This window comes from Sus scrofa, chromosome 2 (genome assembly GCF_000003025.6).
Source record: "Sus scrofa isolate TJ Tabasco breed Duroc chromosome 2, Sscrofa11.1, whole genome shotgun sequence".
Taxonomy (NCBI): Eukaryota; Metazoa; Chordata; class Mammalia; order Artiodactyla; family Suidae; genus Sus; species Sus scrofa.
The window spans coordinates 128046302-128190480 of NC_010444.4; the positions used below are offsets into that span (position 1 = coordinate 128046302).

General features: G+C 43.2%; 1 protein-coding gene across 1 annotated transcript; it reads right to left on the reverse strand.

The window, feature by feature from the left end:
* Window positions 1946–110468, reverse strand: ZNF608 (zinc finger protein 608). The gene is given in 13 exon segments (XM_005661601.3): window positions 1946–2031; window positions 4197–4344; window positions 5853–6025; window positions 6892–7309; window positions 9398–9888; window positions 9891–10510; window positions 10512–10887; window positions 10890–11075; window positions 11078–11847; window positions 12624–12711; window positions 62930–63185; window positions 107683–108790; window positions 109839–110468. Coding segments are annotated over 12 exon segments (4524 nt in total). The 5' UTR covers window positions 108595–108790; window positions 109839–110468.

Here is a 144179-nt window from a genome sequence, read left to right on the forward strand (position 1 = left end):
GTTTGGTTGGAAAACCTGGGTATCATGTAAGAAAAGTTATATCTGTGTACTGTATCTTGCGCCGTGGACATCCATAATATTTGAGAACTTTTCTTTGAAAATTAGTATTGCTATCAACCAGCTAGAAATAAGAGACAGACAAGAAGCCATGATTAAAAAAAAAAAAACTTTTTAATTCTGATTGCCAAATTATTTAAGGCAGGTATAAAAAAGGAAAGCATTCAATATACATTTTACATAAAATAAACTAGATTACAGCATAAAACAAGTAACCAGGCAATGGCGTTAAAGTCTCGCTCTTCTAAAACTGGATAATTGTAAACATTAAAAAAAAAAAGAAGAAAGAAAAAAAAAAGAAAGGACTGCAGGACTATTCAAGTAATAGAACAATCACAGATGTCTCTGGTATGCAGGCTATTGGGTTATTTGCCATTCCAGATTATCAAAAATGACACCTCATTATTCACAGATGCTCATTATTTCCCCATTTTCATCTTTACATTATATACAACACAGTTTTTGTGGTACCGGCAACCCCATGCCCTCCAAAAGTATTTTTTTCCACAATACACAAGTACAAACAGTGACTACAGGAACATTTTACACTTGATGCGTCTTAACAGGAGCCACCAAATAGACATCTAAATTGTACCAAAGTGTCATCATCACAGTTAGCCTTTCTGAGGGGCTTGCGGGAAGTATATGAAGGATATGCAAGGTTCAGGCACACGGATACATAACATTATTTATTTACAATTGAAAAGGAAAAGGAAAAGAAAGTAAGCAGCCGTTGTGGCCAACACTCTTCAACTTGACAAATACATGTGTGATTTCCTTTGCTGAGTGGTTTGCGACTTGGCAGCAGACCCTGTGTGTGCGAGCCTGGTTACTAATACAAAAAGTAAAGAATATCTATATATATATGTATATATACATATATGTATACGTATATATATATAAAACAGAAGTTTAATTACAGCAACATTTGTTACTCTGTGATAAAATCTGTAATTTACAAAAATGAAATGACTGGTTTTTGCCTGCCATTAAGGCATTTCAAATTAACACCATGGAACTGATGTCTGTATAAAGCGCTTCCCCATGTGATCCAGTCACATGACAACGTACACATCCAATCCCGTTATTCTCTGCAAAAGAAAAGAAAACCTTAGCATCAGGGTTCGGTCCACAGTTGACCCCAAAGAGAAGAAAACCAGTTAAGACGGATAGGCTTATCTGAATTCTACTCAATTCATGGAATTCAATGCCATAGAAAGTGAGTGAACCCAAAGGTAGTGATACACATCGTGAAAAATAAATTATTTTCCTTTCTAAGACAACCTGAGAGGTAATTTGAAATATCGCAGAACAGGAGTTCCCATCGTGGCTCAGCGGTGAATAAACCTGACTGGTATCCATGAGGACAAGGGTTCAATCCCTGGCTTTGCTCAGTGGGTTAAGGATCTGGCATTGCTGTGGCTGTGGTGTAGGCGGGCAGCTGTAGCCCCAATTCGACCCCTAGCCTGGGAACCTCCCTATGCCACGGGTGTGGCCCTAAAAAGACCAAAAAAAAAAAAAAATCAGAGAACAAACATGACCGTTGGCATTATGAAAATAAATTCCTCCATTTGCAACTTTATTTTTAAGCATCGAAACCCAAGAGAGTCGTGGTGAATCATTATAACAAAAGCTCTGAAGACAGGCTAAGAAATTTTCAACTGTTTAAAAAACAGACGGCTTAATTTCTAATCTGCATTACAGCTACAAAAATGAGGATCCGGAAGAGAAGCTACAGGTGAAGAAGCACAGAGGCCTAATAAAGACATTCACGACAAGAATGTCAAACCATCAGAAGCTAAGGTTTTGGTCTAAACATCCTACACTTGCTTCTTCCCCCTGACAAAGATATCTCTATCGAGAAACCTGATCAAAATGTAGAGGGCATTTACCTTCTTTGTGCAGGAAACATTCCTGATGCAGATGCCTGTGCAGCCACCTGCTGAGAGGCAACGAGGGCAGCAGAGGTCAAGCCTGATGGGGAAAAAATTCAGGGTTTCTGTGACATTCATAAAGGAAAGAGGAGACACAGGCCTAAGAGTGAAAGGCTGCAGACCCACGAGCAGCGATCTGTCCTTTCTAAACCCACACGTGCAATGTTCCATGCAGTAAGGACAGACTACAAACTGCTTGGGCTAACCAGTACCTATGCCTTCATTGAATACGCTGCCGCTTCCTTTATAGCTATTCAGAGAAAATACCGCATTCGGCCTCACTGGCTCCGCATGGTGCTAAGCGGTTTGCATGCACTCCTGAATAGGAAGCTCAGGAGAAATCACAGGTACCAGGTAACAACAAGAATCCAAAGTCACAGCAAATTAGAGAAGCGACACGCTATTTGCTTAGAATACAATACTTTCATAATAACGTCTATCACTTTCACATTTTCCCCGGTGATGGAACACGACGCATGGCCGTCACATATAGAAATCACTGAATTGAACTTAGAAATCTGAGTCTCAACTTTTACTCTGCAAGAGAAAGGTAGTGGGAGGAGAATGTAATGGTTCCAAATGGCATGAAGCTGCCTGATAGAAAATTCTTTTCAATCCTATTAAAAAAAAATCCTGGGGAAAAGAAAAAACCAAAGGACACAAATGCAAACATCGGGAAGATGACTGAATCCTGTATGTCCTCTACGGTCTGTACCACTATTAGATACCAAGCACACGGGCTAAACAAATTCTCATGAGCCTTTCACATGTGAACAGCACTTCCTACTTTTGGAAGTGCCTTCGCACAAACTGTCGTGTATTCAGACAGCAGAGGCCACTTGGCAAGCACCACCCAACTGTACCCTTCCAAGGTTCCAGCAGGGAAGCCTCAACCCCCCATGTGACTGCATTTAGAGACAGGACCTATAAGGAAGTAATTAAGGTTATATGAGGTCCTAAAGGTAGGCCTTTGATCCAGAAGGAGTCATGTCCTTATTAGAAGAGACATGAGAGTGCCTCTCTCTTTCTACCTCTCCTCCTTCCCCTGCAGGTACAAAGAGGTCACAGGAGCACACGGCAGGACGGCGGCCACCTACAAGCCAAGAGGAGAGGTCCCACCAGAAACCAGCTCTGCTGGCACCCTGATCTATCAGCCTCCAGAACTATGAGGAGACTTCTGGGGTTTAAAGCCATAAAGATGGCGGTATTTTGTCACAGCAGCCAAAGCTAAGACAGCAAGATCCTAGCAGGTGGTCTGCTCATAAAGATGGTGCCACTCCCTCGTCCCTGCCTCGAGGTGACAGAGTGAAGACAAATGCTCAACTAGGAACACCATGAGTTGAAGGTTCATTGTATCCGTGCTATGGCTTTTTAAAAAGGTTTCTCCTCTGGGAGTTCCTATCACGACTCAGTGGAAATGAATCTGACAAGTATCCATGAGGAAGAGGGTTCGATCCCTGGCCTCGTTCCGTGGGTCCGGGATCTGGCGTTGCTGTGAGCTGTGGTGTGGGTCACAGACGCGGCTCGGATCCCACATTGCTATGGCTGTGGCACAGCCTAGCAGCTCTAGTTCTGATTTGACCTCTAGCCTGGGAACTTCCATATGCTGCTGCGGGTGCAGCCGTAAAAAACGAAAAAATAAAAAATAAAGATAAAAATATAAAAAATAAAAAGGTTTCTCCCCTTTATTGAACATGCCCTGGTAGTGAAGGGTTGGAAAGGGCCGTGAATTAGTTATAATGGGTTGAGCCCTATCACGTGACTCCCGTTACTTCCACGGGGAAAAAAAAGAGCAACTTGAAGGCCTGCAGAGATCAGGACAAGTCATTTCAGCAAAGCTTCCCACCATCCCTCCAGTTTTCTGCAATCTCCCAGAAGCGGCTATCTGATCTTCTAGTGTTACATTCTGTGCCCCAGACACAGGGCAGCCAAGTCTGTGAGATAACAGTAAGCCTCGGATAATATCAACAAGTAAGGATTACGAAGTGGTAGTAGCCATTTCCCATCTCAACAGGACACAAAGATGTGGTGGGAACAGCCTCAGCTGTATCCCAAGGAAATTCCAGGAAAGACGGCTTAAACCCTTCCCCAGAGCTTATGCTAACACAAAGCTCAACCCTTTCATGTCAAGACACAAAAGGCAGTTTTGGCAACTGTTTTCTGAAGCAGGATGAACAAAGGCACAAGGAGGATGGAGCTGCTGACCTTGGAAAGGGTCATATTGCCCAGGGATGAGTGGGTAACCCATGCCGACGTGGGTGTGGTGGTGGGTGTGCAGGTGCCGCTGGCCGAAGGGGGAGTGGCGGTCCCTTTCCGCTTCCCGCTCCCGCTCAGCTGTAGCCTTTTCCACAGGCTGCAACAGAAGAGAGAGAGATCGCCCCCTTAATCCCATGAATAACAATTTGTAGGAGGGGAGTCAACCACCTCCGTCCCTCAGCAATAGGTGCTGATGATTAAAAAGTAAATACATAGGAGTTCCCATGTGGCTCCACAGGGTAAGGATCCGCTGTTGTCACTGTTGGGGCGTGGGTTCAATTCCTGGCCTGGGAACTTCTGCACAGCATAGGTGCGGCCAAAAAAAAAAAAAATATATAGATACTTAAAATTCTCTTTTAATGGAAGAGCATTTCAAAAGACATGCATTAGTTTCAGTTGGAATTAAGCCAACACTAAAGAATCGCTCCTCGCCATGGTAACGCCAATGTTTTCCTCAAACCAGTGAAATAAGAGGATCTCTTATAGTCCCTCATAATTGCAGGTTTAAAACCGACCCAATTTCTTCCCAGAAACAACCTCCAAAGACAAGTCGTTGTTGTAGAGATTTCCTTAAAGTCAAGTCTTCTGATTACTCTTCCACTTTATTTGCATTTTGTGAGGAGAACAAGTCTTCTGATTACTCTTCCACTTTATTTGCATTTTGTGAGGAGAACGTATTTCATTATTGTAAACCTACCTTTATTTTGTTCCATTAAAACATATACTCTAATATTATATGCCAACTGCAAGCACAGGAAACCAGTGCCCAACACCCCTGGAAGTAGTCCAGAATCTCTCAATCTCTGGACACGCAGGGAAGCTCCAATTCTCCCAAATCATACTTTGGTTAAGGATTGTGTGTTTCCAAGACATTTTTCCCCACTAAAACTTAACCACTCTTTCACTAAAGTTCTTTTTCTTCCTCAGGGGGGAGAAAAAAATCTTTGCTCTAGAAGGAGCACCCTGAGGAAAAGATTTATAAACCATCTTGTCCAATTTCTCGACAGTCTCAGGTAAGACACATCCAGACACACATCACAAAGCCTGGATTTTAATTTATTCCAAACTTCTCTTTTCCAGGCAAGAACAACCACCTCCTTTGTGTTTTCTTCTAGAAACGAGCAGGTGCCCTTTATGGGATGGGGGTCGGGGGGCGGGGGGAGAGCCACCTTTCACAGACAGGTCTGAATCACTTCAGCAGAGTTACAGGAATGTATTCATGAGTCAAGGCCAAAGCAGAGCAGACGCAGCCACCACTCAGCCAAGTGACTCACTCTGGTACACAAACACATCAAAAATAGTTCTCACCAAAGGCTGGGTCCTATGAATTTAAATGTCCAGCCAACACACATCTGCCTGGGTAAGCAAGGGACAGACTTTCCAACAGAAAAGACTGCTTCTCCCCATAGAGGCTTCACTAACATTTTTCCCTTGTGTGTGAAAGCATCTTATTTTTGAACGCATTCTTTTTATATTAGAATAAAACAGCACTCTGAAACCACAGCTGGGTTCCAAAAGCATCTGTATTTCAAGACTGTTCTCTAGCTTGTCCCCTCTTCTCCCCTAAAACAGAGTACTTTTAAATAACAACAAAAGGAGGCTTACAGCAGGAGACTTGCTTCGGTATTGGTTGGCGTGCTGCTGGAGCAAATCCAGTGCTTTCGATTCAGAGGTTGTTTTCGTGTTGATGCTGGGGCTGGTATTGACTTTCTCTGCCTCTTCCCTCCCTGACATCTTCCCATAAACAGGATAATGAAATCCTGGAGAGAGATAGGCCCCTGCAGGTACACAACAAATGCCACATCAAGTTACAGGCAACATCTTTACAAGAAAAAGAAAAAGGAAAAGGAAAAAACCACATAGATTACGTAAATTTGGATAAGAGTCAGAGATCTTCGAATAGGGAATTACATTAAGAATGGGTTACCTCATGGTTAAACTGTATCTAGGTTCTCGGATTTTCTGCTCCTAGTTAATTCGTCCTGATGCGCGGCGGTTATAAACAGAATTGAGCTTCTAGCCATTTCATACGTTTATGTGTCCGCTTAAGTGAAAGCAAGACTAACAGTAATGATTATGACAGTTAAGTGCTCGGAATATTTTCATAGGCAATAAAGTATTGTCCGTCTAAATGCTACAGCACACCAGCAGAGCCTATGGAAACTATAGCTAAGCGCTCTTGACATTTCATCTAAAAAACAAAAAAAGCTCTTATGAAATCCATTTAATCTTTGGAACTTTTTTTTTTCTTTTTTTGTCTTTTTAGGGCCACCCCTGCAGCATATGGAGGTTCCCAGGCTAGGGGTTGAATTGGAGCTGTAGCTGCCAGCCTAGGCCACAGCCACAGCGACTGGGGATCCGAGCCACGTCTGCAACCTACACCACAGCTCGCAGCATAGCTGGATCCTCCTTAACTCACTGAGCGAGGCCAGGGATTGAATCTGCATCCTCATGGATGCTCGTCAGATTTGTTTTCACTGAGCCACGACAGGAACACCTCTTTGGGACCTTTCTAAAGTAGCATGAAAAAAGCTAAGTACAGGTCACTCCTGAAGCATCTAATTAATTTATTCTGAGTTTTAAAATAGGTGGTATTTGAACACAGCCTCATCCATCCAATACAGTGAGTACCTATGCCACATACCAGGGTAGCTGTGCATCAGGACAGGCGAAACGGCCCGGTACGCAGGGTGGCTGGGGTCATACATCTGTGGGTAAGGATATGCGTGCAAGTACTGGATGTATGACTGATGCTGGCTCATGGGCGAAGACACAGCCACTCTCGTTCCCCGAGAGTCCTTCCAGTTCACGGGGGTCTTTCGGTCATCGTTTTTCAGCTTGCTCTCATCCAAGGACTGAGAGTCAGGACGCTTGGCCTCTTTGGGCTCCTCTTTGATGCTCGTTAAGGATACAGGCAGGCTGGGCACACCACTCTCTTTGGTGGGGGTTTTCCTGGGACTGTCCTCTTTTACTTTCTTTTCTCTCTCCAGCTCTTCGGACTTTTGCTGATCCAGGTATTTGGGCTGGTATACATAATGATGCCATGTCCTTGAATCTGGATCCTGAGGGTTTTTGTTTAAAAAAAAAAAAAAAAAAAAAAAATTTTTGTTTTAAAATTTCAATTTTTAAGAAAAACCCGCACATCACAGCACAGCCCCATTCCTATTACTTCTAATACTAACTTAACATTTTTTTTTTATCTGCTCCACACTGTGCCACAAGCTTTAACCCCCTCCTTGCACGAAGTAATACTGTCTGAGGTGAGCATCGTCAATTAATCCCTTTTACGGAAGACAAAACCAAAGCTTTTAAAGTTCCAGTAGAGCTGTCAACGCTGCTGCCCTAGTTTGTGAAACTGGGCTTCAAAACTCAGCTCTGCCAGCATCCAGAGCTGGGCTGTTAATGTCAATTCCTAACATGAAATAACATCCTCAGACGTATTTAATCTAACCTTCATTTTCCTTTCAGTATCTCATGCGGGGAGAAAAAAAAAAAAAAGAATTTTAAAAACTCCGATTCAAGTCAATAACAGTAAACTGAGTAAGTGTTGTATCAATTAACATCATTTAGAGGGGAAAACTCTTGGTTTCCTAATATATTTTCTTCTTCTACTGCAGCTGAGGCTCGATATTACTGGATCACGTCTCCTCATGCACTAACATCTTCATCAGAACAAAATGAAAAATTAACAGCACGCATCATGGCTTTGCTACCAGGAAACAGTGACATCCAAACCCCCACCCTCACCCCCAAATTGTATGGTTCTAATGCAGCCCTGGGAAGCCACAGCCTGATTCAGGCATTCCGAGGATCCTTAAATGGCCCCTGTGACTCTCCCATCCCATTGATGATATAAACCCATAGGGGATTCAGGCCTCAGGCCCAACCTCGGGGCAGAAACGAGCATGAAGATAGGACTCAGTTGCTCTGATATGGCAGGGCCACCTAAGCATGGGAGCGGAGTTGGGGCTGGGCTTGCTGGGAAATACCAGAATGAATGCTCGAGGGACTGCAGGGAGCCAGGATGTCTGAATCGTGACAGAAAGTGCTAGCACACGTGTGGTTTCATGGTGACTGACTTCCAGGTGTGCGCACATTTATCCCCTGGTTGACCACAGGGCTGCAGGACAGCTGCTCGAGGCCCATCCCCGAGACCCCTCGCTCAACTCGCGAGTGAGAAGTGCTGAGCCCTGCTTTGGGGCCCTTACCACAGAGCGTAAAACAGAAGTCTAGGCACTCAAGAAACCCCCAAGTTTCACTAAAGAGATGAGTGGGAGATGTGAATTGAAGGCCTCCGTCTCAACAGTCCTGGAAGACGCCAAAATAAATTTGGAAATGCAAAAGAGCACATTATTTGAGTGATCAGACTCAGAATCTCAGAGTGAGGGAGTTCCGTCATGGCTCAGCAGAAACGAATCTGACTAGCATCCGTGAGGATACAGGTTTGATCCCTGGCCTCACTCAGTGGGTTAAGGATCTGGTGTTGCCGCGAGCTGAGGTGTAGGTCGCAGACGCTGCTAGGATCTGGCATGGCTGTGGCTGTGGCGTAGGCTGTCAGCTACACCTCCAATTTGATCCCTAGTCTGGGAACCTCCATATGCTGTGGTGCGCCCTAAAAAGACACAACACACACACACACACACACACAAAATCAGAAGGGAACTCAGCCACGTAGAATTCCTTCACTCTGGAGTTCCCTGGTGGCCTAGTGGTTAAGGATCTGACATTGTCACTGCAGCAACTCAGGTTCAATCCCTGGCCTGGGAACTTCCACATGCCAAGCGTGTGGCCAAAATAAATTGATTAATTTTTTCTTTTTTTTTTTTTAAAGGGAATTCCCTCACTCTGGACTCAGTAAGAAATTAAGGGACCTTGTCAGACTCAGTTAGTTAATGGCACACACACAAGTCTAAAAAGCTCACGGCCAAGGTTTTTTTACCACACAACATGACAAGGGAATAGTTGAGAGACGTACATTTCAGAGGTACACAATAACTCTTTTTTTTTTTTTTTTTTTTTCCAAGAGAAGAGGAATCAAGCCAAGGAACCCTTGGTTAATTTCCCATGAGGAAATCTAACCAGATCCAGCCCAGCCCTGAACCAGTCTCACACTGCTCTCTCCCTGCGGGGGCCACGCTCCACAATCTTACTTGTTTAAATCTCGAGGTTGGGTCTACACCTGTCTGCTTCATAGAGTCCATGACAGATTTCATTTCTACAGCCTCCTTAATAAGCTGGTGGTTTTCCATCTGCTTAGCTTTGAAGCTGTCGGCCTGAAGCTGCTGCTGGTGATTGGAGAGAAGCTGTGATTTACCTGTCTCCTCAGTTTTATTAGGCACTGACGGCCCTAGTTTAGAATGGTTTTTGTTAGGCTCCGGAGTAGAGGGAGCTTTTGAGATAGTGGCCGATGGCATGTTTTTCTGTTTACTGTCCTCCTTGCCCAGCTCTTTCAAGGGGAGCTCATTTTTCCTTTCGCAGTCTCCTCTCCCAGTTTGGGCCATTTTCTGCTCTGCCAGCCTCTGGTCCTCATAGTACTTCTCGTACTGCTGTCTATAGGCAGGGCTGGTGGCCATCAGGGACTTCTGGTCCATATAGAGCCCATAGGCGTACTGGCCATAGTACAGTGACTGCGCCAGGGCCGGTGTCTCTGTGTGATCACAGACTGATGCTGAGGCTGTAAGGATGCAGAATTATGGTCCACTTTCTTGGCGTCAAGCTGCTCCGCCTTGTCTTTCTTTTCGGCATCTTCCTCAGACTCCTTCTTGATCTTCATTCCCTGTGTGCCCCCGCCGTTCCCAGCCACAGGAGCGCCAACCTGCCCAGGGTGCATGTAACTTGGAGAATAATAAGGATCGTAGCCATGGTAATAGGGAGAATGGGACTCTTTCATTTGAGATGATTGTGCTGTCGTTGAAGAATGCCCTTTTACACCACCGTCCTTACTAGAAAGGATATCTGATGGGGAACTGGCCTTTGACCTCATGCCCTCGGACCTGCTGTCAGAACCACCGTCGTCGGCGGCATCTGATATGTCCGAGTAGGCGGGGCTGCTGGTCTTGGCAGCGGAGCTCTCGGCCCCGTTCTGGGTGAGCACGTGCAGCGGGGCCATGGGCGCCTGCCCGTTCACCAAAGTGCTACACTCCATCCTCGAGGCACTCCCAATGGAAGGGCTGGGAGCATTGTCGGTGAACGTGTAAACCTTATCCGCCTCGGCTTTGATGCTCGCCATCCGACTCTCTTGAGATTCGAGAGTCCGTTCGCCAGCCCTCATTCTTGCTGAGATGGTCCTTTAAAAAATGCCCGGATAAATCTTTCCCAGCCCCCTTGGCGTCCTCTAGTTTGCCCAGCTTAGCATCCATTTTCGGGCTGCCCGTCTCTTTCCCTTCTTTGTCCTTCAGCTTTCGCTTCTCCTTTTTCTTTTTGTCTTTGAGCGACACGAGAGCTGGGTTCACGGTGACGGGCTCCCCCATAATCGTGGGCTTTGGTTGAATGGGTTTTAACGGAGGACTCTTTGGTGTGGCCTGAACAACCGTGGTCGTGAGGGAGGGCAGTCCGGGTATGGTCCCCGTGGTGGTACTCGGAAAGGCTGCCGTGGGTATGGCGATTAGCTGTGGCGGGGTGGGGGCCGGGGCGGGGGCGATGGGCGGGCGGTTTTAAGTTTCGAGAGGTTTTTGTCCATTTTGCAATTGCTGGCTTTCTTGCCCTTTTCTTTCTCTCCCAGGTTTTTCTTGTCAATTAACCCTTCCGCTTCCAGCTTGGGCATTTCGGCAGCCAAACTGCCATCGGCTGCTGAGCAGCTGTCCAAGGTGGCCGTCATGTTGGAGATGACGGAAGGTTGCTCAGGTCATTGTTAAGGCCCTTCTTTTTGCCAGAATTCTTCCCGGCCTTCGATCCGATAACGGAACCCGGGCCGTTGCTCAGCAGCTCTCTCTTTCCCTTGGGGGTCCCGGGGGGGTTCCCCGAGCCAGGCGATGCTGGCGTCTTCACCTGCTCATAGGTCGTTAGGCTTGTGCTTGGCTCGCTGCATTCCAGCGCCACGTGGCTCAAGGCCTCCTCGCAGTCTGAGATCTTGTCCTCGCTGTCCGGTTCGAACTCCAGCTTGTTCTCCGGGTCTAAGTGAGCGTGAGCCTGGTGGTACCGCAGGCCATTGATGTGCTTGTACTTTTTGTTACAGTTTGGGTGGGGACAGTCAATTAACACTGGAGAAGAGCAGCCCTGGTCCAAAAAAGTAGTCTCTGGTTTCCCTTGAGGGGTGGTGGGAGTGCTTCGTGAGTTTGTACGGACCCGCTTCCCAGGCTTATTGTCCTCGGAGCTGGAGTTCAAGTCCAGCTCCAACGGAGGCTTGTTTTTCCTTTTGTTGGTGGAGGAGGGGCTGGCTTTGATGTCCTCGGCAGCACAATTCGGGGGTGTCCTTCGCCCGCTGGCGTTGAGGCTGCCCCGCCTCCCTTTCCCGTTGGCCCCGCCTCTGTTCTTGTTCTGGAGGCCTCTGGACTCTGTGAAGCTGGCCTCCGAGCCTGGGGCGACTGCGGCAGACCTTGCTCTCTTCCCTCGCCCCCGGCCCCCTCTCATTTCCAGGTCGCTGGTCGGTGACTCACAGAACCTAGGGAAGAAAGAAACAGATGTCAAAACGAGCTTCCCTGGAATTCCATTGGGGCTCGGTGGTAACAAATCCAACTAGGATCCATGAGGATGCAGGTTCGATCCCTGGTCTCGATCATTTGGTTAAGGATCTGGCATTGTCATGAGCTGTGGTGTTGGGTGCAGACATGGCTTGGATCCACTGTTGCCGTGGCTGGCAGCTGCAGCTCTGATTTGACCCCCTCGCCTGGGAACTTCCATATGCCACATGTTCAGCCCTAAAAAGCAAAAAATAAAAAAATAAAAAGCATCCCCAAAGGAGTCTGGTGAAATCACAAGGCACACAACACAGTGAAGAGCAGTTGACACCCAGGCAGCTTGAGCACTGGGCCCCGGTAAGGAAAACACACCCTATTCATCCAATGACAGTTTCAACACCTGCAAAAGCACAGACTACCAATGTCTTATGTTCTTCCTCAGAAAACCAAAGAAAACCAGTTTGAGTAGCTAAGCTTCAAATCCAGATCAAATTCTCATGTTGAGAAAAAGAACACAAAAAAGGAGAAAGAGCAGGGGCTGGAAGTAGAGATCCCCCTACAGAAAAGAAACCCAGCACCTGCATTTTACTGTGTTCAATCCTGAACTGTTCATTGCTTTTTTGCCTGCTTTCAATTACAGACAGACTTTTATGTATTATTAATCTCTCTCGATCATTTCCTTGCAAAGAGAGGATGGGGGAGGGAGAGGGAAGAAGAAGAAAGGGAACAGGGGAGGGGAATCAAAGGCCCCCGTGCCTACCTGGGAGGGGCCCAGTCGTGCTTGGTGCAGTCCAATAAGGTCCCTACGTAAGTTTTGTTCCTCCACGTGACATTGACCACTAGGACACCTGCAGGAGCGGAGAATGAAGAAGGACCAAGGTTAGCACCAATCGCCCTATTTCCAGTTCATTTATTATTACTATCCTTCTTACCAGCAAAGCTCTGTTCTCATTTGCTTTCAAAAGCTGTGGTTTGCATTCTTCCTCTTTCTGGTTTCAGTGACCTCAAGCAAAAACCCACAGGAAATCGTGCGCGCGCGCACGTTCACGAGCATACGCGTGTGGTACAAAAGGGTAAGGATGTGTGTGAGAGTGTAATCAAGATACTGCTGACAGAAGGAAATGGTTTTTGCCATGTCCTGCTGTAAAACAGCAACACTCACCTCTTAATTTTTCTATTATTACACATAATTGCTTTCGTTTGGCAAGCAGCCAACAAAAACTAAGCGCCAGTTACCAGTGCTTAAACCAGAAGGTGACGGAAAGGAATCGGTTTTGTTTCCAACTCAACAATATAAAATAATGGTGATTTTTATTTAGAAAAAAAATGATGTGTATGCACAAAAATAGGTCTAGAGGGAGGAAAGCTGGAGGTTGGAGTTCAGCTAGCAGACAATCAGCTGTGTTTCTTGTTTCTAATCCTCCCCTCTCTGGCTTTGTGAGACAAGAATCAGCCTTGGTATGGTATCTGTTTCACTGTTTGGTCTTGTTTCATATTAAGGACTCCTAAAATAGCCCTCTTAAGAAAATAAATGTGCACAATAGGTTTACTCTTGGGGTTATCTTTAGAATCAACTCTAGTAAGCATTTGCCACAGAGGATTAGAAAAAAAAAAATCTCAAAACCAACACACTTGTTTCCTGCAAGCCATTCTGCTTTTCCCAACTGCTTTGCAGACAGACAATTTAATTTAGCACTGCATCTGTGAATTACCAAACTTAAGTGCACTTAGTATACCAAATGTCACAGGGAAACAAAATATAACTCCTCTTTATTTCTCTAGAGGACAAGTGCCACATTTTTTTTTAAACTCACTCTTTTAAAGCATACATTAAAACACCTAGATTTTGAGACATACATAACATATTTAGGGTAATGAAATAAAGCATTTAAGTCTCCCTTTGTTTCTCTAACACGCCCCTCCCCCGCTTCTTTCTTGGAAACACCAGGGACAATACTCAAAGTCTATTCCTAGCTGATTTACCCACTAGCTCACTGCCATTTTGAATTCTGCAGAAAACCTGTACTTGAACTCCTTTATGTTAAAGGATACTCACAAGTAAGATTCATTTCCTTGGAACGTTTTTTAACGGCAGGTAAAAGCAGTTGAATAGTTGGGAAGTAGTGGAAAAGAAAACATTTCTTTCAAAAGTCCCCAAAAAGAGACTTGAAAATTGTTTCCCATATGGTCTGCGTTACTATGACTTAGGTGACAGCCGAATCTACTCACTGTATCAATGGGGGAGGGGAGGGGCGGGGCGGAGCGGGGTGGGGGGCAGTTAGCAGGAAGCAAAGTAAGCATTTCCTCAAATCACAGTTGATTCCATTCTAATTCTTTCAGGGGAAAAAAATTCAAGCCATGGAGTATAAAAATTCATATTGAGATGAGAATCAATTGTAATTAGGCATTTGGTCAAAATGTGCACAAGACAGAACAATTGGAGGAAAGGATTCTTTATGAGCACATCCCTTCAGGAAAAGGGAGGGGGTAGGAGACAAGGTGAAGGGGAAGATGGAGCTGGTTTTCTCATCATCTGCTCTCTGGGGCACTGTGTGTGGTGTCAAAGACCTTTGCAGCTGCTTAAAATTCTTTAGCATGTCAGCTATATTTACAGTGCTGGAATATATCTGTATTGCCAGAAGGTTACTGCATTTTAGTTTTAGATGCAATAGGCTGAATCACAGCATTCCAGAGTCCCTGATGTAGCACAAATGTATAATTAAAACTGCTTGAAAGGAAACATGAAAGAAACAACAAACCCTCCATTCTTACAGTAATAAAATTAAAAACAGGAAAAGTCTGCACAGACACTTAACATTTGTCTGCAGTGAAAGGCTTTTGTTATTGCTTTTCCCCTAAGGGTTTCGCGTTTCCAGCAAACGCTGCCCTCCGATTGGCCGGCGCCTTCTGGGAACGCCGGCGTCTGATTGGCTGGGCTGAGGGCGGCCACCCGGAGCAGCAGGCAGCCGCGGGGGATAAAGGAGCATCGCTAGGGGAAGAGGCGGCGGCTGCAGTGGCCGGCCGGCCGGCAGAGAGGCGGGGGCGCGCTTCCCAAGCAGGGGTTCTCTTGGGGACAGAGGGCTGCCCGGCTCGGTAAATCAACGTCGGCTGGTCTTTGTGATGAAAGGCTACTGTCCGTGTGACTGTGCTGGGTTTCCCACCATGAGCCACGCTGCGCAGTTCCACGTTGCACACCAGCCCGCCCACAAACCCTCAGCATCGAATTCCAGGTCTTGGAATAGGACAAAGGGAAACGTGGGGGCTGGCGAGAAGGGCAGGACCCCAACACGCATTTAATCATTCGTTATGTGGGGTTTACCACGTGAAACTGTCAGGTCGCATAGGCAAAACAAGTTGTAACTTCCACGCTGCAGAGCTATTCACCATCGCAGGATAGGATTTCTAGAAGCCACAAGAGCATACCTCTAATCTAAGTACAAGTGATATTATTATAATCACCATCATTGTTAGCACTTGGTGGGAATAAAATCCTTAAAAAAAAAAAAGCCATTTTCAACTTCTCATTTTCCTAGTATCCCTTCATATTAACAAAAACAAACAAAAAAAACCAACTCCACTCCCAGGAAGATTTTGAATAGTTTCTCTGATTAAATACGTGTGCTTGGTCTATTTTTCTGTATATGCATAATCCATATCACAATGTCACCGAATGTTATCTGCCTAGAAGTCACATGAATATACGCATGCGCATGTTTACATGGCCAGGCCAAATCTGCTGTGTTGGAATGACGGTTTAAGGAATGCTTCTCATATAAACTACAAAGTGTATTGTTTCTCCATTAGGAAGTCTATGTTGAGACAACATCCTATTGTGTGGGCCAAGTACAAAGTAAGCAGTTAGCTCTATAAGATATAATCGGCTGATTTTGCAGCAGCCTCAACATCATGAACACTTTCTGATGCATGGCGATATAAAGCACACCATACTTTTTTAAAGGCATTAATGCCCAACACTAAAGTTAGTCCTTTAAAAGTCTAAATTTGAAGTTCGTAAGTCTAGGCATAGTTATTTTTCTTGCTTATCACATATAAACTAAAAATAAATTACGTTTATTCCAAAAAGATTTACCTATTTCGGAGTTCCCGTAGTGGCTCAGTGGTTAACGAAACCGACTAGGAACCATGAGGTTGTGGGTTCGATCCCTGGCCTTGCTCAGTGGGTTAGGGATCCAGCGTTGCCGTGAGCTGTGGTGTAGGTTGCAGATGTGGCTCAGATCCTGCGTTGCTGTGGCTCTAGTGTAGGCCAGCGGCTACAGCTCCGATTCAACCCCTAGTCTGGGAACCTCCATATGCCATGGGAGCGGCCCAAGAAATGGCAAAAAAAAAAAAAAGATTTACCTATTTTTTTACTTTTATTTACTTTTTCTTCACATTAATTCTTTCAAACATCTGGCCAATGAGCAAAGTACTGGGGACATTCTATAACAAGTTCTTTTCGTCTTTATCTTCTCAAGTGTCCTATCAGATTTATTATCTTCCCTTTCCACCTACAGACTGGGCATAGTCTTTCTCAAAATGCTAATCATGCCTGCCCTGTAACATTCCATACTTGAAAAATATCTGAAGATTAATACCAATAAGTAAGAATACATCCGAAGAGAGCAGTGAATGATTTGTGTGCTCACTATACAGTTTTCTTCTTTGTATTAAAGCTATGTCTTAGAAACTGATACATAATCTAAGTTGCCACCCCACAAAGCATAATACCTTCAGGACACTTAATCCACTTCAGAGCTTGCTAACTCTTATTTCCTCTTGTCCATACTTAGCAGTTAGGTGTTCCCAAAGAGGTGGTCAGGCCTGTTAAGCATTTACTATGCATCTACAGGGTATACAACTCGAGGAACCTATTTGGGGCTACAGAATCCACGTTTTGCCTGTAACTCCACCCAAACTCTATACTTTTTAAGAGTTTGCAAACTTGTAATAGAAGACAGGCATACCCTGTATTCCAGAAGTGGAAGTACAGTTTGCCCATATTACCCATACCAGGCGTAGGTCCTTTCATTCATCTCATGAAACTAGACCCAGAGGCTTTCACAGTACCTTCCCTGCCCATCACCCCTGCTCAGAGAGGCTTAGGCGACTAGGCTCCTACACCAGTAAACCTAATTCTGGTCCCATCTGACTCTTCCAATGAGGGGCAACTGAAGCAGAGGTAACTAAACATAGACTTGCTTTAGGAATCTGAGCTAGTTAAGAGAGAAAGGAAAGTTAATAATAAGAGTAGAAACCCGTAGGTCACAAGGGACTAAAGGCTGAGAGGACTACCATGGGTACAAAGATCTAAGAGCTATTAAACAGAGACAAGGCATTGCTGCAAGGTCCACACACCCTTCTGCTTCCTCCGATGGGGCTATGGGGGGCTCTCACCAGTACCCAGGACTGCCCTTGTTATTTCCCAGTCATCTGCTTAAAAGGTTGTTCCAGGTTCTGAACGAAAATCTGGCTGAATACCTAGGTCCTGGCTGTGCCTTCTGATACCCTGCAGATAGTTCGTGTAACAGCCTTTCACCCAACCAAGGACAACAACCATGTCACCTCCAGGTGCCCTCCTTTGTACCCTCCAGCATAAACAAGTTTCTACCAGCACTCTTTTTATTTTTTTTCTTTGCTTGAAGTACAGTTTATTTACAATGTTGTGTTAATTTCGGCCATACAGCAAAGTGATTCTTGAGATCACACTTTTAATTCTCCTGGAAAATAAACAAACCAAAAAACCCTTCAAGACAGCCTCATCCAACTCCCCAAGGCAAGTTAAAGACCCCTCATGAATGGGGATCAAACAAAGCTCAAGTCTCACGTTACGTCGTCCATGACTCCTTTCCAGATACACGCAGCATGCACACCACCAAAAAATGGCCACTCCCTCCCGGGTCCCCCCTGTTCTCCACACATCTTCTCCCCAAGGGCTGTGCCCCAGAGTTCTTGGTCTCCCTCTGAGTCCACAGCTAGACGTTTTCTCCGCTTCCCTCCCTGTCACACATGGCCGTGTCCCTCGGTTCTGGGAAAGGCCAGTGAACCGACAGGTGCATATTCTTCTAATCTCTTCCTCTTTCTGGCTGGTTGGGATGGAGACGTCTGTGACCTAAAGCCCACAAGAAGATGGCAGAGTCGCCTTCACCTGGGACCCCATAACGAGGAGAACCCCATCTACCAGAAGACCGAATTCAGTCTATTAGGGGAGCAGCAAATACTTACTGTTTGGCCACTGCTGAGACTGTCTTAAAAGCACATGGTCCCTTTAACACCTTACTCCACTCACACACACACAAGAGGCTGGTCTCTTCCATCGAGACGACACTGCTTGAAAACAGGAGCAGCGTCTGCACCCACAGCACCTGTGAGCACAGTGCCCAGCACCCATGGGAGTTCACTCAACACCCTGGAGCTACTAGATGGTGCCAGAAGAGAATCAAAACTTGCATCCTCCTCAGTGCCTTCTATTCACTATTACCCTACTTTTTCAGTAAGCATCATCTCCCACTAGCTTACAGACGATAGAAATTCTCCACGGAGAGATTTCGCTCCAAAGATGTTATAAATATGGTTTATGAATTACTGTTTCTGGTATTTGTGAAGATGTTTCCTCAAGAACTGGGCACATGCCTGATTTCCCAGTGGATCAGCATAACTCTGTTTATACTACGGTTTAAAGACTTCTTTCAGAGTCTTTAAAGTGCCTCATCCCTGGGACAGAAGTCTTTGCCAAGCATTGCAAATGCCGAGTTTGGAATCAGACAGAGGGTTTTTTTCTCTTTTGCACTTTTATTCAGACTGCCACATCTGGACGGACTTGGTGAGCGCTCATGCGGAAAACAGAAACCTCCCTCTAATAACACCGAGATGGAACCCATTTATGCCACGATGCCTTTTGTCGTTTTCTTTTTTTCTTAAGTTTACACGTTTCTTGCCTTTGATATATTTTTTTCTCACAGAAATATTAGGGACAATAAAAATGCCACCATATGCCGTTTCATGAGTACAGGATGAAGTTCATATATTTAGGAGATCGTATTACTCTGTATTTTTTATACAACATGACTATTGTACCAGGTATGATTTATCACCATTCCTCTGTTCTGAACTCCCTCCTATATTCTCTTGCTGTGGTTTGGTTGTTTCCAGTGCTGGTACTTTTAAAAAAGCAGAGTCGTGTATAAGAACACTTGTTCATTTTTCTGACTTCTAACCTTGAGACAGGTCTTTGTTCAAAGGACAAAACCGAGTTTGCTATTAGTCCTGGGGGGGGAGGGGGATTTTAAATTCACACCTGGGTTGCCAATGAAGTTCCTGACAGCCAAAAAGCAGAAGGACTTTCTTATTACCTCTGCTGAGGCTACCCGGAGCACCAAGACCAGAAAAGTAAGTGTTGTCACATGACCAGAAAATGCAGTGGGTTTTTTGTTTCTTTTTGCTTTCTTTCTTTCTTTTTCTTTTTCTTTTTTTTTAAAGGCGCTCTACTGCTGGGCTGGATGTTTGAAGAGTCACTTTAACCACATCCTGTAATCAAACCATCTGGAACACAGGGCTGCGATTAGTCACCCTGAACACTGGGCTTTATCTGAACAAATAGTGTAGGCAGTGGAGTTGGGAGATAGGGCGGCACTAACAAGGGGAGTGTAATGAAACACTCTCGGCCCTAGTGTGCCGCCACCCCAGTCATAAACCCCAGAGACACACCGCACTGGTGTTAATGCACTGCTTTAGGGAAGCACAGGGAGCTTACAGATTAAAGGACTGAAGGGCTAAAAATTGCTGGTTTGGATAGATGTTCTCTGTCGGCGGCTGGAAACTGTTGGCACCACTCTATCTACGTTAATTATAATCTCTCTGATGACAGTTCAGCATTCCTGGTAGGATCTGGTGTTCTTTTCAGGACTTTTAGGAACAGGGTTCGTTTATGGGAGGATAGTTTGCTGGGGGATAATCTGGACACTGAGACATGACTCTCCGGTTCATCTCAAGCCTGTCCATAGATGACAAAAAAAAGGTCTTAACCCAAATAAATAAATATGCTAAACCAATACGCAAAAGCAATGGGAGAATGCTGTTCTAATCTACAGGGCAAAAGACGGTACTCTTTCTTACTTGACTGTGCTTATCTCTTTCAAAAGAACATCTCCAAAATACAATCTATGGAAATCTTTTTTTTTTAAAAAAGGCCTGAAAGGATTTTCCCTCCTAAATATACTGAATAAGCCCCAAAAGGAGGCGGGGGGGAGTGGTTAAAAACCTGGCTAAAGAAAGCTTGTTTCCCCATGGGCCTTATGGTTTAATACACAAAAGAACACAGAGCTACTTCCATCACTGTCACCTCCCCCTCAGCCTTTGTTCTGAGGCCTGATGAGCTGTATTGATTTGGGAAAATCATTGAGCTTCTTGGAAAACTAGACTCTCGCTTATTCACTGCCATCTATTTCTTTCCCGTGAAGACAGGTGGTCGATATCCAGTTGACTGGGCAGCGCAAAGAAGCTCTCGCTGCTTTTCTTTTCTCGCTTCCCTAGTAACATTATCCTGCCCCGCTTCTAGAAAATACAATGGCCTGTGAAGACGTCTTGTGGGGAAAAAGAGGGAACAGGAATAAGGCTTGTATAAGGCACCTCCAGGAACACAGACATGCTGTCCCACACACGGGCAGGGGAGCCTGCACCACACACGTGGATGGGGACAGTACTGTCACTGACCAAGGATCTGACACAAGGCTCAGCATCCATGAAGTGTGACAGCCCAAGATACAACTTAAAAAATAAAAATAAAAAAAGGTCATTAGAACTCAAATAACACTAACGAAAAAGGGGCTTTACTTCTTTTAAATAATCAGTACTGATATTTTAGCAAGGTTCATAGTTCACGGGTATCATTATAGACATTTTGGGGTACCAATAGTATAATGGAAAAAAAATCACATGGAGATGTTTAGGAAGTAATTTTAAACATGATCATAAAACAAATTGCTTTTAAGTTAGGCTAGGTTTTTTTTGGGGGGTTGGGGGGAATATATATATTTATATAAATATATTTCAATAAAATACAGCAGCCCATTCACACCACAGCATGTAGCCATATTGCTTAGGCAGTGTCTCCACTCATTTCTGTGCAGAGTCCCCATCTGGGGACAGACAGCAGGACAAGTTTAAAGTGATACTGTTACTGGGGGGATGGAGAGAGAGAACGAGTCTCCTGAACCTGCCTCAACAAGGGCACGGACACTTAGCCAGGTTGCGTCAAAAGCCACCTCTGTGCACCCAAGAGGATGCTTTTCAGATTGTGATCCATTAAGACTCGGCCCAAACCTAACAGGTAAAAGTTAATGGATGAAGGAGGGGAGGAGGCAGAAAGGGAGGAAGACAGAAGAGACGCAACAGAAAACACAGCCTCAGAAACAGACATTTGGAGCAATTTAAATGCATTAACTGAACAGGAACATGTGCAGAGTACATGTTCGTGGGTACACATTTGTACAAAGAGGTTTCATTTCTTGTCTTTGATGGAATGTTTCAGGAAGGTGTGCCTTGAGGCTTGATAACACGGAGATAGGCAATGGCACCATTCTGGTTTCTGGGGCAAAGTTCTAAATTCGTATTTTCTCCTGCTCCTTCACAGGCACGCATTAGTGTACATGAAATCAGATGCACTTAGATGAATGGTTTCCAGGGCCAGCAGGTTCCTCAGGCCCTCTCTCTCTTTTTTTTTTTTTTTTTGTGGCACCATTTCCTCACTAGAGTAGCAGAATGATTTCTCATCCCCTGGGCCCCCTTTTCTTTTCTCCCTGGGAAGACAAGGGTTCAATGCCAACAGTAACAGAATGGACTCGCCTCCCCCAGTCCAGTCTGACAAGCTTTAATTATTAGCTCGTTAGGAGATCATTTTTTCCCCTCCCTTTAAATATAAGCATTCAAAAGTTTGAGAAAGGTATTTGATAAGCATTTACTGAAGTTAGCCTGTCAAACGCCATGATAATGACACGGTTATTGCTTTCTTACCTGCTGATACAACGTTCCTTTAAGAGTGTTATTCTAGGAGACAGCTCTGTACCAGGGGCCCCTGGCAGCCAAGAGACAGCCAAGATCCCCCAGAAGGAGAGGAAAACCGCCTCTACACGCTCCCACTTTTAGCCTCGCATGCCACTGAAGATAAGCAACTGAAAGAATGCAGGCCTTTCAAATCATCAGGTCCAGTCGTTTCCTGCACTTAATATTAACTACAGGATCTTTTCAGCTAACCACGTCTACAGCCAGGATACCTCCACAATGCTGTTTCTTCAACTTGAAAACCAGAGAATAGTAAAACCAGACCAAAAATATCCTGAAGGCACAAAGTCCCCCCTATACCACTGCCCCTAAAAGCAAGTACCCTGGGGGGCAAAGGGGGAAAAAGGCACAGGAAGCCATGAATGTGTCAAGTCATTTAGCAGATACCCGTCTCCCACCCCGACCCCCCTCCCACGCCCTACCCATTCCAAGTGAGGCAGAAGTCTGTTTCTTGCCCATTGCTCCCCCTCTGGTGGAAGCAACAGAGGCAAAGTAACTATAAGATGAATGAAACTGAGAGATACAAAGGAAATAAAATCTAAGACTGAAAACCCTCACAGACTTGGGGGAGGGGGTAGACTTGCGAAAGAGAAGACGAAGGTATCAGTTCACTCAACACCTCTCCTCATCTGTCTTCCTCACGAACCTCTTGGAGCGCCATCCAGGTGGGAGATGAGCCGTTTAGATTGAGATGCTAGTGCACAGCTTGTCAGAATCTGCGTAACACAACTCTAGATTTCAGGACTGCGTTTTTAAAGTCATTTCCTACCATCCCCAGTCCTTGAGCTACAAGGAGACAGTGGGAAGCAATTGACAATTATACTCACATCAAAAAGCTGCTACTGATGCATGTATCTCCCTGGGACTGAAGAGCCAGGCTTCATATAAATTATGATGCTTTATTTAAAGCCAGAGCGCTTATTTGCTTTTGTGCCAGCTCTGGGCCCCTTTCATCTGCAGCTCTACCGGGCCCAGGAGAGCACACATTCCTACAGCTCTGCTGGCCACCAGCTGTGTCCCTGTAAATCATAAAACCTCTGAACAAGCCATTCTTTACAAAGGCCAACAGCATTTACTGGAAATGATCACTCTGCTATTATTCCACTTGCTGAAATTTAAAATAGCAATTTACAACAGCAGCTGAAAAAGAGGAACTGCCTCTCAACCGTGTGCGTGCATGTGTTTGTGTGTGTCAATGGAAGGCTCTGCATGTGTAGGGCATGAATTTTGTGGGGTTTTTTTTCTTTTCCTGGCCGCACCCGTGACATGTGGAAATTCCCGGACCAGGGATGGAACCTGTGCCACCACTGCGACCTGTGTCCTAGCTGCAGCAATTTGGGATGTTTAACCTGCTGCACCACAAGGGAATGTCCCAAAGGGGTGTAATTTTATGTGTCACCTAAAATTCACCATCTTTGCATATCTAGAAAGGAAACAAGGAATGCAGATCTCAGAAAAAACGAGAAATCTGCACCCTCACAATGAAAGGCAATGAGATGGATGAGATTTCTGCCCTTGGGGGGACCCTCCCTCTCACCTGGGGGTGGCCATGCCCAGCAAGCAGCGTGGGAGGTAGTTGGCATCCTCTGCTTAGTGAAGCCACAGAGTTATGGCTCAGGCTCGGAACTTAATTTAAACAACAACAACAACAAAAAAAAAACCTGAAGGAATTAAGTTTAATCAAGCTCAGTCTGCAGTGGATTTTCTTCAAGGACCAGACAAGGGAAAAAGAATAAGAGTGCCTGGGGATTGAAGAGAACAGCCTAAGCCCCTGAAGAGATGGCTCCGGAGACAGACCCACAGGGCTCAAAGCCTGCTTCTTAGCTGTTTCACCTTGAACTGCACTTTTCTGAGCTTCAGTTTCCCTATCTATTAAGTAGGAAAAATATGACTATCAAAGAAGGTGTCATTTATGGAAGCAGTTAACCTGGGTAGTATCACAAAATAGTCACTCAGCAAATGGACTTTGTCTTCCTCACCTCTTTGCCTCTCTTATGACCTGGGTCCACCAGCCGAAGGAGGCAGGGAGATGCCCAAATACTAAGAATTCCCCGTGCCACAATACAGCCAGCAGCAGGCAAGCCTTCCTTCATGACTTCTAGTAAAGCATCCTCAGATACGGGCATCTACACTCATCATTCTATATTCTTGGTGACCGGGCTTATTGTAATGATTCTCTTAGAATCTCAGGAGCTACAAATTCCAACATTAAGGACCATTATTACTTCTATACCCACCACCAACAATTTCTTCTTCTTCTTTTTTTTTTTTTTTTTCTCTTTTACTTTTTAGGGCCGCACCCACGGCCTATGGAGGTTCCCAGGCTAGGGGACGAATCAGAGCTGTAGCCACTTGCCTATACCACAGCAACACAAGATCCGAGCTCCATCTGTGGCCTACACCACAGCTCACGGCAATGGCAACACCGGATCCCTAACCCACTGATCGAGGCCAGGGATTGAACCTGCATCCTCATGGGTACTAGTTGGATGGGTTCCTTAGCTGCTGAGCCAAGACAGGAACTCCGCCCACCACCAGTTTCAACCAATGAAAAGGCACCATCCAAGAGAAAAGCCACTGAGGAATGCAGTTCTCAATCTCTGAGCCCTCCTCTCTGGATGTTGGGGGGTAAGGAACCCTCACGTTTCAGGAACAGCAAAATGCACAGCTGACATTGGTCTCAATGACCAAAAAGCAAAATCCAAGGTCCCCAATACCTGGACAAGAGCAATTAGAAGGCTCTTCTCTTGGGGGGCAGGCAGGGGGTTACTGGCAAACTCGTCAGCTGCCCAGACCGGTTTCCCCGACAAGGATCCGAGGCCGCCTTCCCATCCTCCCCCACCCCACATTCCAAAGTTCTTACCTTTCAGGGAAGAAAACAGCCCCACAGAGTTACAAGTATTTCAATAACGTGCTTGGAGACCAGCTCTTTTCTGTAAACAAGCCTAATGAAGCGTGACTAATAGTGCTCTCGGAGCGCGGAGCGCAGGGAAAAGGGCCTTTGTTAGCACTTACTGGAGCAAGCCATCGTTTTGCTGGAGCAGAACAAAACTTAGCTGGTTATTGATTGACCAGCCTCGGTCAGTGTGGCAGCTTGGCTGTCTATTTCTATCTACCGTGTGTATACACACATGTGTCTATGTGGACGCAGAGATGCTGTCTACACACACTCCCGCATACACAGCCCCCTCAGCGAACTCGGGGTGACATGTCCTGGCAAACCGGCTGAAGGTCTCCAGGGCTCCAACTGAAACCTAACTCCTCTCTGATAATGTGCCTCTCTTCCCATCCTTGATGGGACCTCACATTACTCTCCCTGTTCTCAGTACCACCCGCCCCAATTCCAGAGCCTGTAAACCGACACCGGTGGTGCACGCTTCATTAGTTTCCAAAGTCACTAGGTTACATCCTAGAGGTGATTTACTTTGGGGTTTAAGACCTTCCAAACAGCTGCTGGTTCCTTGCCCCATTCACCTATTGATTCCGGAATTCCTGCAATCTAAGCTGCGGGGGATACATGCTAAATAAAAATCCCATGTTGACTGCAATTCTCCAAGTCTGCCTCAAGTGCTACTAACACACACAACAATGATGGTAGCAGGAAGCTCTGACGTGGACCCAGACGTCTCTTTTGGACCCACAAGACTTCAAGTCAAAACTTGCCTTCCTTGTGACTCTGAGCACAAATTTCCGTATAAATTATTGACTGCACTTTGGCCTCATCTGAAACATTACCCCGCAGGCTGATAAGTTCTGACCCCAGGTGGCACATCAAGCCTCTCAGAAGAGGCTGCAGCGTCAGTGCTTTGCGCTGGGGACTAAGGCGTGAGAGCCAATCCATCAGGCGCTCTGACAGCTTTTACGGCCTCCGAGCCTTAGGCCCAAGTCAACCTCCAAGACTCTCATTGTTCTCATTATTCTCTTCTTCTCTGGTCTGATGAAGTTAGGGTTAAGTCCAAGGCTTCAGGGAGAGAGAAAGGCTATTGTTAGTAACTCAGTCTTTATTGACTCTGACCTGCAGGGCAGCCAGCTTGAAGTCTTTTCCAGAAAGTAATGCACTGTTAATTGCTGCTCATCATCGGGGGTGTGTTTTATACACCTCTTTTCAACAGAGAGAAGACCTGACTCAACATTTAACATCTTTTCAGGTTGCCTTGTAATCCTCCAAACAGTGGAAACATACATCTGTGCGCGCGCACACACACGTTACACACCCACACCCACACGCAGGACCCAAATCTGATTTGTATCCACCACAGACCCTGAATCGCGAGTTCTAATACCAACACGGGCTGTTTGGCAGAACCACGCTAACACCTAGGAGGTGGCATATGGAACATCAAATAAATATTTTTTTTCACGGCAAATATCTGTACGGATTAGTACACGGGAAGAATGGATGGAGAAATGAGGTCAAAACATATTTCCTTCTGGTGTCCTTTGCTTAAAATAGCTACAGATCTGTTTCAGCTGAAACTGGTAGATTTGTGAGCAGCTAGCAGCAGACCGGATGGCCTCAGGGTGAAGGTACGAAATTCCACTCCAGCTTCCTTTGAGGAATGCAGCCCTCTGAAAAGGCTGCAGAATTACTGGTCCAAAAGAAAAAATGAGGCAAACCATGCCTTTCTTGCTCAAACAGGCCTCCTGGGGACAGAGGAGAGGAAGGCGGTGGCCAGGTCGGTCCCTCAAGTGCACTGGGTCCCTCAGGCACTCAGACCAAGCCAGCCGCACAGTTAGGTCCCACCCAAACCTGCTCAAATTGTTACCCAACAGCCTAGAGTCTGAATGCTGTCACACTGTTGACAGGGTGGAAATCAAATTTCTACCATACAGAAAAAAAAAGCACAAAAACACTATGGCTTGGTGTTTTACTTAGCTTTTGATTTAGAGATTCTGGGTCACAAAATTCTACCACCTTTAGCCACGGGATAGATTATGCTGCTTTATGTAGCATATCACTATATATGAATTAGTACCTAGAAATGCGTGCATGTTTTTTCAAGTGAGTCAAGGGAAAGCTCTTTTTTCAGTTCAGTTCTGCTCCATTTGTGTGTTTGATGGTATACCGACCTCAAGATACGTGGATGTAATAACGAGATTTGATGAGCTTTCCCAAAAGGTGAGAGTTAAAGAGATCGAAGTCTCTTGGTGCCTCAGACTACATATTCTGGTGCCATTCTCGTTCAACTCAACTTTAAAATTAAATCAGACTTTTCTAATTCAACCAAGAATGCCTGGTCAAAGCACATTAAACTCACAAATATCACTGGCTACCGTGGCCCACAACAGTACTTTTGGGAAAGTACGCAAAACAAAACTGCGTGGGTAGCCCGTTCTTATATAAGAGCTCTTCCCTGAGTGGTCCTTTGTCTCACGGCCCAGAAATAAGTGACGAAAAGATTCAGAGAAAAACCAACTAAAATATTCAAGTAGCTGCTGGATCTAAGGACAGACTACAAATTCTAAGTCTCGAGTTACGATAAAGATGAAAGCTTGTGCAAGGGACCAAATTAGTCACTAACACGTTGAAGGCTCTGGACACACTGAGCTGAGATTTGCTCCCGGAATCTTGATATAGTTGAATTTGAGGTCTCCTCTGAAGCTGCAAAGACGGCAATCCGAAACTAATAAGCACTAATTTTACACAACAGGCAGTTATTAACATGTGTGTTACTGTCCCCCCGCTGGGGGGGGGCGGTAAAGACAGAAAATAAATGTAAGAACGTTGACTAAGTGCTTTACTTAGGTGTAGGTCAGCAGGAAAAGTGTTTGTACACAGATTATCTCATTTATTTCTCAACGCCTACATGCCAGCTTTTTTATATTATTATTATTTTACCGACGAGCACTATTAACAGTATGAAAGTTTAACGGACTGACTCGCCCTGGTTAAAAAGTCAGATGTGACCCCAGGCAGGCTGACTTTTGACAGCACACTCCTCAAGGCACAGCAGAAGTTTACACGAACATGAGCTCACTGACAACCCAATGTCATGACGGAACTCCACATGCATGGATGGGGAAGATCAGAGTGACTCAAGAGAGGATCAGTGGTGTGCTGGGAGTCCTGAGACCCCAGGATGGCCTGCCTCTCTTCCCAGCTTCACGTCAGGCAGCACATTGGAAAAGCTTGAAATTGAGAACATGGTGAGAACATAGATACTTGATAAACCAGCTAACCCTACACTCCTTCCGCCCCAGCAACTCCCACCCCCAGAGCCGGTGGTTAACTATCCGCTAGCACATCAAGCCTGATGATTCTTGATGTGCTGACCTGTCCTTCCCTCCCACCATGTGCCTGGTCTGAGAAAACAGTCTGGGAGAAGCGTGGAATCTGGAAACCCTTCTATATGCCAGTTACGTTTACACGGTATAAAACTAATAAAGGATGGGAGGGAGGGAGATGGATGGGGAGTTTGGGGGTAACAAGTGCAAATGCTTACATTTAAAATGGATAAACAGTAAGTTCCTACAGCACAGGGAACTATATCCAATCTCTTGTGATAGACCATAATGGAAAATATATATGTGTGTGTGTGTGTGTGTGTGTGTGTGTATGACTGAGTCACTTTGCTGTACAGCAGAAACTGGCACAACATTGTATATCAACTATACCTTCCTTAAAAAAAAAAAAAATGCCCTTGAAGAAATCAAAAGCAAAACAACTAAGGGATGATTCTAGAACTCACTGTAGACTATAGTTCTAACTTCTTAGAACTTTAGCTCTTGTTTCAAAGGAGTCTAAATCCACACCCCCAGACTTCTGTTTCAGCATTCCCATCTAATCAGGTCATCAAGTCATGCCTATTTTGACAACTAATTCCTGACTCCATCCCCCCCCCCGCCTCTTCGTCCATACCGCTGTCCAGTCAGGCCTTGGTGACCTTTCTACTCTCCCCTTACCTCTCCTCTGTCTCTCACCTCAACGTGTCTTTAAATGTCCCTGGCCCCCAACAGGTCACTTCATGCTTTGTGCCTACCTTTTTTTGCCTGGAGAACCCGAACCTGCCTTAATTTTTGGAGCCCAAGTTCAGGTGCCTGAACGCTAGGACACCCTGAGGCTGCTTGACTGTGGCTGTAGGTATTTCTATCAAAGAACTGACCACGACATTCAGGATGCCTGGTTTGCACCTGTTTCCCTCTCAGACAGATTAAATACAGTCTCTTTCAAAGTGCCTGGCAAAAAATAGGTACTCGATAAGAGGGTTTTTGTTTTAGGCCAAATGAAATATTGAAATGAATAAAAGCATAAAAGAAGCCCTGTATTATAATTACACACACAAATTAAAACATAAAAGTGCAAAGTGTGAGGCTGAGCACGATTTGTCACCTGATTCTATTTCCTAAGTGAAGAAGTCCATATTGGTTAATTCTTTCCATTTTTAAAATAGCTCGATGATAATACATATGTAAACAACTTGGCTTTACGTGTGTTCCATTTTTCATTAGAAATTTTTGTGAACTGGAGTTCTAGTTGTGGCACAACAGAAACAAATCCAACTAGTAACCATGAGGTCGCAGGTTCCATCCCTGGCCTCCCTCAGTAGGTTAAAGATCCGGCATTGCCGTAAGCTGTTGTTTAGGTCACAGACTCGGCTTGGATCCTGTGTTGCTGTGGCTTTGGCGTAAGCCAGCAGCTATAGCTCCGATTCAACCCCTAGCCTGGAAACCTCCATATGCCAAGGGTGTGACCCTAAAAAGCAAAAACAGAGAAATTTTTGTGAATTAAGTACTCTTATGAGAAACCAAGTACTAAGTACTGTTAGGAGAAACGAAGAACTGAGTACTCTTAAAGAAATCAGGAAACTTCCCCTTTGGGATATTAAAAGCCATCCACTTTTACTGAACTATTGCAAAAGCCACTGATGAAGTACATTTGTTGTTTACCTGACACATATGCTCTCAACACAGACCAGAGCCCACCCAGCCCTGGCAGATGCACTGAGTGAACCGTCAGGCACAGCCGATCTCCCTGTAGCTGGCCACTGCTTCTTCTCCCAGACTCTGGGTCCCAAAGAGAGATGTGTCATTGCTTAAATTAATCTTGAGATGTAAGAGATAAAGGTAATAAAGAAAACAGAGCTTTTATAAAAGAGACTCAACAGAGCAGAGAGCTCACTCTCCATAATGGGACGTATGCTGGTGCGTCCTCAGTGGCTGCGTGTATCAAAGGGAAATAGACAATGAAGCTTAGGAAGCATGAAATGACAGCCTTCTTTGCCTTTCAGGGAACGTAAATTTTATTTGCGGAATGTAAATCTTCGAGCCATGGTTTTCAATCTGCATGTGTGATCACCAGAAATTGATTTCAAGGAGATAGGCAATTACTTAACTTACTGCTCAGCAATGCAAATCCCAGCTTACACATTCATGATTATTACCAGTGGAAGATGCAGGTGATGTTTTGAGTGATGCTTTCCAGGTGCTGGAACGGGCACCGGTGGGTGGGTGGGTGGCATGCTAACTGGAAGTGGTACATGCATCACTCGTCTCCCACAAGTGGCCCGTGACTTCTAATAGGGACTTTCTTGGTGCCAACTGAAACGCGAGTTGATGATTTTCTTTTCCAGTGTGCTTTTGGAGACCTCATACACTCCCAATATAAATGTCACATCTTTAGGCCACTAGGAGTCTGTTCCTGGCTCCTCATCAAGGAAGGAGATGGAGAGGACACCAACCACTTCCACATTCTTGCCCTGACAATATAGTAAAGGCACTTTCCCCCCGACCCCCAGAAGATTGGTAACTCATTTTGACTAGTCACTTCATAACTCAAATGATCAAAATCCAGATTGGGTTTGCTGGGTGTGTTGTGATCTGCTCATCAAATGGTGGCATTTAATGTTTAATTCTAGCTAATGAAAGTAGCCTAATTTTATGTGAAGGCGTATTTTTAAATAGAAATCTGGTACATATATGTAAATCGCAGTGCGCAGGCCAAACATTCTGCAAAGTAGAAGAACAAAAACTAAAATGAAACGTATTAAAATTGCTATTCTAAAATAAAACGGCCCTAACAGCAACACTATAAATGGCAGTAATTGACACAAGAGTAAATATGGTCAAGCTAAGAGCCCAGGGTGTTCTGGGGAGAGGGGATGACAGACATGTCAACTTGCATTCACTTAATGTAAATTAGCAATTCAACGGAGAGTAAAAAGTGAAACGCCTGATCCCTGAGTGCATGAGGTATTTAGGATGAATCCTTCAAGATAATTTCCTCTTAGGGTGCATTCACAATCCCAGAGAAAAGAAACATAAAAAAAGAAATTTACTGACACGGGTTTGGAGGGATGGGAAGGGGACAATAAATATTTGCATGCGAAGCACCACCATTCCCAGGGACATTTCTTCCACATCTTGTCCTGTCCTGTCCCTTCCCCATGACCCAGAAGAAAGCTGTGTCTGAAAAGCAGTCAAACTGGCCTCCCGGGAACAGGCATTTGTCACCACAGGTCCCAAGATTCATTCCCTGAACACAATCACCTTCCACTGGCACTCAGTGGTCACTTGGGTTGGAAGGCCTTGTGGTCAAGACACCTGCCAGCCTCACAGGGCTGTCGGAAGGGACACATAACGTTCTCCATAATTCTAAGAGCACCTACGGGGTGAGCGTTTTCCTGTCTTCTGCGTGGAACCCCTCATTTTAAGACCACGCAGGCCGGCGAAACAAGGGTGCACCTGTCTTTGCCTAGAATAAATATTCCAACACTGGGAATTGCACTTTTGTGTGTCTGTTAATTTAATACGTGCATTTTGTGATGAATGTTTCAGGCCCTGTTCGAAATGTCTTACAAGTATTCACTCATTTAATCCTTCTAACAACCCAATGTGTGGAGGGGAGAGAGCCAGATTCTATTTACTTCCATTGTACGAAGACAGACTGGGGAATAAAGCAGGCAGTAAATTCCAGCCCAAGGTCATGTAGGCAGGAAGCTCTGGAGCTGGGAACTGGAGCCCAGAAGGTCTGGCTCCAGTTGGTGACAATGACCCAGCAGCTCCATGGACACTGGACAAAGAGGATGAATGTACACACTTGGCCCTTGATTCAGTGGGTTTGTCTCTTGCCCTCATTTGTTTCACTCAATAAGCCTCATCATACCCTGCCCTGAATTCCCATAAAATAAACGAATCCAAAAAATCCTGTCATTTCAAGCCCCAAAGAATAGTGAAGATCCCTTATTCCAAGCTTGCTCTCTCTCTGGAGAAGGAAGCTGAGACCTAGCGGGGGTGTTAAACAGCTGGTCTCAGGGCGAAGGAGAACAGCGGCCAAATCGTCCTTCTCTCTCAGTCATCCCCTGCATCCACATGGAAGAGCCCGAGGCGAGTGGCCACCAGGACACACGGGGACAGGTTCTCCACGCACTGCTGCTCCGGTGAGCGGTGAGCGAGGGGTCCCTTTGGAGCCCATCACACACCCAAGAGAGTCATCATCTTGTTATAACTCTTACTGAAGTATAATTCGTAAAAATAATGAATCGCTGTGCTGTCCACCTGAAACTAATATAATACTATACACCAACTATACCCTCAGGTTTTTTTTTTTTTTTTAAATAAATAAATAATCAAGGTTCCAATTTTGGAGGAAATTAAGGGCAGGTTTCTGAGCCTGGGTTCCTGGTTAGACTACAGAGAAATCTCTCTCACTCTCTCGCACTCACACACACACACACACACATACCCTAGAAGATGGTATATATGGGGTTTCAAACACAGGCTTATCACACTCTAATGTTTTCCCAAAACCTGCAGGATGATACAAATCCCCTCGAGTGCTTATTAAAAATACCGATCCTTAGCTCCACTCCAAGCATGTGAGGTGATTCTTATCAGAGAAACTAGGCCAACAGACTTTAAAGAAAAATGTACATCATACCAAGTAAGATATACATAAACCATGTTGAGTTTTACCAGGAAAGAAATGGGGAAAAAGGATTCTGATTAATTACTTTCTGACATTCTGGGGTAAGGAGGTATTACGCTATTCCTTTGGGAAAAAGTCACCAAGGAGCCTGGAATGAGGCTGAGAACTTTTTATCTGCCTGAGCCCTTTGACAGGAGTATTAATACAACAGCTTAACTCGGTTTAAAGCAAGAATTATTTCACCGTCCACACTAATCTCTTCTGGCAAGAGGCAGAATTCTGCTCTGGCTACTCACAAAAGATGATGGAGCCCAGCAATCCTTTCTTCATCGAGGGGAATTTGAGGCTTTTCAAAATATTAATATAATCTCACTTATTAAGATAAAACGATGTGCGAAAGCACTGGAAATTCTCACAGTGGATCAGCTATCTATTTTCCTTTGCTTTTTTTTTTTTTTTAATGGAAAGGATCTATAATTAGGAGTGTCCGTTTTCACATCCTAGCCTAAAATGTTAACATCTTGATATGCTATATAATCATGTGCTCTTTTACCAGAGGTCAAATAAGCAGACAGGTCACTGTGCAGATAAAATAAATTGGAGCTTAGAGGCAACACTGATAGCATTGTGAGAGGCAGGATTCTTCTGCCAGGGAACTATGTCTGAGGGTAGGTGTGCCTGAGGGCAGCTTCTGACTCCACCTACTCAGCCTACCTTAAAATTACAGGTAACCAATACCCTCTTCATTAAGTTGATCAAAGCCCCCCCCCCTTTTTTCTTTTTTAGGGCCGCACCTGTGGCATATGGAAGTTCTCAGGCTAGGGGTCAAATTGGAGCTGCAGCTGCCAGTCACAGCCACAGCAAAGAGGGATCCAAGCCTCGTCTGCGACCTACACCACAGCTCACAGCAACTCAGGATCCTTAACCCACCGAGTGAGATCAGGGATTGAACCCACATCCGTGTGGATGCTAGTTGGGTTCATAATCTGCTAAGCCACAACGGGAACTCCAAGCCCTTTCCTTTTAAAAGGATGAGAGAGAGAGGGACAGAGAAAGAAACAGAGAGAGGGGGAGGGAGGCAGGGAGGGAGGGGAAGAGAAAGTAAGAAAAAAGCAAACAAGCTTGCTTTTTCCATACTGCACTACCACAAAAACCTCTTGTGAGGTCTTCAAAAATAACAATTCAGCAAAAAGTAACAGCAGAGCAACCACTGAGTCAGCCCTTATAAGTCCTTTTCAAAAGCTGCTTTCAGTGAATCAGTTTTCAATGTTGTTTCAGTTCTTCTTCGACAGAAAACTTTCTACCCCCGCCCCTTCTCCTTTGGAAATTTGGTAACCATAGTTTCTGTATCCTGCTGAGACTTGATATGTAGAGCTGTATTCTACCTGCTATTAAGCTGCTGATAGCAGTGTTTCTGTTGCAATTTATGAGCAATGTCAGCTGAAGGCAGAGAGTATTGTACACACTGTATTTTCCCAGCTGGAGATCTCCGTGAATGGAAAGCACAAACATGAATACACATGCACTGTGGGCTGGAGGGAATAAAAAGGCAGGGAAAAAAGTCAGCAGGCTAAAATCAGGTGGGTGGTCCTGATTACAAACCAAGTAGATAATAAAATATTCAAAGGAAGCTCCAACTAAATGGTCAGGAAATAGAGATACACAATAGAAAGCGAAGCTCAGAGAAGTCTTTTTTCGGCCTGTGTATCTCTTGCTCCATTCTTAGACTGGTGATGGGCCAAGGCTCACCTCGCCACCTGGGGTTTTCAATAACTTGCCGTAATTGAAAAGGTCGTTTGAAACCACAGAAACAAAACCCATTCCACATTAAGTTTCTAATGATGACACCAGCCCACAGTGACTCCAATGGACCCAACTTCCAACCCTGGTTTCAAAATGCCTCCGCTCACACAGTACCTCAAGAGTCAAATTTATCTCTTTGCCCTTAATCAAAAAAATATTTTAGAGGAAAACAGAAATTGGGTTTTATTCTTGTGACTTCGCAACAAACACATGGTATCATCCTTCAGCGCCTTTATAGTGGAGCGCGCGGAAAAGACAGCACAACTCATAAAGGGCAAATCCTAGAGAGAAAGAACGCATCAACCAGTGAGTCCAGAAATTACGCAGCAAAACTATTAAAATAAAAAAAAAAAAGACTCTTTCCCTAAATACTCTGAGAAATACAACATAACCTCTTAATAATTAACACCTTGTTAAATAAACTTGATTTAATTCGTCCTCGCCTAAATAATATATGGAATGGGTTGTATCCATGGTTCCCACTAGGTTTATGGGGGGAATGTTTTTATAATAACCATACCATGCTCAGACCCCTAAATATTGTAATTCAGTTGATCTGGGTTTCAGAATTAGCACTTTAAAAAAAAACAAAACAAACAAAAAAACACATGATTCTAATATCCTTCCTTCCATGAAAATAATGAATCTCAGAAGAACGTGAGAAGAATCTCAGACAAACTATGCCCTCAATAGTTCCAAGAGGCTAAACTGCCTGGGAAAACTGTCTCCAGGAGTAAAGGAAACATGCACACAAAAATATGTAACTACAAAAAGCAAAAAGGCTCATTCACTTATTTTCACTGGAATAAAGTGTAAGATTTTTCCCAAGGTAACACTGGAAGCGCTCCTCAACCTAGGTGTGCAACTGTCTTCCTAATCAGAATTCAAAGTTTTCGATTCAGACACTCATCTCCTGGTACCAACAATATAAAATAAAAATACCAAGCCTGTTGAATCTATCAAGCCCAGAGCTAAATAAAGCAGGAGAAAAGTAATTACCATTTAAATAGCAACATGAAGTTCTTTGAAAGAACAGGCTTTTGATGTTAGCATCTCAAATGCTAAAAGGCAAAAATCTCAGATCATAACATTGTTCAGAGGAAACCCAGAGAAAACAAATATGTCTCCTAAAAAGTTCTTTCATCAAAAGGAAGTGTGAACCCAACTTGTTTATCATAGGCTTATAGTCAGGACATGGCAACAACAACAAAGTTCTACTAAATTAAGGTGACTCTCTAAGACAAGGAAGGGGAGGTACAATGGACTGGCTTCTAAACTGGCAGAAAAAAATATATATATATAACATGCAGTTAATAAATTTCTGGCGTCCCCAATATCCAATGACAGGGCTGTAACTGTAGTGTCTACTGGTCCCCATACACCCAACGCCACTGTCTGGCAAGCAGAGTTTGCGCATCTTTCAAATGGATTCTGCACAAAGCTGGGAATGCTCATCATTATTATACTCAGTCTCTTAACCACATGGGGCGGGATATTTTTCTCCTCCAAATCCCTTACAAATATTAGAAACACCAGACGGTGTGATGTATTATATATATCTCCAGCTCTTAATTATGGGGCAACTGACTAACTAACCCGTCAGTAGATTAAACAGGCTGCACATCATTCAGACACTGGAAAACATTCATATTTATCCTCCAACCACAAGAGGTGGTCTTCAGTGTCTCATTTCTAGAGGCTCACACAATGCTTGGCACATTATCAACTGGGAGCAATTTTCCTGAAGGTTCCTGGCTTTTCACCTTTGCTTGTTTGTTTGTTTTTAATATAAAAGTGTATTTGATGACCCCACAAGACCAAATTATGTAAATGAAACAGAATGAAACACAAACCAGACAAGAGTCTCACGTTTTAAAAAAGACTGCAGGGTTGGGGGCTTAGAGTATCCATAAGATGTTTTCATTGATTGTGGTCTTCATTTATCCATCATATCTGTACTCATTAAAATCAACATCTGACAATCTGCCATAGTCCTGTGATCAAATGTTCATCAATGAAAAGGCTTTTTATCTCACAGACTTAGGCAGTGTGTAGTTGGATTATTTAACTACGGACAGAACGCGACTGTTCAATGAAATTACAAAACTAACACATTTGGTTGCTTATGTATGTTTTCCTAAATCTGAAAGACTTGTATTTTCATCACTCAAATATACAACAGTGAGTACCTACAAAGCAGGTTTCTCTGCTCAGAGGAAAACGGAGTCAATTATAAGAAAATCCACCAACAACTCTAATGTTGGGCTGGGGCTTCCCCTCCATTCCAGGGGCAATTCTGGGCGGAGGGGCTCTTCGTTTTAGCACACATTTCACGTAAATCGTACCTTCAGGCAAAGTTGCACAGACCTCTCCTTGTCTCCTGCTGCATTCAAGGAACCACATTTGAGCGCACAAGTTCCTCAACTGCTGGGTATTAGCATCACCTGAGGGGTGATTTGTCTTGTTTTGTCTTGTTCTTTGCTTTTTAGGGCAGCATGCATGGCATATGGAGGTTCCCAGGCTAGGGGTCCAACTGGAGCTACAACTGTTAGCCTACACCACAGTCACAGCAATATAGGATCCGAGCCACATCTGCAGCCTAAACCACAGCTCTCACAGCAATGCCGGATCCTTCACCCACTGAGCAAGGCCAGGGATCGAACCCGCAACCTCTTGGTTCCTAGTCGGATTTGATTCCACTGTGCCAAAACGGGAACTCCAAGCAGTGATTTTTAAAATCCCAAGGTCCCACCCAATTTAAATGAGAACCTCTGAGAGTGGACCCCAAGTTACGAGCAAGTCCTAATTTCCCTGAGGTGACGCCAATGGACACACGTTTGTGAATTAATCTCATTTACTGGTTCTCAACCCTGAGCCCTGATCAGTAGGACCTGTAGCAGGTTACAAAGAAACTAAGAAACAAAAAACCAAAGCCTAGACTCCACCTTGAACTAAATGAATCAGAGTATTTGGACCTGAGACCTGAGCCATGGCGTTTTCCCAAAGTTCCTAAGATGATTTTAGTGCACAGTCTGGGTTGAGAAAAATGGATCTGGTAGATTCTGAAGTTAATGAAAAGTATTTAAACAACAATTCAATAAGCTTTTATCCAAATACCCTTTCTCTGCCAAGTACATGACTATTGGTCCAACGGAATAACAAATTCCAAACAAAACAGTGTCTCCTTCCTGATGGTGCAACAAAGCTGCTCAGATAAATAATACACTAAACAAAAGAACAAGATAATATTACAAAGTATCAGTATGGGTAAAAATTATAGAGCTCTGAATCCCTAACTGTGAGAGGAAAATAAAAATGTTCTTTATAAGTGTCCCGTTCTCTTCACTTAGGTGCACATACCATTTAAAAGCATGCACTCTTGATGAAAACTACTAAAGCTGGCTTGCAGTTTTGAGATAAACAAAGTTGTCTGAAGCCTTCCAACTTGACTGGTCCTTTTATCTTTAAAGACTGATCTCCTATAGGAAAACTCTAAAACTTTCTCAATCCAAGTGCCCTTCAACAACCTTAAAATGGCTAGTACGCCCCTGGCAGTTTATATAACGTCAACAACATATACAACAATGACGCATCTCTTCCACTTAAAAAAAAAAATGCAATTTTACTAACGTTTTTATGCTTACTACATCCACAACCCATTTCACAGATGAGGGGGGAAAAAGGGCCTAAGGAATGACTTGCTTAAACATCTCTTATCTCGAGGTCCTGTTGTGGCGCAGCGGAAACAAATCCGACTAGGAACCATGAGGTTGCGGGTTTGATCCCTGGCCTTGCTCAATGGGTTAAGGATCTGGCGTAGCCATGAGCTGTGGTATAGGTCGAAGATGTGGCTCGGATCTGGCGTTGCTGTGGCCCTGGTGAAGGCCGGCAGCAACAGCTTTGATTCGACCCCTGGCCTGGGAACCTCCATATGCCATGGGTGGGGCCTTCCCAAAAAAAAAAAAAACCAAAAAAAACAAACCTCATCTCTTCTAGGATACACTCCATGAGACTACAGCCATCCTTTACTCAGAAATAGTCTTCATCTACCTATTAAGCAAGGAAAATTCATTTCCTCAATCCATTTTTATGCCCCCTTCCGTGTGCTAGGCACACCTGGGTCCCTGGAATACAGCAGTGAGCAAGACAAACTTCAGGCCCACAGACCAGGTGGGACAAGACACATAAACCAATCAAGAAGCTACAATTTCAAGGACAAAGCCCTTGAAGAAATATAGGAGTATAAGGGGTTAAGAACTGGAGCTCCTGTCGTGCCCAGTGGTTAATGAATCCTACTAGGAACCATGAGGTTGAGGGTTCGATCCCTGGCCTCGCTCAGTGGGTTAAAGGTCCGGTGTTGCCGTGGGCTGTGGTCTAAGTTGCAGACGTGGCTCGGATCCCACGTTGCTGTGGCTCTGGCGTAGGCCAGTGGCTACAGCTCCGATTAGACCCCTAGCCTGGGAACCTCCATATGCCACAGGTGCAGCCCTAAAAAGGACAAAAAAGACCAAAAAAAAAAAAAAAAAGTGACAGGAGAAAAGTTACTTTGGGGGTGCAAGTCAAGGAATGTTATTTTGAGGAGATAACATGTGAGCCCAAACCAGAAAGACACTGAGAGCTGGCCTTGCTGAAGACCTGGGAGAAGAGGGCCTCGGGCAGAAGAGAAGGGTGAAGCAAAGGCACTGAGGCAGGAACACAGGCCAGAGAAGACATAGGAAGTTCTTATTCAATGTGGCTGCACCTAGAAGACATAGTTGAAACACAGAACATATTTACGGAGAAGCTAGCATGTTCTGAACTTGATAGGAAGTTAAAGAGAGGCCATCGAAGCCCCTGAGTGAGTGCCACTAGAGAAACATAACCAGAACACCTAGTGGCAAGTGCAAACAATCTAGGCCCCACGAACTCAGGAGCGAGAGGTGAAGTTAACAGCCATAAATGAATCAGGTATTTCTTGTTGGTTTTCTTTTCCTAGCATTTTATCTTTTTGATCTTAAAATTCCATTTGACTCTTCGGGCTGCAGTTTTAACAAACACTGATGAAATCCACTTTGCAGCCACAAGGACTTTTATCTGCACCACTTTTAAGACTGGAGAAATAAAGCTACTGTTCTTTTATACTGTTGTGCAAATACAGGCCTTTCTTTGAAGTGTGTAATTTTATGACCCATGATATCTGAAATATTTTGTGGCACACCCTCTTAGCAAAACAAACCTTTTTTGAAAATTAGCATACTGTTTAAAGTAGATTGGTTTGTTTAAAAATTGGCTTGGATACTAGGAGACACGTAAAGGAATGCTCATATGGAGAATGTTTGAAATGGCAAAGAACTGGCCATAATCCAGAAGTTCATGGGCACGGGAATGGATAAATAATAATGGGCTCTTCAATCAACCTGATACAGCGGTAAAAATGAACTAGAACTTAATGTTGAGTAAAAACAGTACGTTGAAAAAATATACTGTGTATGATGCCATTTATACAATGTTCAAAAACAAGCAAAACGATGTATTATTTAGGACTTCAGAGGGATGCGGTAAGACATGGGCATAAAAAACAAAGTGTTCAGAAAAGTGGTTCCGTAGGAAGAAAGAGCAGCAGAGTGAGATGAAGGAAGGGCCACCAGGGGTTTTCAAAGGTCCTAGAACTGCAATGTTCTATTTCTTCATCTTGGTGTATGGAAATATATGCTTGCTTTCATATTGTTCTTTACAGCTTACATATAGGTTTAAAATAGCATTTTCCCTTTATTTGACGAAAAAAGTTTTTGAAAGTGACTGAGAAAAAACTCTGATTGATCGTCTTTTGCCCACGTGTGGCTCTGGTGTATTTCACGTTTGTATATAAGTGCCTTGTTGGAAGTCTAAGTTGAACACACTTTCTTCAGTTATTCACAGTGTGTTGATGAACACAGCATGAAGAAAAGGAAACACCTGAAAATGCAAAGAGTGGGTGGAAGCAGTTTTCCCTGAAAAGCCGGGACGCCAGGGCTGGCCCTCTCCTGACAACACGGGGCCAGTGTCCTGATGTGCCTGACCCGACGTGCACGATGTCTGTGAGGTCCACCTTGGCGACAGTCATTTCCAAGGGGGGCCTGCCTGCCACAGGAAAGCAAGGATTAATTTCCCCGAGGCCCGGAGGCAAGAACTTCCAAAAAAGGGAAAAATCAAACTATTACATATCCATGCAAATCAAAATTCATAGACCGGTGGCAGGCAGCCAACCCAACTATTTCAGGTCTGCTCTCCCATCTGCTTGGCCTGTTAACTGTCGGAAAATACAAGCAAATCGCTTCTTCTGCAACTAATTCTCCATAGGGCTCCTAAAAACCAGACTCCATGATGCAACTTTAATAAGACAGAACAGCTTATTATGATCAATAAAGCAGAGCCTTCCCGCAGTTGCAGAGCCCAGAGCGGCTGGGCTGCCTCTTGGCTGGACACAGCGCATCAGAGAAGGCCCGGGGCCAGGAAAGGCTCCCACACCAGGAACCAGCCCTGTCCTGACTCCACTCCACACAGGAACCCAAAGGCCTTCTCTGCCTGCAGATTTTATTAGCCCCAATAATAGGGTAATTAATTTACTACAGGCTCTTAATTCATAAATGGATCAAATAAAGCCCCACATGGCTTTTGGCAGCTAACCCTTACTAAATTATGGTGACTAGAAGTTTGTTCGCATGAAGCCCGTAAGTCCAAGGCAGCCCCCTCGGCTTGTAAAGTTCAATTAGAGAAGTCTTAGCTCATTGTGTGCCTTCCAGCTTCAAAGAAGGCATTATGCACGCGCTTTCCATTGCCAAAAAAGGAAAGCCGGCAAGGAAGCGATTCCTAGAATGCTGATCCGGCCGTTACAAAGAAATTTTAAAATTCCAACTCTAAGTATCCAAACGCCTCCGCTTTGGGACAAAATCTCAGTGAAGAGTGAAAGACCAAGATTCATCTAATTAACGACAGTAATCCCCATACTAATGAAAAGTTCTGACCACGAGCATACAAACATCCCCACTTACTAGGAGTTTCTTTTTCTGTGGTCCCCTTAGCAGTACCAGCGGTAGATTCCTGTAAAAGGAGTCTACACTGGCCGAGCCCAGGCTTAACTGGAGGCCAGAAAGAACATCTTAGAAGTACCATTCCCACCACAATGGGCTGTGATCTCAGTTCTCGCCCTCGTGTCTCCAGCTGATGGGCCAAGCCAGGGTGCAACCTGGCCACATTTGAACGAAGCTGCATTTGCTGACGTCACGTGTTGGCCGCTGGATGCATTTCTTTGGTACACAGTCTACTTCAGGCAGGGTTAATAGCAGCTCTTCCCAGGTGGGGACGGGGCAGGGCGCAAGAACTTTCACTCTGATGCTTCCCCTCCCAGTAGGTACCCGACCAGATGCTAGCTGGCCTTCACCATGGGAGGGTCTGTGGTTGCCCTCAGATATGCAAATGGATTGGCGAATTTTCCCAAGAGCACACCATTAAGTCAGAAAAGTCCCAGGCAACAAGCCCCCCAAGTCTCTCTGCAAAAGAAGAATCTGGTGCTGCCAGTTCTGTAAACATCCAGCCTCTCCTACTGCTGTGCAGGAGACTTAGATAAAGGAGCAGGAAAACAATTCCATGGTGAGCTGCTACCGCCAGGGAGGCCAAGGCTCTAAATCTTCTTGAAGCTGAAAACAAATTAGCAGCTTTGCCTGCATCAAGCCGACCCTCTGAAAGGAGGCTTCTTTTCACTCCAGCATTACAAACTATGCTATTCGAAGATGATACTTCTCAGGATATAAAAATGTAGCTTGATGCCTGTCACCTTACTGCCTGGGCTGGAAGAACCATGTGAAAGCCACAGAGACCCCTGTGAGAGCCAAGGGGGCTTGAACACCAAGAAGAAGGGAACAGAGGGAGAGAGGGCGGTTTTAACGTCAGGGGCTAACTGGACCTCCTTTCTCTTCATCATGCCGTCCCTTAAACAACCCTTCTTTATCAGCTGCTGCCCACACGCCTGGCACTAAAAACATACACATGACCCTGAAAGACAAAAGAATGCCTCAGAATAAGACATCGATGTGATATTTACAATCATCCTTTTATAGTTTTTATGCTCCACAAGGAAGATAAGTACACTGCATTACGCAAAAGCAGCTGAAAGATAAAGCTCCTACCCAGGCTGGGAAGAAAAACCTGAAAATGCAAGTAACCACGTGTGTGTTGGTTAAGCGAGCAGAGGACTTCCTGATACCCCTGCCCCGAGGGCCTGGTTCTACCCCAGGACACGGCCAGGGGATCCTGCTTTTAATGTGGTGTCTTCAACATATGTGTTCTTTAGAAAAGCAAGTGCTTATGAGACCTGTTTCAACTTCAGCATCTTAGAGATGAAGATGTTCAAGGGTTAGTGAAACCAGGGCAGTGAGAGTGTTCAGTGTGTACAAATAACTGAAGGAAATGTGTGGAACAAACAGATCCCCTAAGCCGTCAACATCTGAGGACACAAAGCCAAACCAGGGAGCTTGGTTTGGCTTTGTCTGGTGAACAACCCTTGTAGCTGAGTCAAGATAAAAAGAACAGAGCTCAAGTTCAAAATGATGATCTGGCCAGGTCCCACAAAGGAGGCAGGTAGGGCTGGGGTTAGGGGAAAAGCTGTCCATTCCAAAAGATACTGAATTCCTTTTGTTTAGATAACCAACAGCCAAACAAAAAAAAAGTCAGTCTGCTGTTTCATTTATATGCTACTGCTTTAAGTTCCCACACTTAGAAGTCCATCTGAAAACTAAGCATAACTAAAGCTACTAAGCATAATTAAAATAATAATAGGGCAAGGAAGCCATAATGATAACAAACTAAATGACCTGACTTGACCTTTCTACGGAAATGATGATCAATATGATGGCACATTCCATGGAATGATCTCGGTTTATAAATGAGACAATAAACGATCTCATTTTCTACCAAGAAAACTCAGTGAAGGAACTTAAGGCTCTTTAAGAGTTTTCTCATCTGTATAATGGAAATAATAGTATAATTACTAAAAAAAAAAAAAAAAAAAAAAAAAAAAAAATCAGAAAGTTTAAAATTTTTATATAATAGAGAGTGAAACCTTCACTCATTTCTCCCTGAAATGGGCACCAAAAAAGGCAATAGTCAAGAAATTAGAGAAGGCTTTTCTGGGGAAACTGATCAAAGCAAGAGAAAAGGCAGCTGGGGGACTCCCTAGAGAAATGGTCCACACAGACTTCGCTCTACACCTTCAAAAAAGGTTCACCCAAGTATGCGGAACTTCAAACCAGCTTCTTAGAGCATTATTCGGACACCAGTAGCCAAGGGACCTCAGGTATCTCAAACACCAAAGAAAAACGCCAAAACAATCACAAACAAAAAAGGGAACTTAGGGAAATTAGAAACAATGCTAAGAGAAAGGAAAGGGGGTGGGGGAGAAGGGAAGGAAGGAGAGAGGGTACTTAGTATCTTTAGGGAAATGAGCAGAGTCTGCATTCATAAAATTAGAACAGGAGGTTTGGAAGAAAACAATTCTGGTAACAAAAAGAGCTTTCAGAAATGAAAATCCTGTGGGAACAGATTTTTTTTTCCCCAATGAAAAAAATTCAATGATAACGCTGAGAAAATCTCCCCCAATCAGAAAACATATAAAAACCTAGTAAACCAGAGATCTGAAAATGGAAAGAAAAAAATCAGAGAAGTAGAAAACTGAAACAGGAGAATCAACTTCTAAATACAAGGAGCTCTATCCAGAAAGAACATGGAGACAGATTTTAGATCCTCTTTGTAGAAATACATCTATGAAACTTACAGCCCTACGGGGCCCAAGCCTCCAATGAAAGGACGAAGCTCAATACAACAAATTAAAGAAATATGTCACTGAGAAATGTCAGAATGTGGGGGATTAAAAAAAAATGAAGGCCTGGAAGATGGGGGGAAAAAAGGTATCACACAGATCTCAGAACAAGATTGGTGTTGGATTGTCAAAGACAGCGCTAGTGGGGGGTGGGGGTGGCTCCAAGTTACACAGCCCCGGAACCCTCCTGTGGTGGAGCAGGTTAAGGATCTAGTGTGGCTCGGGGGTGCTGCTATGTTGCTGGTTCGATCCCTGCCCCGGGAATTTCCACATGTGGTGGGCATGGCCAAAAAACAAAACAAAGTTACAGAGCCTTGAGAGAAAATGATTCAAGAGTCTTGAGAGAAAATGATTTCAGCCAAATCCTCACTGAGCCATTATATCATTCAAGTGAGACGGTAGAAGGAAAACATGTCCAGACGTCAAGATATCAAAAATTTTACTTCTCACGAACCTCTTCTCTTTTTTTTTTTTTCCCGCTGCATCCATGGCACGAGGGAGGTTCCCTGGCCAGGGACAGAACCCGTACCACAGCAGTGACCAGAGTCACGGCAGTAACAGCGCCAGATCCTTAGCCTGTTGAGCCACCAGGGAACTTTGCCATGAACCCTTTTTGGGGAGGCTCCTGGAGGATGTGCTTTACCAAAATGAAGTGATGTAAACAAGACAAAAGAGTACACAGATCCAGGAAGCAGGGCATCCAACATAAGAGGCAAATGGAATGAATCTTGAGGATGTACAAGAGAAAGTTCTGACTGTCACTCCTCTGTTTATGGCCTGAGCTGTCAGTCCAGATTGGAGCAGATCACAAGACTCGGAGAGACTCCTCCAAAAGATCAAATGTCTAGAAATGCGCGATGTTTTTCCACACACTGAGAAGCAGTTTATAATTCTGGCATGACAGTTTGTGGGGAATCAGTGATAAGGACAAAGAACCTTAAGCAAACAAAACTAAAGACAATTCTTACCTCCAGGGAGGAAAGCTGGATGAGGAAAGAAAGGTAATAAGAGTACGAAGCTGAGCTGCAAAAGATATATACTCAGCCATGAAAACCTTAACGCTGGATGCTGACCCAACCTGCAAATACTTGTGGGGGAGCAGCCTCTAAGCTGACACCTGAGGACCACTGCTTCTTCCTACCCACATCCTTGTGTGATGCCCTCTCCTGCTTGAGTCTGGGCTGGACTTCCTCACGTCTAATGAATAGAATAAAAGGCAGAAGCGAGTGGATGTCTTTTTTTTTTTTTTTTTTGCTTTTCAGGGCTGTACCCGTGGCATATGGAGGTTCCCAGGCTAGGGGTCTAATCAGAGCTACTACAGTCGCCAGCCTAGACCACATCTACAGCAATGCAGGATCTGAGCCACATCTGTGACCTACACCACAGCTCATGGCAACGCTGTATCCTTAACCCACTTAGCAAAGCCAGGGATCCAACCTCATGGTTCCTAGTCAGATTTGTTTCTGCTGCACCACAATGAGAACTCCTAATGGCTGTCATTTCTAATATTAGGTTATACAATGATGTGAGCCCACCTTGGGCTATCTGACTCCTGGGTCTTGCTGGGGAAGTTGCTGCCATGCTACGGCAGCCCTACAGAGAGGCTCATGGGGCACTGCAGGGAATTAAGGCCCTAAGTTCAAGAGGCGGTGAGGAATTAAAGCCTGCCAACAAGCATGTGAGCAGAGAGGTGGGTTCTGCAGCCTCAGTGTGGCCTTCAGTTTACTGCAGCCCCAGTCCCATGCACTGACCACAACCTCATGGGCCAACGCAGGCCAGAGGCACCCAGCTAACAAGCTGCTCCCAGAGTCTTGGCCTGCAAAAATTACGAGACAGTAAATGGTCCTTGTTTTAAGGTACTATGTTTTGGAGTCATTTGTTACACAGCAATAGATAACTTGTAACTCTACCAGGAGGATGGGAGGCAGTAAAAGACATCTTTTGTGTTGAGAGGCAGGGGAACAAGATTGGTGAATCATCTTCTATAACAAGAAGCTAATAAAACCTAAAACTGAAAAAAATAAGTGAAGAAATAGCCACATAAATATCCACTTTCAAAAAATAGAGAAAAAATACCAATGAAGAGCTGAAAGCAATTAGTCGCCCCTGGCAAGAAGGAGCTGGGTGAGGGGAAGGTGGAACAAGAAAACTACTGGGTTTGTTCTGGGCCTCGGAGAACACTGTGGCTTTCTAAACTATATACGGGGATAGTTTGATTAAAAGGTAAAAAGATTTTCTCAGGTCAGTCTCCCAAGGCAACAGAAATACAAGCAAAAATGAACAAATGAGATCTAATTAAACTTACAAGCTTTTACAGAGCCAAGGAAAGATACACAAGACAAAAAAGACAACTCAAAGAATGGGAGAAAATCTTTGCAAAGAGACTGACAAGGGATCGATCTCCAAAACATACAAACAACTCAACCAACTCGATAACCAAAAAACAACCCAACCAAAAAATAGGCAGAAGATCTAAACAGACATTTCTTCAAGGAAGACATACAGATGGCCAACAAGCACATGAAAAGATGCTCAACATCACTAATTATTAGAGAAATGCAGATCCCAAAACAATGAGGTACGACCTCACACCAGTCAGAATGGCCATCATCAGAAGTCTACAGGAGTTCCCGCTGTGGCACAGCAGGTTAAGAATTCAACTGCAGAGGCTCAGGTTCAATTCCTGGCCTGGTGCAGTGGGTTAAAGGATCTGGCATGGTTACGACTATGGCGTCGGTCACAGCTGCAGCTCGGAATCAATCCCTGGCCTGGGAACTTCCATAGGCCGTGTGTGCATAGCCATTAAAAAAAAAAATAACATCTATGGACAGTAAATGCTGGTGGGAATGTAAACTGGTGCAACTGCCACGGAGAAGCGTATGGAGATTCCTTAAAAAACTAAATATAAAACTACCTATGATCCAGCAATCCCACTTCTGGTCATCTATCCAGAGAAAACCGTAATATGAAAAGATACATACACCCCAATGTTCACAGCAGCATTATAGCCAAGACATAGAAGCAACCTTCAAGTCCATCGACAGAGGAATGGATAAAGAAGACGTGGTATACATATGTGATGGAATATTATTCAGCCACAACAAAGGATGACAGGATGCCATGTGCAGCTACATGAATGCAACTAGAGAGTCTCATCCTAAGTGAAATCAGACAGAGAAAGACAAGTATCACAGGATATCACTTACATGTGGAATCTAAAATATGATACAAATAAACTTATTTACAAAACAGAAATAGAGTCACAGATATAGAAAACAAATGTATGGTTACTAAAGAGAAAAGGGGGAGGAGTTAAATTAGGAGTTTGGGATTAGCAGACACAAGCTACTACATATAAAACAGATAAACAAGATAGCACTATATATAGCACAGGGGACCATATTCAATACCCTATAATGAACCAGAATAGAAAAGAACATATTTATAAAACGGAATCATTTGCTGTACATTTGAAACTAACGCAACACTGTAAATCAACTATACTTCAATTTTTTTAAAAAACGTTAAAAAAAAAAATTAAACTACGTGTATGTGTTTACGCTCATGCATCTCACTGATTCTCTCTCACGCAGGGTCACCTGGGCATTTTAGGAAGCCTTAACCAGCTTACAGCAGCACCAGAAGTCCTTTGACCTTGAGCAGGCAAATGACCAGGGGCTCAAAACCTGCTAATGAAACTGTGAATTCTGCCTTTTAGGAACCTTATCAGATAACATCTTTGATGTGCTTGTCTTTCCTTGGAGCAATGCAGAGCATAAAATAAATGTCAGCCAACTCAGACCAGACGCCGCTTTATCTGCACGACAGCTAAAAGTTCCATAAATAATTTGAGTAAATAAAAGAGTTCCAGGAATAGATTCATTTCTGGAGATCCAGGCCACACCTGCCCATCCAACCAAACCTGCACTCACCCAAAGGATGCGTTAAGGGTGAAGCCATCAAGGCTGCCTGCTTTAATTCCAGCAAGAACACGCTCAGATATTCACAGTGCCTTGCTCCTCAAACTTCAGGTATCTTCAAGAAATGATGTACCCCCCCCCCATTTCATACATGAACAAAGTGGGACAACAGCCCAGTTCTCTTGACACCTGGTCTAGTGCTATCTTCTAGGGTTCTGGTTTTCCCAGTAGCTGCTTGTCAAGCTTCCCCACAAGTTCAAAGGCTTTTTTTTTTTTTTTTCTTTGTAGGGCCACCCCCACACCATACGGAGGTTCCCAGGCGAGGGGCTGAATAGGAGCTGTAGCTGCTAGCCTACACCACAGCAACATGGGATCCGAGACACATATGTGGCCTACACCATAGCTCACGGCAACGCCGGATCCTTAACCCACTGATCAAGGCCAGGGATCGAACCTTCGTCCTTAAGGATGCTAGTCAGATTCGTTTCCGCTGAGCCATGATAGGAACTCCTCAAAGGCATTTCTGAGCTACAACATACTATTCAGCTTACATAAAATACATTCGCTTTCACAGTGAACGAGAGCTACTTCAGCAAAAGTTGAGGAAGAAACAGAAACACTCTTAAAGAACTTCATTAGTTCGTTATTTACACACACATTGTTATAATAAATGGGGACAGTGGGAAGTTGGAGTTACCGATATTAGTTACAGTCACAGAGTTTTCCTTTTCCTTTAAACTTGTCTTCAGGCAAATACAAAATACACTCTAGTACCTGCAAAGTTACAGCAATCGCACCGTTTTAAGCCATTTGCCTAGTAGCTGTCACAAACTGCAACACCAAGAACTCTTGAGGGTTCTGCAACAATACACTTTTAAAAAAATATGCTAAATGGATAAATAATAGAACCATTTCAGCCAAAAAGATAAAGGAGAAGGCTTTAATAAAAATAATATAGTTGTTTCTTAGGAGTTCCCATCATGGCGCGGCAGAAATGAATCCAACTAGGAACCATGAGATTGCAGGTTTGATCCTTGGCCTCTCTCAGTGGGTTAAGGATCTGGCGTTGCTGTGAGCTGTGGTGTAGGTCACAGACGCGGCTCAGATCTGGCACTGCTGTGGCTCTGGTGTAGGCCAGCAGCAACAGCTCCGATTGGACACCTAGCCTGGGAACTTTCATGTGCTGTGGGTGCAGCTCTAAAAAGAGAAAAACAAAAACAAAAAACAAAAACAAAAAATACAGGTGTTTGTTGATTTATGCAATTGTGCCCTTCCAGAAAATCTTACTAAACACAATATTTTGTATGAAATGTACAATGCTCTTTTTGCTTGGTTACCATGGAGGATTATAAAGGTATATTGCTTCTCACATGCTTTTCTAAGCCAGGTACTATCACTCAAGGTACTTTTTACAATTCAAGTAACAAACAAACAAAAAAGTTCATCTGTAATAGAAGAAAAGCTTTGGCTGCCTTCTTTGAAAACTGACCCTTTGAGTGTTTTCATTTGGTTCTAACTGATCATCTTATGCTTACCAAGTGGCCTGGCACACTCCTGCTATCTCGTCACTTTTCATTCACAATCAGAAAGAAATAAACACGGCAAGGACACCAAACCAGGTGAAGCTGCCAGGATTTTCGCAGCAAATAAACACCACAAATTTCGGCTCCCTGACCATTCCCTAACATTCCTCTTTAGACACCAGACTACTCTTTTTACCGTCCAGAACGCGCAAAGGTTTAACACAGAGTCAATGTACCCACGTTCAGGGTGGATGCCCTTGGCAGAGGATCTGCATCCCCCTTGGATGAAAAGTAAAGCCTGACCGAACCAGTCAGGAGTGGTCAGGGTGGGAGTCAAATCTGGGGTGGGGATGGGGGGAGGCCTATCAATGAGCCAGAACACCCAGACCCCAGGGGACCAGGCTTAGTCAGCCCTGAATGACTCCCCAGAGGAGGAGCCTGGAATGGTCCAGCCCACCTTCTTCTGAAACCTTGGGGTGAGCAAACATGGGCAAGCCTCGTTCCCAAGGCATCACGGAAGTGACGAGACCTCTGTGGCACCTGATTCTCCCTTAGACCCTGCCTCGATTTCCACCCCAGTCATAAATGCCCCGTGTTCCATTTTTTTCCATTTGAGAAAACGAGGAAGGTTGTGCCAACCACAGCCTCAAATACTCACGAGTCACACTCAACATATGTCACGCTTTGTTGAAACTGCATACTTGGCAATGTGCTACTGCAGGAAAATGCAAGGCGGGCAGGTATAACTGATGATATTTATTTTAAGAAGGTACTTAATTCAAAAGCTTGTTATAAAATGAAACATGCTGGAGGGCATACACTTCACAGATTCTCATGCAGCTGAGGGTTTGAGGTTAACGGTCTCCTTCGGAATCACTGAAGAGGAACGTGCCATCAATATAATGCTAAGGAGCTCCCTGCATGCTGCTTCTTTGAAAACTGACCCTCTCTCCCCCTAATCCCCTAACTGGGTCATGTGTCCCACGATCAGCTTAGAACTTAACATCTTTTTAGAACTCCCTATGAATGTGATAATGCCTTTCAGTCACCCAACGAGCAGAGGTCTTGGAAGAGACAAGTTCAGCATGGCACTAGAGCCTTTGCCGAGAAGAATGGGCACAGCTCCGCAATTTCCGGTCTGTGGCCCTCTAACTTGTCTGCCATTGAGTGTTCAAAGATTTCTTGAACTCAAAGCACCACTCACACGCTTGCTTACTGCAAGCACCCTGGCTCTAGATGCAATGCATCTAGCCTCAATCATAGTTATTCTGCTTTTCCTGCCTCCCCCCTCTCAATGCTAGTTTGAACTAGAATAATGCCCCGTGTGTACACTGGAAGTGCTGCTAAGAAGCCGTTCTCTGAGAGCACTGGCTGGAACTAGGTGGCTTTTCATTTTCGAGCACGCTCCTGGGTCTTCTCCAAAAGCTGCAGAAAGTGGTGGAACGCATCTTTGCTGGCTCTCTTTAAACAAGTCAGCCTCTGCTGCTACTCAGGCGAAAATGAGACCCATCAGATGCTCTCGGTAGTCAGATCTTTCAACTTGACTTCCTTCAAAAGTTGTCTGTCAACGTGGGTATCAAGACAACCCTGACATGACAACGTACAAAGCGTGCAGATGTTCATGCAAGTCCCCGAAGGGCTGGCGGGAAGCAGCTGCCCACTGAGCCAGAAGAACATGTGGCATCGCCTCTGACGCACAGGAAGCGCTCAGCCCTTCTTTCTTTCTTAAGAAAGAGGGAGTCAAAACGAAATTTGCGGCATTTTTGTAAAAATATTTGGTGAATATTAAATTTTTTAAAAAAACATTTCCTTCTATAAGTCGAATTAAGTTCCCACATTTCCGTCAAAACCTCAAAGTGACAAGCAAATGTTTATTTGCCTTTCAGCATATTTTTGAAATAACTGGTTATATTCATAGACACGCACACACATCAACAAACACAGACTTAAAACCAGGCAAGGCTGATCATTTTAGGTACAATCTTGAAATCCAGAAAGGACACAGAGTCATTTCACTTTGTCCGGACCACAGATTCTCCATAAGAGTAACAGGTCTAATGATGGGAGTTTTCCACATAAATGAGATGCTAATTACATGGTGTTGGCAGAGCAACGTAAAGTTCCCCGGGCAAAAGTGCTTAATTGTTCAGGCCTGCCAAAAGTGTCATGTGTCATGTAAAGGGAATAGCCACATTTCTTAACACCCGAGGACTGAAATGCTATGCAAGTGTCTCAAAAAGATATGTGAGTCAGCAGGCATCACTACAAAAATGAATATATATATATATATATATGGGTGTGGTGATATGTAATTGCACGATTTACTATTTAGTTATAGCAATTATCAAATGAGCAATAAGGGTCTTGCCTACCGCACACCACTTCTTATCCACCCCCGTCTTGAGTCTCCTGCCTGCTACACCAGGCTTTGCTAGATACTCTGCAATTGTGCCCCTGAGCCTAGTTCTACTCCAACTTTCTTTGCTGAGAATGGCTTTCTGCAGTCTATGCTATTCCTTCTCCCATATTACAGCTCATTTTGCTTTTGCCTGGGAAATATTAGCCCAACTTATTTGAGAACAGAAGGCCTGGGGAAGGGTACATAGGGGAATGCTTTGGTAGATATTACTTTTTAAAACTACAGTTAACAAACCCGACTAGCATCAATGAGGAGGCAGGTTCGATCCCAAGCCTCGCTCAGTGGACTAAGGATCCGGCATCACTGTGAGCTGTGGTGTAGGTTGCAGATATGGCTCGGATCCCACGTTGCTGTGGCTCTGGTGTAGGCCGGCGGCTACAGCTCCGATTAGACCCCTAGTCTGGGAACCTCCATATGCCATGGGTGTGGCCTTAAAAGATGAAAAAATAAAAAAAGTAAAAACTTCCTAAGATAGTTCTTCCTCCTGCTGGCGTCCCCAGAGGCAGCCAAGGGAAGAGGTTGGGGTAGGGAAGGATGCTAGAAGTGGGGGGCAGGGCAGGGCTGGGGTGTGCCACAGAGCAATCTTCAAACTGCTAAGATACAGCAAGTGACAAACCATATATTATCAACAAACTATGCAGCGCAAAGGTTTTTCTGTAAAGATCCTGTCCTTCGTCCGTCCTTATTCTGCAGGAGCAGAACCCAAAAGAAAGACATTTGCAGAGACAGAAACAAGAGTGACTTCGATTCCTCCCCAGTTCACAATGGATGCTTGACAGACTAATTTTCTCCCCTGGGTGTTTGAATTCCTCAGATCTAAAAGTCTCTTTTAACTTCACTCACTTGGGGGGAAAAAAGCTGTAAAATGTCATTCTAGACACAAGCAGGAGTGAACGCTAAAGCTGCCTCCCATCCAGGGCACAGCCCTCCACCAGGCAACGCCCTGGCTGCACACTCTCTCTCGGGGAATATCACTGTACAGACTCACCGGCCTTCTCAGGTTGGACTATTCTGATCTGTAAGACAAGGGCAAAGTCCCACTCCCTTCCTGTCTAGGACAGGACACTGGACATGGGCACTGCAAGCCATGCCCTTGACTTACAACCTCATGCCTTTTGTCATCAAAATGTCAATGAGTCCAAAGTTGGGGAGGGTAACTGAGGGAGACCCTCCACCAGGGTGGTGCCAACGGGTACAACCTTTTGGGAAAGCAGTTCAGCGACTCATGTCTTCCAGGGCATGAAAAAGTCTGTGGCCTTTTATTCAGCAATTTTGCCTCTTGAAAACTGGTGCCAAGCATAATAATTGGAAATTCATAAAGCCAAAACTTCATGCACAAAGATACACTACAAAGTGCTGATGGTGATCGAAGGAGCTGAAGGCAATGTAAATATTAGAGGAATTTTAATTTTTTGCATCTATTCCACGTAATGTACCAGTGGGAAATGCATATTAGAAAGCACTTTAGTAACATCAGCAATGCTTATCTTTGAATATTAACATTAAAGGGGAAGGAGTATTCAAAAGTGTACAACCAAATGATCTCCATTACATTTTTTAAATGCATATTTAAAAAGATAAGAAAGAAATCAACAAATGCAAGTGGTCACCTGAACGGTGAGATTACAGATAATTTTTTCTTTTTTTTTTTTTGTTTTTTTTATCCCCCAAACTTCTTCAAATGGTCATGTATTCTTTTTATAATCAAAAATTAAAAGCATATGGAGGATATAAATGATTCAAAGGGAAAAGCACACCAAATATTTGCTTCTCCTTTTTTCGGTGGAGATTAGTCTAATAACAGCAAGGTCCTAAGTTGAAATATAGTAGAATATTGTCAGACTCGATAATGACTTTAAAAAAATCCGTGACAAAGTCAATTTCCGAAGCTCTCACTTCCAGATGAGGTGGGCCAAACAATTTAAAGCTAACATATTCCTGAGAAGAAAGCTTCACTCTTCACACTTAAACAGGCATCAAGACCATACTACTTTGTTCCACAAATTTATTCAACATTAGACAAGCATATATGGCGGTACCTAGGCCGTGACAGGGACTAGGGATCCAACAGGGAACACATGCACTAAAAAAGCATCCAGCACAGAGGGGCTGAAAGGGACGGTTTGCACACAGAAACCCAGCTGAAAGCCGATCCAATTACTCTTGCTAGAACCTGAGGTTAGACCTATAAAGAATTTCCTATCATTCCACGCTTAAAAATAAAAACTCCAGGAGTTCCCGTCGTGGCGCAGTGGTTAACGAATCCGACTAGGAACCATGAGGTTGCCGGTTCGGTCCCTGCCCTTGCTCAGTGGGTTAACGATCCGGCGCTGCCGTGAGCTGTGGTGTAGGTCGCAGACGCGGCTCGGATCCCGCGTTGCTGTGGCTCTGGCGTAGGCCGGCGGCTACAGCTCCGACTGGACCCCTAGCCTGGGAACCTCCATATGCCACGGGAGTGGCCCAAGAAATAGCAAAAGGACAAATAAATAAATAAAATAAAAACTCCATTTATGACACCACATCTTACTCCAGAGCTCTCTCTCCAAAGAGCACTTTGTGAGATGTCCAGGAACTTTGGGGCAGGGATAGAAACCCACAACACCCAGGAGGAGGTGTCAAGAGCAGGGCTGTGAAAGGCCAGACGCTGTCGGTTCAGACTGCGGCACCAGGTGTGCTGCCTGGCACAGGTGAATCCCTTTCTAAGGCTCCTCCATAGGGAGCTTACTTTGGAGTTTGTCCTGAGGACTGAAGGAAGTTACTTGGCAAGCATACCCAGCATGATGTCCTGCGCAGAATAAATGCTCAACAAACAACCCTTTCTCTTGTGCATAAAATATACCTGTTTACACAGAAAAACAACAAAGAATCAGGTAAGGACAAAGATGTAAAAGTCGATGAAATGGCTTCCCGGAGTAAGTGGTAGTGATTGCTAATGAGTATAGGGTTTCTTGGAAGGTAATGAAAAATATTCTAGAATTAACTGTGATGATGGTTACACTACAGTGAATACCCTAAAAAAAACACTAAGTTGTACACTTTAAATAGGTGGCTGGTATGTTATGCTAATTAGATCTCAGTTCCCATCGTGACTCAGCAGTTAACGAACCCAACTAGCATCCATGAGGATGCGGATTCGATCCCTGGCCTCTCTCAGTGGGTTAAGGATCCGGCATTGCCATGAGCTGTGGCGTAGGTCTCAGACGCGGTTCAGACCTGGCATTGCTGTGGCTGTGGTACACGCTGGCAGCTACAGCTCCAATTCGACCCTTAGCCTGGGAACCTCCATACATAGCAGGTTCGGCCCTAAAAAGACAAAAAGGGAAAAAAAAATTTGCTATAATAATTGTATTTGAAAAAATCAATGGAATATTTTAATCCAAATTCCCAGATGGGCCAAAAGCTATTCCCAGCAACCCATGAGATTATGTGAATTGTGCAATCAGAAAATAACTTCAGGAGTTCTTGTTGTGGCTCAGCGGTAACAAACTTGATTCATATCCATGAGGATGCGGGTTCAATCCCTGGCCTCGCTCAGTAGGTTAAAGATCTGGGGTTGCCACGAGCTGTGGGTGTAGGTCTCGGACTAAGCTTAGATCCCGAGTTGCTGTGGCTGTGGTGTAGGCCAGCAGCTACAGCTTCAATTCAACCCCTAGCCTGGGAACTTCCAAATGCCTCCAGTGTGGCCCCAAAATACAAAAAAAGAAAGAAAGAAAAAGAAAAAGAAAAAAAAAAAAAAAAGAACACCTTCAGTTCCAAGTCAGTATAATATTCCACCTCCGGTTTTCTTACCAGCTCCTTTACAGGGAAAAGATACACAAGCACCCAGAACAATACCACACACATAAATTTTTAAGACAACTTCTCACATCTTTTTTTACACACACACACACCCCGCAGTCCTAAGAAAAGTTTAAAATGTTTTGCATTCTCTACTCACATACAAGAATATATTTAGCTTCTGGATCAACCAACCAAAAGAGGAAACCAAATGCCTTTACACAGTGAGTTTAAAACTCACTGCGTCATTCCTTATCACCTAATGTCACCACCAAAACACATACGCAAATAATGCAAAAGAACAAATGCTTGATCCAGAAACATGAAGCTGAATCCTATGAGTTAACTGCTTATTTTTCACACTGAACAAGAGGTGAAGGGGCCGTCTCTGTTCCGGCTTTCCAGCAACACGCAAGCGCTCATCATATCCAGATTGTGGCCACATTACCTCCCCAGGAAAGCATAAAAGAGGTCCCAGAAAGCATAAAGCAAAAACCAGGAAAAGGGCCCTAAAAGACCTGCCTGCTCCCTTCCTTACTCTCTCCTTTAGTCAACATAATTTTGGCGTCTACCGTGTGAAAATCTCTTCTCCATTTTGACCTTCCGTATTTTTCTCGGAAGCTGGCCACATTAGTTTCGGTAATCTTTTTTTTAAAAAAATGAGGAGTGCCCTGGTGGCCCAGCAGTTTGGGGATCCGGTGTTGTCACTGCTGTGGCTCGGGATGCTGCCGTGGCTCAGGTTCCATCCCTGGCCCACGTACTTCTGCATGCCATGGGTGCAGCAAAAAAAAAAAAAGAAAAGAAAAAAAGAAAAGAAAAACTTGTGATATGTTTGTAGTCGTTTGTAATATATATCATTGAACCAATGTTACCTAATTAAAACATTTTTCGCCATTGCACACAGAATAATCAGAGGCAATGAAGATGGTGTATGGTCCAGCAAATACACAGATCTGATTGGCTATCTGGGCTGCCTTCCGCCTGTGAAAATGGGTGGCACTTGTACACTCTGGGATGCCTCCTTTGAGCTGCTCCACCAGCAATGGGGATGCGTATCAAGAAACACTCACACTTTCGCCAGCAACCATCACCACGTAACGGCCTGGTAAGGTGAGTGGGAGCCCACGTACAGAGTGGAAGTAACAAGCAGGTCTTTCAGTCTCTCAAAGCCTCTGAAGAGTTTATGCTAAGGATCCTGGCTGGCCCCTTACTGTCATTAGGACAGTGATGAAACAACCAGGCTCACCTACAAAACTCGCATCCAGGGGGCTGGTTTACCCGCATTTGGCACAGCAGTGATAGGGAGCACGCCCACCAGCCAGGTGAACGTTCCCCGCCACTGCACAGTTGTGATCATCACTGATACGGCAGTAAGGAAATGCACAAGTGAAAGTGGCATCTTACTGCCCTTGTGAGTCAAAGCCGAATTTATACAATCACTGGGAACTATATCAACAAACAGTACTGTTCCACTTATTAAGGTACTGTGCCAACTCTGTGCTCAATTCCCGTAAATACGGAATAAGCTTGGATTAATACTCAATATCTCTTGAATCTAAATTTTAAAAGAAGGTTCTGTTTTCAAAAAGACTGGTCAATACATACTGCTGAATAGGAGTAACAGTAGCAGAGTCGGATCCATCGTCAATTAGGTAGGATCATTTATTTGCTCTTTATTTTATTTATATTTATTTATTTATTTTGCTTTTTAGGGCCGCACCCGCAGCATATGGAAATTCCCAGGCTAGGGGTCGAATCGGAGGTACAGCTGCCCACCTACACCACAGCCACAGCAAGGCAGAATCCGAGCCAAGTCTGCAACCTACGTCACAGCTCACGGCAACACCAGATCCTCAATCCTCAATGCCAGATCCACTGAGCGAGGCCAGGGATCGAACCTTCATCCTCATGGATCCTAGTCGGGTTCGTTAACCGCTGAGTCACGAAGGGAACTCCTTAGCAGCTTTTTAATGAACTAGCTTGAAACCCCCTCTGCTGCACATTTAAACACTATCCTCTTTATGACTTTGGTGATGCAGAAAAAGTAGAAGAATTTAAGAACATCTCAGGTGCTTTACAAGAGAACCACTTACTCATCTGATTCATTAAAAAATAAATTCCCAAGGTCACTTTTCTTTCCTCAGAAAACACAGAACATCAGGTGAAGGACCAGATATAAACAAGCATTCCTCCTCTCACACTAGGTGTTTTCTCACAAGCTCCCATTTGTATTCCCACCATCCCCTCCGGAAACTCCCAATGTTTTCTGAGCACAAACCTTTATTCGCTTCTTTTATCAACTTTCCCTAATACATTGGGCTTATGAATTAGTTCAAAAATAATTCAGCAGACCACACAGAAATGAAGTCATCGTGTCTGGCTTATTGGAGAAACTAGGATAAGTGGTAGCCATTAGCTGTTCATTAAACCCCTCCACACTTGTGTGGAGTTCACGTTCAGGGTCAAAGCTGGACCCTCTTTCTCATTAGTTCAGTGATTAAACAGCTATGCTCAGCGGCCTCACCACTTACAGCATCTTAGATGTTATCCTCCCAGCGAGGTAAACAGGGCAGGTGTCTCTGTCCATTTCACACCTAGGAAAATGAGGCAATGATACCACCTGACTTCCTTAAAAGGAAAAAGTCAGGCAGCTTGCAAAGGGCCAGGACATCCCCGCCTTCCCCTGAGAGAGTAGTTCTCATCCTTGTTTGCACATTAGAATCCCCCAGGGAGATGTGAAAATACACCAATGTCAGGTCACAAACTAGACCAAACTGGCAGCCCCGCCAGACCTGGGAAATGCCTGGGAGGGAGTGGTAGGTACCTGGGCATCGGCATAATTTACAAGCTGGAGAGGTCATCTACAGACACAAAGTTGAGCACCACTGATCTATAACCCAAGAGGTTTAAAAGGCCAGCACTGGCAAATACAGATTTTCTTTCTCTCACTTCCCTTTCTTTAGTGGCTCTGCTTGAGGACAGGATGGCGGAGCCCTGGTAAACAACAGTCCTAACAGTAAACAATGGACTCAGCTGAACCAAGTATGTTCTCTGGTAGGGGGAAAGAAGAAGAAGAAGAAGAAACCAGGATTCAGTAAGAATCGAAAGGAAAATACATTCTCCAAAGCTAAAAGGCCAAGTTCAATATACAAGTGTTTATACACATTGCTGTATACACCACAGTTTTTTTCCCTGCCCTCCCGCAAGCCCCCACAAAAAGAGCACATTTTCAAACAAGTAACTACACATTAGCATGTGTGTCCCAAATGTCAGGAACGAAATGCTAAGGAAATTCTTTCCAACATCTGGGAGTGATTGTGTACACTACATCACTGCTCCTATGCGTTCACCTTAAAGAAGAAAGATCAGAGCAGAATAACTATACATCCAAATGCAGTAATAGTTTTTCTCTCTTATTAAGCATGATCTGAAACCCACTAATTACTTCCAGAGGGAACTTCTTTCTTCACACTTTATTCCTGACTACAATCTGGTTCTCAGGCAACCAGGACGTCATGGACTGGCAGCAACACAAGGAGGAAAGTCTGCGATTAAAAGGACCCTCCTTTTAAAGGAGGGATTGCAAGCATAAGAAACAATTAGGTACTTAGTGGGGATTTCATAGTCCAGTTTTGCTCAGCCAATCACCTTCAGTGAAATCACAACAACACTCCATATCCCCCCCCAAAGACTATAGACAGGAGCTTTCAAAACCTCTAGGATCTTAACACACGCAGACACACAGACACACACACACTTCACACGTGCGTCAATGCACATCAACTGGATTTGCAAAAAACGCTACCAGTTAGACAAAACCCTCAAAATGAAAATACCAAGGAAGAGATTTTATTCAACTCAATCTGTAGGACATGAATCAAAGGCAAGTGACAGTTTTATACCCGCTGGACTTGCAGCTCTTTGTTAATGAGACCTCGTGCTAAAAAACCACCAGGGCTTACTTTCCTTCACTTGTCCCCAAATCCATCTCGCTTAGCTCTGCCAAATAACTGGCCCCGAATGTGTTTGTTCCGTTTCTCTCTTTGTCTTTTCCCAAAAGAGAAAAATTAATGGTTAAGTGGGTTTAATTTTTAAATCAGTACAAGAGCTTTAAATACACTGTACTGGGGGGAAAAAATGCAAATGGAATGCTCTTGAAAATGGTCACCCATTAAACACACATCTTATGACCCAGGCCTCCAATAAGGCGAGTTCTTAAAATTCTATGGAGGTCAGAAGTTTCGTTTATGCAGCAAGAATAACGCTGTTAACAGCTCCATCTCCTTCTTGTCGCCTCTACACATTCCAAATCCTGGAAAATGTGAGGCAATTCAAAGAAAGCTGAAGCCACAGAGGACTCCACTACTGTGCCTGAAAAGCTTCTAGAGCCATGAGTCTGCGTGTGAATGGAAGGAGGCCATCCACAGAGATGCATGCATCCCAGCAGATCAGGGACGTGGGACTCAGAAGATGGATTCGCAGAGAAGAGGAAGGAACTGGATCCAGAGGCTTTATGTATCTCTACTACCTAACAGCAATGATGACAGTTGTTTAAGCAAATGGAGTATCACAGTTCCTTATTAGCCCTTGTCTTGCTATAGTTTTTAAACACAGATTTTTTTTTTTTTCTTCTGTCTCAATAACCCCATCTTTTACTAGAAGCCAAGGTTAAAAGTCAAAACCCAGCAGGCTTCTAAGTAAAGTGGAAAATAACCCAAGCTTTATAGCTGTTCCAGAAAGCTGGTGGCTAACTTTACATCTACCCCCGGGGGACGTCACATTACAGGAACGTGTCCTATCCCCCACTGGAATACATAAAAATCATGACAAGCCATAAACGGACGGGCGCCGAGTCAGAGCTAGGAAAGGGAAGGCCGTGCTTCACCCTAAGGAGTCGATTATCTGGGTACAAGGAAATCTGACTGTCAGGTTGTTGGAAATGAAGGCTTACTCTTTCCAAACCTTTTGGTTCCCGACAATCAGCACTTACACGAATCCACCTTACTAACCTTATTAAGGTCTTGCTGTCTTTCCTAGACGTTTCTCACCACAATGCCACTCTGAGGCCCTCATCCACCACTTATGCTCTAGGGGAAATCTAAAGGAAGGAGCACTGTGCCCAACCCAGAGGGGCAATGACAGAAGAACTGATCCCCAAGCAGGACCCTTCGCAATGGGGGGGTGGGGGGGCTGAACAGGCAAGCAAGACGGGAGAGGTTGAATTCCGGCTCCTCTGACACCAATCCCTCCTCCTGCGGTTGTGTAGGACTGTTTTAAATGGCTTTCCAGTTAAGAGTACAAAGTGGGAGTAGCCCCAAAACCCCCCAAAATGTCTAAAATCAAAAGTAAAATTTAACTGTCGGTTCCATTTGAGCAAAGAAGAGCACTCTCCGTATCTACTGCTTTCATTCCCTTTCTCTGGGTCCTTCGCATACAAGCCCATCTGTGTTTTTCCTCACCAAGCCTATCTACAGTTTCTGGTTTTTTTTTTTTTTAATTTAATGATAAAATCCATCCTACAAGAAAGGAAGTTTCCCTGTGTTCTTCATATTAGTCAATGGAATATACAGACTTACAAGGACTGTTCTTACAAGTTCTGTTTTTCTATCTTGAAATGGATTGAGCTGTTTGCTGCCTTCTCACAACCCTGCTTACCCCATCACCTGATTTTCGGTTTTCGTTTTTATTCTCTTGTAGTCCCCAGTTTGTCACTATTCTTCACTATCCTCTCATAACTACTTCTTCCCCAATTATTACCCCAATATATTCCCCCTTTCCCATCCACTCAACCTTTTTACTATATTATTTACCTCCTCCCCTTTGAGCCTCAGCCCTCAATTTCTCCCCTTGATACAGAGGAACCAAAATGATGATTCTGAGTCTCAGATGCTTCTTGCCCTTAACTCCTCCCCCGAAAGACCACGACATTGACAAGGGTCATCTCCTTATCCTTGTCCAATCTAGCTCAGAGAAAATAAGTTTCCCTGTATTCTTCATCTTCCTTCAGTCCCCTGGGGCACCCTGGACCAAGTGTCTTCCTCATCTGTTCCACTTTAATCACTCCCCAAGCGGCAATGCAGCCCTCTCCTTGATTACTCTGTGATGTCTGTTGGCCTCTGCCAAGGACACAGCCCATCTGAAACATGCTACCCTTGGTGATCATGCGCTAGGAGATGGGTCCAACCACGGTCTGGACCCACCGTCTGTATGACACATGCCTGATGTGTATTTCCAGTAGCAACAAGAGGTGCACCCTGATCCCTTTTCCCTGGCACCTTCGTGCTCTTGCGACTAACGGGTGGCACTTGCCAGAAGGCCTGCTGAGTTAAGGGGCGGGGAAAGTGCTCCTTCTCTGGCCACAGAAGAGAAGAGAGTGGCTCACCTGGGGCTTAAGCCTTTGCCCTTGGCATCAGCCACAGCCACATCACGGCGATGGCCTTTGCTAGATGCAAGGCCCCTGGCTCAATTCAGAAGGTACATATAAGCCTCAACAACACAAAAGCAACCACATCAAGACAGATGAGCCAGGAAACCAAGAAGAAAAGGACCTTGATCTCTATCTCCTGTCCTCTTTTCCATGACACCTCTTAGGGGAATGGGTAACCCTCACCCTGCTTCTCACAGTCCTTCCAAGTTAGCACTTGAAGCAGAGAACCGCTTTGAGAGACACCGGATCGATCCTGAATGTAAAAGCAGCCGTGAACAAAAAGGGGAAAACGTAGCTCTTATTTCAACAAAAATCAAGAGAGCAGAAAAACTGCTCTTCTTTCCTCTCTGAATACCACAAACCAAATCCCCTGTACAGGTGGACACAGAGACATCATCAGGAAGAGGGCATTGGGGGGAAAAAGATAAAAATAAATGGTATTTACCTTCTTCTGTTTCATGCCACACGATCCCTTCCAAATTCACACTGGTCCCGGGTTCACAGGGCCCAAGACACTCTGGCTCTGTCACTACTCCAACTTCACACGTATTGACACCCACGGAACGAGTCCGAACCAAAAGCTGTTCAACCGGTGCTGCAATATTGGATGAAGATGGGGAAAAGTAGGAGGGCAGAATCTGAGGCGTGAGACTGCTGGAAATCGGTGGCGGTGGTGCTGGCACTGTAAACAGGGGGTCAACCTGAAAGACAGACAGGCTTACTGCAGTGGTGCTGCATGCTCGGAGCTCTTTTCAATGCAATCTGTTTACATCACTTCCAGAATACATCACCATTCCAAATGCCATTTGCAATTATAATATGCTTAGAGTGTTTTAATGGTGCCAAAATACAAAGCAGAATAGAAATAAGCATTTTAGTTTTATCATGACACACAAGGTAAACAATGGAGCTCTAGCTTCCTGCTAGTTACAGGCAATGTCCTTTTAAACTCACCAAGCGACAACCTTTAGCCTCCAGAGATGTGAATGAAGATGCTTTGCAAAATGAAGACTACTTCTTACTTGTCATGAAATCTTATTTTCAAAATTACAGTATTTTTCCAAAGGAGAAACTAATAAATACCCATATATGCATCACTCGACACTTAAGCACAGGAGATGGACTAAAATTGTTTTCAAAGTACTCGATAAACCACAGTGAATTAAATCACTACTAAAATTGATTAACTTACTCTGCCAAATGTATACAATACATAAACTTGATTACACACACTGAAACACCGAAACTGGATATGATTAGCATGTACGAAGCATCAACTTTTTTTTTTTTTTTTTTTTTGTCTTTTCTATGGCCGCACTCACGGCATATGGAGGTTCCCAGGCTAGGGGGTCTCATCAGAGCTGTAGCCACCAGCCTACGCCACAGCCACAGCAACTCGGGACCCGAGCCACGTCTGTGACCTATGTGATAGCTCATGGCTATGCCAGATCCTGAACCCACTGAGCAAGGCCAGGGATTGAACCCACAACCTTGGGTCCGGGTTGGATTCGTTAACCACTGAGCCATGATGGGAACTCCCGCATCAACTTTTAATTACGCATTCTACTGCAAAGTTTAACAATTCATATAAGGGGAGAAATAAATGTGTGTACTCAACACAACGTGAGGTTCTCTAACGCACAAGCCCTTTAGTGGTGCACCTTGTAAAGATCCCTGATGAGTCTGACCAAGACTCAGCAGCCCCCTCTCTGTCCAAGAAAGAGAAATGACAGCCCAAACAAGATCCCGTGGTGCAACAGTTTCTTTGCACCCAAATTCTGAGGAGAGCAGCAACGGAGTCTTTCACGCAAAAAGTTTAGGGGTCTGGCCATGGTGTAACCAAAGGCTATGCAGGTACTGAATAGCTAGGATGGCCAAACCCTTCCTTCCTTCCTTCTTCCTTCATTCATTCGGCCCATTGTTACAAATGCCACAGAATTTGACTCTGCTGACAGGTTCTCAAATGTGAAAAAGACACATGCAGGGCACGTATGCCCCAGGATTCCAGATCACCTACGTCCCCAGGCTGCAGAGACGCAACCAACAAATAAGAGATGATACTTCGCGTGTTTTATCAGTTGGGCTAACAAATTGGAGTGTAAAGAGGATACAGAGTAGGTTGTTCTTGTAAAATGCCATCTTGATCGGTTCATATATTCTTAGTTAACGTTTGTAGGAAATCAACATTTGGCTCCAGACGTAATATTATATAGTCTTTGTTATTTAAAAACACACATACCCCCCCACACACATGAAAAGAGTATATTTCAAGATAAGTCAGATTAGACAGGGTGCTCCTAGTTAACCAGCGGAAGCAGTCATCTGTGCGGGCTCCTCGTTCATATGACTGGAGGAGCTATTTCTACCGTTTGCATTTCACTAAAAGGATACACGGACGTTCACTTCCTGGGTGATCCAAGATGCAATGCAACAACCCCGCATCCCACTGCACACTAAAGAAACTTAATTTCCTGCTCTCAAAGCTGCCATAAAACTCCTTTTGCTCCATGCTTTTTATTGTTCTTCATTCTTGATCACAGAGCTCAAGAAAGAAAAGCATTTAACAGCCCCAAACCCCAGATGTGATTTACGCTTTCGTGTAAATGCAGCTTAATGTGGATCAAAGTTCGCACTGATAGTTCCTATTTTTAAAACTGAGCTGACAAATGAAGAACGTTAAGGGGGGAGAGGGGAGGGATGTGGGACTGAACCCTGCAGACCTTCTCAGAGTTAAAAGGTTGTGTCAGATTGAAATCACTTTCTAGAATTAAAAAAAAAAAAAAAAGACCAAGGAAAATTATAAACCTCTTTTTTTTTTTTTTTTTCAGGGCCACACCAATGGCATGAAAATTTCCAGGCAAGGGGTTGAAGTGGTGCTGCAGCTGCCAGTTAGAGCCACACGACATCCAAGCCTCATGTGCAACCTACACCATAGTTCAAGGCAACACCGGATCCCTCATCCACTGAGCGAGGCCAGGGATTGAACTTGTATCCTCGGATTCATTTTCACTGAGCCACAACAGGAACTCCCCAATAACCTCTTAATTTGTATAGGTAGTTCCTCAAGATATTCTTGGTCGACAGCCTACATTAATTGCAAGAGAACAAATATGGCTTCAGTTAGATAAACAAGAAAAGGGAATAAAATAAAGGGTGAGGAGTCGCAGCAGCAAATCTCTCACTTTGAAGATCAGGACACCCTGGGGCAGCATGTACAACTGAAGTTATAGGCACTGGGCACAGTGGCCCCAGGACTCTGCCCCCACCTCCACACTAACCTCTCTGAGGACCATCTGCCTCAACAGGAAACTGTATTCTTTGACCTTCTAAGAGTGACGATGAATCCTGTCAGTAGAGAATTTCTAGACTAAATCCCTACTTCAGTATAACTCTCCTTATGAATAGATTTGCATAGATACACACACACACACACACACACACTCACTCCCATACTATTTGGGATATTTATGTCATTCCAAAGATGAAGCTTCTAAAGAATCTAGATGCTTGAAGGAAGAGGCCATGGTATCTCGGGCTTGCTAGCAAGTTAACTGTGTCTATTCCCATGAATACAATCCATATGTCATGAAAAGAGTTTAGTTGATAACATTTATAGAAGGGATTCTGAAGCCCTATCCACACACATTTTAAAATGAGAAAGCCAGAGTTCCTGTTGTGGCTCACCAGTAAGAAACTTGACTAGTATCCATGAGGATATGGGTTTGATTCCTGGCCTCGCTCAGTGGGTTAAAGGACCTGGCGTTGCCATGAGGTGTAGGCCAGCAGCTACAGCTCCGATTCGACCCCTAGCCTGGGAGCTTCCCTATGCTGAGGGTGCAGCCATAAACTGACCTCCAAAAAAACCCCATTTTTTTTTAAACAAAATAAAATGAGAAAACTAAGGCTCAGTGAAGTTTGACTATTAATATGAACTTCAACATAAACAATTCCCCAATGCAATAATAGTCTAAAACTCTTAAACTCGATAGGAAAACTCAATAGGTAACACAGGTTTGGTTTGGTTTTGGTTTTTGGCTATGCCTGTGGCAGGTGGAAGTTCCCGGGCCAGAGAATGAACCCAAGACATAGCAGCAACCTGAACTGCTTCAGTGACAACACCAGATCCTTAACCCATGGCACAAGGGAACTCGAATAATGAAGTGGTAAAGATTCAACTCTTTGACGGACACACGTGAATTCCACTGCAGTGGCTTCCTCAATGTAGCTTCAAACTCCCATTCCCCTTAGGTACCAGCATCATCATCAGGATCAGCGAGAAAAGAAAAAGGACCTTTGTTGCCTTGGAATTTCAGGGCTGGGAATGGAGAACAGAGGACAGCCATGTGGTCTACTGGGGTCCCTCTTCCCCAGAGCTCACCAGCTCACCAACTGGAGGGGAGGTGGTGAATTACAGCCGTTCCCAGAGGTGTTTTATTTGGCAGGTATGCTACTTTTAAAAACATTCTCTTTTTTTTTTTTTTTTTGGCCAACACACACACACACACACAAATTCGGGAGAAGTCTAAATTTCTACCATCTCTGTTTTTTTTTTTTTTAAATAGAAGTTCCCAACCTAGGGGTCGAATTGGAGCTGCAGCCACTGGGCTACACCACAGCCACAGCAATGCAGGAGCCAAGCTGTTACTGTGGCCTACATCACAGCTCACAGCAATGCTGGATCCTTTAACCCACTGAGTGAGGCCAGGGATCAAACCCGTGTCCTCATGGATACTAGCCAGGTTTGTTACAGCTAAGCCACAACAACTGGCTCAGTGAACTCCCTCCACTATTTCTTAATATAATAGTTGGATAATATGCTATTCCTCATGGCATCAACTAACAAGGGTGAGTCTCCCTCGGCCTGCAGTGACCTGCCCAGGCACAGACAGCTGAACTGCCATTTCCCTCTTTTATGAGACAACCATTGTTCCAGCCAGAAGGTCATCTAGCCCAGCTTACTCATTCCAGAGAAAGCTGTGGTCTATACTGGTACAAGGGCAATAAGCTATCTCTATGGTCAGCCCAGGTGAGCATTAAAAAAGTAGCTTCTGGAGTTCCCATTGTGGTGCAGTGGTTAACAATCCGACTAGGAACCATGAGGTTGAGGGTTCGATCCCTGGCCTCGCTCAGTGGGTTAACATCTGGCATTGCCATGAGCTGTGGTATAGGTTGCAGACGCTCAGATCCCGCGTTGCTGTGGCTCTGGCGTTGGCCGGTGGCTACAGCTCCAATTAGACCCCTAGCCTGGGAACCTCCATATGCCATGGGAAGCAGCCCTAGAAAAGGCAAAAAGACAAAAAAAAAAAAAAAAAAAAAAAAAAAAGTAGCTTCCTCCAAGTAGGACCTTTACAAAAGGGGTTCGATGTTACACCAGGAGAAAAACGAGGGGTGAAAGGGAAACAGTTCAGAGTGTGGCCATTTCCTTCTGGAAGCAATGCCCCCAACAGGAGAAGTTCTCCCCAAAAAGGTTTTGGTTCTCTAGTGTATAGCACGGGGCCTAAAACACAGTCACGTGGCACCATATGTAACACAGGATTTTAAAAGCTCTCCAAGAGTTATTTTTGCCTTATATAAAAGGTCACCTCCACTGTACCCTGACTTCTCAGGTCACTCACTGATCATATGCTAAAATATAATTTTTTCACCCAAGAAGGCTCCTTAGGACAGAGAAGAGCAACAGTTCCAACAAGGAAGTCTGGTAAGACAGTAGCATACACTTGAACTTGGTAATGATGGACCTCCGGCGGTGCTGGGTTCAAATCCTGGCTGGCAGTACTTGCTTATAGGGGACCCTGAGCAAATCACCTGGTTACTCTAAGGCTCGGTATCTGGATCTAAGAAATGGGAGTAAGAATAACAATTACCCGCACAGGGACGCAGTGAAGACGCAGTGAGATAATTCATGCCAAGTGAAAGCTCAGCAGAGTGCTTAACTCTGTAAACAATGGCTCTGAACAAGAAAAAAAAAAAAAAAAAAAAGTCCCTGGTCTGATATTACAGTTCCCTAACCCTGCACACAACCTCACAAAGCTCCTTTTTATATCCTACTATGTTTAACATAAATCTATAATCCTCTCCAAATGCATGGTTAAGTGCGGTTAAAGTGTGTTAAAAGTATAAGAAAAAGGGCTTAACCCTGAGAAGCTCAGCCTGAGGAAATACTGCTCCTTTCATACACTGGCATCTGGCAGCCGTCCACCAGCTTAATCCAACCCCATTTTATAGCGTGTCCTGAAGAGTCCTCCACTTGTACAGAATCTCCTTCCACTCATCTCCAGTGGGACACCCTTTTTTGGTGCTCTGCTCTCCCCCAAAGTCTCCTTTGGTTCACCTAAACTCGATCCCATAGCCGCCCGATAAATAATCACTAACACACCGGCTGTGTGCCAGGCACTGGGCAGGCTTCTAGCAAAACCAGCAACTGTAGCAGTCATCAGATAATCATACAAACCCACCACAATTACAAGTGTCACCGCAGAACCTCACCCCTAGGTGTGGTGCAGGGACCAGCCTCTGGATTTGGAATCCAGCTTGACCTCTAACACCGTCACCTTAGGCAAATTCCTTGAGTCTCTCTGGGACTCAGTGGACTCATCTGTAAAATGGAAATAATACCTTGCTGCTGAGATGACTACTACCCGAGATCATTCAAAAAATATGAGCCCGGGACTTGGCGGGGAGTTGCACTCAACAGATAAAAGCTACTGCCACTGTCAATATTATTATCGGTATTACAAATAGACTCGAGATTTGCACTGAAAAGAAAGCAATAGGTAGTTTGGCCCTTTGAAGCCAAATGCTAGGATTTGCTACATGCAAAGATGATTCAAGAGAGACGGTTACGAATACCTTTCTGGAGGGAAGTGCCCTAAAATAGTAATAATCAGATAGTCCAGTATGACTGGGTCACTTTGCTGTACAGCAGAAAACAACCATTGTAAATCAACTATGAAAAAAATTTTTTTATATCGGTAGAGAGGAAGTTCTCCTGTGGCACAGGAGGTTAAGGATCCGGCATTGTCACTGCAGTGGCTTGGGTGGCTGCTGTGTTGCAGGTTCCAAGCCTGCCCTGGGAACTTTCACATGCCATGAGCATGGCCGGGGGGAAAAAAAAATCGGTAGGGATTTATTAGTCAAATAATACCAATAACTGGAATAAAAAGGAAGAGAGAAATGACCAGTTTTAGCTTTGTCAAAGCTCTTTTCTCTTATCTTGACAGGACACTGATGTAACCTACTAGAGCCCCAAAGAGGAAATCAGGAAAGCAGCCATCTCCAGCGGGGTTAAAAAAAAAAAAAAAAAAGACCCATAAGTCTAACAGCTGGTGGTGGCAGCCTGTCAAACTGAGGAAAGTTAATGTCAAGAACAGACGCGCGGCAGTCTCTCACTGTTATTTTTGCATGATTATTCCCAGGTGTTGGTGCATGCTGAGCAGTAGCCTGACTATTTATCACTCGAGAGGGCCTAAGAGCATGGGAGTGGAGGGTGCAGAGAGGGGAGAGGGAGGCGGGGAGAAAAGGTTATTTACACAGATAGCGGCACTTAGGGTGTGTAATCAGAGGGCTAGGGGAGAGAGAAAAAAAAAAATCTGCCAAGAGACTCTGGTAGTATTTCTCTGTTCACCTTATTGCAAGAGCTCCCTGAGTGCTGATGAGCAAGGGAAGCTCCCAAGCTGGAAGGCTGGCGGCGGCAGCTTTGCATCACTTGAGCACTAACTGTGATGTTTTTTCCAGGACCTGGAAAACTGATGACAAATGAGGAGGGGTCGCCAGGGCAGGGCTGGGGGTGCTCCAGCAGGCACTGTCCAACAAAGGGACAGTCAGGTGGCTCTGCTGCCAGGCAGAGGAGACGCTCTCAGCCAGGAGACAGGCAAGCCTCAGTGAAAGATTCCCTCCCAGGGCTCCCAGAGGCGGGGGAGGGTCCTGAACCCCGCCTGGGAGATTGCCTGGCTTTCTTCCATCTGTTGCCACAAATCGCCATATTCATCTTGCTCTTAACCCCTCAATCCTGGGATTCTCAGGTCACCAACAACCAGAGGGGGAATGGTGTTTTATTCTGCTCAGTCAATATTTTTACATTCTATGAGCGCGCTGGGGCATGATTACTTAATGCTCACGTTTTCTCCATATCCTGGCATTTGGCTGTTTTATGAGATTGCCCACAGTCACCTCTTTAATTTAAAAAGCATTAGACAGAGACTGCACTTGGTGTAGGGGAAATCACAGCTCTTTAAAGGTGACCACTGCCCAAGTCCATCGCTTTGCATTTTAACTACCCTTTTCTGCCTGACATCCCTGCTTCATTAGCAAAGCAAGGAAAGCTTAAATAATGGTTTCCTTAAGCGCGGACCTCTTCCCAAAAGTCAATCAAGGGTGAACTTCCATCCCTGTCAGACAAAACTGGAACAACTGCATTTCAGTCATTCCTAATTCTGTCTTTCCTCCATGTCTCCGAGGCTGTGATCAAGACAATTCGTGCTCCAGCTTCCGGCCTAACAACAGGGGCAAAGTGCTACTGAGGGCCTGTTGTGCACCCGGCCCCGTATATTTTCTACCTCCCTTGACACTCATAACATCCGCATTTTATAGAAGCAGAAACTGAAGATCTCCAAGGATGGGCAACGTACCCAAGAGTTGGAATTCCAGGCCAAAGCTCTCTGATTTCCAAGTTCATGGGCTTTCTGGTAAAACACAGCAACAACATCAGCAGCTACCATTTAACACATATGACACAGGAGGGATTAGACTGGCGTCCTCGCACTCAATCCTCACAAGGTTGTGAAGGAAAGTACTTTACAGATGAGCAACAGGAAACTTAAAAGGTCACTTAGTGTCACTGGCTGAGCCAGAATCTGCACTCGTATTGATCAAACGGCAAAAGAAACGCTTTTGGATGTAAAGGAGAACACAAGACAGAAAGAAACCTTCCTCCTCAGGTAATTTCTGACTCTTTCCTGCATGTTAGAAGGCACACACCTGATCTCTTTTCTTGGCACACAGTTCAGAGTGGTGCATGTCCAAGCAAATACTGCAATCCTTTCAGAAACCTCAACGAAAAACCTCACTGAAACCAAAGCTCAGGTTGAGCTTGAGCGCTTTTATAAGCTGAGCCACTGAACAGGTAAGACTCAATCAGGGGATGAAACAGCTCTCTGGCCCCAAGGCCCGTGGGGCCAAGACAGCAGCCGGACTCCAGCCATGTGGAAATCACAGAACACCAATCCAGGGTCTCTGTGGCGTGGCTTAGGGTGGCAGCCCAGCTATCTCATAACATTATCACCCCAAAGGGACTCCACGTGTAGTCACAAGGCAGAGGCACAGATGGGAGAGCCCCATACGTAAAATAGATTTAAACAACAGTGATGGTTTTTAACTTCAATCTCTAGCCATGACAATTTTTCAAAGCAAAAGAGAAGATACTGGGTATGGTAGGATAGAATGGAATTAAACTACTCAAAATTCAACAGCTTAAGCTGTGTTGCCATTTTGAAGCCAACCATGTTCTCCCCTAGAAGGCCCACCCTCAGCCTGCAGAACTCCACTGGGAAGTAATGCTGGAGGAAGTAGAGGGGGACAATGGACTCAGGCTTGGGCACTTTCCACCAGATCACACCATGGCCACATACTTGGCCTCATTTGTGTTTTTCAAAAAGACAAGCAAACAAATAAACCTGTCCAATATATTTTTTTAATGGCCACACCTGCAGCACATGGAAGTTCCCAGGCTAGGGGTCCAATTGGAGCTGTCGCCACTGGCCAATGCCACAGCCACAGCAATGCAGGATCCAAGCGGTTACTGCAACCTACACCACAGCTCACAGCAACACTGGATCCTTAACCCAGTGAGCAAGGCCAGGGATCGAACCTGCATCCCCATGGATACTAGTCAGGTTCGTTACCACTGAGCCACGACAGGAACTCCAAAACCTGTCCAAGTGTTGAGCTACGCATTCTTCATCTGTTTTACAAGTGTTGCTGACATCCCCCGCTGCTCAGAGAGCTGGGCACGCTTTAAATAGCAGTAAATGATCAGTGTCTTCCTATCTGGTGCAAAAGGGTTCTCTTATTTCCTCTAATCCTGCCTATTTCCAAAGACACTTGAAAAACAAAAACAAGCCACAAAGAAAGGAGGCAGTGGGAAAGGTACTCAAAAAGTCTGTCTTCTTGGATTAAGCCTTTTCACAACTCCCCTTCCTTTATACAAAGCCAAACTGCAAAGTTCCACACAATCCATTCTTATACAAGCAACTGCAAATCCACAATTTCTTCCAATTATATCTAGTCCCTGATCATTAAGGGTGAAACTTTTAAAAAAGGCCAGAGGTAAAACTCTGGATTTTTAACTCTGAATTTTGCTTCACATGGGTGCATCTGCATAAGGAAGCAAATCAATTTGAAAAATTCTGATTACTGAGAATCTTAGTAGATTCTGGCCATCAAGGCATTAGCCATCTTTGCAAGACCCCAATTGCACCCTGAAATTAGAGAAAAGTTGGAAGCCTCTCATCCTCAACTGTCTCTAGCCATAGACATGATTGATTTAAAGAGGGGAGAAAGAAGGGAAGACAAGCCTGTTGGGGGCAGGGGGGAGACATGGGGGGAAATCACCTATTCTTAGTCATCTCAACTAACAGTACTTCTCTTCTTTAGATTAGGGAATCTCATCTGCAATCATCTAAAAGGAGTATTTTCAATGACTGTTTTAGACGTTTAAATTATACACATAATACATGCAGGTCAAACCCAGTTAAATAACAAACAAGATGATCACTGTACACCTATAAATGTAATTGAGTAATAAAAAAAAGGCTATATTAAAAAAAAAAAAAGAGAAGAAGAGCCTGAGTCACATCTGATGGGAACTAAGTTGGCACCTTGGAAAGGGTCAAAGCCCCCCTTTCTGTAGCAGAGTGGGCTACCATGACTCTTATTCCTCACCCCACCCAAATGCTCTCTTAAGGAAAGCTGTGAAATGTGAATTTCATATCAAATCAAACAACTAGGGAAGCTCTCCATTGTTCATCACAGAGATGGATGGATACAAAGAGAAAGGAAATCACGAAGCTCCCCCAGCTATCGCCACACCTGTTTTCAAGGACATCTTAGAAACATGTTCAATTCTTTATTCCTTAAACTTTTAATTTTTTTTCAAGTTTATTTTTAAGTACATTCTTATTTCAGCTCAACTAAAAGGTAAGTCTGAGCTTTTTCATCTCATTTTGTAAACTAGGGAAACTGAAGTCCTAAGAGCTAAGTTACCTCTCAGGTTCAAGACAAAACAAGAGGCCATAGGCTGCCCCGTGAGGGCTGCTGCGCCCTCTACCAAGCTCTGTACCATACCTCATACTTTCACAGGTGTCTCTGCATAGAACTTCCCCCCACAAAAAAAAAAAAAAAAAAACTGCTCACAGGCCCAGAATTCTGTTTTCACTCCTGGGAACCGATCAGCCTTTGAAAGTCAATAGGTCATTCTCCAGGGAGACCCTCTCTTGCAACAGTTTCTTATGCATCCTTCCAGAAAACTGAATCCATATAAAAACACGCAGGGTGATGGGGAGGGATTGATTTGCAGTTTACAACCTTCTGTGCTCGCATGAATTTTAACATGAACATGTAATACTTTTCATAATTTTTTAAAAACTAATTTTTAATAAAAAGATGCTAAGCCACTCCACTTTAGAATAAAAGGAAACAAACGCTAATGCAGATAGGAGGAAGCACATGATCGAGCTTATTATTTCAACCCCTTGTGCAGAGGTCCTGAAATAAACACGCCCGGGTGGTCTGGGACCTAGTCCGTGTGACAGGGAGGTGGTAGTGCCTTCCTCTTTACCAGGGATGCTGATTAAAGGCATCTCACCAGTGGGGAAGCTGTTCCCTCATCTTTTCCAGGGGCCAACATGTTGACCTCTAACACCATCACCTTAGGCAAATTCCTTGAGTCTCTCTGGGACTCAGTGGACTCATCTGTAAAATGGAAATAATACCTTGCTGCTGAGATGACTACTACCTGAGATCATTCAAAAAATATGAGCCCAGGACTTGGCGGGGAGTTGCACTCAACAGATAAAAGCTACTGCCACTGTCAATATTATTATCCATATTACAAATAGACTCGAGATTTGCACTGAAAAGAAAGCAATAGGTAGTTTGGCCCTCAGCGTGTGGCCAAAGCTGGGGTGGATGGTCAGGCTGGGGCATTGTGGGAGCACTAAGTGGTGGGGCAGGGAGCACGCAAGATGGATCTGAAGGAATCGCCGGAGTGAGCCTGGGGGTAGGTGGGAGATGCTGGCAGAGCTGAGTCATCCTGGACAGCACAAGCAGTGAAGGGGCTTGACTCTTACGGGGTCAGGAAGAAGATGGACCACGAAGGCTGAAGAACCAGACGACTCATAAAGAGCCTAGGTCAGGCTAAGAATGTAGGGGGCAGTTACTGCAAAGGATTTTAAAGCAAGGGCGTGGGAGATGGATGGATCATGCAAAAGGAGGTATGAGGAGAAGAGACCTGAGGAGAAGCCGCTACAGCTGCCCATGGGAGAGAGGTGGCAGCCGTGGTAGGGGTCGGGGGGAGACTCAAGGACCAGCCCCAGGTTTCTGTTTCGGTTGTGAAGGCCTCGTTCCCTGGGCTGGGGAGGATGGGCAGAGGATGGTGGGGGTGATGTCTATCACGCAGGTGCACAGAACTGTCTGGAGCTCAAGAGTGTTATCTGGGCTAGAGAGGAGTCACTGGCAGAGAAAGTGGTGAAGCCAGCAGTGTAGACGAGATGGCTCAGGAAAAATGTGGAAAGTACAGAGAGAAAGGGCTGAATCCTGCAGGCCCCAACATGGATAAGGCAGAAAGAGGGGAGGAGTGGCTGTTGAGGTCACAGCAAAGAAGGGGATAAGTGAGTGACCCAAACCAAAGGGAGAGGCTCTAAAATTACCACTGGGGGGTCTGGTGGCCCAAAGCACAGAGCAGTCAAGTGGGGAAGACAGTGCCCACCCTTGGGAGCTGGCTCAGAGCCCTCCCCCACCCCCACCTATCAGAAAAGCAGGACTGCTAACTTTTTAAGAGTGAGCCCTTCATTTCACCCCAGCAGCCGCTGGCAGCCCCACAATGTGGCCCCAACACCTCCCTGGAACCTTCTGTTTCAATTTAGGTGAAGAAATCATGAATCAGCAGCGGGGCTGCCGCCACCTCTCTTCCATCGGATGACTTGATCTGTGAGAATCCAGAAGGCACCCCTAAATGCTGGCTCCTGCCACCTTCTTGTGTGGCTGGCAGCCAAAAAGATAATGAGGCCCTCGCTTCTGGAAGGTGCATCACAAAACCAGAGAGCATCCCATGCATGCTTTTGCAGACTATCCATCCCCACCTGCTCCTGCCCCTGGGCCAATTGAAGGGTCCAAGGCACCTACCTCTCCTTGAGAATCACAGCCAGACCCTGAGCAGAGATAAACTCATTCGCCTTCCCTTCTGTCATCCTGCTCTGATACCCCTAAAACATGTGCCCTTGTTCCTGTGCCCAGTCCCCAAACCCCAACTCTCTCTCCCAGTGTGGACCCTGTGCCTCTCCAGCCTCTGGGCAATGAGCTTTTACAGAAGAAAGCCAGGAGCCATTTACTCTGGGTGGGGTATCTTTAGCCCACCGTCTAGCTCAAGGGCCCAGTCCACTGCCAGCTTTTGGTACAGCCCACAAGTGAAGCATGTGTTTTTTCCAATCAAATTTTACAATCCATTTAATGAGAGCAACCACTAACTTTGAACCCATATTAAGTGAAACGCTATCGCCACCCCGCCCCATAAAGAGGCAATTAGTAGACCTGTATTACAAATTGTACTCCATTACTATCATTAGATTTTAATTTTCATCAATTAAAAAAAAACCAGTAGAGATTGTTTCCTCCTCTGTCATACAAGGACCTACATACTGGTCATGATTTTGCACCTGGGCCCACAACGTTGAAGTATTTACTAGGGGCCCTTTTACAGAAAAAGTTTGCAGGTCATTGGTCCCATTAATGGGAAACGCCTGTCCTCTCAATCGCTAAGTTAGGTTCACTAGTGGACACTAAGGTATGTTACCAGGGAGGGGAAGAAAGGATGGGGTGGGGGACGTGCTGGAAGAGTGCAGGAAGGACGGGAAAATAGGAAGCAGGAAGAAGTAGAGGCTATTGTGAATAGTGCTGCAATGAAACCATCTAAAATATGGCACAAAGGAACCTATCTACAAAACAGCAACGGACTCACAGACACAGAGAACAGACGTGTGGTTGCCAAGGGGGAGGGGGAAGGCAGGGGGATGGACCGGGAGTTTGGGGTTAGTAGATGCAAACATTTCGAATGGATAAGCAATAAGGTCCTACTGTGCAACACAGGGAACCATATCCAGTCTCTTGAGATAAACCATGATGGAAAATAACATAAGAAAAGGAATATATATATGTGTGTGCATATATATACATACATACACACACACACATATATATGACTGGGTCACTCTGCTGTATGACAGAAATTGGCACAACACTGTAAATCAACTATACCTTAATAAAAAATTTTTTCATTATGAAAAAAGTATAGGACTAAGCAGAGATAATCACATGGATTCATTTCTAAATGAGGAAATGAGGGGAAAAAAAAAAAAACAAATTTTAATGTACTGCTATGTTTAGCTCTCCCAGTAAAACTCAGGAGTCATAACCCAGAAAACAGACACAGGAGGCATACTCCTAACTTAAGCAGTCATAATTTTAAAAACTCAATAAATATGTATTATACATCTTTTTATTACTACAGCTTGGCACTAATATAACAATAACCAAAACAACCAAGATCCCTGCCTGCAAAGAGCTTATATACAGGTCAAGTCTTTTTGAAATAACAACCGTGTTGATAAATTATTCCTCTTGATTCCAGTAAGAACAGAGGGAATCTTAAGCATCCTGTGTCACCGCAATGAGTTTTTGGGTTACATTTGTAATCTTGAAAGCCAGAGTATTTTATCTCAATTCCCTCCTAGGTGAACGAATGAGATGAAATTACAGGTCTCAAAATGAACCCAGCAAACTCAGAAACGTGGATTCTTTCATCCAGAAGTCCAGCCATGAATGAGACAACTAAGATCATTAGTTCCAGAAGCGACTTCTCATAGGACATCGTAGCAGTCTGATCAGCACCTCATGCCAAGAGTCCCACTCCCGCTTCAGAACTAAGAGCATGGGAGTCATAAACACGTCTCTGTGTCTGATTCTCAGATCATCCGGACGTCTGCAACGTCCTGTAATGTCATTCAGTTCTGCCAAGCCTCAGTCTCCTCACCTATCAAGTGGGGATCATCGTATATAGTGCTATCAACTTGTATGGAATGTGACAGACCCGTGACGGGAGAGCACCAAGATAAAAGCCCCATTCCACACGGTGCTCAGACAGCATGGGTGGCCCCTGTCATCTTCCATCTCCGCTATTTCCACCAACCTTCAAAGCAATGTTTTCGGGACTCGTTCAGCATGTCACGTGGCTAAAGCGACACGTTAAAAACCTGCTACTGCGGTCTCTGAAAACCGGAGGGTGCTTTTCCAAATGAAACGACAACTAAAAAATTTCAAAATATCTGGAGATAAATTCCTAGTCAAACATTTACAGTTACTTAGAATCGAGCTTATGATTGGATTTCATTTGGGAACAACAATGATTTTTCTTTCCTCTTCCATAAACTGGTCCCGGGAGAATCTCAAGCCTAATAAGGAGAGGAGGATCTTCTAGTGTAAGCACCCACAACATGGCATTAAGAAGGCTTCCCCAAGCTTTTGTTTGTTTGTTTAGGGCTGCACCCACGGCATATGCAAGTTGCCAGGCGAGGGGTCCAATCAGAGCTTGTAGCTGCCGGCCTACACCACAGCCACAGCAACTTGGGATCCAAGCTGCATCTTCGACCTACACCAAAGCTCACGGCAATGTCGGATCTTTAACCCACTGAGCGAGGCCAGGGATCAAACCCGTGTCCTCATGGATACTAGTCAGGTTCATGACCGCAGAGCCACAACAGGAACTCCTCCCTTAGCTATTTCAACAGAGGTGCTTCAAGAATCAAATAAACGGTGAAAATGGTCTCAAAAGAAAGCACAAATGAAAAGAGAAAGAAGTACGGTCATCTATGTACATATAGTACCCCAGTCATTAAACCAGTTTAGTTATCCTTTCGTGTCTAGTGAGGGCTAGTGGCGGGGTGGGAGACTGGATCACACTATCTCAGCAGCCGTATTTCCAGAATATTTAATCTTACCATGTGTCTTATTTCAGAACAGATTTTAGATGGCTACAACAAATTACTGAGAATAATTTTTAGGGACAATTTAACTTAATCTCATACCTATCAAAGCATACCTGCTCTAAATATTGTTCACAGAGACCCAAAAGAGATCAGCTCCAAAATAAACAGATGGCCACCACTGTTTCAGCAGATATGTAACCAATCAACATGAAATTTTCGTATGAGGATGCCCCAAAACAAACGACGGAGTGAATGATACTCTATACACGAATATAAAACTATAAGCACCCTGTGGGCGATGGAGCTTGCCATACTTGTACTAAAACATGTATTTCTAGTAGGCTATCCCTTCATAGTCAATTCCAGTTAGTTGCTAAACACCTGCAAAGAGAGTGAGCATTAGACTAAGCTAAATTTAAATCTAGTTGATTTGAATTATGATTTAAGTCATTAGTCAAGAAGAACTGGTGTCTTTTTAAAATTAAAAAATGCACACTTATTTTTGCCATAATGGCAATAAGCTTCATAAAACTCATAGATAATATTCATATGATACTTTTTAAAAATTATTTAAATATGGTATAAAAAACCTTTTAAAAGATACCAATTTTTTTTAGTATTACCATCCAGCTCTTATATATACATACATATTTTATATAATCAAAGGCTCAATACCTCTTAATAGTTTTTCATATTTTACAGCTACATTAGAAACCCTAATATAGTTCCCTTACATATCAAAACTAAATGAAGCATCCACTCACATTGCTGAAAGACTATCTCCTCTAAATTAATCATGAATTTTTCCCACAGTGCATTAAAATCTAATAACCATAACCAAGACAACTTACATTTAAATTGTTGTGTTTAATTTTTTTAAAAGGGCATTTCCTTCCATAACAAATCACTTTAAGTTAAGCAGCTTGTTAAATACCTTTGTTCATCAATGCTCATGCTCATCAAAAGTGAGGGCGCAACTAAGAAACAACTAGAGAAAAGTTTTATGTATGCAAGATACCAAAAAGTATATAAAAAGCACATCTATTAAGCAGTTGTTCTAAACAACAATTTCATTTATTTATTTATTTTTTGTCTTTTTCCAGGGCCACCCCTGCGGCATATGGAGGTTCCCAGGCTAAGGGTCCAATCGGAACTGTAGCCGCCGGCCTACACCAGAGCCACAGCAACACAGGATCCAAGCCACGTCTGCAACCTACACCACAGCTCACGGCAACGCCGGATCCTTAACCCACTGAGCAAGGGCAGGGACCGAACCCGCAACCTCATGGTTCGTAGTCGGATTCGTTAACCAATGAGCCACAACAGGAACTCCTAAATAACAATTTTAAATTTCTTTAATAACAACTCTGAAGCACTCTGGTATCTTATGTGACTTCGGTTTTGGTTTGTTTTAGTGGGATAGGGTGGGCAGAATTTGTTTCAGATAGCTTTGGTATTGTGTATTCTCCTGCATTCTTATATTCTAAAACTCGGGTAATTCTTTAAACTATAATCTTTTAGTAACAAAACCTCTACTCCCAATGTTTGCCGCAAAGTTTTATTCTGAATAAAAATCGTCCAATTTGATAGAATAGTTAACCTCTGACACACCTGAAACCAATATAGAAGGTCTCTTAAAAAGTAATGCGGTTTTTAAAAAGTTTTAAACAGTCCAGTTTTTTTTAATCCAGTTCTTAAAATCACAAAACAGTTATAAGTATTCCTTTGAAATCTAATATTTGATCTCAAAATTTAAGTGAAATAGCAAAAAAAAAAAAAAAAAAAAAAACCATTGAGAGGCTCTGAAATAACAGCCCCCAGGATATGCAAAACGATAGTGGAAATAAGTCTGTGTGTCGTCCCCCCATTTTATGCATGAGGAAAGTTAGCTCAAGGACATTGGAGTTTATGGCAGAGTAAGAGCCCAAGACTCAGCAGAGCTGCCCAATTTAAGCTCCTTGTGTGTACGCAACATGCAACCTGATTTTATCTCTGCAGAGCCCAGAGTTCTGGGCAGAAAAGAGACGCAGGGGAAGGGGGGGGTGGCCAGCAAAGTGTCCCCGTATGGGCAGTGAAAGAGGACAATAGAAAAGATTTCTGTGGCCCTTACCTCTTCCTCTTGTAAAACTGTCTTGCTTTGGCTTGCCCTGCTATAAGGTAAAGTCATACCATGACACGTGGGCTCAGCACCTACTATGACTGAACAGTTAGAGTGCAATGTCACAGTTCTAGGTGGCTGACCCCAGCCATGTCACAATCTGAGCACAGGCCCACATTCTGAGAACTTCCTCCTGGGCAGCTTCTGCCCTTCTTCTTTCAGAGTATCACCGCTCCAAGCAGCAAGGCCCCACTCCACTCACATAGGCATGAGGACCAAAGGCAGAAACACCACCTGTGACTCCAACCTGTGCCTTCTCACATGGAGAGCAGGTAATTTCTCTCTGCCTATCATCCTCTGAGTGTTTCGTTAGAGGAACCAAAAAAAAAAAAAAAAAATTCTCTTTCACATGTGTTAGAAAGTCTAATATTGTGTCAAACAGAAATGAAAAATAAACCTAATCTAAGCTGTCATAGAATCATGAGATGCCTCTGGCAGTTCTATCAAAGTATGGAGACACGCAGGGACTCTTTGAAGAAATGAAACTGCAGTTTATCAAGTGTGATTTATAAGCAACACTGATGTAGCTGGTAGATAACACTGCTGTCTAATCATTAGTAGTCAGACAACAGCCATGTGAACACATCAATTATGGGCCACTGCCAAGAGCCCTTGAGATCTTGGAGATTAACAGCCAATCCTCTGTTTTACAAGCTCACATCAAAAAGAATATTAATAAGAGGAGGGGCGATGTGAAAGCTTGTCAGAGTAATTCCGCCACTAAAACAAGGCATTTTCCCCCCACTCTCCTCTCTGTTGAATTGGCCCAAGGAGGAAGCTGACATCAGCTACAAAGTGCAATGCTGCCAATTTCTTGGGAAATGTTTTTCACTAACATATGGGAACTTGTAAGGGTCTGCAAAACTGCTATTTGGTGAAGAAAGGCAGGCAAGCCTTCTTCATGTCCCTTTTTTAAATGCTGGAATGAAACAAATGGAGGCATGATTGCATTAGTGAATTATTTTGAATTAATATGCATGAGAGAAGTATCCGACCTCGCAATCAGAAATTTTGTAAAACCTCACGCTGTTCTTCCACTTCCCCCAGCCACCAACATTCAATTAACTAAGAGAAACTTTTGGTACTAACCTACACCTGAATAAGCTTCTTCCAATTAACATGGTTCTCTCCAATGCAGAACAAAAAATCAAAATGTGCAGTCTCTAATTTTAAGTACTGAAATTCCTTCTTTCCAACTATCTCAGGAAGACAGGTATAAAACCCAATGATATTTCTGCAGTTAGAATTAAGGTGGCTCTCATAACCGCCCCCCCCACACACACACACAGCCACAGGCACAGCATTAATCTCAGGTCTATCAGTTTTTAATATACACACCAGCAAGGACTGCTATATTTTTGTAAATAATCAGGTTAAACCAAATAGCTGGCAACAAAGGGTCTAGTGGGGTTCCAGCAGGCTCCCTAATATACGAACATAAGCCACACTACAAAACCCATGGCCTGGGTTTCCCCTGCCACCAGGAGATGTTTGCATTTTTATTTGAAGAGCACTCTATATTTACAGAGCGCTTTCCTAAAATTTCATTCGCTGCTCATCATTTCAAAATCAGCATGGGGAAAAATCATTAGGGGAGAAAGAAGAAGCATGGGGTCCTGTCGCTTCTCAGTAGTCAAGCTGTTTGGCTCCTAACTAAGTCACTTACTTCCAGGGCTTGCTGACAAGGAACTGTTACATCAAAAGATTCCTTACCTGGGGTTCCAAGACTGCGGAATTTGAGAAACACTGTAATTACAAAAGAAAAAGTTTATGTTTGCACATAGGGGCACTTCCCCCACCCCACCCCTAGGAGAGTGCATAGATGCTCAATAAAAACATGGCCTAAAAGTGCCCGCTGTGGTGCAGTGGGTTATGGATCTGCCATTGTCTCTGCAGTGGCTTGGGTCGCTGCTCAGGCATGGGTTTGATTCCCAGCCAGGCACTGCCACTGCTATGGCATAGGTCTCAGCTTCGGCTTAGATTTAATCCCTGGCCTGGGAACCTCCACATGCTGCAGGTGCAGCCAAAAATAAAAAAACAGAGTAGAGTGGACTAGAGTTGACTTAAGAAGCATAGGCCTACCTATTAGTAAAGTCGAGGGCAAGAGCCATGCTTCTTTTTCATTACAGTGCGTCCTTAATACACACTGGCTCAAGTAAAGGCACTGCAGTCACTCTGAACCCCGGTTTTTTCATCCGTAAAACCAGAGCAATAACACGTTCTCTTCTCTGATGATCTTTGAAGGCTGTCATAAGAACCTACAGGATATGGCTTTAGAAGTATGTAAACATAACTTAAGGTGTTGATGAATTCAACAAGCACTTCTTGAGCAGCTAGATGCTATGCACTGTACAAAGTACTAATGATTACCAGCTGCATTTTTTTTTTTTTTTTTCCAGAGCCACACCGACATATATGGAAGTTCCCTGGCTAGGGGTCAAATCCGAGCTGAAGCTACTGGCTTACAACACAGCCACCGCAATGCCAGATCTGAGCCACGTCTGTGACCCACACCACAGCTCAAGGCAAAGCCAGATCCTTAACCCAGTGAGGAGGGCCAGGGATCGACCCTGCATCCTCCTGGATCCTAGTCGGGTTCATTACTGCTAAGCCATAGCAGGAACTCCTTGACTGCATTTTTGACATTAGAAAGGAACTAGCCTTCTGAGTAAACAAAATAACTGGAAAACTTACTGGAGGGATGGTGGGGGCGGCGAGGGGGGGTGGGGGGTGCAGGGAGCTCAGAAGAAAACTATTCCCAGGGTTTGCTGATATTACGTTAGAAGTTCACTCCAAAAGATGTTAGCATTCTCATTTATGTGCATCATCATCGTATCGTTTTTACATCTGATTGTGAGATTTTTTATTACTCAATGAATTTATTACATTTCTAGTTGTACAATGATCATCACAATCCAGTTTTATAGAATTTCCAACCCACAACCCCAGCACATCCCCCCACCCCATGATTCTGAGATTTCTTTCCTCTATCATTTTTCCCGGAAAAGTTCTCTTGTTAACGTCAGAATAGCACCTTAAAAGAGCCTCTAGAAGAACCACAGCCATGCCCTGGCCACCCAACATTGAGAGAGGAGGAAAAGACTTTCGCAATAAACTGAGAGTTTCAGTTCATTAAATGTCTACTGGCAAGTGTATTTTTGGAAAAATATATTTTAATAACATGTTGGGTTTAATGGGCAACTTCAAGGTAAAAAAAATCAAACCACTGTTCTATTTAACAACAGTTATGACTATGAATGACATGTGATTATAATCAACGATGATACACCAAAGCTGTCAGAATGGGCTGTGCTCCAAGTTTGTAGACAAATTTCACCAAAGATAAAGGGGCCAAATTCATTCCTAAGATCTTATTACACTCCAGACTCCTGAACTGGCTCCCCTCCCCCCCATCAAATTATATTATTAACTCCACTTAACAATTTTCCCAAGGTCACGCCTAAGCTGTAAGTTATAATAGACACTTCCCTCTCAGTTGAATAATGACTCTTTTTTTAGGAGTAGCCTTCCATTTTAGCCCCAAGGGTTTTGCGGGTGACAAAGAAATCATCAGACAAAAATCTGCCAGCAAACAGGATGCCACTGCAATCTGTTATTCTGACACAGCATAACCCTTCTGGGTAAAGCATCTTTATCTTTATTCTTTAAAATTCAGCAGACACGCTCTACCAGATCCAGGCAAAGCAGGTGCGATATAACCGATGACAAACAGATGATGGTGCTTTAAAGAATTAAAAATGCCACATAAATGCAAGATATACCAACTTCCAGATAATCCCCAGCAACGTTTTCATCTGTGATCTCTACAGGGAAGGAAGATACAAGACGTATACCCAGATTGTCCTCTCTCTGCAATGATACTAAGAGAGAAGCCAGTTCAGCAAATAGTTATCAAGCATTTGCTGGAATCAGCATCATGCTAAGTGCTGAAGGGAGCAAAGTAAGAAGGCATCAGTGCCCTCCACGGTGTCAGGCTGGCAGGAGAAGCAGGGAGGTGCAAGTCAAATACACTTGTCTCCAGGGCAAAAACTACAAGTGCGGGGAATTACACCTCATTTTGGAACTAAAAGAACACTCGGAGTCCAAGAAGAAACCTTGCCCAAGGTCACAAAAGAGGTCACAGCCAAAGCATCAAGTGGGACCCAGTCTCTCAATCCCCAGTTCAGAGCTTGGCCCCTGGATCACCTCCCAGGCAGGCACCAGAGGAAAGGGCCTGCCACGCAAAGGCAACAATCGATATGAAGGCCACACGGGGGCCAGAGTCAGCAGGGCTCATGGGCTAAGCCCTGCTGATCAAGAGGGCCCTTGAGCAAACTGGCAATTTCCCGAAGCCCAGTGGACCTGGAGAGATGACCTCCCCAGATCAGCTCTACGACAGTAATACTAAAACTGCATGCTTTGTGCACTCCCCAAACGTCTCCTCCAGCCTCCGCTGCTGCAATTAACTACATGCGACCGCTAAGGCAAATGGCTAACTAAGCAAAACCGTGGCCCAACTTTACTGCTTAGGCATCATTGTACATGGATGCCTTTGCTCTAGGAGTCTGAGAAACACTAGTGAGGGTATTTACCAGCTCTAAATAGTCCTAAGGCTGGAGCTGCAAATCATTAGTCCTTCTTGCTCTACCTCCCATTTGAGCAAGTACACTAATTAACCACCTGTTAAGACACGTGATGATGCCTTCTTTAGAGCAATAGGAGGGGTGGGAGTTTGGAGGTAGTAGGTACAAACTATCACATTTCAAATGGATAAACAATAAGGTCTTACTGTATAGCACAGGGAACTATATCCAATCCCCTGGGACAGAGCACGACGGAAAATAATATTTCAAAAAGAATGTATATATATGTATGACTGAGTCACTCTGCTGTACAGCAGAAATTGGCACAACACTGTAAATCAATTATACTTTAATAAAAAATAAATAAATAGTAAAGCAACACTGTGGTGATTTTTCTGTAAGAGGCCTTAAAACAACAGCAACAACAAAAAATTCTAATACCCATTCCTTTGGGGGAGAAGACATGTCTAAAGGAGCTAGCTGAAGCTTTTATTTAATCACCCAGAGAAGCCCCCCCAAGGGGGTAGGAAAGCTGGGACTGGGTATTTGGGGAAAGGAAAAATAAGTAAGTACTCTTCAGATGACTTAGAAGTACAGCTCTGATTAGGAAACAATGCTTTCAATTCAAGGGTTCAAGGATTTGGATACTAGGTCAAATATTATTTATGTTGCCATTGAACCTCTAAAGTCAGTGAGATGAAAATCATGTTTACCTTTGAGTTGAAAACTATAAAGATTGCCAACTACCATCAAAACAGCACAAGAAAAAATATTTTTAAAAGAATCCTGGAGAATTGTCTTTCTACACTAGTTCAAAACCCAAAAGCCATGAAAGGAATAATAAACTTCACTATACAATTTGAGATATTTATACAGGGGAAAAAAAAAACCTAGAATAAACAGAATCAAAAGACAAATGAAGAGATGAGTGAAAAAACTGCAAGCACATGAAAAAAAAAATCTGTAAAACATGAAAACAAGTATAGTTAAGCAATACACACTGAAATACTTTAAAAATCACTAAGAAATGACCAACAACTCACTAGAAAATTAGTCAGAGGTTATAAACTATCATATATAGGCGATACAATGGCCTATAAAAAGGAAAAGGGCCAATTTTTAAAATGGATTACTATCTGATTATCACAGATTAAAGCCAAAAACTTAAACTTCACAGTATTCCACTGCAGAAATACAGGCAATTTGGAATTCCCATCGTGGCTCAGCAGAAATGAATCCGACTAGCAACCACAAGGACACAGGCTCCATCCCTGGCCTCGCTCAGGGGGTTAAGGATCCAGCATTGCCCTGGTGTAGGTCGAAGATGCAGCTCGGATCTGGCAATGCTGTGGCTGTGGTGTAGGTGGGCAGCTGCAGCTCCGATTCAACCCCTAGCCTGGGAGCCTCCAGACGCCTCAGTGCGGCTCTAAAAAGGCCAAAAAGAGAGAAAGAGAGGGAGGGAGGGAGGGAGGAGGGAGAAAGAAGAGAAGAGAAAAAAGAAAAAAGGAAGGAAGAAAGAAAGAAAGAGAAAAGGAAAGGAAAAGAGGGAGACAGGGAGGGAAGAAGGAAGAAAGGAAGGAATACAGGCATTTATTCCATGTTCCAGCGTTGATGGGAATGCAACTGACAGAATCAACTCAGGGGCCAATTATGAAATATGTTCCAAATGACATTGACCGGAGCATTTTCTAACTGAAAAAGACTAGGAAACACCTAAACGCTATTAGCAGAGGATGTATTAAATAAATTATGGAATCAAAGGTAAAAAGAGGAACATAAGATATCTAAGACATAGGAGTAATGTGAAAAGAGCAAGGTGCAGATCTGTTCCTTTAATATGCTCTGATCTGTATACGGAGACAGATATATAAATATACATGCTTGAACATATGGAGACTATTTCAACAAAGACGTACAAAACTGTTCCAAGTGGTTGACTCTGGGGAGCATGTCTATGGGGAAGTAAAACCTACTTTCCATTATATAATATTTGCATAGAGTTTATCAGGTTATATACTGCTTTTTAAATTTTAAGTCAAATAAAAAGTATTCAATATATGCAACTGGTTTCTCAGAGCCCTAGATCAGTCTCCAAGGCAGAAGGCATGTTAAAGCCCCAGGAGCGCCAAGGAAGTGCAAGGAAAAAAAATTAAGCGTTTCTATTTATACTCTGACATCATCATTTAAAATATCTGTTATCAGTACTTTTAGCAATGATAGCCTATTTAATACTGTGTGTGTGTGTGTGTGTGTGTGTGTGTACATCCAGTAAACATTCACGCTGGGGAACCTTAAGTCTCTTTTTAATGCCTTCTGAGGAAAGTACCATTTTGTCTATTCTCTGCTTAAAAAAAAAAAAAAAAAAAACTACACAACTTAATATTTACGATCTTGTACCTGACATCATCAGTTCCTACGATTCATGCAAGACAGCCCCGCTCCATCTCCCTTAATCACTGAGAAATCAGAATGAAATCGGTTAAGAGTGGAGGAACAGCTTAGATACGTCCCCTCACCGAGATCCTTCTGGAACCAAAGTCACAGCCTGGCTGGCCACTGTTCAAAGTCTTACTAGGTTTTTCCTGGATGCCTGGAGCCTGGTCTCACACTCCCTCTTGAACTTCATAGCTCCTTGCCCTGTCCGCTTTCAGCTCCAGCAAAACATACGGCTCCTCCTCACAGACTATCATGTCCTCACTCAAAGGCAGAGACTTTGCTTGTGGACCACGGTATCTCCAGGATCCAGACTGTGCTTGGCATATAACTGGTGCTTAAAAAGTATTTACTGGAGTTCCCGTCATGGCACAGTGGTTAACGAATCCGACTAGGAACCATGAGGTTGCAGGTTCGATCCCTGGCCTTGCTCAATGGGTTGAGGATCTGGTGTTGCTGTGAGCTGTGGTGTAGGTCGCAGACGTGGCTTGGATCCCGAGTTGCTGTGGCTCTGGCGGAGGCCGGTGGCTGCAGCTCCAATTGGACCCCTGGCCTGGGAACCTCCATATGCCGTGGGAAGCGGCCCTATAAACGGCAAAAAGACCAAAAAAAAAAAGTATTTACTGAGTCAAGGAACGAATAAGCAATGAATGAAAGAAGAAACTGAGACCCCTATGGACTCCTCGCCTTTTCCAGTATTTCTACTGTCAGAACATAAGAAGGTCAAAGCTTCTAAACTCTAGGTGGCAGAGAATAAAAATATGAATATTTAATGGTCGTCTATGCTATCTGTATTAAAAAGAACCCCTTAACACAGCAACAACACACTGCACACGATCAAAATGAAAATTTGCTAATTTGTCCACCACAAAACCTATCAGCTCCCCCGACCCACCCACCCACACACACACACAGATCTGTTCTTATTTTCTGACTTTGCTCTTATTACAATGGAGGAGCTACCCCAGCTCCAGAGGCTCACAGATGCACCCCTGTCCCAGATCCCCAACCCCAACCCCAGGCCTACTCCAGGGCACCTTATTCCCTCTCTTTGAGGAATGATCCGCTTTTCCCTGCCTCCTGTATCATTTCCATCAGCATATCCAAACTGTGTTCTACGTTAAAAAAAAAAGGACAAATATACACATTCCTTGACCTCATCATGTCCCTTATATAAAAGGGGAACTCACGGAGATCTGTTCTCCTCCATCTCCACGGGAAATCCAAGTGCTCCTCTCAGACGTTCAGCCCCCCATCCCTTACCCCCTCCCTCTAGGACCATTTGTGTCAAGATCACCGATAACAGACAGCCTTCCAAAGTCAAGGGTCAGTTCCGAGCCTCACCTTAACCTGACTTCTTGGCATCATGGGACACATTCCATTATGCTCTTGCTAGAATGTCTTCGCTTGCTTTCCAGAAACACCAGACTGGCTTGGTTTTCTTCCTCCTCAATGGACGCAGCGCTGGCTCCCCCCATGCTCCATGGCTCAGCTCCGAGCCCCTGGCTTCTCCAACTATACTCTCCAGGTAACCTCTCCCTGTCGCACAGGCAGCCACAGGGTACAGCAAAAGTGTATCCCAACTCTGGACTGCGCCTACCCCCAAATCCTTAACTCTCTTCCTCTCACCACTCCACAACCAAATCCTTTCCTCATTACCTGGCACGATGTGGGCACTTCCCACCACCTCCACGACTACTGAAGGAGTCTATCCTCTCTTGCAAGAATGAATGAAAAAGCCTTGTTGACTCATTTCTCTCTGGAGTCATTTCTCTACACAGCAGTCAAGGGCACGTTTTCAAAAACAAACCAAATTTTGCCACTTCCTGGCTCAAAATTCCATAAAGGCTTCTCATCATATTCAAATGAAAAACTAACCTCTTTACCACGGCCTGCAAGGCCTTCCAGGATCCGACCTGCACCTCACTCCCAACCCAGTACAGACATGGTCTGCCCAGGACACAGTCCATGTGTATCATCTGCGTGGATTTAGCAGTGTGTGTGGTCGGCCAAGAGAGCGACTAGGAAGTATGTCCAGAAAGTACAAACATCCAGTCAGGAGGACAGGCAGTGATGCCCCACAAGTCAGCATAATTTTTTTTTTTTTTTTTTTTGTCTTTTTGCCAATCTTGGGCCGCTCCTGAGGCATATGGAGGTTCCCAGGCTAGGGGTTGAATCAGAATTGTAGCTGCCAGCCTACGCCAGAGCCACAGCAACGCGGGATCCGAGCCGCATCCGCGACCTACACCACAGCTCATAGCAACACCAGATCGTTAACCCACTGAGCAAGGGCAGGGATTGAACCTGCAACCTCATGGTTCCTAGTCGGATTCGTTAACCACTGCGCCAAGACGGGAACTCCTACATAATTTTTTCTCTCCCTTCTAAAGTTCATGCTTGCCACAGCTCTCAACCCTGTACCTGGGCTTCAAAACCACACCTCCAGCAGCCCCTGCTTCATATTCATCTCTTGCACATAACTCCTCATGTCAAAGTTCTAAAAGAAAAGTCAAGAGTGGAGGATCCCAACAAGTAGGCAAGACTTCTACTCTGTTTTTTCAACAACTCTCTTCTCCCCTGTGTCCTAAGACGTGACAGGGTTTCCAACAGAAAAAAAATAGGCAACCAAGGTTCCAGAGGAAATTAAAGGTACCACTGCCTGCACAAACTGTGGGGATCTCTGGTCTGCGGTGATGTGACAGGTACACTGGTGAGTTTATCATCTATTATTTTCCTGACCTGTGTCCTTAGATGTCCAGGAGCCTTAACCCTGGACAGCTGCCCTCACAGACCTTGTTCAGTTATAGACGTTATTTCCACTATTTTCATTTCTCAAATCAAATACATCAGGTATTGCAAAAAGGTGCCAAGAAAACACAACTTACATGAAGGTACAAATACATAAAATTTTAGTGACAGACACAAAGAAAAAATTATGACATTCATACTATCAAGTCTGACATACCCCATGTATCAATGCTCAGGGTCTCATTTGCCTATCACGTCCCTATTTGAACCCTACTCCTTCCATTAGCTATAAAAGTCCCTTACAATATCCACCATGAGATCAGGACAAAGGGAAAAAAAAAAAAAAAAAAGCCATGTCGGACTCTGCTTCGACCTCATTATTTACACCTTGATGTCAGATTCAAATGCTGAGAGACATCTATAGAGAGGTTCTCTCCAAAATCAGCTTTACAAAACATTAGCTTTGAGAGCAGAAAAGACGACTGCCCCAAAGCGGTGATAAGGACACCAGGGAAGCTCCCCACCTCTCCTCCTACCAGAAAGTCCCCACATGTGAACTCCATCCTTTAAAAGTCTACTCATAGTAAGACAGTGACACCATCTTAAAATCACCACTTATTCACTTATTCAATGGATTGCTCATAGGGCAAAGCTGCTGATAAATGAAGAAAAATAAGGCTCTGAGCAGGTGAGGAGACACCAGAGAGCCAAAGAAAGATTTTTTTTTTTTTGCTTTTTTAGGGCCACACCCTCGTCCTATGGAAGTTCCCAGACTAGGGGATGAATCCGAAGCTACAGTTGCTGGCCTACACCACAGCCACAGCAACACAGGATTCAAGCTGTGTCTGTGACCTAGACCACAGCTCACGGCAATGCCAGATCCTTAACCCACGGAGCGAGGCCAGGGATCTAACCCACACCCTCATGGATCCTAGTCAGGTTCGTTAACCAGTGGGCCATGAAGGGAACTCTCCCAAAGAAAGGTATTTTTAAAAGGAAGGTAGTTAAGGGGATCAAAACAAAGACCAGCTCTGCTTTGGCATGGCTGACCTTGCATTATCTTGCCCTCCCATGTCACCGATGATAACAGGCTCCAAAATCTACACTTCTCCTCAAGAAGTGCCTTCTCTTAGCGGGTATTACACGTTTTCCATAATCTGAAAATCACCAGCCCCATAGGGCTGGCTTTCTACTTATCTTCATTACCATGAAAGACAAACTCAAGCTTGTGTTCCTTACGCCTTTTTCTTTTCTTTTTTTTTTTTGTCTTTTTGCCTTTTCTAGGGCCATTCCTGCGGCACATGGAGGTTCCCAGGCTAGAGGTTGAATCGGAGCTGTAGCCACCGGCCTACGCCAGAGCCACAGCAACTCGGGATCAGAGCCACGTCTGCAGCCTACACCACAGCTCACAGCAACGCTGGATCCTTAACCCACTGAGCAAGGCCAGGGATCGAACCTGCAACCTCATGGCTCCTAGTCGGATTGGTTAACCACTGCGCCACGAAGGGAACTCCTCCTTATGCCATTTTAAAAGGCTGAGGGCTTAATAATCAGATGTTAAAGCACCGGATGTAGCGTAAATGTAACACATATAAATTTAACTGATTTTGGAGTTGCCTTGTGGCACAGCAGATTAAGGATCTGGCATTGTCACTGCAGCAGCCTAGGTCACTGCTGTGGCATGGAATCCATCCCTGGTCTGGGAACTTCCACATGCCATGGGTAGAGCCAAGAAAAAAAAAAGAAAAAGAAAATTTTAACGCATTTTCTCTGAGTTTTCTGAGTATTACACAATGTATATATATTTGAGCATGTTTCCAGTGGCCTGCCTTGTGGACCGCTATGACATGAACCATAGTCGTTCTACCTGAACCAAGCAGATCTTACCAACAGGCCCACGGACTAACCCTCTCTCCAGCCCCCTCTCACTCTTTATAATTTCAGGTACTTGAAACCAAGTACACTCTAAAGCCCATTAGCCCACCAACTTCAAAGCCAATGTATCAGTCCAAGGTTTTAAGTCAGTGGTGTCCCAAAGCAGAGAAGGGCACAGTTTCCATCCTTGAAGCTCCTGAAGACCTGCAAAGGAAGCAGCCAATAGTAGTAGCTGGAGTAGCTTTAAAAGCATCAGCTCGGATAACTGTGCTCATTCTAAGACAAGAGCTGTTTGGAATAAACGATGCTTTGAAAAGGAAGCTGGTCCCTCCACAGCGCTAATCACCACCTAGCCACCCCTTTCTGCAAGCTCACGCCCTTGTTGAGCTTCACAGCTGCTGTGTCAGAAGAACGGGCTGGCCCAGGCCTCGGAGAGCACCAAAGCCAGGGGACATCTGCCAAGGCCTGGGCAAGAGTGGCATTTCCCAAAAACTTGATGAGGTAATGGGCAATGCTCTCCAACCAAGAATAGAGGGTGACAGGAAGGGGGTGTCTTCTTAACACACTTGAGGGGAAACCTATTTTGGGCCCAGAAAGGCCAAATACACAGTGGGAAACCCTTTAAAGAGAACACACTAAATCTGAAAACATTAAAAATCACTTTTCTTCTTTTTTTTGTCTTTTTGCTATTTCTTTGGGCCGCTCCCGCGGCATACGGACGTTCCCAGGCTAGGGGTCCAATTGGAGCTGTAGCCGCCAGCCTACACCAGAGCCACAGCAATGCGGGATCCGAGCCGCGTCTGCAACCTACACCACAGCTCAAGGCAATGGCGGATCCTTAACCCACTAAGCAAGGGCAGGGATCGAACCCGCAACCTCATGGTTCCTAGTCGGATTCGTTAACCACTGCGCCACGACGGGAACTCCCCCACTTTTCTTCTTGATCGTAAGCTGTTCTGACTAGTATAATAACTTCTTCAAGCTTTTCCTTGACTGTGCATGCAGAAATATATACGCATGTATATGCAGACTGCATATATATATATGTATGTATATACATATAGTGTGTGTGTGTTTATAAATGTGTAATATCCAAATATGCTATATTTAGTGACTTACAGTTACTTCTCATTCTCTTTTGTTGTTTAGTTGTTGTTTCCCGCACTCCCCAAAGGGTACTTTGAAATCGTTCCAGTTTTTACAATTAAACCTAACCATCTGGACTAAAATCTTCACATTCACTAAATTAGTCACAGATTTTGTGGGTAAGCTGAGAAAGTAAATGCTATGCTCAGTGCTAGGATTTAAACCACATCTACCACAGCAAAACACTCTCTCTCCAATAATCTCTCCAATTATGCACGCACATCCAGGCTCAAATAACGTGGAGGCGACTAGACCTCGTCACACAGAATATTTGCACAGTGAGTATTACTCTTTAGAGCCCAGGGTGAGTTACAAAAGAGGCAGAATGAGCGTCTTCCAAAACCCTGCAGAATTTCTTTTACAGACACAAAGATAAAACGGTACCTGTTTTTCCTCCACCATCTAACTTCCTCCTACTACTGGTGTGTGCTGACAAGCTGCCCACCAAATTTAGAGACGTGAACAATCTTTATGTGTTGAACACCCGTAAAAATGTGATTTGAATACACTGGGCATCTTCTAGATTTTTTCCAGTACAAAAGTCTACAAATCTCTTCAGATGTCACTGTAAGTGTCAGAAAGGGAAAATTCAATGTGTTCAAGTTTTCAGCTGAAATTCAACAAAGGCAAGTGATTTCGTGTCAGGAGCCATAAAGAGCTGTAGATGGTACAAACCTCCCATCAATCTGAGACTGGACGGGAGGATCTGCGGGAAGTAACTCTGCAGCTGTACTAACTGCGGGTAAATGGAAAACACTGGTTTTTACAAGGAAATAATGTACATGAATTTACAGCAGGCTTACAGATGCCTCTGCTAGCCTTTCAAAGGAGACTTTAACTAAGCCTTTAATATGAGCTCAAATAGAACGTACTCATCTGGGGTAAGCAGGCTTAGAAAAATCATTTTCAAAGCATCTTAGAAAGGTTAACATTTCTTCCTTTCACATTTTACACAGGCAACGAAAAGCGTCCACTTAAAACAGTATACACAGCAAGTTAGGAGGAACCAGACACCCTTGTGTATAAGGCAGAAGCTCTGCACAGATTCCCTGTTCTCTATGAAGATGTGCACAGACTAAACTCACTGAAATGCTATGTTTAAGTGCTTTTTAAAGAAGGAGTCACACTGCAGAGGCACTAACAATTTGAGAGGGTGGCGATCAGGGGGGCGGGGGGGGGGGGGGCTTTCCTTCCAAGAGGAATTAGAACTGCAAAGAGATTTCAATCTTGCAAAGCAGGAGCTATGTGTCTTGTCGTTGCACTTCTGCTTTACTTTGCAAAGTAAACCTAGGTTGAGCACAGATTAACAGTCAAACTACTCACAAAGAAATCAAATTTAGGTGAGCATTTGCTGGGATTTACCTCTTTGGTAGAACCTGATTGGGGAGGGGGGCATGAATGTTTAAAAACATATTTACCTAAATTCAGTCTCAGTGACTACAACAGGGCTAAATTTTATGAGCCTTAAAAGCCTGAAGTTTTAAAATTATGTTGGATGTCCACAGAAGTAAAATCCAGTCTCTTTCTTCACTAATACAGCCACTGTTAATAGAAAAGCATCCAGAATGAACAGTGGAACATTTGAAAAGGTCACTGGTCTGACAAGGCTGAAGCCATTTAGATCTAATCTTCATACCCTCCCTTCCTCTCATTCCTAGAATCCTCCTGTTGCTCATTACCCTCCAAAAGAAAGACGTGTAAAATGAAGCTACCAGCCATGATTTAAACTGAAAACCAAGCCATTTCAAAAGGATCATACCAAAATATCAGTACCAGAGCTTTTAGGAGCAAAACAAAACAAGATCATGTTAAGCCAGTAAGTTCAATTTATCAAATATGCATCAAGTAACAAGCAATTTTAATGTTACCGAAGGAATGGGCTTTTTCATGGCCAAACAACATACAAAGACATTACGTAGAAACAATACTTGTAAGTAACCCGTTATCCTTAGGGTGACAGTTTACACACAAGAGAACACTGTGAGATAAAGGGTTACACTCCCAAGAAGATTAATGTAAAAATAGAAAACAGGGAACTGGGGAGTGTTCAAAATGATACTTCTAGAAAATAGCACTTTACTTAGTGAGCTCCTTAAACCCACTGTTCATAAACAGAGGAGAAGAACCACAACCACAGCGGGGACAAATGCCATGATTTTCTGGTCTTCTACTGTTAGAATCTAGCCAAAAAAGAAAGAAAAGGAAGAGAAGAAAGGAAAAGAAAAGAAAAGAATTAAGAAAAGACAACCTAAAATTCTGGCTGCCAGGCAACAGCTCTTCCCCTCCCAAAACTGCTATACCACTTCACTGCCATGGCTGCAGTTTCCCTCTATTCAGTACCATGGCCACTAACTAATGCAATACTGGGGAATTTCTGCAGAGGGTCTCAATTATGCATTAGGGCCATTCTAACAAAGGCTCCCCACCAACCACCCCATTTCTCACACCGCCCCGCCCACACACCCCTTCGTCCCACTTTTTACTGCCTACCTCTTCCACCACCATCACCAGTCCACGTCATTTGAACAAGAAAATTCAGCAACAGCCTGGGTCCCCCTTCTCAGTTGGAAGAACTTTTTTTCAGCTTCCTGAGCAGGCAGCAAAGAAATGACAACCTGCCTCCCTCCCCCTGCCCCCTCTCTCTTTACAGCTTAAAAAGTACACTTAGCCATGCAGTTCTCACCATTCAACAATTCCTTCTTCTTTTGTGAGAAACAAGGGTAAAAGCAGCTAAGCATGGTCACAAAAACATAACATGGGGCATTCAATTCCTATACCTCACGGACTCATTCTTCCACCTCCTGGTCCATAGGATTTGGTGACTGAATAACTCTTAATCTGTAAACAAATGGTTGGCTCTACAATTAAACCATTCATTCTTTTTTTAAAAAAACTGCTTGGCGGCTACCCAACCCAGAGACTTCTAGGTTCTTCCATTATTTAGTGCTCCCAATGGTTAAAAGGCAATAAGCTCATTTGGAGTTTATAAAACTATGCACCATCAACAAAAGCACATAATGTTTCCAAGACTCACGATGGCTTCTATACACACAATGGGGAGCTGTGTGTAGTCTCCCCCAAAACAAAAATGCCCAGCCCCAATTAGGCGCCTTGGGGGCCTTCAAAGGAGTTATGCTAAGTTGCAAATACAGCAAGGTCCACTTGAACTCCAACTGTCTTGCGTGCTTTTCCTCCCAAGGTAGGGGGAAAGCTGGGGCAGACCGACCTCATTAAAGGGTAATTAGTGAACCCCAGGACTTGAGGGGCTAGCACAATCATGCCCATTGTGAGCAGTTCACTATGGGGCCACTCTTTTCTCTCTCTCTTTTTTTTTTAACCCAGGAGGTCTCTAGAAAGGCCCACATTTTAAATTTTTATGGATTTCAATCTGGCTATTTCTTCTACTACCAGTCACAGACCAAGAAGCAAGCAAACAATACAAAAAGCGCTTCTACTCCTTTGGTGAGAATTTCAGCATGGCTAAAAGTTTTTAAAGAAAATAATTGAAATCATCTCTATCCTATATGCAATAAAGAATTTTAAGTAAGTCTTTAAATCGAGTGAAATAAGTGCCCACCTCCTAGTTACAGAGACTGAAAACAGCACATAAAAAAGGACATTATAAATCAATCAATATAGGGCTTTTATGATTACACGTGATGATGCTTGCCACGATGCCTGCCATAGGGGGGAAAAAAATCCATAGGAAAAAAATCGATCTATTTACATGTGAAGGTGTTATTTAAAAACTAATACAAAGTAATGTGATCAACATAACCACTTCACCATCAATAAAATTCTTCACACCTCTTTAAAGGCCATTACTACTGTTGATATCAATCTGCCAAGATGCTGAGGATTGAACACCACTATAAAACACATCAGTAAACTTGGCTATTTACATTCTCTAAGAGTACCACCTCTCTGCAATTACGACACCCAAGTCCCCACTGCCTCGTACTTAAATTCGCAGTCATGAAAAAATACTTTTTTAAACTTAAAGCTAAATTTGACTTTCTCCGCAACTAAGATGTCAACAACTCTAACATTTACATATAATGAGATGGACCAGTAACTCCGTTAAAAAAAAAAAAAAAAAAAAGTTCCCTCAAAGTAGAACCACCCCCAAAACCCAGAGTCCAGAGAATTCTCCTAACAGTGGATTATGTAGGAAAGGGGGCACTGGAGTCACAGGAAGCCATCGACTACACCTACTGCAGTCCAGAATTTCCAACAGCTTCCAGAAGGTGTGCTCAGGAGAGTGTGCTCAGGATGGAGACACAAACTTGTCGGGTAACAGTACCATAATTACATCTTTACCGCTGCCCTTGTTATTCGTTAAGTCAATTAATGACCTAATTTATTTTTTGAGTAGCAAATGAAAGAATTTAAAAGTGCGTCCCAAGTCCTTTGCGTTTTGACCAAATACACTTAAGCTATACGTGGCAGCGAATTTGAATTTGAGTCTCTTTGTGTTCCATTAAAACACTGCACCAGGAAGACCCTCTCCATTAAACTTGGGCAAACATCCTTATTTTAGAAATACTACGAAATTTATTTGTTTTTTTTTTTGTTTTTTGTCTGTCTTTTTGCTATTTCTTTGGGCCGCTCCCGCGGCATATGGAGGTTTCCAGACTAGGGGTCGAATCGGAGCTGCAGCCACCAGCCTACGCCAGAGCCACAGCAACGCGGGATCCGAGCCGTGTCTGCAGCCTACACCACAGCTCAGGGTAACGCCGGATCCTTAACCCACTGAGCAAGGGCAGGGACCGAACCCGCAACTCATGGTTCCTAGTCGGATTCGCAACCACTGCGCCACGACGGGAACTCCGAAATTTATTTGTATACCTTAAACATACATAATACATTTGGAGAAATCTTGAAAAGATGCAAAAGACTTAAGAGATGGGGAGGACACACCGTAGTTGTGTTTTTCTTTAAAAAAAAAAAAAAAAAACTGAGGGTATTATAAGGGAGGGGGAGGCAAATCCTGGAAGTCATTCCAAACAGTTGGAAACTCTTCCTCTTAAAGTAAATCCAAGGACTCAAAAAATAAATATTCAAGAGCATTAATTTGTTTCTAGATGTGTGCGTGCAAGTAAAACAGCAGTCATAACGTGGAAATTTCAGTCACATTTTGCAACTAATTGGAAGCAGATTAGAATTCCGCCTCAGGGGAACGTTGTCAAACTAGAAGCCGGAGCAAATGAAGAAAGAGGTGAAGGCGTCGTGAAGAGCTGACAGATTTACAGCGCTCAGGGCTATAAACGGGTCCGGGGAGGGAAGGAGGGCGCGCCCCGGCGGCGCGCGCCCCCGCCTCGGGCCCCCACCATCGGGAGCGCGCCGCCGGGCCACGCCCCCGGGGGCCCAGGGCCCTCCATCTGCTCCCCTGCCGCAAACAATAACCTGGGCCTTCCCAAGAAATCCGTGGTCCTGATAAGATAGAAAACCTGCTGGCTGATAAACCCCGAGCAGGCAAACGTCAGAGGGAAAGAAGGTTTCTTTCTTTTTTTTTCAGGTGGGGGAGGGGAGCAAAAAGGCAAGCAGATTGCGGAGGATAATGCAGCAATGGAGTAATGGAAACAGCTGCTCGCTTTCTACTTCAGTGTCTGGCATCTGCTGCGGCATCATGGGAAAGGCTGGTGAAGGATTTGGGCAAGGAATGTAAATGGAGACAATTGGCCAAATGGAGTTTGATGCGGAAAGGCTCAATTGCTCTGTTCTAAAATCATGTTGTTCCCTTTGGGGAGCAGAAGCCAACAATATTACTGAACTCAAATTCCACCTTCAAAGCAGTTGAAAGGTTTGGGAATGTGAACTGCTTTGCAATCAGTTAGTTCAGATGTGAGACAATATAAAGGGAGAAAGCCTCGTTGTTGGAACAGCCTCCATTTGTCCAAGTGTTCGGCTCATCTTCCACAGATCTTTGTGGAAAAGTTAAATCGAGAGTCCTTTTTTTTTTTTCCTATGGAATTCATTTACTCTGAGAAAAAAATGTTTCTTAAATCACCACTGCTTACTTCTGAACTGGCTCAAGGGACAATTTCTATTTGTTGTGCCTATTTTCCCCTTGGCTGCAAAGATTTGGTTCTAATTTCATTTCCATCACAAAAGAGCTGGCAAAGAACTAAAAGGCAGAAACACATAACTGAAGTGCTGCTGTGCTAGTCATAAGCCTATAATAAAGCACAGATTTGATAGCATTATCCATGTACTGTGGTGAACCACACACAAATAAACAGTTCTCCATGAAGAATGAAAACCCGAGGCTTCAACCCTTCCAATTCAAACATTATTGTTGCTTTTAACATGAGCCATCCATAAATCAGCCAAGGAGGTGACAGGAAATCCAAAAGTAATCTGGTCTGGCTATGCACACTTTGTTAAAAAAAAAGTTAAAAGAGATGCTTTCCAGCTCATCCTGATGATGTTCTATGTGAAAAATGGGTAAAACTGTAAAACTCAGGCACAGAAACAAATGGTACTTTTATGTCAAGTAAATTCCAACATGTGGTGCGTGTAGCAACCAAAAAAAAAAAAAAAAAGGACGGCCCTCAAGGATGGGGAAAGCTTGCTAACCTAACAAGGAACAACTTAGAGAGGACCTTTGAACCTTCAGTGACTAATTCGAAAAGACAAAAAGAAGGACCTAAAGCTGCCAGGGAACCAGATGTGCTTTCCTGAGAAACCAAACCAGGAGTTTTCTTTAATCAAAAGGACGAACAGGGACTTCTAGGAGTTTATGAAAGTGTGACCAATTGGAACTTTGTCGTCTGTTGCTAATTGAAGCATATAAAAGAGTCCATTTCTTAAAACATACTACCAACACTTTTTTTTTTTTTAATTCACTGCCACATGACAAAAACCAGAATCAAGTTGACTAGTAGAAGATCAGTGCAACCAAAGACCGAGCTATTATTTCAAACTGTCAGGGGAAAGGCAGTAAAATTGCTACCAGGTCTCCTTAAGTTACCCTTCAATAAAAAGAAGCCATCAGGGAAATAAGAGGAAAAGAAAACACATCAAAACCTTAAAAGTCCCTTTAAGTAAAATTATACGTCTATGGCTCCATGCCATCTGCTCTGTGGTTAACATAATAAGCCAATTCCACAACCTAAATATCTGCTTTCTAAAATCTTTAAGGACAACGTGAAATATAATCAATATAGTTTTAAACTCTAAAAACTTCATTCACATGGCATGATTGGAATATGCCTAGATGTCCCTGTGGGCACATTTCTCTTAAGGTGCTAGTTGAGAATGAGGATTCTTAGGAGTTGCAAAAAGCTCAGTAGTTGTGCTAGAAGAGTCACAATGAATAATAAACTGCGCTGGGAGGTGGGGATGAGAAAGAAGAAAGAGTAGCTTTGAAAAACCAGCAGTCGTATTTATTCATCACTTCAAACCCATTTGTTTTAACAGAAACACCCTTCCCCCTTTGAGTTCTCTATTACAACCAAAATACATATTTTTTAAATTCTCATTTAGCTTCATAGGGCAGTTCTTCTGGGTACTAGGAGATCCACGCAGTTCAAGAGCCACTGACTTATCAAAATATAACATCTGCTTGGTAATCTCTTTAATTCTTCAGGCAAAACCCCGTCATCTATTTTTATACATTCCCAAAGGTATTTCTAACCAAAATTAAGCAGATATGCAAAACTTAGCTTTAGGAGCAAAGTACCAATCTCCCCTTCTGGATGCCCTTAGAGCACTCAAAATAACATTGCAAACAGCCTGATGATCAATCCACTACGAATTGTTTAACAGCCTTTCATTCAGTTGCAAAGGCTTTGTTCCAACTGCCAAAACCTTTCGCTTAAATTAAAAAGAAAGTACAACCAAGAGCAAGAAGTCACTAAAGAAACTTCAGCCAGGAGAGAGCACTGCACAGACAAAGAAGGGCTAATTACCTTGCAGCAGAGTGGAACAGAAAATCAACTGTGACTTTTTTAAAAGAACAAAGCCCATGCTAACTAAATGCTCCCAATCCACTCCCAACCCAACATCCACACATGCAATTATAACATGTATATACTCACACCTATGAAATAAATAACAGGCACCAAATACCAGTAAGATCCCTGCATGAGCCTGTAAGGATGACTTAAGTCATTCTTGGGACAGAATTTCACTTGTTCACTTTCCCTATAACCTTAAATGTACAGATGAAGAGGGTATTATTATTATATGACAATAGTCCCAGTGGAGAAGCATTATTTCCACTCTGATGTTGCTAAGGATAGCCCAGAATTCCCTTAGCTTCCATGTTCTACAAGAATACTACCCAAGTAACTTAGGAATAAACTGTTTAGTATTCAAGCAAAACCCTTGATGTTCAGATCACTGGCAAGTTCAGAGCGCTGGCAATCAAAACTATGTTGTGCTACAGTAATTACTATGAAAAACTTCCAGTGCTTAATATTAAAGAATAGAATAACATGATCCTTCCACCTCTTCTACACCTCTAGAGTGTGTTCAACATGGCAATTATCTCCGTTCAAGAAGCAGAGAGTTTAAACTGCATTGAAACTCAATTATACCCATGACTTTTTAAACATACACTTCAAAAGGCAGGTTTCATCACATTCAAATCGCTGCACGAAATCTTTTCCCCAACTTATAAAATATAGATTTTTATCCCTCTCCCGCGAGACCTCTTCCAGCATAAAAGTGATTTCTCTGTAGTTGTTGGACCCCCTTCTTTGTGTATTAAAGTAGAGGGATGACTGAGCTGGGGGCGAAAGACAAAAGAGAGATCCCATCTGATAAAGGAACAGTGGGATGTGTAGCCCTCCCAAACGTCACTGCCACACCGCCTGGCACTGCCACCCTTTTAAAGAGCCAGATCACACACTTGTTAACAAAAAACACATGACTTGGCTACTTTTAAGAATGCAAAGGAACTAGGAGTAGTAGATTTATGATTTAAGTGCTTGTGGCTAAAATAGCTTTCCAATTATCAAGGGCCTCTTAGGAAGAGCAAGAATGCATTATGTGTTAATGACCACAACCAGGGGTCCCTTCTCCACTCTTTTGTCAGAACCGGGGCAGATCCTCCCCGCAGCTTCACCATTAACATGTCTGTTTCCTGTCAGCCCACTCAGAGATAATGTCATTTATCTCCGAGAGGCACAAGCCCAGTCATTAGCTTCTATAAAAGACCTCAAACAAAGGCCGGGGATAATGTTTTACCCAGGGCTCTCACTAAAACCAGAACCCAGAAGCTTAGCATCTAAAAGTCAAGGGCTCCAAAGTTATCATCCTTCAAAGAATATTTCCCTCATTATCAACAATCTGAGACTCACAGCTCCGAACCAGAGCACGTCTGTGTAGAGCCAACAACCAGCCCAGGATGCTACCACCTACAATTAGATTAACCGATAAAGGCTGACCAGAGTTAGCCTGGGAGAGCCTCTGCCTCCCCCCTCCCTTGCCTCCAGGGGGAAAATTGACAGAATAATTCAGGTGCGGACTAAACAGTCAGATCTTTGAAGAACTGACCCCTCATTGGGATTGCCTGCAGGAACCGAATAACCATTATAAAGTGTTCAATGGCTGGGCTTCTGGAAATCTTTTAAATAAAAGTGGAACTGGTTAAAATAAATGTCGGAACATGTGTTTTCACAGTGTTGCTCATATTACTGCAATTTCGAGTTCCTGTGAAGTACCAGGTGAACTTTTTTAAATTAAAAAAAAAAAAAAAACACGCACACACAGTCAAAATTGGAGCAAATCTCAGCCATTCAATCCGTGTTTTTCATGCTGAAAACGAAGAACAGATGGTTCTTTCCATGTAGTTTGAACCTGGTTATTGAACACCTCTGTGGTTAGGGAGATTTCTGCTTAGCACTTTCGGCATACATTTCATTTACTAACTATAAAATGCTGCTTAGGAAAAATAAGTCTTTATAACACTCTAATTAAAACCATCTTGCGGCCAAGCAATTTCACTGGAAGAGCATTCTTAACCTCATTGACATTTAGACGGTCAATCCCTGCCCCCCGCCTCTTTTTTTAACAGACTATCTGCAAAGTTATTAAAAGTTGCTAAACATTATTTATCTCTCTTAGCACAATCTTGATCAGTTGCATTTTTTAAAAAAACAAAAAAAGAAACACAGCAGATCTCAAATACTCTGCTCAGAACCCAGCGATGTGCCTGGTCACCCAATAGCCAAGCCTCCACGGGTTCTCACAGAAAACTTCCTTGGGGAACGGGCAGCCCCCTGGGTACCCATCTGAAAAGCCCTGTCCCCCTCCGAGGAAGCCTACAGAAAAGAAAGCAGCTGCATCAATGCTGACTGAGAGCCACCCTTAGTTACCAACATTTTTAACAGCTAAATCCCTTATGTAGCTTTCAAAACAGTTTGCTGTCCAACAACAATGGACTTTGTTTTTTAATTATAGCAAGTGACCTTTCTGCCCTTTTATTTCACAGTAGATAAACTGCACTCTCTAAGCAGAATTTGTCAGGGGCACTGTATTTGGAGGACGGAGGAGAGCATATCATCCACAAAACTCATTAATCAAAATATGTTCTTCAGCTGCTCACACTCACTTAGAAAATGTGCCAGCATTCCCTAGGGAAGTGTAAAAAGGCTTCTACAGGAGAATAAAATAAAATGAATGATATCCTTCATGGACAGGTCCATTTGTAGACACCACATTTAGACTGCTAAGGACCAGCTTAATGAAAGCAGCATGATATTAGAGAAATCATTCTCTTTTCGGAAAGTGTACTGAAAAGTCAGAACCCTAAGACCCAACTCTAAGATCTCCTGGGCCTTTCGTGTGTATTTGAAGTCTCAGCTATTTTTAAGATTTCTGCCATGCATTTTTCAAATTCACAGCCATCCAATAAACCCATACACTGTATTTACCTATTTAGCCCAGCTGAATGCCTGCAACTGATAATCTCAAAACTGTAAGACTGAGGCTAAAGAGGATACATGCAGAAGAGCCTCAAAACAGGCTATTATGCTTCAAAAGAAAGGCGGGGGTAGGCAGGCGGAGAAGCAGGTTTTAACAACCAAAAGCCAACCCGTCAAATCTACTTATTCAGACATGTCACTGGTGGCTTAACCACAAAATGGCTATAGAAATATAGCTCAAACATCTTAGAATTATGGCATGTTTTGATTTTGTTCACGTATTAAGGGAGTGGCGACTTTTACAACATACTTGTGGTTTCCACATAAAGGAGTAGAACACTCATTGATTTAATTAGGTTTCATAAGGTCCAATTTATCATGTTTTACACGACTTTGTGTAGTGAAGAAACAGAATAAACAGACCAAAAATAGACATTTAAGCATGCTGTGAAAATTAACCGGTGACAGCAAGTCTTATGAATCTCCTGTGAACCATCCAACCAGAAGGAAAAAAAAAAAAAAAAAAGCACATGCATACCACATTACACACTAGTCCCCTGGCCTTTGGTTTTCATGTTGGGCCCCTCATGAGCCACATGGGATGGCTGAAAATTAATCATCTTCATTTTTGAAACACTCTTCACAAGCCCAAATAATCAGGCAAGGCTGAAATTACAATATTGTACAAAACGGCAAAAAAAAAAAAAAAAACCTTTCTCAAAGGATGCCTCAGTGAACGCTTCTGTCAGGTAAACTTTATCCTACCAAATCTTTCCCTCCTAAATAGGTACCCTCCCATCATCAGGACGTATTTTCTAAATTGAAGGCGATTTTATACAACCAAGCGTTTGTGGAGTTAGAGTCACTTCCCTGGGTGGCATTTGTATAAGGGAGTGCCATCTCTGTGTGCCAAGGAGAAAAGCCGTCTGAAGAGAAGTCCTTCTGGGGTGGGGTAGGGGTGGGGTGGAAAGCCTGAAGGAACAGTGCTCCAGATCCTGAGCCAACACCCCAGCTTGACAGAGAATGGCCAACACTGCAGGGTTGAAGGCCCTCAGAGCCATCCCTGAAGGATCTCTGTGCCCACAACCAGTAGCCATGGTTGGCAGTGGCGTGAATCTAAATGCACTATGCTTGCTCCCCTCCTCCACTCCAGGCCCATCCAGACTTGTTTGCTCTTCATTAGGTAACTCACATTATCACATTTATACTGCTCTGACTGAAGACGAGTTGCAAGTACATGAATAATTTAATTCTTCCATTTTTCATCCAGTTTCCTCTGTGACTGGAAAGTGAAAAGAACACAAAAACTGGAGAACCGACACCACGCTCTAATCTCAGTTGCCATGACAGCAGCCTTTGAGATACTGAAATGTTCCGATTGCCAGCTAAACAAAATTGTTGAATGTGAACATTTGGCTGGAAGATTAAAAGGCTAAGGGGAATGCAAAAGGGCAGTACCTCCCACATTCCAGGCAGCAGTGAATCCAATCAAATGGCTCTGACTCCTTAACCACAGCCATTGTGAGCACTGGATTAGGGCAATTCATCTAGATAGTTAGAGCAGATTAGAACTGCAATTTGAAGACTATTGGCAACAAAAGTAAATGCCCTACTGTACGAATAAGATTTCACAATGCCTTTTAGAAGAAATTATGTGAAACTACACATTAAAGCATACGAATCGAAACCTGGATTATTTCAGTTCATCCATGTAAAACGCTGTCTGACCATGGGGATATGAATAAAAGAACCAGACGTTCAGAGGCTTTTTGCAATGTCGGCATTATCTACATCTTTGGGTACACCTTTCGTCAACTTGAAGATCATAAAACCAAAACTTCATCCCCATACGCCCATTTAAATCTGAAACCCATGAAAACAAATAAAAAGGTGTAAACAGACAACAGGGAGCAATTGTGCACAGAAACATTCACCCCAAGGCATTCCCAATTCTGATCAAGTTAGAAACAGCAAGAATCACCTTATTTAATAAGCATATATCCAAACAACCATGCCACAAACCACATGGTATGAATTTTGCTTCTGCAAGTCACAATCTAGAATTAATCTAAAGATTAATTTTATAGACATAGCACACACTCCACCAGCTCACTTCCAACCTGCTCCATGAACAGAGTGCCTGCAATTCTGGGACAAAACTTAATGCACAGTAATTGCCAGACCAGCAAGTCCAAGGCCTCCAGCACTAAATGCACAACACTGGGGCCAATTTTTCAAAGGCAGTGTGTCTAAGTGGACTTTAAGACAATGACAAAGATGGGAGGAAAGCTCCAAACTGCTAAGCCGAGGCTCCCCACTGCTTAAATGCAACACAGATCTCTAGTATCTTTTGGCTACGTTTCCACATTTCAGAACACCAATCAACCCAATCTATTTCACTTTTCTCACCAACCTTTCAGCTCCCAGGTCAAACTAGAAATCCAAGCGATAACACTCTTTAAGTCTCCAGCTAAGAACTGGGCAAGGGAGCAAAGAATGAGTCCCAGCAGCCACCAAAACCATTCCATTCTTTCCTACACAGGAAACCAATGAGCCTGGGATGCCAAGTTTAGTTCAGCACCGATATTCTTTGATAGAACCGTTTCGGAGAACATCATAAAAAAAAATAAATGGGTTGAGGGTGGAGTGTAAATCGGAATCCTCAACATACCTCTCCCAGGAGGGAACATGAACCTTGCACCTAAGGACACAGTACCCAGAAATTCTGGGACATGTGAAGGAAAACAGAAGACAGTTCTCCTTCAACAAGAAACAAGGACAAGAGTTAAGTGGGTACAGGAGCAGGTTTTCTATTAAAAGCACACCGCAATTGGCTGACTGGCCAGGAGCCCTCCTGTGGGGGGAAAGGTTCTTTGAACATTCAGGCCCTCCCACCTGGGGACCCAAACGCTAGCACAAGCAGCAGCTGAAGCAAGAGCTAAACACTGCACCAAGTAAGCTCCCCCATCCATCCCCACCGTCCGTAGAAAGGATGCACAGAAATCTCACAAAGAGCCAGAAAGCACGAAGAAGAGGTGTGAGGCACACAGAGGCACCCCCCCCCCAACACCCACACAAATACACACAAAGAGGAAAGTACGAGATCTAGGAAGGCGACTTTATCCTACCTTCTCAGTTTTCAGTTTCTTGATTCGCCTGTGGCTCTCCTCCTCCTCCTCTTCCTTCTTTACCAACATAGAGTTTCCCATGAGCCCTGAATCCGGGGCACTTTTGCTAACTTCCCCAGCAGCCGCGACGCTGCCACTCCCAGTGCCCCCGCAGTGGAAGGGGCTCGCGCCACCTCCATTGCTCTTGGCCCCAAAGCCATAGAGGTGCCCCCCGGAGGGGGCCTGGCTGCCACTGCCATTCTGGTGGCCCTGAAGCAGGTCGTGCTTGTCCTTCCTGGATTTCCCCGCATCCTTATCCCGCTTGGCGCCTCGGCTGCTCTGGCTTTTACCTGGCTTCTCCTCTTTGCTTTTCCCACAGGAGGCCGCCCCCGCGGTGGCAGCGGGGGTGCCGGTGCTGGTACTATTGCTGTTCGGGTTGCCGCCGCCGCCGCCGCCGCCGCTCACACTTTGACCCAGCGCTGAATTCATGCCAGTTGCCTCTCCAGGGCGCCCTTGGACTTCCTGCCTCTTGCCAGTGCCGCTGATCTCGGGAATCCCATACAAGGCAGCAGAAGGCAGAGATTTATTAGCATCCTTAGAAGTTTTACTCCTTTTCACTTTTGATTTGCTGGTCTCTTTGTGTGAATTCCCCTGGGGAGCAGAGGGCTGAACAGAAGCAAATTTTAGGCCATCAGCTAAGGCTGCGGTAGCACCGGCCCCACTTGAGGCCAAACCTCCACAATCCTTGGAGTTGCTGCTGCTAGTGGTGGTGGTGGAATTATTCATTTCAAATTTCTGTCTGTCCTTCTCCAAATCAGCGTCCAAATCAATTATTAAATTTCCAACCCCGATTTCCCAATCATCGCCACTGTCATAAGTATCAACCGTATTTGGATCCACACCTTTTCCTGCCGTAGAAATGTTCACTGACATCCTGAAGATGAGCTCTCTAGAATAAAAATCCGATGAACTTTCCTTTGGAGATGAGGGGACATTCGTTTAGCTCCGCTGGGCTTTCTCTTAAAAAAAAAAAAAAAAAAAAAAAAATCTTCTAATCTTCCTCTTCTTTTTCCTGCCCCAGGAATGTGTCCAGGGATTTTTACACCCTTCAGTCCAGGTCCACCTTTTCCTGTGAAGGGGGGAAAAGTCGAATATTTCTTGTCTGGGTGTTACCAGAATAAAAAACGATTAATACTGGGGAGTCAGTAAGGGGTACAGGGAAGGATGGAGAGTAAAGTGGTTCATGTATTGTCTCCACAGTCCAATATCAGGTTTAAAGGAAAATAACCAAACCCGAAAAACATACCCATGACAGTAAGCATCTCACAGTAGCTAAAAAAGAAAAACCCTTTATGAACAGCACAAGGATAATCACTTTTTTAAAGGCATCAAAATATCTTAAGGATCTGAGTCAAGTCCAGAAAGGTTTAAAAAAAAAAAAAAAAGAGAGTTTAGGATTTTTTCTTTCTGGCACATACACATGATAACAACCCCAGAAACACAGCCTGAACACTCAGACAAGAGGAAGGAACACGCTTTAAACATCCTTAAACATGTCCTAGATCTTGCAATTTAAAAGACCAGACCCTGGAAGTTCTCTGAGACTAGTTTCAGAATGATGTTACTAAATTCTTCTCATTTCTAATTTTATTACTTCTTTTTACAAATTGTCTGGGCAATCTGTTTTTGTTCCCAGTAAGGAACAGGAAAAAAACAAAAAAAAAAGAAAAAAAAAACAAACAACCAATACGCCCCCCCATACCCATACCCCCTCTCCTATCCTGTCTTTCCCAACAGTTAATACAATTTTATTCTTGAAATATACACACGTCTTTAAGAGCATTTCTCTATTAAAGAAAAGACAGTGTTAAATAAAAGGCTAAATATCTGCCTTTGGAGAGAAAAAAAATTACATCTAAACAATTCTACCGTATTCCTAGGTCACAGACTTGCTCAGTCTGTTAAATATGGTGCTACTGACTGTACGGGAAACTGATTAAGACATACACTTTAAGTGATCTGCGCCAAGGTGGCCTCAATGACCGCAAATGAGTGTGTGTTTGACAAAGATCAGTTAAAACGGTTTTTAAAGGGATCAGCCCCTTTTTAACAGTTGTCAAGAAAAAAAAAATAAATATACATACACACACACACACACACACACAGACATTGCTTACCTTTAATCCTTTATCATTTTTTAATTAGGCCAGCAAATCAAAATGCCTTTCCCACTCCACTCGGCAAACAAGCCTGTGCCTCATTTTACTTAAACACCAAATGATCAAGAAGGAAGGAACCAAATAACACATCTCAGCCAGAATAATCACTCGATAACATTATTCCACCTCCCCATCCCCCTTTTGGCAAACGAATCAGTCCTTTTCTCCTTAAAAAAATGTGTCACTGTACAGCTGGAAGATAATGTTTCACATTCACAACAGAAGCACCAAAAGGGTTTTTTCCTCTTAACAAGCATCGAGAATAATAGTTTTTTAAAAAAAGAGAGCGAGCTTAGAGAAAAAAGTTTTCCCAACTTCTCATTCCGCCTTCAGTTCCAGACTTCAGAGTCACCGTGATCAGTAAGTAATGATCCCATGTAGCAAACCTACAGGCGTCCGCTAGTAACAAGACAGAATGTGCTAACATCGGGATAAATTAGTGAAAGGGAAGAAAGAATAAGAAGAAAGGACTGAAAATCTGGGCTGGATTCCGCCTGTTAGTCGGGAAGTGGCATTTTTCCGCCCGTCCTGACAGATTTGATTTCTTGAACTAACTTAAGAGGAAAGGAGGGGGACGCGGGGGGTGGGGAGGGGGGAGGAGGAAAGGGGGGGGACGAGAAGCCCGGCAAGAGGAGAACAAGAAAGGTGCGAGGGGGAGGGGAGCAGAGTATTCAGGGAGCTGATAAACCAGTTTTAACAGCCTTCGCTCGGGGCGGGGGTCGGCGGGGTGGGGAAAATAACGGCGTTTAAAATTGGTTCAGTCTTCGAAACCTAAAGGATGTGATGTTTTCCTGTTTTATGTTGTTTTAAGAAAAAGGAACCGAGTTCCTAGTATAAGTCCCTGAGGGGGAGAAAAAAAAAAAAAATCTGCTGTCGCTCAAGTCAATCAGTCATGTGGTAATTCGATAATTAGAGGGGAAAAAAAAAAGATTTTTTTAAGGCGACCTTTTTCAGGACAGTTTTTCCCATTTATAGTCGCAGCAAACGGTGCGTCTCCTTTTTATTTATTTTTCTCTCCTCCTCCTCCCTCGCCCACCCCCTCCTGTGTTTAGTCAGATGGCCCCAGAGCTTGGCTTAGTATTTTTAATTAGCTGGCGTTTGGAAGCTAAAAGCAGTAATGAATTGTTGATGGATTGGAAGTGGAGAGTCGCTTTGCTGGAAATGTCGGGGCTGGGAGAGGGGGATGGGCGAGTTAGCAACAACCAACCATCTAAAAGAAGCGATTTTGTTACAGTGCAAGCCTTTCACATCACGTGAGGATCAAGGGCTCAATTGGTTGTCGTGAGAACAAAAATGGTGACAAGCGTATCAAGAAAATACTGATCTGGTCTTTAAAAAAAAAGCTGAAGGTCTCTCCCCTCCCCCTGCACACACTCTCCCCACCGCCGCCTCCCCCCACCCCCGCCCTTGCAGTGGGAGCAGCTACAAGTTATGAATGTGAAACATTTCTCGCAGATCTAGGCTCGGAAGTTCGGAAGGAGTGAAATGTAATGAGCACAAGAGCAAAGCAGATGTTTTAAAGAAACACCTTATAAACCTTTCCTCAACTTATCTCCAATTTGTCGGCTTTCCCAAGGGGCCGGGATGGGGACGACCAGGCGAGCGGGGAGGGCACTTCCAAGCTACTTGGATTTTAGGGACCCCCCCCCCACCAATGTCTTAAACAAAGAAAAACATTTTGCTAGCTCCCTAGGCAGGTCCTGTAATAAACACACCATTGTTACTATTTGTGGGTTTGTTTGGGTTGGGTGGGGCTTTTTTTTTTTTTTCTCCTTAATGGTGTTTTTGCTGCTTGCTTTTTTAAGGAGGTGGAAAACGGTAATTATAACCATTACATGTAATGGGTGACTATTCCCTTGTTTAATATTAAATTATTGGGCACTAGATGTGACAAGAGACAGAAATCGGCTTGCTCTGCCCTTGCCCCCATTTTCCTGGCTCGGTTTGGAAGAGGGTCCTGCCCAGCTAGGATAGGAGAGGGTGGGGTGAGGTGCGCTAGAGAATGGACACTGCAGATCAGGATTTGTAACTGTGTCACTTTTATTCTCCTTGGGTTAGAGCCCAAAAGGTAATTTACTCTAAGTTACCCCAAGTGCCCAGTCAAGCTTAATTTGTGTGAAGAAGTTACAAATGCTTCACCCTCCACTGAATAAAAATTCACCCTTCTTGGGTTGTTGTTCTCAATGCAAAAGCCAAACCCTGTAACTAGTTCCTCATTTCAATGCATAAAACTCGCACATTCCCCTGCATGAAGTCCCCGCTAAGTGCTATATAGAGACACACCACGCAACCGTACTTACGGTCTGTATTGGATCGAGTTGACCTTTTCCTTCTAACTGCATTGAATGTGTTTAGTTGCAGCCGCTTTATTTTGGAAATTATAATCTCTTCAACAAATTTATTATTAAAGAAGATGGACCATCAAATGTCACAGACCGTCCTGTGTATTTTTTATAAAAGCAAAAATTAAAATTAAAAAAAAAGAAAAATCCCCCTGGTGCACACACACAACAAGCTTGTTCTGCAACACTGAAATCAGGACTGAAACACAACACACACACAGGGGGAGTGGAGCAAAAGGAGCTCTCAGCCTCTATACCTGAAAGGGACTTTTCTTTGTTCCCATTGCCCTTTCTCATCCGGCCAATCAGAGAGCAGCTTTTATGAAACTGGGCTCTCTCATTGGCTAGCTGCTTTCTCTTGGCTACTGTAGGGGGTTGAGATATACACACGTATAAAACACACACTGAGAGCGGGTGGGGGTGCGGTGGGGGGTGGTTGTGGAGACAAAGCGTTTTATTTTCCAACCAGATTGGGGTTGAGGAACCTCCTGCAGTAAGATGGGGGAAAAAATGGTGCGCCTGTTTCAATTACTACATCATTCACATAAAATACTTATTTATTAAAACAAATCTCAAACAGGCTGCGAGGAGAGGATGTCGGTAAATACAAGTTTGATTGTGTTATCTTGGGGGAAATAATGTATGTGATCGCTCGGTGGCAGAGGGAAGCCAAATGAGCCACTAGCGCGTAGCGAGCGAAAAGGGAGCCTGGCTGTGTGGAAATAACTGCGAGCGTTTTGCTGGCTTCCCTTCCGTGTTGCAAGGACTCGGCAGCGCGAACTCCCAAGACTGATTTTCTGTATTGAAGCTTCTGGCTTTCAACCCTTCCCCACCACTTTGCCCTTCTTCCTTTTTTTTTTTTTTTTTTTAATCCCTGTGTCTCTCATTTTACTCGCTGATTAAATAAGAAAAATCGATCTGGGGGTGAAGGCGGCGGTGAGGAAACAAGTAACCCTTTTGTTCCCAGTCTTCTGGTCCACAAGCAATGAAGTGTGAACACTGGCAACCATTTAACCACCACTACGTCAAAGGTTCTTCCCTGGAATTAGTAACAAAGCTTTCCACCTGGTCCTAGGCGCTCCAAAAAAATAAAAAATAAGGTCCCAGCCAACCATATTAACACCTCGGGTCAGACTCATTTTTTTAAAAAATCGATTTGTGGGAGATAAATACACTAGGAAGATTAACCCCTTAAACAGTCCCTGTACCATTTTTAAACGGAAGGATTGTCAGAGTTCTCCTTCCCCCAAATCTTTAACCCTACCTTGGGGAGAGAGGGGTGTCAGAGTCCACTGAATACTGCACCTGTGCAGTCCACCAAAAACACAAACATATTTTAGAATTTATTGTAGGACAAATGCCAACAACCAAGTTAATGGGACTCTGAGGTCACAGGACAAGAAAAGTTAATGTGAAATAACAAGTTCAGTATTGTACTGTAACAGCGAAAATACTTAGGCTAATGTATTTATATATATTAAGCTTTTAAAGTCCCTTTAGTTTTAATTTTTCATTGTTATTAAGAGCTGTAATATGGAAATTTTAAAATCAAACGGTGCTCTGAATTTAATAAAAAGCAAGTTTTAAAGATCCAACACTACTGGGTTTGTAATTTCCACATGACAACTGCAATTTAAGTCTTAACTGAGTCAAGTGGACACAAAGCGACTTAGACCTAGCAGAAGATGGCTTATGATATAAATATCCAATGATGATTTTGTGGGTCAGTGAAGATATTTAAGTTACATGTTTTAAGTTATGGCTGTTGACTCATATTTGGACTTTTAGTATATTTAGTTCCACTTTTTAAAATGCCTATTAGTTGTTTCACAACCCAAGATGACCTAGATTTGATGCTGCAAATAGTACGAAGTAGCAGTTTCCATACTTTGCTGAGGTATGTAAACTAGAGGAATGAAATTTATGTCTTTAGATCTCCTTAAATAGATTTGTATTCAAATCAAAGATGTACATTAACAAATAAAATGGGGCAGATGAGACAATCTGATATCTACTTATACTCCATTTTAACTATGACGTTTGTTTTATATCTTTGAATGTACACATTTTACAATTTGTGTGTGTCCCATTGATAAGAGGACATACACAATGATTTTTTAACTTTGCTTCTTTCTTTCACAAGAACGGTTCCTCAAAGAACCAGATTACTCAGGCACTCCCAGTCTCCTTGGAGTATTATCTATATTTCAGCCTTTGGAAGACCATGGCTATCCCATGTGTGATATCAGCTTGGAAAAAATCAATGATTAGCTCTTAAAATCACTATACTTGAAAAGGCATAGAAAATAAGACCTGATGAAGTTCAAAAAGGATAGAAGCATTCCTCCAACACACTCCCTGGGTAAAAGCAAATCACAGGTTCTGCAACAGAGATTTAGTAAAACTAATACTAGTTTAGGCTTCCTAATACTCAAATAATCTGCTCTAACTTCCACACCCAACTCTAACTCTTAAACCTTTTTCATAAACCCCATAGTGAGTAAAAGATAAAGGCTTCTGCCAAATTCAATCACATATTTAACCCAAACCATTCTGGATAAACTCAAGCTCTTTCCTTCCATTCCAACATCTCCACACCCTATTCACAACCCACCCCCACCCCCTGCCCTCCAAGTTCTGCCAAGAGACTTGAATCAGCCAGAGTTGTTCTGCTGGCTTTGTGTGTGTTTGTTTTGTTTTGTTTGACAAAGGGGCCAATCAAGAGACACCAGAGGGCTATCAGCTAATTGATGAATGACATTAAGATAATTAACTACCAGCTTAGAAAATCAGAGCTACTCCCCTCAGAAAATTGGGAAGTTCTACCACATTTTAGAAGAGGAAATTTTATCTTCATCGCTCATCTAGACCACAGGAACGGACTAGTCTCTGTACTGATTTCCACATGCATATAAGTGATAATACTAGTACACGATTGTATAACCTGTGCACTTTGTAATTTTACATTTTAGTATGTGTCTACTCAGAGATGTGGTGGAGGGGTGGAGCTGTCTGGAAAGGAGTCTAGGGGGAATGTCGGGATGGGAGGGGCAGAAAGATAGTGTAAAGGAGCAGTTCAAGAGTGCTACCCCATCTCTAAGAACCGTCACCACCTCACCACCGGCTCTCCTGCAAGTACTGCTTCCACAAGTCTTAGCATGAGACCTTTCCTTCTTTTTAAGAGCAGAGAACTCAATGCCAAGGAGGCCAGGGGCTTCAAGGCGTAACACAGGAAAACGTGGTGGTCTTTCTCTGGTGCCTATTTTCTCCGATTTGTGGTATATCATTAAGGATCCGAAATTATTTCTTGGATGTTGGAGTTCCCACTGTGGCACCATGGGATTGGCAGCATCTCTGCAGTGCCAGGATGCAAGCATGATCCCCAGCCTGGCACAGTGGGTTAAAGATCAGGCGTTGTTGCAGCTGCGGTGTAGGTTACAACTGTGGCTTGGATCCGATCCCTGGCTCCGGAACTCCATATGCCAGGAAGCAGCCAAAAGAAAGAGAAAGAATTTCTTGGATTTTTGTTTATTTGGAAGAGAGTCTATACGTGGGCCTAGCTTTTCTAAATCTATGCCAAGCTTGACATGAGAGAGTTACTCAAGACTAAAAGGGGGAAAGTGACAAGCAAAGTTCTAAAAAACAAAACCAAAAAACCCTACCTGGATATGGACCTATTTTATGAGAAACAGAACTTAATTTAGACCTAATGAGAAGCTTTCTGGCTGCCCAGGAAGATTTTGGAGTCTTATCTGTCTGGGGTTGTTCACGAACAGACCTGCCTCAAACTGTGGGCAGGTGACCTGCCCTGGTTTCTAGGGAACATGGGGTTGGTGACTTATTAAGACATCCGTACAAATACTAACCATTTCTTCACTTTACCTAGGGGCCACATCCTAACTGCCTACCCAGGAAAGGTCTTTTAGAGAAAACTTTGCCTTTTCACACATGCTTACTAAATCCAATTCAAGTTTCTGTAGAGTATTTTTAACAATATGTATGTCTAGATAACTGTCTCCAAAAGTGATGAGCAGTGTTTCTCGGTCAAACATCTGACGTTTTTGCCATATCCTGAAATACCACTGGACCAAAATAAAGTGCCAAGAAGCAGATGTCTAATGAAGAGAGAGAACCCAGCACAAACATTTCCGGTCCTTCCCCATGGGGGATGGGGGAGTGGTTAGGGAAGAAAGACCCAGATGGTGTTCACCCTGCCATGGACGATAGGTCAGGAGAGACTGGTAGACATTCTGAGATACGTTTTGTAAATACAGACATCTATACACACTGCAGAACACAGCTGTGTTAACGTTTCAGGTCATTTCTTTGCCCTCTAAGTTCACCTTCAATTTAAATTCCTTAGGGTGTAACAAAGAGACCCTACATCCAAGGGAAGGAGAATAATGTCTCTCTTCAAAAATCTCCATGGAGTTCCCACTGTGGCACAGTGGGTTAAGAATCCCATGGCAGTGGCTGCAGAGGAGGCATGGGGTTCATCCCCGCCCGTCTCAGTGACGGGCCAGAGTTGCGGCAACTGCAGCTGGGATTCAATCCCTGGGCTGGGAACTTCCATATGCCATGAAATAAAAATTTTTTAAAAATCTTTATAATACAATTTCGTTTAAACAAATTGTAATGCTATAAAACAAATTTTCCCTGCTCTGATTCAGGACTACAAGGAAGTTTAATAGTGAAGCCATGTAAAGTTAAAAGGGCAGTTTCTCCCTACATATGGAGGCATTTTCCCCTTCCTTCTCACAATCCTCAACTTGAAAAGAATCCAAAAGTATCCAGATCTTGTCCCTTGTATGCCTTACAGTCCCAGGGAACCCAGCAAATACTGCAAAGCAGCACATTCTTCTAAAGGAAAACATTTGTACACTAGTCACATTGAGGGAGCCGTGATGTAGGTCAGTGTTAAGTATCTGAAATCTTACCTCCTCTTGGCCCAGCCCTTACAATGTGGTGTGTGCTACTCTATCTGAATGGGTGCCCGAGCAGGGTCTGCAGATCAGTTAGCAAAGTAAGGCAATTTACATCGCGTGTAATGAAACCATTTGTGGAAAAGGATTTTTCTTTTATGCCAGGGTAGACCGGGTGCATAAAGAAGATCAAAACACAAGCTACATTTTTAAAAAACTACTTATTGGAGATTGCTGTTGCTGGTTTTATTACAATATGTATTTTACAGATTTAGGTAATAGCCCTGATTTTTCAAATCGACCTCTGTTTAGACACGTTTCACTTTGGGCTGTTTCTTGTCTGCAAAATTACAGTCATTTGCACGTTATTACAGTGAGTAGGAGACAGATTGTATTTAGCGTTGGGTGGGGGAAGGGTTATTATGGAAAGTGATCTGCTACGGTCAGCACATAATTTCAGCCTGAAGAAAATTGCTTCTGAATGGCTGGTCTGTTAGCCAGCCAAGGAATGGTCACTGGGAGAGACTGAAAAATACTTCTGCTTAATCTGCATTATGGAATTATTCTCACTTCCAGAAAGATGGTTTGTGAAAAAAATAATTGTAAAACCCAATTTAAAACTGTGGAGGTGAAATGTTGTCACCGCTCTATTTGAAGCTAAAACAACTACAATAAAATACAAACCACCAAGCAGCGGAGGGCCAAAAGGCAGCAGGATACAGCCGTGTTCTAGTCCATCTCTCTTTTTCTGCTCCTCCTTTGGTTGTTTTCAAAAATCTCTAAGACTTAATGACAGTGGACTGTTATGTATGTGTGAACCTTTGTGAGAGTAACACCAAATACGCTGATAAATGTATATTTCGCTTTCACACATACATGACTCCAAGAAAGAGATTTCCTAATACAGCTCTTTTGGAGAGCAGTAGAATCCCCTTAACAGTGAGAGTATTTCAAATACTTTTGGTGCTAGAATTTAAAGATGTTCCCACACTTTACAAAGTACACTGTATTTATGCATATTTCACAAAGCTGACAGATTAATAAAGCAAAGATGATGTTTATCAGAAATCACAACCCCTGTCTAATTCATAATTTAAATCAAACCTCTAAGCATCTCCTAGGAAGTCTTCACATACTTGGTTAGAAAAAATTCAGGAGACCTAAGTTTTATTTTAAAGAAAAATGAAAGAGTATGATTATGCGCAGCTCCTTGGCTGCTGAGTATCACTTTTGTTATGAACAACTGTGCCTCTTTTGTTTTCAAAACAAGCTTTCCTAAAGGATGAATCACTACAATCATTTGGAGAATATGCAATAAACAACAGAAAGCCAGAAAGTTGTTTTGCTATTTTCTCAGCAGAGCATTTTCCTCCCATCCTCAGCTCAGCTGAGCCTCCAGTCCACCAGCCAATCATCATTATGGAAATATGGTTCTCAGCCTCCTGATTGGCTGACTCCTGGGCCAGTATTAAGGTTTCCACAGCTCGATTTAAGAGTGCATGCCAGCTTGCTCCGTGGACTTTGTTCCTCCAAAAATATTTTAATCACCGTTTCCCCTTTCCTTTTCCTTTCCCTTCTTTCCTTTCCTTTTCCTTCCTTTTTTCCTCTCTTCTTTCCTTCTGTCTTCTTTTTTTCAAGATTTTAAAATCTCCAGGGGAGAACATGGTATTTTCTAAAACACCTTTAAAACTTAATGATCATATTGGGGGGTCTGCTAAGAATAGAATTTTATGTCGGGGGACATTTCTTTTAACCATATTTTAATGTTTTCTGTTTACTTGGATTCTCACTGTGTTTCCTTAGATTTTAGAGGAATTCCCACAAAAGTTAAATGAACAAATTGTTCTAACATACGGTTTAATTTTTGTATCTTACTCTCCCAACTAGAACTTTTTTCTTCGAGATTTTAAAAATTTAAAACATGACATTAAAACATTTTTAATACCGCTAGTTCCTATCGTGGCTCAGTAGAAACGAATCTGACTAGTATCCATAGGACACAGGTTTGATCCCTGGCATCGCTCAGTGGGTTAAGAATCTGGCATTGCCACAAGCTGTGGTGTAGGTCACAGATGTGGCTCAGATTTGGCATTGCTGTGGCTGTGGCGTAGGCCAGTGGCTACGGCTCCGATTAGACCCCTAGACTGGAAACATCGAAATGCCTTGGGTGTGGCCCTAAAAAGACAAAACATAAAATAAAACACTTTTAATACTGAAAAGTAGTTGTGTCAAGCCATTTTAGGAGCAAAGCAGACAATGTATTTTTCTCCATAATTAAGGTATCTTACCTATAATTTTTTAAATTATTTATAACTTTACATCATTATCCCCTCAAACCCACAAATGTCTTAAGGGTGCACAACTTTTTCAAACTTAAAAGAGGCTATAATTCAAGATAGTAGTAATAATGAGAAATATATGTGCGACCTACCATGTTCCAGAAATTCTTCCTAATTCTTCACATGTATTGATTCATTCAGTCGCAAAGAGGCCCCATAAGATAGCATCATTGGATAAGGAAACTGAGAAGGAGAAAAGAGAAGGAGCTTTTTCAAGTATTACAGCCAAGTCTTGGTAGAGCCCAGATTCAATTATGTATGAAGGCTCTTCTGAGCCCAGATGCTCAACCACTGCATTGACTGCCACCAAAACATGGCTCCAGACAACAGTTCCACCCATTGTGTTGAGCACAGAGACATTAGCAGGTGACTGGCAACATCTGCTTCTGAAAGAATAATGAATTTAACTGTATTTCAATCAAAGAAAACCCATTTTGTCATTCTTCCACCAGAGATCAATACTATGCCAACCTAAAGACATGGCACCCAACACTCAGAATTAAAAAAAAAAAAAAATTAACTTCTCATTATTACTTAGTTGAAATGTTTTAAACATAAAAAAAAAGAAAATCCCATAATAGGTAGCAGAGTGAGGTTAAAATTGACTTCAGATTTGATCATTTTTGAGATTGGTGATGTATTCTTTGGGATCATATTATTCTTTATATAATACACGCATATATATATTTGGAAAATTCTATACTGAAAGGGAAAGAAAAAATCTACCAGATCTCAGAGAAGGAAGAGCTATTCAGAAAGACAATTTATTCCTTGGCTTTAGAACATTTTTGGCATTAACCCAATAGGGTAAAATAGTCTCAAATGACAATTCTATGTATACAAACAAGCAGTGGCAGATTATGCTGGCTTCTCACCATTTGTTTACTTAGGTTTCTGTTTATTTGTCTATTTTAGGTCAAAATCACTTGCTGGGCCATATTTGCTAAAAGTCTGTATGTTCTGTTTATATTTTCAACTTGCACTATTCGAACATTTTGTAACTTTTTTTTGCCATCCCCACAGCTTGCAGAAGTTCCCAAACCATAGACTAAACCTGTGCCACAGGAGCAAGCGAAGCCGCAGCAATCACAATACCAGATCCCTAATCTGCTGAGCCGCCAGGGAACCCCTGTAACCTACATAAATTATATTTCAGTCAAGAAGGATAAAAATCAATCCCACATAGAAATATACTCAATAGAAATTAAGAAATGAAGATTTAATATTCATTTCAGGTATATACACACTGGAAGAAAGAAAAAATTATCTGGTAATTCAGATTTCTTCAGGGCCAATTTTCTGTCATATTTAAAGAAACAGAATTGTAGAAATGAAACCAACAGTTCAGACACAGAACTAAATTCTTTAAAGCAGTAACATAGAGTAAAAGATACTATATAATATGAGTAGCACTGAACAGAATTACACTAAATGAAAAGTGTTTAATCTTCGCACAAAGAAGGAAAGAAGGCTATGACATTGAGAGTAAAAAGAGCATTGAAGAAGATGAAATCATGGTAACAGTTACTATTCTTAACAAATAGGATATAATTGTGTGAAATAATGAGATTATAACACAAGGAGTTACTGATAAAATTGTTATAGCAGAAAATGGATAAATCATTAAATATAATGAGATTTAACTGTGACTGTAAGAGAAATGATATGTAATTAGAAAAAGGAATAGAATATAAAAAGAAAGCAATGTTTCTATCCACTGGTTCCACATTACTAAAAGTCTAGTGATAAAAGAGGAAAGTATCTCTGAGTCCATTACTAAATTATGGACACAATTATCATTAATTATAATAACAATAGTCCTCTCAAATCTAAATTCACATCCTATCAACCTTTCATTTTACTTAACAAATACCTGTACAGCACTTACTCTGTGAAAGGTACAGAGCTAAGCGTTTTACAAATATTAACTTATTTCCTGGGATTGAATTTGTGATATTCATTCAATAAACCTTATGTAAGTTCACAGAAGATACAAAAAGGGGTTAAGACATCTTCTCTGCTCTAGAGATGCTTCAAATTTCATTGCTGAGATAAGACACTTGCCAAACTCCAGAAAGGATTTAATTTATGATAATTAAGTATGAAAGTATTTCTTTGGCAATGAAGAGCTAACATGATCTAAGGAATCAGTAAAGGCTCTAGCCAAAGAAATAGGGGAAACTGTTGTCCCCTATTAGGATGGAGATGGAGGGAAGGTCATGCCAAGAAGAAACACAATGAACACAGGGTGTAGAGGCAAAAAAAGAAGAGAACAGCAATGGTGGTGCAGCTTAACTAGATCACAGGGACCCTGAAGGGGAGAGATAGTGGTCAGGCTGCAGGTTGAAGTCTTATTGTAGAGAGGGCCATTATGAACCCACACAGCGGTTTGGGGAGGGAACAGTGGAAGCTGACCAGCTCATGCTCTGCTTACTAGGCTATGAGCCCTGGCTCTGTGCTGTATCAGCCTAAGAAAGGGCAGCCTTTTATAGTGTATAAAAAGATACTCTCAGCCCAACTGGATTGGAGGATGGCCTTTTCCCGCTGTGAAGAGGAGTTTGAGTTTATCACAAGGCAATGAATGGCCTCGCTTTAGCAGGCCTATGGAAAACTTTTGAATTTCTTATAACTTACTTTATAGTCATAAATACATTAAGCAAAAAGGTCCAGAAGGAAATAAATGAATTATAACATCCATGATGCCCCACAGAGTTCTTAGAAATCGTAATGCTCAAAAAAATGTTTGTTGGGAGTTCCCTGGTTGGAACTGAGATCCCACATTAAGCTGCTATATGCCATGGCCAAAAGAAAAAGTCAAGTTAATGAACTTTCATTGAACTTCTATATGTGAAAATAGTATAGCAGAAAGGATTTCTCCCCAAAGGTAGGAGATCATAATAGTTAATGAGCCCCTCAAGGTGTACTGGGATAATATTCAAGCCAACAAGTATATTCAGTGGACAAATGATAACAACATGAAGTAAGCCAATGCTGAACTTAGAAACTCTCAACTTAGCAATAACAGTTTCTGTAAGAATATTCTGGAGTTCCTGTTGTAACGCAGTGGAAGTAAATCCAACTAGTATCCATGAGGATGTGGGTTCGATCCCTGGCCTAGCTTAGTAGGTCAGGGATCTGGGGTTGCTGTAGGCTGTGGTATAGTTCACAGACGTGGCTCAGATTTGGCGTTGCTGTGGCTGTGGCACAGGCTGGCATTTACAGCTCCAATCCAAACCCTAGCCTGGGAACTTCCATATGCTGCAGGTGCAGCCCCAAAAAGAAAAAAAAAAAGAAAGAATATTCTATAGCCAAATTAAATAAACTAACCAGAGCAAGGAGAGGTCTTGAAAAATGAAAACCCATTGAAAGATAGGTCTTTATGAATGAAAACAAGTTGACGGAAGCAAAAGTTAATGTCAACGAACAGAACACAGGGTCAAAACTGGTCTCCTTAGGGAATACCAACATCTAAATTGGGAGCAGAAAATATAACTGCTTGAATAATGAATAAGTGAGCAGAGAGATTAAAAAGAAAAATAGGAGTTCCCTGGTGGCTCAGTGGGTTAAGGATCTGGCATTGTCACTGCTGTAGCTTGGGACATTACTGTGGTGCAGGTTCAACAGTGGCCCAGGAACTTCTGCATGCCGCAGGTGGAAAAAGAGAAGAAAAGGCAAAAAGCCAACAGGTTAGAGATACCTCTAAGAAGGAGACAGTGATCAATAATTCCAAATGCATCAGGGCAATTCAGGAAGTTTAAGACTGAAAAGCCTCTATTGGTTTTTATTTGGGGGAAAGACTTAGCGATCATAGAAAGGGTAACATAAGCAAAATGGCAACATAAACCCAACAGGTTCAGGACAGACAAAGGGATGCAAATCAAGAGATCAAACGAAGCCTACTCTTTAGAAGCATGCTGTTGAAAGGGAATAGAGAAGCACAGTTTGAATAGAGTCTGGGAGGAGGAGACTTTTTATTGTTAATACGAAGCATCCATTTCAAGCAAAAGGAGTGGGGAGAAAGAGGAGTTGAGTTTTCGAGATTCATCGATGAACACAGATCCTAGCTGAGAAAGGACGACAGGAAAGGAGACCACTCAGGTGTGTCTGCAGCAAGTCCATTCCATCATGAACAAGTATTTCTAGCAGAAGGAGGTGACTGCCCCTCATGCAGCAGGAGCATAAGAACCTTGGTGGAACCCAGATTAGGCTGGGAAGGCAACAGAAGTGAAATAGCTAAGATGAATAGAAACTGAGATAATTAGAATTTGTTATTCAGACACCTAGAGCCCTAAATAATTCAGTATATCAAGTAACTTTCTGGGAAGCTGATGTGTTAAGAGGAAAGAAGGGAAGAGTTTTGCAGCCTGGCTTTAGCATATTCACTTGGCTGACTCCTGCAGCACCAAGCTCCTGCAGTGTGTGGTGTCCAGCAACTTCCATAGGCACCTCCATGGCCAGTATCATTGCTAACTGCCTCTTGTGAGATACTTCCCTGGGTCCAGCTTTCTCCAACACTCTAGGGAGCAGATTTTCTGCAAGTTCTACTGGCAGGGCCCCACAAAGCCTCTTTGCCCTCCAGGGAGCCAAGGCTGTTGTTGTCTTCAAAAGGTTTGGATCTCAGCTCTGGGTGTGAGGGAGCAGAAAACACTTCCTTGGGCGCTTTATTTCAGCACTAGGGATAGTGCCTATACTGTACCGTATTATTTCTGATATTGTGTTATATGTCATATCTTTTCTTCTCATATTCTTTAAAGTTCTCCTAACTTCTTCTTCTTTTTTTTTTCTTTTTCTATTTTAGGGCCCCACCTGAGGCATATGAAGGTTCCCAGGCTAGGGGTCTAATCAGAGCAGTAGCTGCTGGCCTAGGCCACAGCCATAGCAACTCAGGATCTGAGCTGCGTCTGTGACCTGCACCACAGCTCAGGGCAACACGGGATCCTTAACCCACTGAGTGAGGCCAGGGATGAATATGCACCCTTATGGATCCTAGTCGGGTTGTAGTTAACTGCTGAGCCACAAAGGGAACTCCTAAAGTTCTCCTAACTTCTTACTAGTCACTCCCTCATTGCTACAATCCATTGTTATACTTAATAATTATTCATATTAAACTTTCCCTGCTCAAATTACCATTTGGTTTCTTTCCCTGATTAGATGCGGACTGATAGAAAAATAAACTATGAGCCAGAAATATCTTAAAAAAAAAAAAACCTTTATAACCATTTCTTGGTCAAAAGACAGTTTACTGTAACAGTCACTTTTTAAAAATGATTTTTATTTTTTCCATTACAGCTGGTTTACACTGTTTTGTCAATTGTATTTAATATCTAGAAAATTATGGCTCAATCTAGGAAGCGAAGCTGCACTAATTTGGTTTTGTTTGTTTTTTCCTTTTAAGGCTGCACTTGAGACATATGGAAGTTCCCAGGGTAGGAGCTGAATTAGATCTACAGCTTCTGGCCTACACCACGGCCACAGCAACATGGGATCCAAGCTGTCTGCGACCTGCATCACAGCTCACGGCAACGCCAGATCCCCAACCCAATGAGCGAGGCCAGGGATCGAACACACATCCTCATGGATATTATTATTCAGATTCGTTTCCACTGTGCCACAGTGGGAACTCTACTAATTTTGAAAGGGAAAAAATTGCAATGCTGAGTTGTGGTCAACCAAACACTGGACCCAAACAGAAGTGACCTGAGAAGCTATAGATAACTTTAGCCACTGTCGTCATTATCTACATCTATGTAGCAAGCAACCCCCAAAACTTCTTGGCTTAAAATAACTAATTTTATATATTTCATGATTCTGAGAGTCACTAATAAGGGCAGGCCTTGCTGATGATTTTTTTCTGTTCTGTGTGGTGTCAACAAAAACTACTTGGTGGTACTTCGCCTGAATGTGAGCGAGTTTCGAGAGTCCAAGACAGCTTTGCTCACATTCCTGGCACCTTGGTGTGGTGCCTGAAGGATGAGCTCAGCTGGAACTGTCACTCAAAATACTAACACATGGCCATTCCAACCTGGTAGCCTCAGGATAGTCATACTCCCTACATGGCTCCACAGGGCTCTAAGAATGAATGTTCTAGTGAATGAGGTGACAGCTACCTGGCCTTTTGTGATCCAACCTTAGAAGGCACCTAGATCACGTCTCTAGTCACTCACTAACCTCTCTGGTTTGTATGGTTCTGAGGAGTTTCCTGGGGACCCAGGACAGTCCTGGGAAACCTAGAACAGTTGGTCACCCTACTACCAAACTGTGTCAGTCCCCGTGGTCACAGGCCTACCCAGATTCAAGGAGAAGAAACAGATTCCACCTCTCTGAAGGTCTATGAAAGAGTGCCAAAGAATTTGAGACTATGTTTTTAAACACCTAGCCCATTCATCTCTCCGAGACTCAATTTCCTTCTTTAAAAGAAATAAGAGATCTGGAGTTCCTGTCATGGCACAGCAGAAGTGAATCCAGCTAGGAACCATGAGGTTGCGGATTCGATCCCTGGCCTCGCTCAGTGGGTTAAGGATCCAGCATTGCCGTGAGCTGTGGCGTAGGTCGCAGATGTGTCTCGGATCTGGTGTTGCTGTAGCCCTGGCATAGGCCGGCAGCAACAGCTCCCATTAGACCCCTAGCCTGGAAACCCATATGCCATATGCTGCGATGCGGCCCTAAAAAGACAAAAGACCAAAAAAAAAAAAAAAAAAAAAAAAAGTGATATGAAGCTCTCTTTGAATACAATAATCTATTTGCACAGTGAGTTTGTTATAGCCAAACTATGGTCCTTTATGTCTTTTCTGTCTCTTGTTGATAGCTTCAAAGTTTAGAGTTGGATCAAGGTTTAGAAGCTGCTTTCTACAGATCTCTTATTTCTTTTATTTATTTATTTATTTATTTATTTATTTTATTTGGCTGGGCCCAAGGCATGCGGAAGTTCCCAGACCAGGGATTGAACCCAATCCATAGCAGTGACAATGCCAAATCCTAAACTGCTAGACCCCCCAGGAAATTCCCCTCACATCACTTTTTTTTTTTCTGATTCACTTATTAAATTTTACAGTGTGTGTAGTTGTGGGTCTCTTAAGCATGAATCTTGTTCAGCAAACCCGAAACTGTTTTAATTAGCAGACTCTTATTTGTCTTTAGTTGTGAGACTTTTTCTTAATTGCATTCTTTCTTTACCTCCCTTCTACCTATCTGGAACTCTTAGCAAATACCTGTTACGCTTCTGGTTATATCGTCTGGGTTTCTTAACTATTTTCTCATGATTTCCATGTTTCTGTCTGTATTAGTTTGCTAGGACTGCCGAGGTAAAATATCCTATACAGGATGACTTAAACTACAGAAATTTCTTTTCTCACTATACTGGAGTGATCAAGGCCTCTTTCTTGGCTTGCAGATGGTGGCCTTCTCTCTGTGCCCTCACATGGCCTTTCTTCTGTTGCCATGTATCCCTGGTATGTATTTTATTTATTTATTTTTTATTTATTTATTTATTTATTTATTTATTTGTCTTTTCTAGGGCCACACCCGTGGCATATGGAGGTTCCCAGGCTAGGGGTCTAATCAGAGCTGTAGCCACTGGCCTACACCACAGCCACAGCAACACAGGATCTGAGCTGTGTCTGCCACCTGCACCACAGCTCATGGCCACGCCGGATCCTTAACCCACTGAGCGAGGCCAGGGATTGAACCTGCAACTCCATGGTTCATAGTCAGATTCGTTAACCACTGAGCCTGGTATGCATTTTTTGTGTCCAAATTCCCTCTTGTTATAAGGACACCAGTCAGATGTCATGTTCCACTCTTAAGACCTCATACAACCATAGCTACCTCTTTACAGGCCCTATCTCAAAACACAGTCACATCGTGAAATACCATGGGTTAGCGCTTCACTATATGAATTTGGGAGGAACACAATTCAGCCCATCACACTGTACTTTTGCACTGCATTCTGGTAAAGACTGTGGGCTTGATTTCCCTGCTCATTGTCTGGACCATAGTACATCCATTCTGCTACTTCTACCGAGATGGAGAATTTTTTCTAATTTTTTTTTTTTTTTTTTTTTTTTGCTTTTATTAGGGCACCTGTGGCATATGGAAGTTCCCGGGCTAGGGGTCAGTTGAATCGGAGCTGCAGCTGCTGGCCTACATCACAGCCACAGCAACACAGAATCTAAGCCTCATCTGTGACCTGTACCACAGCTCACAGCAACACCAGATCCTTAACCCACTGAGCCAAGACCAGGGATAGAACCCACATCCTCATGGATACTGGTCAGGTTCGTTACCACTGAGCCACAACAGGAACTCCTATCAAGGATTTTTATTTCAATAATGACACTATTTTATTGAAGTATATTTGATTTATAGAATTATATTAGTTTCAGGTATTCAGCATAGTGATTCAATATTTTTGCAGATTACACTCCATTATAGTTTATTTAAGATAAAGGGTATTGGAGTTCCCATTGTGGCTCAGCAGTAACAAAACTGACTAGTATCCATGAGGATGCGGGTTTTGATCCCTGGCCTCATTCAGTGGATTAATTATCCGGAATTGCCGTGAGCTGTGGTATAGGTTGTAGATGTGGCTTGAATCATGTGTTGCTCTGGCTGTGGCATAGGCTGGTAGATGCAGCTCCAATTAGACTCCTAGCCTGGGAACTTCCATATGCCGCACATGCAGCCCTAAAGAAAGAAAAAGACAAAAAAAAAAAGGGTATAATTCTCTATGCTCTACAGTATATCTTTGTTGCTTATCTGTTTTATATATAATAGTTTGTATCTGTTAATCCTATACCCCTAACATGTCCCTCTCCTTTTCAATAATCATAATTTTTATTTTTGCAATTTTTAAGGCTTCTAATTCACATCAGCCTATTCTATGAATGTTCTCCTACATCTTTTACATGAATGATTTTTTTTTTTCTAGTTTACATGCATGATTCTATTATCTGGGACTTTTCCCTCAGGACTTAACTTCTTCTGCTTTCTGCATTTTGAGCCTCTTTTTCAAATGTTTTTCCTTCAGATATTCGGTGCTATCTCCCACCACATGGGAAGGAAAAGTATCTCCTGGCCTCTCTTCTAGGTGGGGCACTCCTCTTAGCCTTTGTGGGCTCCCTGCCTCCAGGGCGCACCTGTAGGAACTCCCACTTCGGAGGTCCTCATTCAAAATGCTTTTATTCTAGTAGCCAACACTACATAGAGGGAAGGGACAGCCCTTGAATCCAGCAGACAGTTCCCCTGCTCAGTAGACGTTGTGTTACTTAGGGCTCCTCTCCAACCTGAACTCACATGCTAGAGGTCTTCACTTCAGTTTCTTATTTTACTTCAAAAGCAATTAGGGTAATAATCTGAAAGTAGAAAACCTTTGTTTCCTGCTGTTCAGGTGATGTGGCAAAGGAGCAAGGAGGTGAACCCTACCAGTACAGCTTTTTCAAACGTGGTTCCTCCGGTGCCCCAAGGGTTATACTGAGATCTCTATTGAACTTTATACATTGTTGGGGTTACTGAGATCACCTTTGGTGTAGCTTTCTTCTATTCACTGGTTTCTATCTTCCAGGAATTTCTCAAAATACATGGTCCTCTCATGGTAACCCATGTTCTTTTGCAGCCCTCTTAAAAAGTGATTTTCAATTATTTCATAGAGTTTAAGGTGTAAGAGAAGTTATATACGCAGCATGCTTAGGCCATTATCTTTTTGTGTGTGGGGGGCATACAAAAGTTCCCAGGCTAGGGGTCAAATCAGAGCTGTAGCTGCCAATGCGGGATCCCAGCCAAGTCTGCAACCTGTACCACAGCTCATGGCAACGCTGGATCCTTAACCCACTGAGGGAGGCCAGGGATTGAACCCGAAACCTCATGGTTCCCAGTCGGGTGTGTTTCCGATGCGCCACGACAGGAACTCCTAGGCCACTATCTTGATATAATCCCTATTGAGTTTTAAATGAAAGAAATAAAAGTAATCATGCTCATCTTAAAAAGCTGAAAAAAAAGGGATAAAATACATATGTGTATAAAGTAAAAAGGCAAAAGCTTGCTGTCACTCTCCTGTTAACCGCACTTTCTTCTCTGATACAAACTTCTCCCAAATGTTTACTAGATACCTTTGCATAACTTTTCCCCATGCATTTACAAGTATGTACATGATACACAGGTTTTTTTCTCGCTAAACCTGAAATTGCGCTATTACGACTTTTCTGCAATTGCTTTTTCACTTAAGAGTAAATGATAAACAGGGAGTTCCCATCGTGGTTCAGTGGAAATGAACCTGACTAGTATCCATGAGGATGTAGGTTCAATCCCTGGCCTGGCTCAGTGGATTAAGGATCCAGTGGTCCCGTGAGCTGTGGTGTAGGTCTCAAATGCGGTTCGGATTCCGTGTTGCTATTGCTGTGGCTGTGGTGTAGGCTGGCGGCTAAAGCTCCAATTTGACCACTAGCCTGGGAACTTCCATATGCCACAGGTGTGACCCTAAAAACATAAAAAGCAAAAAAGAAAAATAAAAAGAATAAATGATAAACCTCTTCTCAGGTCAGTACACATGAATGATCTCATTCTTTTACGGCTGCATAATATGTTTAGGATGGAAATACTAATTATGCCAGTTCTCCAGTTGAGGGATTTCATGGACTGAATATTTGTGCCCTCCCCCACCCGGATTCATAAGTGGAAATCCTAATGTCCCATGTGATGGCATTTGGAGATGGGATCTTTGGGAGGTGCTTAGGGCAAAAGGGTGGTGCTCTCCTGAATGGGATTAGTGCCCTGACAAATCCCAGAGTGCTAGCTCGCCTCTTCTGCCATGTGAGGTTACACTGCTGAGAAGATGATGAGCATCACTAGGGAACTGCTACACAGGGGAAGTGGGCTCTCACCCCTGATGTCACCTTGATCTTGGCCTACTAGCCTCAGAACTGTGGAATACAAATTTCTCTTGTTCATAAGCCACCCAGGCTCTGGTATTTTGTTGTAGAAATCTGAACAGACTAACAAAGGATATTTAGGTTGTTTCCAAAAGGCTTATGGTTTTTTTTTTTTTTTTTTTGTCTTTTTTCAGGGCCACACCCGCAGCACATGGAGGTTCCCAGGCCAGGGGTCCAATCAGAGCTGTAGCCGCTGGCCTACACCAGAGCCACAGCAATGCTATGGTTTGATTTTAACACTTCAAAGAATTATTAAGATATTATACAAGACAGGTTATATTTTATATCCCTATGTAAAAGAATCTTAAACCACTATTAAATATGGAAAATGGAGGCTATTTCAGGAAAAGTCATTTAGTTGTCTCTTTTATGCTTAGCATTCAAATTATTAGACGGAAAGAAACTAGGTAACAGTAGCCATGGCTGAGCATGAAAGCAAACATCTCATCAAATATTTGCTTTACATGGATCATTTGAAGTTCTATCAACTCTGAGCACATTGCCTTAAATTGCTGAAAATTCAAAAATAGTTGAATTCTCCTTATTGTCCTTACTCATCCTCTATCAGTTCACTTCTGTGAGATGTTTTGCCCTAATATTTACTTGAAGCACTCTTTGCATGCCAGGCATCGTGCTAAACCTGCAGCCAGAGTATTTCATTTAACCCATAACCAACCCAGAAAAGTAATTTTGTCAGCTATGCGATCTTGTGTAAGTCATATAACTTTGAGTTTTGGCTTCCTTGTAAATGAAATCAGGACCATATTCTTTCTTTTTTCTTTTTCTTTTTAGGGTCGCACCTGCGGCATATGGAAGTTCCCAGGCAAGGGGTCTAATCAGAGCTGTAGCTGCTGGCCTACACCACAGCCACAGCAACTTGGGATCCAAGCTGCATCTCTGATCTGCACTACAACTCAAGGCAACATGGGATCCTTAACCCACTGAGCGAGGCAAGGGATCGAACCCACGTCCTCATGGATACTAGTTGGGTTTGTTAACCATGGAGCCAGGACAGAAACTCTGGGACCATACTCTAGTATTAAATAGTTTAACACACATCTATTGAGCCCTTACTATGTGCCAGGCATCTTAAGACCCAGGAGAAGTTATTTGGAGAATTAAATGAAATAAGGAGTGTTAATTCAATTTGGTATAAAACAGGCATTCAAATGGTAACTCCTATTATTGTAGTTAGAAAGATTCAAATCAAGCTTGAATCTGAGCCCAGCTCTGGATGAGTCCAAAACCCCTCCCCTCCTCTTTTTTGTGATTCTCTGCTATCTTCCTAAAACCAACATCATATGACTATACCTATAATCCACTATCCCTTTCACTGGTGTCTATAAGGAAAAATCATACCATTCTTCCAAAGTTAAAAAACAAGTCTAAACCCACCCTGGTTTCTACTCCAAAGACTTTTTTTACTTCCGGGACTTCATTATTTCTTTGCACTGGGTACCTACCACACGATCTAGTTTGCCATAGGTTGTCGTACATTTTTTCTCTAGTTCCTTCTTAAATACAGCTTGTGCTTCAAGACCTCGAGAGGACAGAGGGTATTTTCTACTTCTTTTACATTCCTTTTACAGGGTTTAAGCTGTCACTAGGCAGGTTGTCAATTGTTTGAGCAGGATACAAATGAAGTCTGATTTTACAAAATTTGCAAATCAAAAGAAATGGAAGGACAACTACTGTGATACCTAAATTCACTGGTGTGAAAGAGGTGGGTGAGGGAAGATTGAAGAAGGGGCAAAATTTGAAGACATCTAGGCTTTCTGAAGATGAAAGAGATTAATATCAACGGCCTTGGTGTTATGGCAATAAAACTGTGAAGGTGAGGGGAAGTCAGCAAGAGTAAACAGCTAACCTAACAGTTCAGTCGGGGCTGTGAACAGAAAGAACTTCACCGTTCAGATGGTAAGAATTTTTCTCTGCCTCCCATAAATAGCAAGGCTACCCATTCTTCACAAGAATCCTAGAGTTTATTATTTTTAGCTGATTAATAGATGATTTCCACACTAAACTCCATACTAGAGGAGGTAAGAGGACAATAATGCTAGGAATAGCCAGAATTTTTTGTTATCTCTAGCAACAATTCACATCTAAAATTGAAAACTGGAAATACCTATATCAGCTTTTCATATCTATCTATCTATCTATCTATCTATCTATCTATCTATCTATCTATCTATACACACACACACATATATATATGTATGTGTTTGTGCATGTCTCTAACTACATATACTTTTCTATATGTATGTAATAATTCCTTGACTAATTCTGCCCAAATAAAGCAATGTGGTTAGTGGGTAGGAGAGATTTCTTACAGCAGCGGAGGATTTGGTGATTTGCACTTGGTAGGAGAGCAAGCTGGCTGTGAACGGGGGCAGGTGCCACGGAAAGAACCCTGGATTCAAAGTCAGAATCCTGAGTTCTTGTCCTAGATGTCACTAATCAATGGCAGTGCCGAGGGCAAGCCACTTAGATTTTCTGCTGTGCCCTAGTTTTTTCTTTTTTTTTGGTTATAAATTGGGACAATAGGCTTGCTCTACTTACCTCATTAGTTTGTGAGGCTCATAGGAGCTAATGTGTATGGATGTATTTTTATAACATAAAGCCATCTGTAAAAGCAATGCATTTTCCTTTTTTTATGTTGACTAGTGAAACTATCAAATAAGCCTGTAGTTGGATATACTCCACTGTGACTGCTAAGGATCATATTCATAGGTAGGATAAATGTGCTAATATTATATACTGAAATTGCGTTTCCTGGATGAATTGATAGAGGAGTCAAATTAGTTCTATACACATGAGCCAAGAGTATGTTAGAAACAGAGCTACAGGGGATGTTGAGATAAAGACATGACAGGAAATGAGCAATTTAGATTAGTTAGTAATATTTGATAAAATAATACTGAGGTTGAATGTTTTGCTATGGGAGAAATTCTTTGAAAATCTCACCTGGAGCTCCTGTCATGATGCAGCAGAACCGAATCCAACTAGGGACCATGAGGTTTTGGGTTCGATCCCTGGCCTCGTTCAGTGGGTTAAGGATCCAGTGTTGCTGTGAGCTGTGGTGTAGGATGCATGTAGGATGTAGATGTGGCTCGGATCTGGCGTTGCCGTGGCTGTGGCCAGTAGCAGTAGCTCCAATTAGACCCCTGGCTTAGGAACCTCCATGTGCCTCGGGTGTGGCTCTAAAAAGCGAAAGAAAGAAAGAAAGAAAGAAAGAAAGAAAGAAAGAAAGAGAGAGAGAGAGAGAGAAAGAAAGAAGGAAAGAGAGAAAGGAAGGAAGGAAGGAAGGAAGGTCTAACCTGAACAGTTATGGAAGTAAAGAAAATATTACATAATGAGAATCAAATTTTTTAGCTAAAAAAAGACCTTATGGAATATTCTACTCCAACTCCCTTAATTTTGCAGTTGAAAATATGAAAACTCAGCTTGCATGTGTTTTTGCCCAAAACCACACATTCAAGATGGTAGCAAGATTATTTTAATATTCTAGTTACTCAGAACCATCTTTGAAGTTTTAAGTCCAAAATGAGAGAATGGCGTACGGTGGTGGTTGGATTAAGAATCTGGGATTCCTCAGAAAACGAAATATATAACTACCATATGACCCAGCAACCCTACTCTTGGGCATATATCTGGACAAAATTTTCCTTGAAAAAGACATATGCACCCATATGTTCATTGTAGTACTATTCACAATAGCCAAGACATGGAAACAGCCTAAATGTCCAGAGACAGAGGAGTGGCTCAAGAAGATGTGGTACATATACACAATGGAATACTACTCAGCCACAAAAAAGAACAAAATGATGCCATCTGCAGCAACATGGATGGAACAAGTGACGCTCATACTAAGTGAAGTAAGTCAAAAAGAGAAAGACAAATACCATATGATATCACTTATATTTGGAATCTAATATAAGGCATAAATGAACCTTTCCACAGAAAAGAAACTCACAGATATGGAGAACAGACTTGTGGTTGCCAAGGGGGAGTGGGGAGGGAGTGGGATGGACTGGGAACCTGGGGTTAATAGATGAAAAGTATTGCATTTGGAATGGATAAGCAATGAGATCCTGCTGTATAGCACTGGGAACCATATCTAGTCACTTGTGATGGAGCATGGTGGAGGATCATGTGACAAAAACAATGTATATATTTGTATGTGTGACTAGGTCACTTTGCTGTATAGTAGAAAATTGACAGAACACTGTCACCCAACTATAATGGAAAAAATAAAAATCATTTCTAAAAAAACATTAAATGATCACAATTCAGAAATGTCATTCCATAAGAAAAATAAAAAACAAAATGTAAAAAAAGAATCTGGGATTGCAGAGGTGGACAAGATGGATAATGCTGGTGTTGCCGGGTTAGGAGACGAAAGGAAGGTCATGGACAGCCATGAATAAAGGCAGATGTGTTGAAGGATCCATTCCAATGGAAGAGCAGAAGTGGGTCAAACAAATTCTAAAGGCTAATGAAGGGAGACCTGGAACGGGAGACCATGTAGACACAAGGAATAGATGCCAGAAGTTAAGACTGGCTAATCTAACAGGGCTGGGGAATAAGAGCAAGAAGAGAATAGAGATACTTTAACTACTTCGTGATTATAGTTAACTTTTATGGAGCCCCATGTGCCAGGCCTGGTGCTAGGTATTTGACATAATTCTCTTTTAAAATCTCGGGAGTTCCTGTTGTGGCGCAGTGGTTAATGAATCCGACTAGGAACCATGAGGTTGCGGGTTCGGTCCCTGGCCTTGCTCAGTGGGTTAACGATCCGGCGTTGCCGTGAGCTGTGGTGTAGGTCACAGACATGGCTCGGATCCCGCGTTGCTGTGGCTCTGGCGTAGGCTGGTGGCTGCAGCTCCGATTCAACCCCTAGCCTGGGAATCTCCATATGCCGCGGGAGCGGCCCAAGAAATAGCAACAACAACAACAAAGACAAAAAAAGACCAAAAAAAAAAAAAAAAAACTCACTCACACATATACACCTGAGATGGGAACTAATTCGCCCATTTTGGGAAGGAAGAAAGGGAGGCATAGTGGGACAGTTGGAGCTTAGGCTGCACAAGTCCAAGGCCTACATGCTCAACTGCTGAGTCCCATGACTCAAGAGAAGGCAGGGACAGAAGGGGACTGGATTTAGCAACACACACCCTCGATTCATAGGCTGATGTAACGGTGCAGTGTATGACTTCCACATCAGTGCATCTGAATACCATAAACTGCCCCACACCTACATCCAAACTGTGTTGCAAAATTATAACTTCACATTACCACCCTGCCCTGATTCTGTGCATAAGATTTTTCATTTTAGTGTAGAGATGATGAAGGAGCTGTAGACAGTCACTGGACGTTGGCTTGCAAAGAATTCTAGTGGATTCGTGTTCACACCAGACAATAATCAAAATCGTCATGTCACTTCTATACTGGTTAAATATTTACCGAATAACAGAATCAGAACTCTATTCAGTGTTGATAGATCTGTTTAGAAGAAGCCATTTCTGGACATTCGCCATATTACCAACATTCATTCTTTCAACAATTATTGCTTGAGCATCCGTCGTGTGCCAAGCTCTGTTATAGGCACCATAGATACCTGTTACATATACCAAAGTCCCTGCTGTCATGGAGTTTATATTTTAGTGCAACTGAGAAATAAGTAAGTAAACAGATACATAAAAATGATCATTTTAGGCAGTGAGAAATGCTGTGAAGAAAACAGAAGAGGATGCTAGGAGGGATGATGTTGAGAGCAGGAGGAACTTAACTCTCTTAACTGCCCCCATTGCTTCTTTAAAAATCAGTGAGGATCTCCTTTCCTAAATGGAGACTATTCCTCTGAACGGGGTTTAAAATAAGCACCAAAATACGCTTGCCTTATAGGGAGTATTAACGAGGCACTGCCCATCTAAAAGAGGGCCAGTCCTGAGTTCCCGTTCTGACGCAGGGGAAATGAACCTGACTAGTATCCATGAGGATGCAGGTTCCATCCCTGGCCTTGCTCAGTGGGTTAAGGATCCAGCGTTGCTGTGAGCCCGTAGTGTAGGTCACAGATGCAGCTCAGATCCCCCATCACCGTGGCTGTGATATAGGCCAGAAGCTGCAGCTCCAATTCGACCTCTAGCCTGGGAATGTCCATAGGCTGCAACTGTGGTCCTAAAAAGCAAAAAAAAAAAAAATAATAATAATAATAATAATCAAGAAATGAGTTTAAAAAATAAAATAAAATAGGGCCAATCCCAGAACAATCATGTCCTGGTTCTGTGTGACCCAGGGACCTACAGGAAGAGGGCTCACTGGGCATCTTCAACTCCATCCCTGGCCATTTGCTGCAGCCTCTATCAAGGTAAAACAGGAAATAAGTGCTGTCGTCTCACTAGTTCACAAATAAAGGCACAGGACATCATTTCCCTTTGTTTCATCACAGCCGTCTACACAACTAGGCTAAGGTAATAACACAAACTGGCATCCAGAAGTTATCAAGAAACTGCCGACACCAGCCGGGTGGTTTTCATCATGTTGCCATTTAATTTTCATAAGCAAAAAGGCTGCAGTTGGGAAATAATGCCTGTTCCTGTTTTATCACGTACATGCAAATTGTTGCTGAAATTCAAAAGCATTAAGGCTATGGAAATGTGGGGATCTAACCATACGGACCCACGTGTCGCTATGGTTAATATGGAAAAAGGATGAATGCAAACTTTTGGACTTCATTTGAGATACGCGCAATAAAATTTTGGCTCAAGATACGGTTTCCATGAGAAAAAAAAAGAAATCTTTTTTTAAAAAAAATCCACATTTGGGGGGAATGAGATTGGGATGAGGAGAGAGGTTGGGAGGTAGAAAGAAGGTAGAATCGTGAAGAGGAATGAGGAAGTCAGCAGAGAGAGAAGCCGGAGAGGAAGAAAAGCCGATTGTTCTAACCTGGACCTTGACCATGTCCACACATAGGTCTCTTACAATTAGACGTCTCCGCGTCCGATTTACCTGGCAATTCTGACGGCGCCACAAAAAACAGAACCAGCAACAAAAGTCCACTTTGAAAGACTGGAATGATTTGGGCCCACATCCCCTGGGCTCAGGGAGGGGAGCGGTCCCCAGGGTTCTTCCTCCGAACCAGCAGGAGGAATGTATTTCCTTTTAGTTGGTCCCAAGTCCCTGTGGGATGCAGGCACCATCAAATGCAGATTGACATCTATTTGTAGCACAACTAGAAAAGGCAGTTTCAGTCTGAATTATTTAACACGGCAACATTTTGCACATATAAATCATGTCCAGCTTTATTAGATTAGGCCAATTGAAGAAATATATACACCTGCCTGTCATGTAAAGCCCTTCATCTTGGGGAGTAGGCTCCCCAGGGGAACATCCCAGGAGGTAAATTGAATACTGAGAGGTTTATCTTGCAGGGAAGCCTGAATTGGAAATTGAAATTCCTGCCTGGACATCAAATTGCACATCAAAAATGAGAACCTAGTTCATCTCTCTTGGTTACCAGGGTACTAATCACTCTAGAAACTTAGATTTACATGACTATGGCCATTCTGTGCCCTTTCTGCTGGAGCCGGGCCCTGTCAATGTGATAATGTCCCTCCAGCCCTTTGAGGTCTTCAGATGAAAGGCATTCTATAAACACAAACTGTCACTTGCATACACCAGGCAAGGAGCTTGATATGATTTCTCTCCATCTTTGGGTTTGCCAGAATGGGGCAGGAGATAGCAAATGGTACACAGTGAGATGAAAGGATAGAGATTAATAGGCGACTGCTTTTCAATCAGATAAGGCACAAGGATGCACACTTGATAGGCTTGATTTTGATTATAAGAAAAAAATACGCCCAGGGTTGTTCTCATTGTATTCAAAATCTCAGAGCACAATCTCTTTTATACAAACAGGCTGGATGCTGTTACTAATTCAAGTTCAGGAAGAAAAAAAAAAAATCACTTAGTGTCACGTAGGAGGCTGCCACTAAGAAAAGGGGATTGGATTCCTTCTCCCCTTCCCCCCTCATTCATCCTTCCTCCTCGTCCCCCACCCCCCCTTAAACCTTGTTAAAGGGAGAAACTATGCATCTGAAAAGAAAAACACGATGAGGAGACACAGTGCCATTACTTTGTAGAGCTGAGAGGTGGAGAATGAAAAAGCCATTGGTCTCAGTTTTACTGCCACAATGGCCTTTTATGAGAGGGATTAGATACGCCAGGAACTGGAGCAGCCTTCACTGGTGCCCGACGACAATCTGGAAGAAGGACGATAAAAATCAGTTTGTCGTGAGGTTAAATCGCCAAAGACTTCCTAGATTGGCTTTTCAGATTGTTTTCCCTTTGGAAAGAAGATGAAAAAAAAAAGAAAGAAATATGGGCGAAAAGCTGATTTTTTTTTTCCCCCTCCCTCCCGCCCACCCGACCCCACCAGTGCAAGATGTAGCATTCAGAAAACATGTTGAGCGGGTTGAAGCATTAAAAAGATCAGTCCTTGGCTGGTGAATGAAAGGCTGTTGTGCGTGTGACTCACATACTAAATGGAAACCTGCCTTCAAAGCCTATTTTACTGCCTAATTATATATACACAAAATGTAGCTGTCTGTTTCAATCAAATCATAGGAAAAGGAATAAAACTCCTCTAAAGATGCAATTTTCATGGTTTGTCATAACCTTAGAAACACTGCTAATGCAAAAGGAGGAAGTACAGCTGCATGGTCCAGATAAGGCTCCAGTAATTGTTTTTCTTTTAATTATTACTTTATAAAGACATTATACCTCCTCCTCCGAAGAAGGAAAATTAGTGTCCTCTGTCTCCTCTTTTTTTCCTCTCCCTGCCCATTTTCACACCAAGCTTGTTGATATGCACTTCAGCTGTGGCTAGAAGCCAGCGTAGCTATGGAAATAATATTTAAGTCACCACCATAACTACAGGCTCTCAGAAGGTTCCAGAGAGCATGCCTTTTCCAAATTTATGTTTTGAATTGAGTAGAGGCTTCCAAGCACAAAATAGAGTGCCAGGGATCAAGATAACACGTTCAGACCCAAACAACTGTGTGTACTTGGCATTCATGGAAATAGTTTCTATTCATAAGAATGATGATATTTCTTTTTTAACATTATGAATTGCATGAACATTTTCATTTTGGTCATCTTTGCTGAAGGATGATGTAATAAAATACACAAAAGGCTTTTTTTCCCCTCTAACATTTTACATGTACAGATCTTTTTTGTACAATAACCCAAAACTGTAATGTTTAATAAGCCATCACTAATTTACATATATTCATAGATTCAAATCATTAAAATACAATTATATTTTAATGGCTTAATATATATCTAATTGCGGATTAAAACTTTTTAACATTGGAGATGGCATGGAACATACAACTTAGGGTTCCGAGTACCTAATTCAGAAAGCATTGGTAGCTACTAACATTTCTGAGGGAAACATAAAGTTTATCACTGGATGAGTAAATTTTCTTGTAATGTGCATGTTTGAAAAAGTCATAATTTTAACTACACCTAGCACTATTCTCCCTAATCTCTTTCCGCCTACCCCCGGTTCTGTCTCCAGCCCTATTATATTTGGAAGCTGCTGTATTAATCTATATAGAATAAACAACTTGATTAAGAATTCTATGATAATTAAGCAAATATGATCATTAAGCTACTCTCACTGACTGTGTGAGAAATATGGAGAACATCAGAAACAGGCAAGAAATGAATGAGGCTCTTGCCCTAGAAATCACTGCCTACATTCCAAGTTCCAAAATGGAATTTGTGACCTATTAAAAACAAATGTGCACAAATGTTCATAGCAGCACTATTCACAACCGCCCCCGAGTGGAAACAACCCAAATGTCCATTAACAGAAGACTGGGGACACACACACACACACAGGAATATTACTCAGCTATAATAAAGATCAGAATACTGATACATGTTACAATGTATCAAACCTTGAGAACATGTGAAGTGGAAGAAGCCAGATGTGAAAGTCAAAATGCATGACTCCATTTATCTGAAATATTCAGAATAGACACAGAAAACCAACTGGGGACTGTAAGGAGTTGAGGGATGGAAAGAATAGGATGTTACTTTTGAGTGGAAAAGGGGTTTTATTTCGAAGGGATGAAAATATTTTAGAACTCGTTAAGAGATGATGGTTGAAGAACATTCTGGATGTACTAAATGCCACTGAGTTATGGACTTTAAAATTGTTAATTTTAGGTTTTGTGTATTTCACCTCAATGGGAAAAAAAACCACACAAACCTCTGATTGCATTTTTCCTCACTGAACTCATTCCCTCAGTCCTGACTCTGAGGAGCATTAATTCACCACCGATTATGTATGGGGCAATGTGGTAGGGTCTGGGGACGTTGAATCAATCAGGCAAGCATTCTGGAGCTTGCATTCTAGCTGGGGAGACAAAGAAAATAAGGCAAACAAACTCAATAATTACAAACAGGGTTATCTGACAGAGAGTGCCTATGTCAGTGGCGTGGGGTGTGTTGGCTGGAGCATTAATGAAGACCTTTCCAGGGAGACGGTGTTTGAGGTCAGACATGAAAAACAAGAAGCCATATACAAGGGAGAAAACTCACGGGAAGAGAGAATAACAGGTACCAAGGCATGAGTTTGTTATGTTACAGGAACAGAAATGATGCTGATGGGGTAACCAAAGTGAGTTAGCCTAAACGTACAAAGGGAAATCAGAGAGGTGGGCAGGAGCCAGGTCATGAAGGACCTTGGAGGCCATGCTCAGAAACTTGGCTTTTACTCTAATTGTAATGGGAAGATGTTGAAAAGCTTAAGCAGAGAAATGATGCGCATTTATCAAAAGACCATTGTCACCAATAAATGAAGCATGGATTAGAAAGGGGTCGGTGCAGAAACAAAGAGACCACTGAGCAAGGTGCTGTCATAGTCCAGACACAGGATGATGCCAGCCTGGACTACGGTGCTGACAGAGAAGATGGAGAGAAACAGACAGATGCAAGATCTGTTTTGGAAGTAAAATTGTCAGAACCTGTTCCTAGATTAGGCGGGCAGAAGCTAGATGACAGGGAAGTATCAGGAATGACATGCAAGGTTTACCTAGGGCAACTGGGCAGTTGTGGTGCTACTTCTAGAGAGGTGGTTGTATTAACTGCCTTGCCCCTACAACAATCTTGCCATCTTAAAACAACACAAGTTTACTATCTTATAGTTTTTTAGGTCCGAAGCCCAAAATGAGTCTCAATGGGTTGAAATCCAAGTGTTGGCGGTACTGTGTCCCTTTTTGGAGGGTTAAGGGGAAAATCTGTTTCCTTGCCATTCCCAGCTTTGAAAGATGATCCATCTTTCTTGCCTCCTCTCATCACATTTCTTTTGTCTCTCTGAGCTTTCTTCCAACATCCCATCTCGCTCAGTCCATAGCTGGGAAAGTTTCTCTGCTATTTCAGATTAGCTTGGGCCCATCGGGCTCATCACGCTGCCATATCTCTACTTTTCTTTTCCACTGGCACCTCTCCTCTCTTCTACTTCGTTCTTCTACTTTTAAGGACCCTTGTAATTAACAGGGTCCACCCAGGTAATCCAAGATAATCTTCCCATCTCTGAGTCCTTCATCTTAATTATATCTGCAGAGTTCCTTTTTCCACATAAGGCAACATATACTAAGGTTCCAGGAATTAGTATGTGGACATCTCTGGGAGGCCCATAAGCATTTCTACCACAGGGATAATGGATAAAGGACTAAGTTGAAACCAATAAAGATTTAACTTTGAGATGACTAAGATACATCCACTGTGGGTGACGGATCTCTATTTGCATATGTGTGCATATATCTCTATTTGCAAATATGTCACATCTATGTTAGGAGAGAGGTCTTGGCTAATAGGTATAAATGTGGAAATTGTGATATCTAAAACACATAAATGTGGAAGCTGTGATATCTAAATGGTATTAGGTGAGATCACCTTAGGAGAGAATGAGATAGAGAAGAAGGGCTAGAACCAGGTCCTGAAGCATTCCAGCATTTAGAATTTGGATGGGGGGAGGGAAAAATTAGGAGTTTGGGATTAAAATATATACACTACTATACAAAAAACAGAGAAACAACAAAGACCTACTGTATAACACAGGGAACTCTACTCAGTATTTTTTTAATAACCTGTAAGGGAAAAGGACCTGAAAAAAAAATAAGTAAATCATGTTGCTATATACTTGAACCTAACACTACATTGTAAGTCAACTATACTTCAATTAAAAATCCTCCCCCTCCACTTACAGGGTGTCTGAGTACAAAGAACCAACTTGTGCCCTGATCCCTAGGGAAAAAAAGAAAGAAAGAAAAAAGAATTTGGACAGAGTAGGGGGAGCCAGCAAAGGACAATAAGAGGCAATCAGGGAATTAGGAGACAAAGCATAAAAGAACACGGTATCTTGGAAACTAAAAGAAAATGAAAAACATTTTAAGAAAGACATTCTTTTTTTTCCCCCATGTTTAAAGTTTTATTGAAGTATACCTGACTTACAATGTTGTGATAATTTCTGCTGTACAACAAAATGACTCAGTTATACATGTACACACATCACTTTCAGATTAAGAAAGACATTTTTAATGTGGTAGAGAGACAGAGTAAGAGTAGGTCAGAGAAACAACCTTTGAATTCAACAATAAGAAAACCACAGTTGAATCTGCTGAAAGATGTTTCCGTGGTGTCAGAATGAACAGGAGGTGAGAACATGCAGGTTATGGGAGTGTGAGGAAGTTTGGCTGTGGATGGGAGGAGGGAAGAGGAGCACCATTTTTGGAGGTATTTATAACATCATGGGAAAGTTTCACTTCATTTTGTTTTTTAATGAGATGGGATATACTAGGTTGATGGTTCTCAAAATGTGGTCCCCAGACTAGCAGCATCAGCTGGGAACTTGTTAGAAATGCAAATGCCTGGCTCCCACACCAGACCTGCTGGATGAGAAATTCTGGGGATGAGATGCAGCAGTATGTGTTTTAACAAGCCCTTCAGGTGATTCCAACACAAATTCAGGTCTAAGAACCAATGCTGCAGTGGCAACAGCTACGATGCGATGAAGAAGGAAGACTGATGTTATAGAAGAGAGTGCATGCCTGAAGTCTGCAAGAAGACAGGAGGGAAGAGGAGAAGTCGTAGTAGACAGATGGAACACCGAGTGCATTAGGGATATTTCCCCCTGGAAACATCCTCTTCTCAAGAGGGAAAATAAAGAAAATGGACCTGGTGGCAGATAAGGCTACTTGCACATCAGTCAACAGGATGAAAATAACTAATTTCTTTTTCTTTTTCTTTTTTAAATGGGACTGGTTAAATAGGTAGGTATAAAAAATAATGCTATAAACATTTGATATCTTAATTTTAGCAAGACATATGACACACTGGCAATGACACACTCGGAAAGGATAGAGAAATGAAAACTGGAGAATAGGAGAGCTGAACGGATGTGTGGTTGGTTAAACCTAGAGGAAGACTAGTGGTCTAGCAGTGGTGGTCTCCATCCGAAGGCTTCCCTGTCCAACATCTCACCATCTACCTTGCTGAAGACAGAGGATGGATGCTTATTGAATCTGAATTTGGTACAAAGCTAAGAAGGCAAGCAGATGTATTTGATGACATGATGGAGATTCAGAACAGTCTTGACAAATTAGAATGGTGAGCCAGAAACTAAAGATGAAACTTATGCATTTATGGCATTTAAAAAATTGTTTTGGGGGGCAAGTTTGAGATGAGAGAATGCTAAGATTTG